Source organism: Benincasa hispida, chromosome 3 (assembly GCF_027475165.1).
Source record: "Benincasa hispida cultivar pf3 chromosome 3, pf3_genome.v1.1, whole genome shotgun sequence".
Lineage (NCBI taxonomy): Eukaryota > Viridiplantae > Streptophyta > Magnoliopsida > Cucurbitales > Cucurbitaceae > Benincasa > Benincasa hispida.
In genome coordinates this window covers 24,007,846-24,152,024 of record NC_143480.1, presented here as the reverse complement: position 1 = coordinate 24,152,024, position 144,179 = coordinate 24,007,846, and the positions used below count along the sequence as shown (strand labels likewise).

Sequence of the window (144,179 nt, the reverse complement as noted above, 5' to 3'; positions counted from 1 at the left end):
TCAATTGCTTCAGTGAACGGAATATTAATATGCAACTGTTTTAACATATTCATGAAGCGTTGGTACTATACCTCATCATTTTTCTTCTTTCTGAGTCTCTGTGGGAAAGGTGGCAGTTGTATTCTTATGGTTTCCTGTTCTTTTGGCTCTGAGGTGGACGCAATCTCTGGCTCTATCGCCTCTTTTTCTCTTTCTTCTTCTCGAATCACCGCAATCTCTGGTTCCAGCACAATTGAAGCAGTCCGGCTAGGCTCTTTCTTCTCCCCTGCCACAGTCTTTCCACTCCGCAATGTCACCACTTGACATTGCTCTTTACCTGTACCCCTTGGGTTGCATGGGAGTTCTGTTGAACTCGGCAGGGCCTCTTGCGGTTTATTCTTGAGTTCGCCTGCAATCTGGCCTATCTGTATTTCCAGGTTTTGGATAGACGTTGCTTGGTTTTGAAGCACAGTTTCGTTCTTTTCAATATATTACTTTAACGAACTTTCCAAAGAGGAAGATTGCGGCGTCTATGAACTGCTAGTTTGATTATTCATTTGACTGTTGTTTCGCGGGAAAAATCCAGGTGGCCCTTCTTTTTGCGCCACTGATTGAAAATTTTGCTGTGGATTTTTCCACGCGAAATTGGGGTGGTTTCTCCCCCCAAGGTTGTACGTGTTAGAGAATGGATTATTCTTTACAAAATAAATTGACTGTGGGTTTTGCAGGCATTCCTCCATTGTGTGTCCTTCATCACAAATAACACACCTTGCAGTCGTTTGGCTAATTGTGTTCACTTGCCCACTATGCGTTGTTGGGCTGTTGATTGTGATTCCCTGTATTAAGTTCACCATCGCAGTCATTTGACTCTGAAGGGATCCGATATCACCATTGTTCGCGTCACTGTCCTTGATTCTCATTCTTTGATCGCTTTCTCTCCAGTCTTCATGGTTTTTAGAAATGCAATCAAGGATGTTCTTCGGTGGAGATATTAGGGAACATGAAAGTATTGCAGATCTCTATAAAGCTCCGGAGGTGGCCGTGCAGGTCCTCGCCACGCCTCCCACCAAACTGTCCAGTCGTCTGTATGATCTGCAGCATCACCGGTTTCATTTCGAATCGCGATCCATCAAGAGCGAGCCTCATGATTCCTGGGGAGAAATCGTAGAGGTTGGGCGACGCATAGCCCTAAATGGGCCTATTGCAGTCGTTCACCAATAGGATAGGATTCGCCATGACGTTATTTTCATTTGGTGCTCCGTTTCCAGGTTGTTCTGCCATGTTATATTTCTCTTGTTGTTGTTGTTGGCGGCTGTCTCTCAGTCTTTGTCGGAACCTTCTTTCAATATCTGGTCATAATTCATCAGAGATTCAAAGCTGCAAAGAAATTAGAAAATTACTGTTAGCACACTATATTGTCGAAGTCCCCGACAACAGCGTCAAAAACTTGATGCGCTATTTTATGCCACGAAATGAAAGGATTACGTTGGTGGAAAATACGTTGTGCAAACAAGTTTTCTCAGTAGTACCTAAGTATAAATCCTATTGAGTTTCCTGGTAAGCCCAGGGTCGAACTCAAGGACTAAGGAAAACAATATGCGGTAGTAATTTTTAGATCACTTTGCGGTAACAAATCAATTAATGGTTTGGTTGGTTTGTTGTTTAAAGTATAAAAAGTATGCGACGGATTTGAGAAAAGATTGATTATGCGAAAGATACACTGAGTATGTGGAGAACAGGTTGAGAAGGTCTTTAGCTAGCATTTCCCGAGAATGCGTTCAAACTATGCGATCATGCTACAATCATGCGACAACAAATCATTTCCCAATGCAAATGCGGTAGCTCCTAATTCTAGGACACATGCGATGAATGCGATAGTGTCTATAGAGTTTATTCCTAAGTCTCTACTTCTTGCCTATGCGATGATGCAAGATGCACACAAGGACAAGGTGACCGTATATAATCATAACCTATCTCTAGGATGCATGCGATGCATTAATAGCAAACAACGCTTATTCCTAAGCTCATATCTCTTGATTATGCGTTTCTAATCTGGCTCTCCCAAGTCTAGATTCTAACCTGACTTTTCCAAGCCTAGATTCAATCCTTAGACTACCTTCCCAAGTATCTTTAATTGATGAATGACGCATACATAATACAAGATAATCTCATAGAATGAAAATCCTTAGTTATGCTAGCTAAGTGCTTCTCAACCCATTTGACAGATTTAGCTACTCATGCGTAATATACAGAGAGTGAAAAAATATAAAGATGTAAATTCCATTTCTATAAATCAATTCAGAGTACAAAATGATAATGGAAGATAAGGATAGAGAGTCTGGTAGCAATTCTTTGCTTCCCAAGGCTTTTACACTGTTAACTCTATTCTGCTCAAAAGATGTTCTTGCTTCTGTAAGAGTTGGCCCTCTCTTTGATTTCGACGCTTCCGACACTTTTTCAAGTTCATCGGAATGATCTCTCGGTAAAATCTCACTTCTCTCGCTTCCGCCTTCTAAATAAAAGAAAAACTATGAACAAGGCTACTTCTATCTATATGGAAAATTATCTAACTGTCGAACTCCTTCTCTGAAGTTGGCCTTTGGTATTTATAGAGCATCGGGGTGAAAGGCTTCTTCTCTCTTATGATTTCACTGATGGGATGACATTAATTCTCTATCTGATGGGCCGAATATTTGTCACCGAAAAGTTGAGATACTTGCTACAGTAGATCGTTAACGACTTGTCAACATAATTCAGAATTGACCATCATCAGCTTCCTGTCCCATCATGATTTATTACGCTTTTAACCCAGATGCAACCACCATGATGCGTCGGCTCTATGCGACAACCTTCTTGAGCAGATATTTTCGAGCGTAAATGATTGCATAACCTTGCGTCAACGCAATCTCTTAATGCGCTCGGACGTTAATTTCTGTGAATCGCATTTCCGCCTTGCATCAATGCATTTTCTGCACAAAAATACACAAGTTAGCTGTTTTAATGCGATCGACACATGTGACCGCAATATTGTGAACTTAATGCTTTTGGATGCAATATTGTATATTCTTATCATCGCAATCCTGCATTGTTTTATAACTTAGCACTGTAATAACATGCATTTCTGCCCGTTATCAATCATTTACACAATCGTTTAGAGAATCTTGCTTGCCACGCTATCACTTAGTAAATCGCTTTACACGATTTCTAGTAAACGATGCTAGTACACGATCGTTTAGAAAAACAATTAAAGGCTATCGTGTAGTCTCTCTTGAGCTAAACGATTAGTCATGCACCTAATGAAGCGATTTTTTTCAAAATGATTTTTTTTTTCATTTTATCCTTCAGTTATGAAAACTGAACATAACATCCCATTTTCACGCACGGTTAAAGGAGAAACCACCCACAATTATCATATAATTGTTTTAATTATAAATAAATATAATAACTAACTTTTGATATTATATTTATAACCTATAGTTTTAATATCACATCATATGTAACATTTAAACCATAGTTCTTTTTTCCTTTATTTAATATAAATCATATTTATATCAGAATCCTCCAAATAATGTATCTCATACATCATATCAATTATATCACATATAATTGAGCCAATTTAATTATATCATATATAATCAAACTCCCTCTTGTTAATTTGAACACTTTAAACTAACCCAAAAACTAATTCTCAAATTAAATCCATTAAGCTACCAATGGGACCTTATAGACCTATAGCTTAAAGCTCCAACGGTATGTGAATAGTTGACTAAACTCTTTAATCACGAGATCCACCATCCGTTAACTATCGGGCACTCCACTAAAGATCGACAACTACACTCTTCTCACTACATATATATTTCTATGTCCATCGATATAATCAGTCAATAGTACGATAACCCTTCACATATCACTCGTAAGTACAGTTGGGCCAATTTACCGTTTTTCCCTTGTAGTTACATCTAACTCCTTAAGTACCACTTATCCCTCTAATGAACAATATATCATAGTTCTACTATGAGTGGATACCTCTCGGTCCATGAGAAGGTGTGTGGCGCCACATCGTTCAAGCCCTGGAATCAGTCCTTAAGGGAGTAATCTATCTACTGACCCCTGCTTTGGGAAAGAGTGAATTCCATCTTGTGTAGCTGAGTTCCCAGCTCCCCAATCAGACAAATTCCCTAAGTGGTAGGTTTGAGTCGGCAATCTGGCCACTCGTACTCATGTAAATCAAAGGACTGCCATTATAAGCAAGAGTTCCCAACTCACTCAGGATTAAGGTCGTGTACCTATGGTCATCCTGGTGAAACGAAAGTCTCTATCATGAATGGCGTTATATAACAAGATTAAACACTTCGTGGTCCGGTCTTATACAAACTCCTTTGTATAGAACACCTCCACTCGCATGTTTCCACATGAATGATCAGGATCAGACCATTTGTAGCACTTTACAACACTTGTAACATCTACAAAGTGGGTCGTATCTATAGTGTCACCAGGATAAGGTTTCCCTTTTTTATCCATATACTACAGACCATTTAGGTTATCACTTAAGGCAAAATCCATTTGTGTGTCTCCACATACATGTTTAAGTTACAACGACAACCAGGGAACTTAGTTTATTGGTTTGTGGTAAATGCAAATAAAATATCTCATATTTCATAGACAACAGTGAAGAAAATATCTCATATTATTACATCACGAACATTTATTCATACAGATGTTTACAAACTACAGGACCCTTTGAGAATTTAGAGCATCAACCCCAACAATCTTCTACTTGTTCTAAAGCGAGTGGGTGTACAAGATAAAAACAAGTACAAAACAATAAAATAGGGCACTAAGGCCCAATACAAAAATCTCCCACTTGCCCTAGTCTAGTTGCGGGCAGTCCCGTAGACCCATGCTCTGAAGGTGACCCTAAAAAATTGTACCGTTAGAGCCTTCGTAAATGAGTCAGCAGCGTTGTGCTCCGAAGCGATCTTCGTGACTATCACGTCCCGTCGATGCATTATCTCGCAAATGAGATGATACTTACGCTCTATATGTTTGCTGCACTTGTGACTCCTAGGCTTCCTGGAGTTCACCATAGCACCACTATTATCACAATAAAGGATGATGGGCCTAGACATGTCTAGAACAACTTCCAGATCAGTCAAGAACTTTTTGAGCCAAACAGCTTCCTTAGCAGCTTCACAAGCCGCTACATACTCGGCCTCCATCCTGGAGTCAGCAATGCACCCCTGCTTAATGCTTCGCCACACTACAGCCCTTCTGTTAAGAGTGAACACTGAGCCTGAAGTGGATTTCCAAGAATCCTTATCAATCTGAAAGTCAGAGTCCGTGTATCCTGTAAGGATAAAATCCTTAGATCCATACATGAACATGTAGTCCTTCGTTCTCCAAAGATACTTGAGGATGTTCTTGATGGCGGTCCAGTGACCCTGCCGTGGATTAGACTGATATCTATTGACTATCCCCACAGCGTAACAGATGTCTGATCTAGTACACAACATCACATACATCAAACTACCAACAACAAATGCATAGGGGACCCATCTCATTTCCTCAACCTCTTGAGGTGTCTTAGGAAACTATTCCTTAGATAATGTAACTCCATGCCAAAAAGGCAGTAGGCCCCTTTCGGAGTTCTACATCGAGTACTTGATTAACATCTTATCAATGTATGATACCTGAGACAGCGCTAGCATTTTATTCTTTTGATCTCGAAAGATCTGAATACCAAGAACAAACTGAGCCTCTCCCAAATCTTTCATTTGAAATTGGGTCGCTAGCCAGTTCTTAATTGAAGTTAGGAAACCTACATCATTCCCAATGAGTAGGATATCGTCTACATACAACACTAGGAAAACTACTGAACTATTGATTATTTTCTTGTAGACACAAGGCTCATCATCGTTTTGGTGAAAGCCGTACGATTTGATCGCAGTATCAAACCGAATGTTCCAAGATCGAGATGCCTATTTCAGCTCATAAATAGACCGATTTAGTTTGCAAACTTTTTGCTCTTGACCTTGGGCTATGAATCCCTAGGGCTGCACCATATAAATGGTCTCCTCAAGATTACCATTCAGAAAGGCAGTCTTGACATCCATTTTCCATATCTTATAGTCATAATATGAGGTAATGGACAAGAGGATGTAGATAGATTTCAACATGGCAATAGGCAAGAAAGTATCCTCATAGTCAACTCCTTCCATCTGAGTATAACCATTTGCCACAAGTCTAGGCTTGAAGGTTTGCACCTTCCCATCAACACCCCGTTTTCTCTTGTAGATCCATTTACAACCTATAGGTTTTACCCTATCAGGTTGATCTACAAGATCCAATACTGAGTTGAAGTATATAGACTCCATCTCGAGATCCATGGCTTTGACCCATTCATCCTGGTCAACATCCTCCATTGCCTTCTGATAAGACAACGAATCCTCAACCTCGCCATCGCCTACCATAGCCAGGATTTTAGTGAAACCCATATAGCGAATAGGTAGATTCGCAACTATCCCACTACGTCGAGGTTCCCTCAACTCTTGAGGTGGATCAGACCTACCAGATAAACTTCCATTAACAACTCTTGTTGACAAAGCAGACCCTTCAACAACTCTTATTGAAGCTTCAGTAGTTTCGTTGGAAAGTTCACACAACACAATCTTACTACATGGATTGTGCTCCCTCATATGATCCTCCTCCAGGAAGGTAGTGTTCGTCGACACAAACACTTTATTTTCCTTAGGATCATAAAAATAACCCCCTCGTGTACCTTTGGGGTAGCCTACAAATAGGCACAACCTCGAACGTGGTTCCAATTTACGCCCATTCCACATCTCCAAAGGTGTTCTGACAACACTCTTGGAAGGAACACAGTTGATGATATAAGCTGCAGTCTCCACTGTAAAACCCTAAGCTACAGGTTCATAAGGTCCCCTTGGTAGCTCAATGGATTCATGTCGAGAATCAATTTTTAGGTTAGTTTGAAGTGTTAAAATTAACAAGAGGAAATTTGATTATATATGATATAATCAAATTGCATCAATTATATGAGATATAATTGAATTAATGTATTAGATACAATAATTGGAGGAATTATTATTAAATGCTATAAGGGAGAAAAAGAACTATGGTTTATATATTGCATTAGATGTGATATTAAAACGATAGGTTATGAATATATTATTTATTTGTAATAAATCAATTATGGGATAATTAGTTACGATTTTTTAAGGAACTCTTATCCAAGGGAACCCATGAGCAGAAGCAAGATCTTTCCAAGCACGTTGTGATAGAATTAAAGGCATTCACAAACATACAAAACGATTATGCATTTTCTAACAAATTACAACATGCTTTAGTAATTAAATACAAAAGGAATGTGAGACATACCTTTGAAGAACTCTTCTTCTGGATTTCTCTCGCTCTCGTGATCACTGGAACGACAACATCTCATTGTCGCTTAGAATGCCTACCCAATCTCTTGTTGTTGTTTCGATCACGAACAAACTTCTCCACGAACAAAGACCCTCTTAAACACCACCACTCGGCAACCTTGGTATTCTCGGAGTGAGATTCCAGGAGGTGTGGCTCATTCTCCCAATAACCAACTTAGTGGGAAGTTGTGATCAGTTATGGTAACTGATGGATAAAATGAAAATCGTTTCCATTTTTACAGAATGTGATCATTAAGCGAGTAATCAGACGCACAAAAGAAAAACTATACGATAACTTGAGAGCATAACGATCATGTAATGAGTTTTCTATGCGATAGTCATTTGTTTTCTAAACGATCAAGTACATAGTCTATACGATAGACTATAGTCATCTCCCATTTACTCGATCGTCTATACGATTTGTCAAATTCCTCCTACCCTCTACCAAATCCATACAGAGCCTACAAATCCTAGATTCTCATACCGAGAATGCCAAGAGAGTTGAGTGTTATTTGTTCTTGATCGAGAAGATTGCTGAGGTGTGACTTTCGTGTTGTTAGATCGATGGAACGAAAATAAAATTTCTTCAAGGGTGAGTTCTCTTGGTCCTTAGTATTATCCTTTTGAATCATGTTGTAATTTAGAATTTTTCCATAACTATTACTATTTGATTGTAAATGTGTATGTTCTGTCACATTGGGATTTGGAACGATCTCGCTTCTGCTCACTGGTCTCTTTGATAAGAGTTCCTTCATAGAAGATATCACTAATTTCAATTTATCAGTGATAGCTTCTGACATTGATAACATGTTATCAGTGATAGCTCCTGTCATTTATAACATGTTATCAGTGATAGAAGCAATCACTAATACGTTTTGTTTCACTTATAGCTTGAAAACATTTCATCAGGTAGGGATAGTATCACTTACGTTTTCATTTATATTTTAGTTTTCAGTGATATGCGATAACTTCACCTAGTTGATTACATTTTGTTGATTATTTTGTCTTTCAGGTTGATCCTATTAACAATAAAGAATATAAAGTAGTTGACGGAGACATTCATTTTGTGGTAAATTTGACCTCTAAATCGTGCAGTTGTTGTGTTTAGGGTTTAGTGAGATTCCATGTGTTCGTGTTTGTGCTGTTATTCGTGGGCTAAATTTAGATATATTTGCTTTTGTGTCGGACAATTATTTTTTCGGTACACTATTATCAACCTATAAAGGGTCAGTTTATCCTATTGGAAATCATTTTGACTAGAGATCTATCGATGTTGGTGTGAATGTATTACCTCCAACAGTTAAACGTCTAGCTGGACAACCATGAAAACAAAGAATATTGTCAATTGGTGAAAAGAAAAGCATCTCAAAGTGTAGTCGATGCCATTGTCGTGGTCATAATTGTAGGACATGCAAATTTTCACTAGTTGTTTAATGAAGAAGCTTGTTTTGTTACTGATGTTTGTCATCAATTTATCCATTAGATTGTAGCTGATTTTTTGTTACTGATGTTTGTCATCAATTTATCCATTAGATTGTAGCCAATGTTTTGTTATTGATGTTTTTCATCAATTTATCCATTAGATTGTAGCTGATGCTTGTCATCAATTTATTAATTAGAAAGTGAGACAACTTGTTACTGACGTTTGTCATGAATTTATCAGACAACTTGTTACTAATGTTTGTCAATTTATCAATAATAGCTAGTGAAACAAACTTTGTTGTTGATATATCTATTCTTTAGCCAATATGATGCTTTTGTTTATGATGCTTTCGTTTTACTTTAGCCATAGGAAAGAAAGAAATTTGCGATATGTCTCTATACTAATATCAAGCTATCAATGATAGCTTCTCTCATGATATCAAGCTATCAGCGATAGCTTCTATCAATGATATAATATTGTCAGTGATACCTTCTATCACTGGTCTCAAGTGTTTAATTTTTGAAGTGAAGAATCTATTTCATCCACTTTAACTATCTGAATATCTAAATGAAACAAATGTATTCTCTCGCCAAGAAATTAATTCAACTAAAGTAACTATACTAAAAGATAAGCATTTTGGCATTATGATAAAGAAAAGCTATAAATGATAGACTCTATCACTGATAGCATGTCTATTACTGATAACATACTATCAGTGATAAAAGCTGTGTAGCTATGTTTAAAGTTTGAACAACCGAACAACCTATCGAAGAACACTGAAGTAAATTGAAAGTTGTAACTATATCAATCTAATTTCTGAAATATTCATATGGATTTTGAAATAAAAATATCTTGTAAAATAACAATATAATTTCCAAGAAAATTATAAGCATAACAATCACTGTCAAACAAAAACCCATCTATTATAAACAAACAACCATCATTGTCAAACAAAAGTCTATCTATTGTTAAAAAAAAAAAAAAAAAAGTCTATCTAGTGTTAAAGAAACATAATAAGAGTTTTGATATTTTGAGATCAAAGCTTGGAATGTCATCCTTCCACCTCGAAGAATGCCTTGTAGCTTTCCTTGAAGAAATTTTCTTGGTTGGTTTTGCTTGTCTCTTTGGTCTCTTATCCACAACAAGCTCCTCCATATTTTCAACTACAACCTTTGGTCCATATTTTTTTGGACTTTTTTTAAGAGTCTTTTCAACAACTTGAAATCATGGAATCAAATATAACATGACATCTATTATGCTATCAGTAAAGTAAATAAAGCTTCCTATCATTTATACTATCATTGATAGATGCTATCATTGATAGTGTATTATCACTGGTAGTATGTTATCAATGATGTCATATATCCCTGATAGAAGGCTAACCCTATATTTAAAAAGATCAATCAATCAATATTCACCTTCTTTTTGGTCATATGTTCTTTATCTACATTTTATTCCTTTTCTTTATCTTTTTCCCCTTTTTCTTCATGATATTTCTCTTCATCTTCAAGATCTTTCTCTTCATCTTGTGATTGTTTCTGCTGGTCATTCTCTTTAGCCTCCTTATCCTTAATTTCTTGAGCACCTTTTTCTTCAACCTCTTTCTTCTTAGCAGTTTCAACTTCAGTCTGCATGCATATATCATTTATGTTATTGTACTTCTGTATACAAAAAAAAAAAAAAAAAAAAAAAAACACAAATTTTACCTCTTTGTCTCCAACATCTATAACTTTCAAATCTGCATATAAAAGCTTCAAACTAGATGATGATGCTTTGTTCTTCTCAAGAGATTCTTCAACATCATAACAGGTGAGAAAGTTTCCTCATAGTCAACTCCCTCAACCTGGGTATAACCCTTTGCCATGAGTCTAGTCTTAAAGGTTTGCACCTTTCTATGTACTCCTCTCTTTCGTTTATAGATCCACTTACACCCTATAGGTTTTACCTCATTAGGCAGATCCACAAGTTCCCAGATATTATGAAGTACACAGACTCCATCTCCTGGTTCATGTCTTTAATCTACTCATCCTTGTCAACATCCTCTATTGTTTTCTTAAAAGACAATGGATCCTCGAACCCATCATTAGAAATGATGTTTTGGGCTTTAGTCAAACCCATGTAGTGATCTGGTGGGTTCATAACCCTTCCACTATGTCAAGGCAGTCTAAACTCTTGAGTTGGTTGGCTAGATGTACCGACATCGACAACTCTTATTGATCTGTCAATCTGTTCAACAACTCTTGTTAAACCCTCAGTAGTCTCAGTCTCACTATAAATCTCGCATAAAACAACCTTACTTCGTGGCTTATGGTCCCTGATGTGGTCTTGTTCTATGAAGATAGCATTTGTGGAAACAAACACTTTGTTCTCACTAGGATCGTAGAAGTATCCACCCCTCGTTTCCCTAGGGTAGCCTACAAAGAGGCAAACTTTCGAATGCGATTCCAACTTCTTCGGGTTAGTCACAAGCATATGTGCCGAACATCTCCAAATCCAAAAGTAGCGTAAACTACCTTTACGACCTCTCTATAACTCAAAAGGTGGTTCACAAACACTTTTCGAGGGAACATTGTTCAAAATATAGCATGTAGTCTCCACTGAAAACCCCCAAAACAAGTCTCATCATAGACCGAACCATGTCCAACAAGGTTCTATTTCTTCTTTCTGATACACCATTCTATTGAGGTGTACTGGGAGCCGAGAGTTGGGACGCAATCCCATGTTCTATCATATAGTTATGGAATTAGAGGCCCAAATACTCTCCACCACGATCAGATTGTAATGTTTTTATCTTCTTACCTAACAAGTTTTCAACTTTAGCCTTATACTCATTGAAATTATCAAGGGCTTCAGACTTACGTTACATTAGGTAGAGATACCCGTACCTTGAATAATCATCTATGAAATAGATGAAATATTCATGTCCACCTCGAGCTCTAACACTCATCGGACCACAGAGGTCTGAATGTACGAGCTCCAAGACTTCCTTGGCTCTGTAACCTTTTCCAGTAAAAGGTCGTTTGGTCATCTTGCCTTCGAGGCATGATTCACATACCGATAAGGAGTTTTATTCTAAATTCCTTAGAAGTCCACTTGTCACCAACTGCTCAATCCTATTGAGGTTGATGTGACCTAACCTTAGATGCCAAAGATGGGCATTTTTCTTAGGAGAAACCTTTGGTCTTTTAGCTGTTGCCGTTGTACTGAACATTTCAGTATTAAACAAGGCTTTTATGACCAACGACCTTAATACATATAAGTTACTTTCCATTGAACCAAAACCAATCTCCATTCCATTCTTGAAAATAAACACTTTATTTTCAGAAAAGGAGACGATATAACCTTGTTCAATGAGACAAGAAACCGAAATTAAGTTCCTCTTGATATGAGGAACTATGAAAACATTATTCAGTAATAAATAACATTTCTTGTCCAAAAATAACTTCAGCTGTCTGCAGCAACAGCTGAAACAACCTCACCAGTACCGACTCAAAGAGTCATTTCTCCCTACGGCAACGTTTACTAGGAACTGAATTCTTGGTAAGAGGAACTGCCGTGATTAGTAGCACCCGAATCTAGGATCCAGGCAAAATCATCATTCTCTACCAAACAAGTCTTCAAGACCAATAAATCAAATGTACTGTCTTTAGCATCCTCCTCTTTTGGAGAGTAGTGGGATCTGTACATAATCTAAATAAGCTATAAGTTCCATTTCAGCACTTCTCTTCTATGAACTTTAATAGAGTCACAACACTTGCTTCCTCTTTCTGGAGTTTAACTTGGGAATTGACACTACTGGTTTTATCATCCAACCCTCTATGCTCAAAAAGTAAGAACTGATGTTCAAAATTTTTTTTGCAACAAGTCCATGATCTCACGTGCAATGACTATGCTCTCAACCCTTTTGGCCAAAACATCAGGTATACTAGCCAATATGTGAAGTCGGACAAATGAATTAGCCTTAATCCACACCTCATATGCATTACGAACACTTCGTGGTGCATCAAGGGTCAAGACTTGAGGACATTCCTCAACCACGACAAATTCAAGGTCGTTTACCATGAAATACATTTTACAAGACTTTTTCCACTGTATGTAATTAGTCAAATTTGAGGCATTAAACAGAAATACTAACAAGTTGCTAAAAACAAAACACATTGACCTATGTTAGGTTTTAAGAAAATACCCGTTGAAAAAGCATACAACATCTAATAAGGTTTAGCAAAACTAACATGAACCCTGTGTGACATCTAATTTCGCAATGACTCTTCAAAGGGTTAGGACAAAAGCCGCCGAAGGGAGGTCAATGATCCCTCCTCTGAATTGAGAAATTATCAACCAGTCATTAATACTAGAACAACTCTTGCTCCTATAACGACTAGCCATCATTGATTTGGTCAAGAGATCATTAACTTACTTAATAATCTCCCGTAAGTGTGACCCGCCATTTTAGGCTCTAGAGATCTGCCCCAAGCAACCAATCCAAAGGGGAAAAAAATTCGATTGGGGAAAAACCTAAAGCGACCCTATCCATTTTTTGAGTTCACCTTGATCTTGACCAACTGCATAAAACCCATTCGAAGGGGGACGCTCTCAAGGTGCCACGAGGGAGTATAGAATGACCTCACGATACAAACCAATGACAGAGACCGTAGGAGTGTTGACACACACCCTTTACCCACTTACTATAAACACTCTCTCCATTCACCTTGATATTGACTCATGCAAACACCATCCGAAGGGGAATGTTCCTAGGGCACCACGAGGCCAAGCATGAATCTCACGGTGTGAACATTCAGAGAGAAAAGTGACTGGAATCATTGACATCTCAAATACATCTCTCCCTCCCACTGAGTATTTTATAACCTAGGGTTTAATTTACTTAGAAAAAATACGGCTAAGGATTTTAACTAAGTGAATGTTTAGGTTTGCCCAAGAGTAACTTTTACCTTGGATAGTTAAACAATTGATCATCATCCATTAAACTCTTTAATGGAGTCTTTGACCAACTGTCGCATGCTTGTAGAAAATCTATCTAATTCAGCTTTCTAGGTAGGTTCCCAAGTAAGGGTGTTCCGTTTCCATTAGCTTAAGTACCCCAGCCTAGACAGAACCCGTCTTAGACAAAAGGTCCCTTATAGATAGATTTGATACAATTTTAATCTTTTATGCCAATCAATTTAATCCTACTAAATCGATTTAAAAAGATTAAACTAGGTTGCTAATCCCATTAGAACCTTTGAACTTAGGACTATTTCAATCCAATTTTAAAACCCTTTTAAAACATGAGTTCACCCTAAGTCCACATGCAATTCTTTCTTATCGATTTTAGTTCTAATTTCCTTTATAACACTTATAATGGAAACAACCAAAATCAAATACAACAAAAAGCTAACACATATGAGGCATTCATAACTTTTATAAACAGCCTAAGTGTCATGCTTCATGCATTGTTCATTCATTGCTACCTTTTTATATAACACTTATACAAAATAACAACGAACCAAGCAAAATATATTTCCATACACCCTTATACATAACGCTTATAAGGGTGTATGAATATGCTCATTGCATGTAAAAATATAACTCTTATATTTCATGATGCATGCGCATGTTCATCATGTCATATTATAACACTTATAATATGATGCATGAATAATTGCACAACCTAAGGGGGTTTCAAATCTATATGTCAAACACTTTGCCATATAAACCACATATATCTCATGTATATTAAACAAATGTTAATAAACCGAGAAAAATGGCCTCAAAATCCTCAAAACAAAAGCTAACTATTACAAAAACAATGATTCTCTGGTTCAAACAGGCGAACCGGGTCTTGAACCGTCTGGGAAAAGCAACGCGTCTCCACTGATCGTGCACCAAACACCTCGTGATCGTCTACATGAAAGAACAAACGCTTTGCTCAATTGGTTACCTATGCTTCCAGAGCTAAACGATCATTTAGCAACGATTGTGTACCTTTTACTATGCGATGAAGCACGAGGTACGCGGTCCTGCAGCGCGCTCCGCAATGCAAGCCTTATACGATCATCTAAATGACAATGATGCGGTGAAGCACTATCGTCTAAACGATCGCTGTGCGAGCGTCTTCGTATCGTATATTGCGTGATCGTGTAGTTAGTGACTATGCGGTGAGGCATGCTAACTACATGATCATTTAGCTCGTACCTTTTTCTAAACGATAAGCATCATATGCTCCCACTACGATCGTCTACCTCCAGCGTCTCTGCGATCAGGCAACCAATGCTTCGCGATAGAGTAAGGATTTACTCGATTGTTAATATAGTTTAGTAAGTACTACACAATCGTATAGAAAAATCTACACGATCGTTTAGTTAAATCCCAACAATCATTTACCTAAGACTACACGACACGACCAACTCTTGGTCTTCTTCTTCGCAGAGAGCCGCATCACAATGCTTCGAAACTTCATCATGAACGACTCGACTAACTCAAACACTTTGAATTACAGACTCGATAACATGTTAATTATGCCCAAAACCACAGAGGCCCTTACAAATTAACACTTTGTAATTTAAAGAAAGCTTTAAACAGAGGCAATTAAACCCGTAAACATTCATCAACGGCATCCACAAATGCATTTAACAATTAAACGCAATGCAGAAAACCACCACGACTGTAAAAGAAGTTCAAAAAAGAAGTGAAATTTGGAATATCAGAACAACCTGGCTCTAATACCAATTAAAGGAAATCGAAACATGAGGATTTCCATGAGCAGCAGAATGATCGTTCTAAATTTCATTCGTATTTAAATATATATAATCACAGTCCACAAACGAAACCTAACAGGCTATGCATAAAATGAAATTACAACATGCTTTACTTAAGATCAAGGGAAGAATTCACATACCTTTGAAGAATCATCTTCAATATCCTTGATCACGAATGCTCGTTCATAAAAAGACGAAAATCACGAACGCTCATACACCACCATCGCAACACTGCACGATCACAATGACCTCAAACACAGTGATCTCCAAGATCACGAACATCACGAACGGCCTCCAAAAATCTTGACTATGTTGAGATGAGTACGACACCATCACAATGGCTACCTTGGTATTCTTGGTGTGAGAATCCAGAAGTGTGGGCTTTGTATGGACTTGGTTAGAGGAAGAGACCGAAGGAAGAACAATCGTGTAAACGATTGGGCAAATGGGAGATGTCAAAGTCTATCGTATAGACGATGCCCAATCGTTTAGAAGAAGCTCCGCGATCGTTTTTAAGAAGCTTCGCGATCGTTTAACTAATCGGCCAGCTGAGTGACTATCGTACTTCACGATTGTCTAGTCTCTCTTCAGCTGTCATTCAGTAAATCTAATTCACTTGACAACCACTGTGAGTAATTCTGAGAATAGAAAATCTCACAACATCAACTTCTAAATTTAAGAAAAAAATTTTCCTTTTATCTCACATTTACCATGAATCCACCAATAACCTCCCACTAAATTTGTTATTAGAGAAAAAGAGATAATTATCCAATAATTAATATTATTATAAATATATATGATAACCAACTTACCATACTATATTTATAACCTAAAGTTTTAATATTTCATCTCATGAAACATATAAACCATAACTCTTTTTCGTTTTCATGGTACATAATGTAAATCTCATTTTACATTAATCCTCCACTTGATGTATCTCATACATTGCACCAATCATATCATATATAATCAAATTATTGATGCGTTATTTTATGAGGTGAAATTATGGAATGAGATGCGGTGATGGAAATGCATTGAGTAACAAATTTTCTCAGTGGAATCCAAGTATAAATCCTACTGAGTTTTCTGGTAAGTCTCGAGTCGAACTCAGGGACTAGGGAAAATGGTACGCAGTGATAATTTTCCAAAAGACTTTGCGATAACCGGTAAATCAAATAGTTGTTTGGTGTTGTTGTTTACGGTATAAAGTAAATGTAAGCGACAGATTTGAGAAAAGATTGATTATGCGAAGATACATGGAGTATGCAGAGGAACAGGTTGAGAAGGTCTTTAGCTAGCATTTCCCGGGAATGCGTCAAACTATGCGATCATGCTACACTCATGCAACAGCAAATCATTTTCCAATGCAAATGCGGTGCTCCTAGTTCTAAGATGCAGTGTTGAATGCAATAGTATCCATAGAGCTTATTCCTAAGTCTCTACTCTTTTCCTATGCAATGATGCAAGATGCATACAAAGACAAGGTGACCGCACACAATCATATCTTATCTCTAGGATGCATGCGATGCGTTAATAGCAAACAGTGCTTATTTCTAAGCTCCTATCTCTTGATTATGCATTCTAATCTGACTCTCCCAAGCCTAAATTCTAACCTGACTTTTCCAAGCCTAGATCCTGTCCTTAGACTACCCTCTCGAGTATCTCTAATGGACGAATGATGCATACATAATACAAGATAATCACATAGAGTGAAGATCCCAGTTGTGCTAGCTAAGTGCTTCTCAACCCATTCAATAAATTTAGCTACTCATGCGTAATAAACAGAGAGTGAACAGATATAAAGAAGTAAATTCCATTTCTCTAGATGAGTTTAAGTACAAAATAACAATGGAAGATATGGATAGAAAGCTTGGTAGCAATCCCTTGCTTCCCAAGGCTTTTACACTATCAACTCTATTCTGTTCAAAAGATAATCCTACTTCCGCAGGAGCTAGCTCTCTCTCTGATCTCGATTCTTCCGACACTCTCCCAAGTTCACTGGAAAGATCTCTCGGCATAATCTCGCTTCTCTCACTTCCACCTTAAAATAAAAATAAAAAAAAATCTAAGAACAAGGCTATTCTAACTATGGAGAAAATTATCTAAGTATCCGAACTATCCGAACTCCTTTTCTGAAGGTTTCCTTCGGTATTTATAGAGCTTCGGGGTGAAAGGCAGCTTCTCTCTTATGATTGGACAGATGGGATGGCTTTAATTCTCTAACTGATGCGCCGAATATTTGTCACCGAAAAGCTGAGTGTACTTTGTTATCGTTAGTGGCTTGTCAACTTAATTCGGACTCGACCGTCATCAACTTTCTGTCCCATCGTGATTAATTATGCTTTTCACCCAGATGCGCCCACCAAGTTGGGGTGGCTCTATGCGGAAATCCTTCTTGAGCAGATGTTTGCGAGCATAAATCACTGCAAAGCCTTGCGATAATGCTGCGCTCAACCGTTGATTTTTTGTGATCTTAACCAATAAATAGTGCGATAACCCTTCATAGATCGCTCGTAAGTACAGTTGGGCCAATAACCGTTATGTCCCTGTAGTTACATCTAACTCCTTAAGTATCATTGATCCCTCTAATGAACATAAGTCATAGTCCTACTATGACTGAGTCCTCTCTTCCAAAGAGAAGCTGTGGCCACTATGTTCAAACCTGGAATCAACCCTTAAGGGAGCAATCTATCTACTTACCCCTGCTTCGGGGAAGGAGTGAATTCCATCTTGTGTAACTGAGTTCCTAGCTCCCAAATTAGACAAGTCCCATAAAAGTTAGGCATGGTGAGTTGGCAATCTGGCCACTCTCACCCATACTAATCAAAGAACCTCCCTCAAAGGCAGGAGTTTCCAAAACACTCAGGATTGAGGTCATGTCACCTACGGTCGTTTAAGTGAGATGTAAGTCTCCAGTATCAACGACGTTATATGTAGAGACGAATCATCTTGTGGTCCGATCTTATACAAACTCTTTGTACATGACACCCCCGCTCGCATGTCTCCACATGAATGGTTAGGATCTACCATCTGTAGTAGTTCACAACACTTTCAAACCTCTACAAAGTGGGCCATATCCATAGTGTAACCTGGATGAGGTATCCCACTTTAATCCTTATACTACAGACCTATTTAGGTTATCACTTAAGGCATGATCCACTTGTATATCTCATATACATGCTTAAGTTTACATACAATAACCATGAAGTTTTGTTTATAGGATATGAGTAAATGCCAGAAAAAATAACTCTTATTTTATTCATAACAATGTGTATAAATTACAAATTACGAGACTCCGGGAGAATTAGGACACCAATCCCAATAATCTCATAGACCTAGAGTTTCTGGATGACCTTCAAATACTTTAATCTTGAGAGCCTTTGTAAATGGACTAACAACGTTGTGCTCCGAAGCAATCTTCAAGCCAATCACGTCACCTTGATGCACAATCTCTCGAATCACATGATATTTTCGCTCAATGTGTTTGCCTCTTTGATACTCCTAGATTCCTTAAAATTTACCATAACACCACTGTTATCACAATAAAATGTGATGGGCAAAGACATATTTGAAACAACATCCAAATCAGTAGGAACTTCTTAAGCCAAACAACCTCTTTAGTAGGTTCACAAGCAACTATGTATTCGGCTTCCATAGTGCAGTCTGCGATGCATCTTTTTGATGCTTTACCAAACTACAGCTTCTCCATTCAGAGTAAACACTGACCCTGATGTGGATTTCTATGAATCTCGATCAATCTGAAAGTCAAAGTTCGTGTATCATGTTAGGATCAAATTCTTATCTCCATACATAAGCATATAGTCCCTCGTTCTCTGAAGGTACTTGAGGATTATTTTGACCACTGTCCAATGATCTAATCCTGTTTGGATTGATATCTACTGACAATCCCTACTCCATAGTAAATGTCTGGTCTGGTACATAACATTACATACATAATGCTACCAATAGCCAATACATATGGAATTCATCTCATTGCCTCAACCTCTTGAGGTGTCTTAGGACACTGCTTCCTAGACAATATAATTCCATGTCTGAAAGGTAATAAACCTTTCTTGGAATTATGCATCGAATATCTGACAAACATCTTGTCAATATAAGATGCTTGAGATAAGGCCAACCTTTTATTTATGATCCCTAATGATCTGAATTCCTAGAATAAACTGCGCCTCTCCCAAATCTTTCATTTGAAATTGGGCGGCCAGCCATTTTTTTACATCGATTAGAAAACCTACGTCATTCCCAATGAGTAGGATATCATCCATATACAACACGACGAAAGCTACTGCGTTGTTGATGATTTTCTTGTAAACACAAGGCTCATCAACATTCTGATTAAAGCTATAAGTTTTGATCACAGTATCAAATCTTATACTCCAAGATCGAGATGCTTGTTTCAGTCCATAAATGGATTTATTAAGCTTGCAAAACTTTTGCTTTCGATCTTGTTCAATGAATCCTTTTGGTTGATTCATGTAGATGGTCTCTTCAAAATTGTCATTCAAAAAGGAAATCTTGACGTTCATTTGCATATTTCATAGTCATAATATGTGGCTATGGATAAGAGAATTCTAATAGACTTTCACATGACAACAGGTGAGAAAGTTTCTTTATAGTCCACTCCCTCAGCTTGGGTATAACCCTTTGCCACAAGTCTAGCTTTAAAGGTATGTACCTTTCCATCTACTCCTCTTTTTCTCTTGTAGATCCATTTATAACCTATAGGTTTTACCTTATCAGGTTTATCTGTAAGATCCCAAACAAAATTGAAGTACATAAACTCCATTTCTTTAATCCATTCATCCTTGTCAATATCTTCCATTGCTTGTTTATAAGACAATGGATCCTCAACACCATCATCAACTATGATGTCTTGGGCTTCTATTAAACCCATGTAGCATACAGGTGAGTTCATAACCCTCTCACTACGTCGAGGCAATCTTAACTCTTGAGATTGATGCGATGACTAGATGAACCAACATCAACAACTCTTATTGATGTATCAAATCCTTCAACAACTCTTGTTGAAGTTTCAGTAGATTCATTAGAAATTTTACTTAAAAAAATTTTGCTTCGTGGTTTATGTTCCCTCATGTGGTCTTCTTCTAAGAAGGTAGCGTTTGTCGATACAAACATTTTATTCTCACTTGGATTAAATAAGTACCCACCTCTCATTTCCTTGGAGTAGCCTATAAATAAGCATACTTTTGAACAAGGTTCCAACTTTTTGGGATTTGGCATTAGCACATAAGCTGGAAATCCCCAAATTCTAAAGTGGTGTAAGCTACCTTTATGACCTCTCTATAACTCAAAAGATATTTTAGAAACACTCTTTAAGGGAACGTTGTTCAAAATGTAAACAACAATCTCTATTGCATATCCCTAAAATGAGTCAGAAAGTTGAGCATAGCTCATCATAGACCGAACCATGTCCAATAGGATTCTATTTCTCCTTTCCGATACAACATTCTATTGAGGTATACCAGGGGTTGAGAGTTGAGACATAATTTCATGTTTTATCATATAGTTGTGGAATCTTAAATTTATATACTCTCCACCACGATCAGATCATAGTGATTTTATCTTTTTATCTAACAAGTTTTCAACCTCAATCTTGTGCTCCTTGAACTTTCAAGTGCTTCGGACTTGTGTTACATTAGGTATAAATACCCATATCTAGAATAATCATCTATGAAAGAGATGAAACATTCATAGACTCCTCGTGCTCTTACATTCATCGGACCATAGAGATCTGAATGTATAAGTTCCAAGGTCTCTTTGGCTCTATAACCTTTTCCAGTAAAAGGTCGTTTTGTCATTTTTTCTTCAAGGCATGACTCACATACAGGTAAAGATTTTTCTTCTAACCATTTAGAATCCCACTTTTCACCAATCTATCAATCCTATTGAGATTAATGTGACTTAACCTTAGATGTCAAAGATGGACATTTTCTTTAGGATAATCTCGGTCTTTTGATAGTTGTTGCCATTTTGAGTATTTAAGTATTTAGCACACCTTTTGTAACTAACGACCTTAGTTGATACAAGTTACTTTCCATTGAACCAAAGCCTAGCTCCATTCCATTAATATAAATACTTTATTTTTAGAGAAGGATATGGAATACTTTTGTTCAATCAGACAAGAAAGAAAATTAAATTCCTCTTAATATTAGGAACTACATATACATCATCCAATAACATATATCATTTCTTGTCCAAAAATAACTTAAGACTGTCTATAACAACAGCTAAAAAGGCCTCACCAGTACCGACTCTAAGAGTCATCTCTCCAGCTACCAATTGTCTTCAGGAATTAAATTTGTGATAGGAAGAACATACGTGATTAGTTTAAATGATTGCGAACAGTGCATTCATGCATGGGGATTAAAGATGTGATGTGTTTATGAGAAAGCTTAAATGAATGCAATAAAGGAATTCTAAACAACCAACACCGGGTAAGAGTTGCAACTTAGTAAAGTGTGGTTCTGTAGACTCAACAAGAAGAGTTTATGGATGTGAAAGCACTTGAGGAAAAGTGACTACTTAACTCAATAAATCTTATTTGAGATGTTATCATAGTTCATACCCCTGATTGGCATACATATCTCGGTGATTGCCTCTACTGGTCATATTTCTATGGCGCATAAGAATGAGTACAGAGAATACAAGGTTTTTCTATCTCTAGAAATACTTTTTGCTTTACTTAACAGGTTCAACTACCATTTCTCTCTCGAGATGATAGCTTTGTTACTTGGCTCTATTTTCATAGACAAATATAATCTCTAAATATGTTAAGCAAACATGATAGAACCTTCAAACTTGATTTAAATTGTAAGAGTGACTTTCCCCCTTGCGCTATGGGATTTAGTGATGCATGGGGAAGGTAATGACAACTAAACACTTATGAGATGAGATAGAGATGAACATGATGATGATATTAAGTTAATAAAAGAGTTCAAATACAAGATGCCTAATATCTTAGTCAAACGAGTACTATAACACGTTAAAAACAGAAGAAGGAAATGGATTCGGGATTGATATCAGTATCTCGATAATTAGTCTGCTATCTTTGACGTAGTGGATGAAGCGGGTGAGACCCTCTCGGAATATTTCTCCTTCGCTAATGAGATGGGATGGAAGTGATAGTGGAATCTTCTCTACAACTCTCAGTTTTTCAATTGATGTCTTTTCTTTTAGCACTGAGGCTCTATTTATAGAACATTGCTCTGCTTTGCGTTCAGATCCCCACACTGATTGGTTGTTATCATCTGTCAAGGTAGGTGAGAACATCAGCGTTGCATCATGGTCAATGATCAGAAAATTGTCAGAGTATCAGTTGATACGACTTCAGAAATTCCAAGGCATGCGTCATCTGCATACTTTTTAAAGGATGAGCGCATGCGATATTCCTGAGTTTTCTTGCAAAATTCAAGCTTTGGTGTACTTTGCCCACGAAATGCGGTCAGCGGGTGTGTTTTAAGTATCTTCATACAACTTTGATTTTTACATACAAATTCACTCATGAATTGTTCATTTTCTTCCTTCTCGTTATTGCATGTTCTAAGAAAGAGGCACAAATAACTTGTATTTCTACACGTTATCAACTGTCGATCACTCCACTAAAGACCGACAACTGCACTCTTCGCACTATAGATACATTTCTATGTCCATTGGATATAACCAGTCAACAGAGCGATGATCCTTCACAAATTGCTCGTAAGTACAACTGGATCAAAATTACCGTTTTGCCCCTATAGTTACATATAACTTTTTAAGTACCACTGATCCCTCTAATAAACAATAAATCATAGTCCAACTATTACCAAAACCCTCTCGGGCCAAGAGAGAGTTTAGCCACATTGTTCAAGCCCCGAAATCAGCCCTTAAGGGAGTCATTTATCTACTTACCCCAACATCAGGGAAGGAGTGAATTTTGTCTTGTGTAGTTGTGTTCCCAGTTCTCCAATCAGACGAATCCCCAAAATGGTAGGCATATTGGGTCGGCGTTCTGGCCACTCTTACCCATACAAATCAAAGGACCGCCTTCATAGGCAGGAGTTCACAACTCACTCAGGATTCAGGTCATGTCACGTATGGTCATCCTTGTGAAATGTAAGTCTCTATTATTAACAGCGTTATATAATGAGACTAGTCATTTCGTGGTTCGATCTTATACAAACTCTTTGTATAGGATACCATGCTCACATGTCTCCACATGAATGATCAGAATCAGATCTTCGTAGCACTTTACAACACTTGTAGCATCTACAAAGTGAGTCGTATCTGTTGTATCATTAGGATAATGTACCCAACCTTATCCATCTACTACAAACCGTTTAGGTTATCATTTAAACATGATCCATCTGTATATTTCCACATACATGTTTAAATTATAGAAAATAACCTAGGATCTTTGTTTATTGGATTGAGTGTATATATGCTCATAAAATAACAATATTTTATTAATAACAATTTTTTTATGCAGTTTACAAACTACGAGAATACAAGAGAGACTTAGGATACCAATCCCAACACTGTCAACAAAGTATCAACAAACTATGAACAAACAAATATAATTTGAAATTGAAATCAAACCTACTCACATTGATTTTAGCAATAGAATCGAACACAATATAATAAACAATGAATGAACTATCAACATATCAACAAATATCAGCAAATACTGTCACAGTGACTGTAATAAAATAGTGAATGAAATACCTAAAAAAATATAGAGAATGCATGTAGCCCTAAATTGGAGGAAGTCATTGAACTATCAACAACATATCAATAAATATTAGCAAATATCATTTTAGGAAGAATCAAAATTATTATTGTCAACGGAAGAAGAACGATGCCCTACGGTTTCAAAGTTTTGCTATCAGTGATGAAGAGACGAAGAAACAAGGAAGAAGAGATGAAGGAACAAATAAGAAGAGACGAAGAAACAAAGAAGAAGAGATGTACCTTTTGAGTTTTGGAGCAAAATCAAAGGGAGGAAGATGAATTGCACGATTGGAGTGAAATCAAGGGAGGAAGATGGATCGCTTGCAATTGATTTGTCTTCCCCGATTTCAAAGGATGGTAGGGCTTGAAAATGAGCCAGACCCATGGAAGAAGGATGGTTGACGAAATAAACTTCTCTTCAAAATGGGCCAAATTGTGGTGTCCATTTTTATATCGGACTTTTCTTATTGGTTTTTCTGAAGATTAGACCTTTGCTAAGAGTTCCTTTCAGGTACCAGAGGATACGTTCAACTGTTGTCATATGATCCTCACATGGAGCTTGCATAAACTGACTGACAACACCTACTGCATAAAAAATATCTAGTCTTGTGTGAGACAAGTATATCAACTTCCTGACTAACCGGTGATACCTTTCTTTACTAACAGAAACTTTATCATTCTTATCACTGAGCTTCACATTGTACTCTACTGGTGAGTCAACAGGTTTACACCCAGTCATGCCTGTTTCCTCTAGTAAGTCCATAGTATATTTTCGTTGAAAGCTGATATACCTTATTTTGAGCGAGCCACTTCCATTCCCAGAAAGTATCTTAGCTTCCCGAGGTCTTTAATTTCAAATTCTCGGGCCATCTCTGTTTTGAGCTTCATGATCTCTGCATCATCATCCCCAGATAAAACAATGTCATCAACGTAAACAATAAGAACAGCCATCTTCCCTGATGTCGATCTTTTTATAAAAAAAAATGATCAGAATGCCCCTGAACATATCCCTATGCTTTCACAAAAGTTGTGAACCTGTCAAACTAGGCCCTTGGAGACTGTTTCAATCCGTATAATGACTTCCTCTTCAAGTTCCCTATTCAAAAAAGCATTTTTATCACCAAGTTGGTGTAGGGACCAATCCTTATTTACAGCAACTGACAAGAGCACTCGAATAGTGTTAAGTTTGGCCATAGGAAAAAAAGTTTCAGAATAATCTACTCCATAGGTCTGAGTAAAGCCTCTTGCAACGAGTCTAGCCTTGTACCGGTCAATCATCCCATCTGACTTGTATTTTATAGTAAACACCCATTTATATCCGATTGTCTTGTGCCCTTCAGGCAAAGCCACATGTTCCCAAGTTCCATTCTTCTCGAGAGCCCTCATTTCTTCCATAACAGCAGACCGCCATTCTAATTTTTTCATTGCAACACTTATGTCATTTGGAACCACCTCAGTGTCCAAACTAGTAGTGAATGCTTTGAACTCGGTTGCCAGATTACTAGACGTCATGTAATTATGCATAGGGTATTTAGTACATGAACGAGTGTCTTTCCTCAGAGCTATAGGAAGATCAAGCGATGCATCACGTTCTTTCAACTCTCCAGTCTCCTCACCATGATCGACTATCTGTGTATTAGAGACTTCAGTAGTATCCTTCACATCATCATTAGTAAGAATCATTTCATTTTGTGTTGTCTCTCCTTCTGCCATTCTTTCAGTATTACTATTTCCTTTTCCTTTGTCTTGCCTGCATTCATCAATCTCCATACATACATCAACATCATTAATTTTAGGAATGTACGTACCTGGATATGATGGTGGGTCTGACTCATGCACTGGAGCTGGCAGTTCTGGCTGGACAGGTGACACTGCTTCCTTCCTCAGATTCTTCCTATAGTAAGTTTTCCAAGGAACTTGGTTGGTAGGAAGGACCAGACTATCATGTTGGTTGGTAGGAAGGACTAAACTATCATGCTCAGAACTAGGTTTGGTTTGAATGGAAGTTGATTCTAAGGGAATAACATAAGATGACCAGTTAGTCTCTTCATTCATGTTCTCCCCCTAAAGATGACTAACAGGGAAAAATGGCTAATCCTCGAGGAAGGTGACATCCATTGAGACATAGTACTTACGAGATGACGGGTGATAGCACTTATATCCATGTTGATCAAGTGGATATCTAACAAAGACGCACTTCTGAGCACGGGGAGTAAATTTTGTGCGGTTTGGACCATGGGAGTGAACAAAGGCAACACAACCAAAAACCCGAATAGGAACATCGGAGATTAATCGAGTAGCTGGAAAGGACTTTTTAAACAGTTCTAAAGGAGTATGAAGATTAAGAATATGAGAGGGCATCCGATTAATGAGATGGGCAGCAATGAGAACTGCATCCCCCCATAGGTATGATGGAAGAGTGGCAGATAACATAAGAGACCGAGCTACTTCAACCAGTTGACGATTATTTTGTTCAGCTACTCTATTTTGTTGCGGAGTGTAAGCACACGAGCTCTGGTGGACAATATCCTTAGAAACAAGAAAATCCCTTAATGAGGCATTGAAGAATTCTCACCCATTATCACTTCGTAAAAGGCCAATCTTTGTTTTAAATTGAGTTCTGATAGTTGTATAAAATTGTTGAAAAATAGATGACACCTCAGATTTTTCAGTGAAGAGGAAAACCCAAGTAAGGCGGGTGTGATCGTCTATAAATGTGACAAACCACCGTTTTCCAGTGGAAGTAGTAACTGGTGAGGGACCCTATACATCAATATGAAATAGGGAAAAAGGACTCGAGGGTTCGAAAGAAACACGGCTTTACTTGGCACGAATACACACATCACAATTTAAAGAAGAAGTATTAACATTGTGAAATAAATGCGGAAACAAATACTTCATATAATGAAAATTCGGATGTCCTAAAAGGAAATGCCACAACATAAAGTCATTTTCAGAAACAGAAAAATTTAACGACATAAACCCAGTTTGATGATCATCTCTAGAGGAAGGTTCTTCAGAAAGGAAGTAGAGTCCACTATCGTGCTAGGCAATGCCAATCATCATCCCCAATTTTAGATTCTGAAACAAAACGGAATCAGGTGAGAAAACTGGCTGACACTTCAAATCCCTTGTAATTTTACTGACAGACAACAGATTATAAGATATTTTAGGCACATGTAAAGTATCACGCAGAATTAAATCGTCAAACAGAGAGATATGGCCTTTCCCCGCAACAGGGGCAAAATACCCATTTGCAATGCGAATACGCTCATTTTCAGCACTTGGGTTATACAACATAAACAATTATGAAGAACTTGTAAGATGATTTGTGACCCTTGAGTCCACAATCTATGGTTTTTTACCATTTATACTAATAAGGCCAAATGACGGGAAATTATCTGACTGTGCAATAGCACACACCCCCACCGTACTCAAGTTGTTCTTTCTGTTAACGGAAGACTGCGTCTGAGTCTATTTATCTATTGAGTCACTTACCAGAGCACGACCAGTATTAGATTTGTCATGAGACTGTTGTCGCCTGTTGTTTGGAGGCTTCCCGTGCAATTTTCAACACTAGTCCTTTGTGTACCAGAGCTTCTTATAATGTTCACACACAGGTGGGGGGTTTTTTATCGCCATCAATACTTAACGACTTTGCAACGAAGGAACGTCAGTTGTAGGAATGGGATTATTCATGGTGCACGACCGATCCTCTTCAAGCCGTACTACGGACACCATTGAATTTAGGATTAAACACGATCTGCCTCTTCAATTTTCAAGTATTGAGCCCCATCTTGTCACAGGTCCATCTCTTGCCACAACATTGATAGTTTGTTAAAATAAGATGTAACATCCATGGATCCTTGTTTGCATTCATGAACTTGTTTGTGGAGCGTATATAGTCGAAAAGCATTCTATCTTTTTTAGTACAAATATCGCGCTGCCTCTCAGATATCCTTGCCGGTTACAGCATATAATAATGGCCTGCCTATTTGAGGCTCCATACTATTCACCAAAACAGAGTGTAACAGCGAGTCTTCTCCTTTCCAGATTCGTTCTTGTGGATTGCATGGTGCTGGTTTTACAATCTCCCCTGTCAGGCACCCAAATTTGTGACGCCCTTCCAAGGCCATTCGGATTGATTGGGGCTAGGAGAAACAATTCTGGCCATTTAAATTTTTCCCTACAAGAGATCCTGCAGAATTGTCCATTGAACTAGATAAATAAGAAACATTTGGCAAAACAGGGAATGAATTTACCGGGTTCTCTGAATAGACTGGTTGAACCGATTGGGGATTTGTGCCAAACATTGTATCCAAACCTGAAATATGTTGTTGTAGATAAGCCAACAGTTGTCTCACATCGTCTGGGTAATGGGTCGAACCACAAGCGGCTGGAAACGGGGCTGCTACTGTCGGCTGAAAAGACGTCACCGACTGGAAGGCAGTCGTCCACTAGAAGGAGGTCGCCGGCTGGAAGAAGGTCACCAAAAATTGTGAATAACCTAGCCGACCGGACGGTTCGAGATGATCGTCGGCTGGATGGCTCGTCTTCGGGTAATGATCATCAGCTGGATAGCTCTTCGTTGGTCGAACCCATTTGATGGGGGAGATCCAGTCGCGCTCGCGCTCGGCAGAGCCCCTTGGAGGTCGATCTGACCTGATTCGAACTGGAACACCGGCGTGACCCCGACTGGCACAGACGTCTGTGATGGCGCAGCAGACTCTAACGGTATGGAAGGCAACACCTTGCAACCTGAAATGGCCAGATCTATCTGTTTGTGATCTGCCTGTCCGTCGATCGAAGCTCCTGTCTGGTGCGGCGGCTCCTACGGATGGTGGCTCTCTGTTGACTGCTGTTGACTGCTTGAAAACACTCTTTTACGACTGCTCGAATAGCCATCTTCATGTCAAATCTCGAAGTTCCATCAGCAGAAGATAATTGTGCTTAATTCTCTTCCATTATGGCTAGGGTTTCGTCGCCTAGCTCTGATACTATGTTACAAATAAAAGAGTAGGGAAGAGAATAACACAGTTACGTTGAAACCCTAGTACAAGGAGAAAAACCACGATATAGAGACTTTTCTTATTATTTTAATCTGATACACTGAATACACAGGGATACATTGTATAAATAGACATTAGGAAACCCTAGGGATCTACACAATTACATAAATGTCCCTGGGTTAGGAACCCTATTTTCAAAAAATATATTATAAATAAATATGATAACCAACTTACCATATTATATTTATAACTTATAGTTTTAATATTTCATCTCATGAAATATACAAACCATAATTTTTTTCTATTTTATAGTACTTAATGTAAATCGTATTTACATCGTATTTACATTAATTCCTCCATTTTATGTATCTCATACATCACACCAATCATATCACATATAATTCAATTTCCTCTTGTTAATTTGAACACTTCAAACTAACCCCAAGAACTGATTCTAAACTTGAATCCATTGAGCGACCAAGGGGACTTTATGGAATTGTAGCTTGAAGCTCCAACGGTATGTGAATAACTGACTAAACTCTTTAGTCACAAGATCCAACATTTGTTAATTGTCGGGCACTCCACTAAAGACCGATAACTACACTCTTCTCATTACAGACATATTTCTGTGTCCATATCAACCAATCAACAGTGCGATAACCCTTCACAGATCACTAGTAAGTATAGCTAGGCCAATTTACTATTTTGCCCTTATAGTTACATTTAACTCCTTAAGTACCACCGATTCCTCTAATGAACAATAAGTCATAGACATACTATGTCTGGGTTCTCTCTTCCAAAGAGAGGATGTGGCCATTATGTTCAAGACCCGGAATCAGCCCTTAAGGGAGCAATCTATCTACATACCCCTGCTTTAGGGAATGAATGAATTCCATCTTGTATAATTGAGTTCCCAGCTCGTCAATCAGAAAAATCGCCAAAAAGGTAGGCTTATTGAGTTCGTAATCTGGCCACTCTCACCCATATTAATTAAAGGACCGCCTTCAAGGTAGGAGTTCCCAAAACACTCAAGATTAAGGTCATGTCACCCATTTTCGTTTAAGTGAGATGTAAATCTCAATTCTCAACGACGTTATATAAAGAGACTAATCATCTTGTGGTTCGTTCATATACAAACTCTTTGTATAGGTCACCCCTGCTCGCATGTCTCCATATAAATGGTCAGGATCAGACCATCTGTAGTAGTTCATAACACTTGTAAACCTCTACAAAACGGGTTGTATCTGTAGTGTCACCAAGATAAGGTATCCCTTCTTAATCCTTATACTGCAGACCTTTTAGGTTATTACTTAAAGCATGATCCACTTGTATATCTCATATATATGCTTAAGTTTACATACAATAACCACGGATCTTTGTTTATTGGATATGAGTAAATGCAAATAAAATAACTCTTATTTTATTAATAACAATGTATACAAAGTTTACAAACTACGAGACTCCGAAGAATTAGGACATCAATCCCAACATATTGACAGCTGCATTTTTTATTAACAGAACCCTTTCCCCTGTTTTAGACTGGAATACCCCCTATTTTCATCTTCACTAATCATAAGTTGATTATTCAATGCTTCGAGTGTTTGGTTGTCTTTGTTTTGTTGCTTCTCTGCTTTCCCACAAATCTAAATTTCATCTACGAGCTATTCCATCGGTTTTCATGGGGTATCCTCCTAGAATGAAAGGATACAACTTGTATGATATTGAAAACCAGAGGTTTTTTGTCTCAATAGATGTGATTTTCCATGAAACTATATACCCTTTTAACAAAATCACACATAAGGACCATGTTGTTGATTTATTTCCCGATCTTGTCATACCTACATCCTTTGACTATTCTGGCGGTTATACAACCCATACAACAACAGCTAATGAACATAACCACACAACTAATACATGCCCCAGCCACTTCCCTAATTCTGACATGGATCCTGTTCAGACTGACAACTCTCCCTCAAACCACAACCTTTCTCCTACATAGGCCCCAATTACTTTAGCCTCAATCTCACCTCCTGAACAAAACCAAATTTCACCAGATATGCCCTCACAAGGTCTTAACAACCAGCCAGTCATTCTTAGACGTTCTACTCGAGCCATTAACCTTCTTTCATACTTAAAAGACTACCACTGTAGTCTTCCATAGGCTCAACCACTTTCATCTTCAACAACAAAATTTCCTATACATAAATACCTTGGGTATGACAAGTTGTCTTCTGATTACAAGCACTTTGCTTTATCAGTCTCACGAACATTGACATAAGGCAATGATTGAAGAACTCACAGCCATGGAAACAAACGACATTTAGTTTGTGTTCCCTCTTCTAGTTAACAAACATTCCATTGGTTGTAAATGGGTTTATAAAGTCAAGTTTAAAGTAGATGGAACCATTGAAATATGTAAAGCTCGCCTGGTTACAAAAAGGTATACCCAATAAGAGGGACTTGATTATATTGAAACCTTTACCCCGGTAGCAAAACTTGTGACGGTCAAAGTTTTACTAACCGTAGCTGCGTCTCTCAACTAGCCATTAGTCCAACTCAATGTGAACAATGCATTCTTACATGGTGATCTCCTTGAAGAGGTGTATATGGACCTTCTTTGGGCTACAAGCATAATCTTGTTACATCTAAGGGGGAGAAACTTGTATGCAAGCTTCACAAATCAATCTACGAGTTGAAACAAGCCTCACGTTAATGGTTTGATAAGTTTTCTCATGCTATTTTACAACTTGGCTTCAAACAATCCAAGAGTGATTATTCTCTTTTTATTCGTGACAGTGGCACTTCTTTCATTGCACTTTTGGTTTATGTAGATGATATTATCATCACAGGTGCGTCTACTAATGAGATCACTTATTTAAAACAACTGTTGAATGCCAAGTTCAGGTTAAAGAACTTGGGTTCCCTGCGTTATTTCCTTGGATTAGAGTCGCTCGTTCAGCAAAAGACATATTCTTGTCCCAAAGGAACTATACACTACATATATTAGAAGATTCAGGTTTTTTTGGCAGCCAAGCCATCTTCTATCCCTATGGATCCTAATATAATATTGCGCATTGATGAAAGTACACTGCTGGAAGATCCAAGTTTGTATCGTAGACTGATTGGGAAGCTCCTCTACTTGACCATATCTCGATTTGACATCACGTTTGTTGTCCACAAACTTAGCCAATTTATTGCTAAGCCAAGACAGTCTCATCTACAAGCTATCCACACTCTTTTGAGATACTCAAGTCGTCTCCTGGTCAAGGCATATTTTTACAAGCTTCTTCTTCATTTCAGTTGAAGACTTTCTCTGATGCTGATTGGGCCTCATGCCCTGATTCACGAAAATCCACTACAGGCTTTTGCGTTTTTCTTGGAGATTATCTTGGCTCTTGGAAAGCCAAGAAACAAAGCACTGTTTCCCGATCTTCTGCTGAAGCGGAATACCATGCATTGGTTGCCACAAGTAGTGAGCTACTTTGGCTACATCAGCTGCTATCCGGCTTACAAATAACTTTAAATCCGCCAACTCTGATATTTTGTGACAATGATGCTGCTATTCATATAGCAACTAATCCAATGTTTCATGAATGTATGAAACATATTGAACTAGATTGTCATTTTGTTCGTGATCATGTTGTCAAAAGAACCGTAAAGCTCATGCCAACTCGGTTTTCTTCCCAGCTAGCAGATCTCTTTACAAAATCCCTTTCTCATTCTGTCTTTCTTCCTCTACTGTCCAAGATGGGTGTCATTAATTTCCTCACTTCATCTTGAGGGGGAGTGTTAGAGTTTGTTAATTTGTTGTACTCTAACTACTTTGATTAGAGTTAGTTTTAACTCTAACTACTCTAACTAGAGTTAGTTTTATTTCTTTTGTATCTTATATATATACCCACCTGTACACTTTAATAAAAGGACGAGGGAATTATTTTTTATCAAAAGACTCAAGGCTTCAATACATATTGATCTCTTCACGTAGTATCCATGTTTTTTTTAAAATAAAAAAAACATTAATTAGTATTATTAATTTATCTCAAAGTTTTTGTATCCAGATTTTAACAAAACAGTTAATGATTAAAATTCTTGAAATATTGTCATAGTTTTGTATTATTAAACATTTTTCATTATATAAATTATGTATGTTATGCAGTGAAAAGACGGTGTAAAAACAATAAAATGGAAAATGGAAAAAGCATATAGGACAAAGGATGAATCCGTGATGATTTCCATTACCATGCAAAATGACATAATTCTTGACATTCTCAAAGGACAATAATTGTGCGTAAGATTAATAAAAAAAAAAGAATTAAGTCCCTAAACCCTTTTGCACAGAACAAAAGTAAGTAATAATATTAAAAAGAACACGAGTGGGTGAAAGAAAAGGAAAAAGCATATGGAAAAAAGATGAGTGTAGATGTAGATATTTTGATGGAAAAACGGATAGGCATTAACATTATTGCAGGTTCCGGGAAAGGTTGGGAGAGAAGCAAAATAGGAATACAAAGGAAGGGCAAGTGAAGCGGAATATTTGGGATACCTCACCCACTTTAACCACCAAAAACCAAAAAGCCAAACTTTTGTTGCTTCACATTTGACAGACATAATTAATATTCAAGGTATATATGGTTTTTGAAGGTCCCTTGGCCCATCCTCCAATGCCGATTCCCCTTCGACATATTCCACAAATCTCCATATCCTTTCTCCCATTTCCTTTTATGTCCCTAAATCCACGCTTATTGTACTACAAAAACACTTCTCTTTTACTTCTTTCCCTGTGAAATGAACTTGGATGGAGTTTCTGAATTTAGAGAGGATAACATGGGCTGTTTCTCATTTTTCTTGTAACATATTTCCAACATATGATGCTGCTTATGTAATCTTACATCAATTACAAATAATATAGCTCAAAAGGGCAAAGTTGAATCTATAAGTAAAAAGGGTAATGATTAAAATTCAGTCTAGTCCATGCATCCCTTTTCTATGCACAAAATAATAATAATAATAATCAAAACAATTCTTTTTTAAAAAAAAAAAAAAAAAAGAAAAAAAGAAAAATGTTTTCCATATAGCAAAGTTTATTGGAAAATTATTTGGGTTGCATAAATATAGGTTCCAAGCAACTTCCAAAATTTTTTCAAGTAAACCTTGTTCAAACCTTAAAACTACCAAGTGTATTAATAAATCGTTCAGATAATGGTAAAGGGAAGCTTAAAAGATTAAACAAATATAATTAACTTTTTTATTTGAGGGAAATTAGGTTATTGAAAATGCAGAAAATATATAGTTGTACATCAATTGTGTGTAAGGAACATATTTTAAATGCCTGCACAATGTCAACATTTTTGTAAAGCAAAATACCATATTATACCATTATTATGGGTGAAATCCAATTTGTAATATACTAGAATTGGAAGACCAGTCCAAAGGAGCCCAGTGAAAAAGGTCCAGTATGTTGGCCGGGTCTTGACCGACGAGGGCCCATTATGAACTAGAGCCCAACCTGAGGTTGGTTTTATTGGCTCAGGCAACCCGTAGACCCGACCAACTAGCTTCGCTCTGGTTCAGCCTAATACGTGCCTTCCAAAAACCTAGACATACCATATAAAAAGGTTGGTAGGAATTGTATCCATCTCTATGCATCTCTTTCAATAATAAAAGGAGAAAATATATATAAAAGGAACATCTTATTAATAGGAAAAATAATTATTACTTGACAATTTGTGATTGAACACTTAGATGAATAACACAAAAATGAGTGTTTAAGATTTTTATTTCTAAAATTCATAGCTGATTTAAGCATTGGAGAGTGTGGTAAGCATCATATCAGTACCCAATATTTGTGTTAGATTCGTGCATGTACCATATAAAAATTTATGAAGGTTAATCAAAGTCATACCGGGTAGAATTACTAAAACAAAGTATATATACTATAAGTACATATTTTATGTTATTCTCTAGCACTAGCCAATCAATTTGTTATAATAACTTTTGTTACGATAATTTTAGAATACTGTTCAAATCTCTTTGGATATTAACAATTAAAAATCTTCTCGTACCTATGACACCAATGCAATTTAAATTAAATAGCAAATTGCACGCTCTCTTAGTTACAAAATACTATTTGTTTGGGGCTAATAACTCAACTAGATTCGTGTGCAATGGACTACCATGAATTCAAAACATAAACTAAGGGGAAAATACATGAAAATTGCAATAGAAAAATATGGATACGTAAATATCAAATAGCTAATTATATGATGAATAAATAATAATAATAATAACTCCCAGAAATCATGCAAAAAAGTCAAATAAAAAGACAGTGACATGATAGTCAAGAACATATCCTGCAAATAGATTGCAAAACTTTCAAAAAAGCAAGATCTCAAATATATATACGATCCTCATGCAGATAACCGTTTTGTCTACAAATTAAATTAAAACATGTTTTGATTTTTCTTCTTCATGCATGGTCACGGTCAGCTCCACTGCACAAAAATCTTTTCTTTTTTTTTTTTTTTTTACTTTTTTCTTTTTTTCCTAACTTCAATATCTAACTTTATAGATTTCCAGATCCGTTCAGGTAGATATTTAATTCATGCGTTTGAAAAACTTTGGATAATTTGACGTGTGTTTTTAAAAGATGCGGAGCAATGAGATTTTCTTAGAAGATAGAATCAAAAACTTCAAGATTGATAATACAAATTCATACCGTCAAATTATGTTCATATTGGTGTAAAACATTATTTTTAACTCAATTTATATGAATTAACTACCCTAATTTATGATATACAAATATAACTGTGACTTAATGATAATTATTTTTAATTATTTGATACCAAGTTGGTTTTTATACCGATCTTCAAGACTTGGGATAAAAACAATCATCATTATTATACAATCTAAAAAAAGAAGAAGAAGAAGAAGAAAGAACTAGGCTGTGCTTTTACATTAATGTTTAGATATTGCTGGAAATGAAAAGAATTTCGTAGAAGGTCCTCGATTAGGAAAGTTTCTCATGTCGTATTTTTTGAGAAAGAAATCGAGGAGAAAATATTTATGATAATTATATATTTTTTCTTCTTCTTGTTCTCAAATTAGAAAAAATAAATAATAAATAAACACTTATCTCTAAAATAATTTTGAAAAACTGTATGCTACATCAAAATACGTTGTTGTTATTGTTTTTTTTCCTTTTCTTTTTAATATCCTATACCATTGTCATGTAAAAATTTATAAAACGATAATAGTTATAGTATGTCGAGATTCTTTGATACACACATTTAATAACCTTTATATCACATGAATAAAAAAAAACAACGATACATATAGACAACCAAAATGAATATGGTAAAGATAAGAGAGCTATGTTTGGTGCAAATTTAATTGTCTCTATGGGATGAGACGATGAGTAGGGTTTTTGGTGCTAAAAAAACACATAAAAAATAAAAAGCAAGTTAAATTTTTTTGTTGTTGCTTCAAAGCCAAGGTATAGCTAGCCATAAATGAGAAGACAAAGGCTCTGAGCCTTCTGATCCCAATCATTCAAAACACAAGAATCAATAGCAAAATCTAAAGACAAAGTCCAATGAAAAGATTACAAGTGTAGGAGAAAAATGTTAATGGAAGGTGTGAAAAGCCGAGTCATGTTCCTTTGGCCCTCCTTGTCTCATGCTGCATAGGCATCACCAGAGGAAGAGCCACAACAAGTTGCTCCTTATAAACCCTTAAAAGAGAGAAAATATATAATAATAATATTAATAATAATAAACCCTAATATCCCTTCATGCCCTTTTCCCAACCCTACTACGTATATCCTTAATATAATAAGATAAATTATTTTTTTCATATATTTATTATTTATAACATATTATGCATGTATATATATTATATATGCATGCAGGTGTTTTATGTTCCCTTTTTAGCATGCATGTGCTACACATAACTTGTTCACGTGAAACCCACATGACTTCCATACCATCATGTACCTTCGTGAATGAGAGATCAAAGAGCTAGCCTACTTCAAGATTTGCTAATAATAATAATAATGATGATGCAACAAACCTTAGCTTCTAGTTTCAATTATTCTCAATTATTGCCTTATCTTGTTAATTAGTTATTAATCACACGTTATTAAAGAAAAAGGATATGTTTTTCTTCAACGATTTCTTTCTTTAAAAAATGTTAGGTGTATTTGATATATAACTATTTTCCTTTGTGGGTTGTTGTATAATTTAGCTAAAATTCAAAAGTGTGTGGCTTTGGAATGAATGAAAAATAAAACAATAGAGGTGATGAACAAACCTAGAAAAATAAAAACAAAGAGATGGTGAACAAATAAACCTAAGTTTTATTTTGTTACAAATAAACCTAAGCTGACTCGAATTATGCCCCCTTGCCAAATATTAGCTTCCCTCTGACATCATTCGTCTCATCTACACCAAAGGAATAGAGCCAGCATCATGTGGAGTAATATTATTGGGATAACATATGGAAGTTGTGGAACGAGAGAAACAATCGGATATTCCACGATTCCTAGAGGACAAACAATGGTATTTGGGAAGGCATCATCACCGTGTAAAAAATTCCTCCTCTTTAATAGTTATGATGCTTCTACTATTGCACTAAATTTGAAAGCCTTTCCTTAGCCTCCTCTATCTTTGTATTTTGTTTTTTGAGTATCTCTATTACTCCTCAGGTACATAACTCTTTTTTTATGGATTGCATCGCTTTTAGACTTGGGTGTAATGAGGATGCTAAGAATGTGCTAATCTAGTTGAGATATTCTGGTGCATCTACTGATCCCATATTCTCTAGTATCTTGTTAAAAAAAAAAAAGAAAACCTAACATCTAAATAATGAAAAATAAAAAATGGACATCGTTATCAAATGGGAGTTGAATTATTTAAAAATTTAAATTAGGATAAAATTAGATTTATGCCTTTCTTGTCAATGTCTCAGATGATTTTGTTAACTTGACATCATGGGTTGAATATATGGGTCTAATGGGTGATAGATATGTGTAGTAAGAGTTTGTCCCAAAACATCTCTTTCAATCAAGGGTTTTCATGTCCTTTTAATTATATTACTTTGATGTCTATGCTTGAAAAGCCTTGTTGATTAGCTAATTGCCGACTTTACCAACATCTTTAATTAATTACCTAGGCCATTCAACCTCTCTTTCCTTTTTCTAGATTAAACTTGTTTCTTAATTACTCTGTGCTTTTATTTTTTTTATTTTTTTTTCATCGTGTTTCCATCTACATATTCACTCTTGGACTCGTTAATTTAATTTTTAGTTCAACTAAATATTCAAATCAAATTCCATATTTTTGTATAAAATGAATTAATATCAAACCTAATGAGGCTAAAGTATTTATTGGACTAGTTGATAATGAGTTTGATTTTGATGGGTTGGGTTGGGTTTTAAGCTATAATTGTTTACCACCAATTTTCTTTGTAATTTTTTAAAATATACTTGATACTTCTAAGGAATCTGTAAAATACCCAAGCCAAGTATAAAAATTAAGAATAGTCATAATGATTAGAATTTAGAATGTATAAAGTAGAAGTCGTTTGGGTATATTTTGTGAATCTATATAGTAATAATAGAGTGGAGGTTCTAACTATTTTTTAATATATCTAACATTATAAACTTATTATAGCTTTGGTAGAACATATTTTAATTTTTTTTTAAAAAAAAAATAGAAAGGTTTCTTTAATTGAGATTCTTGAAATAGAAAATGAAATCAAAGATACAATCTTGGCTTTTGCACCGTCCAAAATTGAAAAAAAAATAAAGGTTGTTTACATGTTATATTGATATTGAAATATAACATAAAAATATAGGGATTGGAGTGAGGAGCCGTTACGCGGAAATCAGTGTGTTCTCGTTGAACTTAAGTATCAAATCATGTGTTATTGTGCCCTTAATTAATTAAATTAATTCATAAATAGAATTATTTAAAATAAAATTATTGCATTAGTGGGAGAAAATTAAAAAAAAAACAAAATCAGAGCACTTGCCCAACCGAAACCAGGCAAGTTTTGTGGCACAAACAGGTTTAGTCAAACCCCAACACCCAAAAAAGATCGACCAATATTCTCTTGTTTTTGGTTTTTCTTCATGTTATGTTTTATAACTTGATAGTCCCCACCACCTAATTTAATTGCAAAACTTCATTATAAATATTTCCATATCTTTTTAAAACTACTAATTATTTTATTCATATTCAAAACTATCATCTTTTCAACACAATATTTTATTTGCTCCCATATTTACTTATTTTAATTTCAAACCCAAATTTGGAATGGGTTGTTAAAAGTTGACTACCGTTAAAGTATTTTAAGGATATTAAATTCGGTTTTCTCATATATATCAAGCCATTTTCACATAACTACGTCAAATATTTCCTTTAATCAATAGTGCTGAAAACAGGAGCTTTAATTAATTCAATCCCAAGGATGAAAAAAAAAAAAAAAAAACTTTCGATTCATGGTGATTTCTTTTATTTTTTTAGAAAAGGATATACTTTATTACATAGGTGAGAAACCTATCGAAAGTAACTACATAAAAACATATACGAAGCTATAATTACTTATGAAAAAAAAACTATATAATTCAGCACAAGGATGATAAATAAAATTTTATTTTAACATACGATGATTTTATGTTTAGGATATGACTTGCTATCCTTTACTTTAAATATCTTTTATTTTTAGAATTTCTCAAACTACAATTTTGAAATGGATAATTGAACCTTTGATTACATGATAAATTATATAAACTTATGTTAGTTGAGCTATGTTCGTATCGACATGGTTCAAGCTACAATAATGGTAGAAGTTTCAACAATTCTTTTATTTTAGTTGATTAAAAGTATTCATTAAAAATTTTAACTTAACACTTCTACTTCTAAAGTAAAGCACATGCCAAACACACACTTAATTAAGAGAATCGATTAAAAATATAATTTTCACTTCTTAGAAGTCTGTTTAGTATTTATTATTTGAAAAATGATGAAGCAATTTTGGAAATTTGATTGATAATAAAGAATATCTACAATATGTGTGGAATAAAAACAGTGAGCATGAAGAGAAAAAAAATAATTTATGAGGTATGATGAAGATACTAAAAATGTGTCAATCTAATTGAAATATTTTTGTGCACGAAAGAACATCCTTATTTGATGTCTTTTTGTTAAGAAAAAATGGAAAGATATTAATTGAGAGGTAATAATTCTTTTGAATACTACATAGCATAATCGGCGTTGTATGGAGGTCAATCGAGGTCGGTGTCTGCTCTAGTTCACCTTATGGTCTCTATGGTTCGTGCTCGTGCTACTTCTTGGCGAGTTGACCTTCTTGGTCTTATCTAGTGTGTGTACGGATGTTTTTTTCTTTTTGAACTTTACGTTGTTCTCTGTTTTGTTGTAGTCCCTAATTTGTGGGGTTTTGGGTTCTTTTCTCTATTTTTCTCCTTGGTGGTTTGCGAGTTTGTGTTTATGTGTTGGTTTTGTTTTGGTCTTATCCTGTTAGCTTTGTTTTGGTTTTGTTGCCATGTTTTGCTTTGAGTTTTGTTGCTTTGATACCTTGATCTCGGGCTGTGGGATTCCTTTGTTGTTGTATAATAATATCACCTATTCTAAAATATATATATATATATATATATATATATATAGTTGAAGAAGTAAAAATATAAGGATGCATATACATAGAGTAATTGGCCAAAAAAAATATGAAATATTTACGTTGAAACCAGTTTTTTTAATATAAAAAAGATTAATTAAATCCAAAGAACTAAAACAGAAAACTATAAATAAAATAGTAAAATAATTCAAAATAATTTTTTAAAAAAATTATATAATATATATGTATATATTTATATATTGGAGTTCAAGGACAAAAAAAGTTATATATAAATAAGGTAAATCGAATATAAAAATGGAATTTTTATATAATATTCGCTTCAGAAAAGAAAGAAAAAAAGATATATATAATATATTGTCGCCCCTCCCCCTATTTTGGCGTTTGAAAGTTGATTAAAAATAATAATAATAATAATATGGTGGTCGGTAGGCGTGCTTATTTAGTACAAGCACATGACATATACGTCAGCCATTTAATTCCTTTTACACCCATCCTTATAATTTACTAATATTTGTAATTTTAATATTATATATCTCTTACAAGTTACGGCCATGACATTAGCAACGTAGTTCGTATTATTATTTGAAAAAGGAGGGGGAAAAATAATTCCTGCAATCATTCTGGTATAATTATTTAATGTATCTTAATCAATCTGATTATTGGTAATAGAGTTTAAAACGGTTACAATTAAATTTATAATTCAAAATCCAATAAAACTCACAGAGATATTCTAAGATCTTTAAAACTGACTTAATCATATCCAATAATTTTAAACTACCTCCATGATACATTTAATGATTTAACATATTCTTGATACTTCCGTTTAAAAATTGGGTATGATCATGTGGAAAAATACAATAATTATGGATAATGTGTCAAATAATTATACAACATGAATTATAATACATTAAGTTGATGTGAATGGAATCATTTAGGGGATCAAGATCAAATTTCTTGCTTGACTGGTTGGTTTATTTAAAAAAGAATTTAGAGATGATAATAATGGGGGTAAATAGGGAGGTGAATGGATAAATACATGTAAGGTTAAGGGTAAGGTTGTGTCTAAGTGCATGGTTTTGACTAGTTCAAATAATGTAGGAGTTGAATATTGGAAAAGAGGTGATAATTATAATGGAGATTTAGGAGTTGAAAGGAAGCAAAATATAAATGCATGGTATTGGTAGGGGAGATTAGATAGTTGGATTGGATGTGATAATTATTGTGTGTTTTTGGGTTTGGATTTTGGAGGAGTTAAGAGAGAGCGAATTAAACTGATTAGTCGGCAAGCTTTGGGGTTTGGAACCGCGTATTTCTTTGATGAGACAACCTACTTTTTCATAACTACTAAATCTTACAAACTTCAAATCATTTCTTCTTTTATTATTATAATATCATCAAATGGAGTTTCTTCTAAGGAAACTCCCTACCCTTTGCTTTTTCTACCTCTCTTTGGTATGGTCACTTTCCAAGTTTCTTTTTTTTAAAAAAAAAAACTTTTACAATGTTTATTTCTTACCCAAAAAAAAAATCTTTATATTATTTTACCATGTTAGACTTTTTTATTTTATTTTATTATACCCTTCATAAACTATCCAAAATTATCTTAGATGTTAGAGTTTTGTTTCACGAGATAGCTACGATGAATGTTAATAGTATCTTTGTGTGTCTGCATTTGCATCTTTCATATAATTTTTTGGGCTTTGTCTTCTCTCTCAAATCATTTAAAATAGTATAGACGAGATGAGTTGAGAGATGTCAAATATTAAAGCCAAAATTAAAAAATTAATGGATGAAATTGAAAGGAAAAACGATTAAACTATACAAAATAATACTTCAGGTTGGCTTCAATATTGACTTTAAGGGGTGTTTGACCTAGGAGTTGGAGTTAAGGAAATGGAGTCGTGGATTTTACTTCTTGTTTGGTCTAAGGTGTTTCTAGGTCCCACAACTAAAAACATCAATTTTATCGACTTTATTAACTTTTTACATCTTAATATATATATTTCATTTTTCAAAATCGAAATTTTTTTGTTTTTAGTAAAAGATGATTATTACATAGATTTCTAAATAAAATGTTTTTTAAAAGGAAAAAAAATGAAAGTTGTAGAATGTTAGATGCAAAGTTGAAACTTATCACATATTTTAGAGAAAGTAAAATGAAGACAAAGTTTAATCTGATTGTTTGATATATCTGACTTAATTATTATTTTTTTTTTTTATCTTTCCTGTATAATGTCATAATTTTTGTAAACCAATTTGAACAGGCATCATGTGAGATCAATAATATCCAATTTTATTAGAGTTAATTTAAAATGCTTTAAAGAAAATAAAAAGAGTGAGATTTTATTTAGGTCAATTAAAAGTGGGGAAAACAAGAATTGTTGAAATGGGGACAAAGTTTGATTCTTGGAGGGCCTAGGCATTGAAAACCTACATAATGCTTTGACTGTCTTTGCCTAATCTGACCAACAACCCACTTGGGATTGGCGTTGTTTTGCTGTACAACACAACACACAACACAAATTGCTTAAAATCACAGACTTTATTATAATTATTATGATTTTGTGTTTGGTTTTTGTGTAATAGAAAGAGGTCGGTTTCGGTTGGCAATCCCATGAACTCAACCAAATAAAACCGGTTCATGTCGGCACACCTTCTAAAAATTTAAAAAGAAAATAAAAATAAAAATAAACCCCACCGTCTTCAGCCGCTATTCTCGCCAACGGCGCCGTTTCCCTCGCCACCACTCACACCTTTACAAGCCATCTCTTTCTATATTATTATTATTCTTCCCTATAACATTAAATATTTATAATAATAACTAAATAAAATCTTCTCACATGGCCAACCATTATCGTTTCAACACATGATAACATCTCGCATAAAATCCTCCACGTTGGAAAATTCATTCGATTCTATATACTTCAATTAAATAAATATTCTAATGTTAATTAGTGAGAGAGAATCAGAGAAAGAGAGAGATATCAGAATTAATGAAAAGGATTAATAATTTAATTTAATTAATTAATTAAAGCCACTACTAATCCCACAAGGGACCGAGTGCATTTTTCTTTTCTTGTTTCTCTAATTACAATATTTAAAATTTAAAATTTGTAATATTTCAACAAGATAAAAACAAAAAGAAAAAAAGAAAAAAAAAATCCCCCAAATAGAATATGTTCAGTAAAAACCAGGCTATCGTTCATAATGGAGCTTGCGGTTGGCTTCTTGAACCGATTGCCGGAAAACCCATTTGGTGAAAATGTTTTTCTTGATGTTCTTGCAAAATTTGTTGTCATGATTAGCGGAAACGTCTGGAGTAGAGACGGATCTCAATTCTTGTACAAACGACTTCAATCTTCTAATAGCGAGTTTCAATGTTGATTGTGACATATTAGCAAAACAAACACGGAACCAGCCCGGTTCAGTGCAGTGGCAAGATGAACCTGGTGAAATATTCAAACCCACCTCGTAAACTATCTTCTTCCAGAGCTTTAATTCAGATTCAAACGTGTTGGATTCCAACAAATGCCTCATGTCAACCCAACAAAACAGCCCAGCATTGCTCTCCAAACACTTAATCCCAGCCTTTTCTAATCCAGACACCAACATTTGTTGTCTTTGTTTCAACCTCTTTTGATTCTCCGAAATATAGTTTCTTGTAAACTTCTTGTCGGAGAGCATTGCTGAGAGAAGATATTGTGTTTGAGATGACACCAATCCAAAGCTAGACATTTTAGTAGCGGCAGCCACCACCATTTGATCATTAGAGTAAATTGCACCAACGCGAAAACCTGGAAGACCTAAATCCTTTGACAAACTATAAACAGTATGAACTCTTTTCCAAACTTCCTCATCTTCACTACTCCTCTCCTTAAGCACTTCCATCGCGCTGACGAACCCCGGAGACCCGAAAACGGTCCCGGAGTAAATCTCGTCGCTGATCAAATGAATGCCTTTAGAGGTTATGAAATCAAAAACCAAGTCGAGTTCATGTCGGGTCATTGTGGTCCCCAATGGGTTGGATGGGTTTGTGACCAATACGCCTTTGACACGTAGGTTTCGAGTCTGGGCTTCTTTGTAGGCTTGTTCTAGAGCGGATTTGGTGACTTGAAAACCGTTGGAACTAGTGCAATGAATTGGCACAATCTCAACTCCGGTTCTCCATTTCAAATCTCTATCAAATCTGTTATGGTAAATTAAAAATGATTAGAATATAATTATTGGATATAGGTATAACTTGAAGTTATCGTAAAGGATTATTAAATTTAAGTGAATGTAAAGGAATTAATAATATACTAACCCTGGATAGTATGGAGTTGGAAGGAGAAAAGCGTCGCCAGCCTCCGCAAGGCAGAACATAAGTGTTTCATTGGCTGAAGTTGCGCCAGCTGTGAGGACTATGTTGTTAGCCTCAAATGTTACTTTGTTTCCTCTAATTTCCGCCATAAATTCAACCAATGCCTGAAATTAAAAATATTTACCAAACAACATTAATAATCATTCACTGATCAATTATTTTCATTAATGATTCAACATGTTTATTTATATATATGTATACCTTTTTGAATGCGGGTAAGCCGTGGTAATCTTGGAAGAGAGCCAGCTCTCTAAAAATTGATTTGCCATCACGTTTGAAGCTGGCTGCATCTGGGTTCTTTGTAAGCCATGATTCAAGAAGATCAAATGATAGCTGCAAAAAGTGAGAAGAAGATGGTAAATAATTGAGGTATAGAACAAAAGAGGCGAATTAATTGTTGAAGGGATATTATATGAATAATTACTTGATTCTCGGCAAGACCCATCTGAATGATGCCCTTGGGATTAGAAGTTTCATCAAAGGGATTTTTCTCATAAGCCTCCCATCCTAAGAAGTAGGAGGAATCTTGACCGTGGGAGTTGCACGTGGCTTTTGTGGAAAGCATCTTCATTTTTCAGTTGATGAAGAAGAATTTGATTATAAGCTTAACGTTGAGGTATATAGTTAGATAGGGAGGAAGAGATTATGAGATTGAAAAATGTATCAGAAATAGAGAGAGAGATAGAGAAAAAAAGTGGAAGGTATTGGTTGGAATGTGGTAGATGGTTCGAATGTTTGAGTTGGAGAGGTCTCTAGCAAACATAGGGTCGTATTTATAGGACAAAATCCATAGGCCACGTAGATGTGACAACAAAAACTTTTGACCACATGTGGGGTCTGGGATTTGGTTATTAATTTAATTAAAAATAAGAGACAAAATATATATATATATATATATATATATATATATTCAAATGTTAATTAATTTAGAGATAGATAATATCATTAATTAGAGTTATTTTAGTGTGAAGTGATGATTTGAGGGATTATTTTTGGAAAGTGTCTCCGACCAAGTTTGATATGGAAGATGAAATAGGGAAGGGTTAATTGATATTAGGAAACCAAAATGGATGAGATTATGAAAAATGTTTTAATTTGGGGGTTAATTGTTAGGGAAAAACATAGAAAGAAACAAACATTAAGAGGAGACCGACAACAGGGCTTAGAGAAGATGGGTGAAATAGACCCACCTGATCCTCAAAAATCAAAAAATCAACTACAGGATGGGGCCCATATGTCTCCTGATTGCACAAGCCCCATCCACCGTGTGTCTGCCATTTTCTTTTCCTCTGCTTTCACCTTAATTAACATCATCTGCTCTTTCTGCCCTTTATTCATTCATTCATTCCTTCCTTCTTTTTTTCTTTTTTTCTTTTCTTAAATACAATTTTATTCCTTATATTTTGGATTTAATTTTTCATTTTATCAATATGTTCAAAATGTTACTTATTTATACTTGAGGATCGATTTTTGTTTCAATTTGATCACTAAATTTTAAACTTTAACATTTTCAATCTCGACTTTTCATAAAATACATGTTTTCAGTCATTGACATCAATATCTATCAATTGATTTTAAAATTGACTAAACTCAAAAGTTAAAAGACTAAAAAATTGTCTTTTTCCTCAATAAATTAATTAACTTTTTTAAAAGCTTAAGTTGCATCTTAATTTCCCACCTATTACCCGTCAATTTCAATGCAACAAACACACTTTCTAAACGCTGAAAAGGTTGGACAAAACAGGCCTAATACCAAAAGTTTATGTCCGTCGGCCGGAAAAACACCCTACTTCATGTCTCTATACGCACACCTAATTTTTTCTTTTCTTTTTTTCAAGTACCTCTAAGGGGTTGGTAAGTATTTTGAAAATCAATTCCATATGATACATATTCTACATTATTTATTAAAAAAAAAACATTTTTCATCTAAAATTAAAGAGCCTAATTGGCTACCAAATACTTTAAATCACGAATTGATCCAAAAAACTAAACTTAAAACTAGTGGATGAAGGTAAATTTAATTATATATCATCTTACGATTATTTTTTTATATTATTATTGTTGTTATTTTTTATTATTATTATTTTGGTTTTACAAAGCTTTTTCCAGCCTCTGGTATTTTTCTTATGTAATGGAGCTTTAAATTTCATCTTATTATGATCATGGTGGCTTTGAATATAATTTTAAGTGACTGACGGTTAGTCGTGACTAAAAAAAGTCCTCTTTTTTATCTGACTTGCATCAATTGGTAAAAATAACTGAAAGCTAGGGTAGAAGAGTTGCGTAATTCACAAGTTTGGAATATGCTTTAAAAAAAAAATCCCCCACTTACCCGTTTGGTTTAAAAGTAATGTTTAAATATATGTGAGCTTTTTTTTGAGGAAATATGTGACCTATTAATCTAGCCATAATGTCTGTTTTGATATCTAAAAATTAAAATATATTTATTATCACCTGTATTTGCATATTTATCAAAATCATAATGTTGTTGTTGTTCTGAAAATACTTATATATCATTTTAGTTAATAAAATAGTGCGCCTTTTTATATAATCTAAGTTAATCTTTATATATTTTTTTAATTTGTTTAGTGTGCACTTTTTACTTTTTATAAGTTTATTCTATATTGTAATTAATTATTATTATAATCTCAATTTCTTTTTATAATGTACCAGCTGTTACCATATTAAAGATTGATGGTTTCATAAACACAATCCATAATTTTTATTGAACTAAAAAATTATACCAATTTATTTTTCAGAGAAAATTTTGTTTTAGAAATATCAAATAACCAAATCTAAAAAACTAATTGTATTCGAATCTTTGTCTTTCTTAGATGTACTAAAAAAAATATATTGAAACGCACTTTTATTAGATTGCAAGTTCAATCACCCTTTTACCGTTGCTGAACTTAAGAAATACTAATTATTAACAATTATATATGTCTTTCAAAAAAGTTAATTGTCATATATATATATGTGAGATTATTATATATAAATTGAAACTTCAATCCTTTTTTATCACTGTTGAAATGAGATTCCCTCAATTTATCATATTTTACAATTTTAATATAAAATTTATGTAATATTTAACCATAAATATATATAAAAAAAATAAAAATAAAAAAAAAAACCAATATTTTTTTAATATCTGAAAGTGGTGTAATAGTAATAAGTGCATATACAAATTATATCGGTCATGGGTTTAAGTCTATTCAGCGTTTTCTTTTTTAAATTTAAATTATTTTCGCTTATCTATTGTTGTACTCTACCTAAAAAAGAATTTAGGATATTATAAAAAAATTAAATTGTCTTTAAAAAAAATAAGACAATAATGAAAAAGAATTTAGGTTTTCTTAAAAAAACGACTCTAAACTTAAATTTTCTAGGAGTCATCTCAACAAATATTTAAAAAGAGAAAAATCAACGACAATTTCTTTTGATTATAGATATTTTTTTAACCTAAATTTTCACTTTCGAGTCTCACCAACATTTTATTTAAAATGTATCTTAACTTTTTTTTGTACCTAATTTTTAGATTCGTATTACTTAATATATATTTATTTTAATTAATTTTAGAATTAAAGCTACAAGATAACTTTCTCTTTCCATATAAGGATATGCGTGTCATACCATTTACAAGTAAGTTTCAAATTTTTATCGATCTTTTTAATTTTCATACTTTTAAATTTATGTAATACATCATAATACTTTTGTAAAGTTAATTCTATATCAATATGAATAGATATTTAAAAAGAAAAATAACAATAGAGACCATAAAGTCATTGTCTTCAAAAAGAAAACAAACCTCTGATTTTGATAGATCTTATATAGAAATCAATTTATGAGAACTACTAGCAGATCTTGGTCTAAGAGTTAAAATTTCTAAGTATAATGATAATATTTAAGATCAAGTTCGTAGACTAAGGTCTTTGTCAGCCTCAGAATCATATTTTTCTATTCAAGAAATTTGGATCAAATTTAAAACATAAAAACTCATAGAGGACAGTTGTAATATGTACTAAATTAGTTAATCCATCAAGCTATGTATATTTTTCTTTTACATTTTTTATAGTTTTTTAATTACATGGTGTCCCTATATAAAATTTATGACTCCGCAACTAACTATAATATATATTTTAAATTCATACTAAAATTTTATGATTTAAAAAGTATATATATATATATATATATATAAAAGATCTACCTTTGTTATATTGATTAAATCTTTTAAGAGAAAAATATTACCATTAGAAGGCATAGCATAGCATATCATATCAAAGACTCCTCTCCTTCCAAATAGGGCCTACATAAACAATCCCTCTTGGAGTTTCTTAAATTAACATTTCTTTTAACAAACTATTAAAAAAGAAAAAAAAGAAAAAAAAAATTGAATTCAAATTCGGTGGTCTCTCGAAAGTTGATGGCCCATTGGATGCATATTTTGATAGTCATATTTCCACTGATAATCTGGAGCATGTGAATGGTAAAAGATTGGTGGATTTTCCTTTACGAACCATAATTTTTTATAATACTTTTGAACATAATGCATAATAATTTAATATTATTAATATTTTAATAATAAAATTTTCCCCGATATAATCCATAGTTAGCCCATATCCACTCCGCTATTGGTTTTTGCTACATGGTATCTGGTTCTGTTTGGGTTATATTTAGTGAAGTTAAGTAGCATTCAGCTTGGTTTTCTTTCTAAAAATAAAAGAAAATAATTAGTCTAAGTTTTAGAAAAAGGAAACTGCCGGCCCTAAAAGTAATGAACACTCATTCACATGAATCTATTGGTTGAATTACAATTATCGACTATTTACTAAGTATTTTGAGATCTTCCATAATAATTCTTATCTCTTTGAGAAAGAAAAATAATTAGGAAGCCAATTTGATTCAGAGAAAGGGTTTGTCCTTATGGGTAGATGACATTATCTAATTGATCCTCCTAGAAGGTGACTTTGCCTTCTTCATGGGTCAACTCTTACGCGCAAATAGATATTATTGAACTTTCTTGTCGCAAACAAAAAAAAATAAAAAGACACAAGATACAACAATGAAAGAGATGTTTCTTTCTTTTTTTCTTTTTTTTTTTTTTGGTTTTTTTTTACTGATTTATATGATGAAATAATATTGATTGCCAAAAAAACAATAATGAATAATATTACATTTTGGAGTTTTCTTTTTTCCTCATAATAAGAAACTCGCATGCAATTACGGGACTTTCATGTGCTCTTTGTTAGTCGAATACACTCTAATATTTAAGTTAGAACAAAGAGTGAATCAACCAAGCATAAACAAAATGGTTAGAGTTCTCCTTTTAAGTTTATTCATTTCTTCCTCATAGAGTAGTCAAATGGGGCTATACGCATGTAACACCAAGCACCAGGATCAAACTCGACTCAATTACTTTTTTATTAGTATAATTCCTTAGGCTTGGTTGGTTGGTCTAGAATTCGAAGGTTTTGACTTTCTCATTTTGAGACGTGTGGTTCTATTATATCCTGCTTCTTGGTTTTGTATGTTGGGGTTGGACTCGCTAGTAAGGGTGTTTGTGGGTTGGATTGAAGCAATTTTAGACCCAACTCAATTGTTCAGTTTGTAAATTTCTTTAATCCAAATAACCTTTATTAAATAATAAAAACAACCCAATTCTATCCAACCATGAAACATTTTGGTTGGGTTGGTTCGAGTTAATTTGGTCCTTATTTGAATTTGTGTTCTAAAAATAAGTAAAATGTTAATATGTAAAAGTTTTATTTAATTATTTTCATATATTGAATTAAGATTAATATCTCAATTTTAATTTATATTATAAAAAAATTCTTTCCAAAGTGCTAAAAGATTTTTTTAGGAGTTGTTGGAGAATAAACTAACAAAATAAATCATGAATTAAAATAAAATAAACATACTTATATGTAAAAATAATTGTATAATAAGTAAAAGCAACATACTTTTTAATATCAACGATAAGTTTGGGCTGGTTCGGGTTATTTTATGTGAACTCATAAACCAACCCAACCCATAAAATTTTCATTTATTTGAACCCAACCAAACCCAAATGAGTTCATAACCAACCCAAACCATACGGATTGGGTGATCGATTTTTTCACTCTGATTTTTTTAACACCTCTACCCCCTAGTGGACCTTGGGCCTTGCTCCGAGCAACACTCAACTAGAACAAATTTTCATCATATAAAATTAAGATAACGTGAGATGTGATAGAATGTATTAGATAAAAAAAGTGCAAGATCCTTTGATTTAAAATCAAAGTAGATGTACTTATCTTTATCATAGGCAAGCTTTCAATTAATCTTATGATGCATATATTTTTGTCATACAAATATACGATAAAGTGAAAATTTAAAGCTTTCATTAGGGAAGCTTATATTTTAATTGGAAGAAGTAAAGAGAATATTACGTTCTTGTTTAATATAATGTATAGTAAAAGAAAAGATGTAGGGTTTCATTCTTTATGGTATACAGGTCGAGGTTGGTAAGTGTGGCAGTGACGGCCACTTTCGTTCCCCAATTTGGAGGCCATATCTTTTCTCGTTTTTAAACTTTTTTTTTAGGGAAAAAAACATTCATTTTTATTCAGCTTCGTCTTCAAAAAGAAAACAAAGAAAAAAAAAGAAAATCTTCCATTAAAAAAAAAAAAAACAAACAAATGGAGAGAGACAGGTCATGGTTCCTTTGCCTTTTGTTGATTCTTAATATGTCTGAGTGTTTCCCAATGTCTCAAGAGAAAGGAAACAAATAAATTCTGAAATGGAAAACATTTGCATCACAAATTTGTACAAGACAATAGAAAAAAAAAGTGGACCATATATATTATCATTAAAAAGAACAAACCCCTATGTTTTTCTCTCTATCTCTTTCTTGTATGTCTAAATTGGGGTATGATTAATTAAGACATTTATATATATTTAGAGAAATTAGAGAGCATTGATTTAACATAATATTATATTTTGGAAAGGAAAACAACAGAAGAAAGTACTAGAGGAATTCCGAGGGTGGTAAGGTAACTTCATATTAATAATTTATAAACAAAAGATGTCCACAGGGAGAAACTGGAGAGAGTGTGTAATAAATTAGAGGTCTCTTATTTTGGGAGAATGATCTGATTGATGCAAAATGAAAATGTGTGACAAATAAGCCTTTGGGCGCTGTGGGCAGACAAGGGAAGGACATGGTAGAAAGATGCCAAATTTTCTTGATTAGAAAACCAGATCATATAAATACTCTTGTATTATATTATAATTTAAATATATTCTAGTTTTTTTATTAATTAATTCGGTCCCTTTAGCAGCTTATCGATATGATTTTGGGTTTATCTTTGTTGGACTTTGATCCTTCATTCATTAATTATTCCTCCCTAATACATCTGTTACTGTTCTAATACTTTGACTGTTAATCACGCCCTGCTCTTTGTACTTCTTCTTCGTCGTCTTTTTTTCCTTAAAACTCTCCTTTTTTCTTTTTTTTCCTTTTTTCTTTTTTTTCTTTTTTTTTTTTTTGTATTTTAAGGATTCTGAAGGATTGAGGTTTCTGACTGTGGGGGATATTTCTAGAATAATTTAGGAAATTTTGAATTTGAATTGGTTAGCTTTATAATTTATTAAAACATTTACAAATATATGTTTTTTTTCTTTTTTAGGAGTAGGGGTGGGATTCAAATATTTGATATGCCAAGAAACTAAGAACATAGTTAAGTTTGACAGTAAAGAGAGAGTAGCTAGGCAAAGTGAAACATTTTTACAATATTTGATAATCCCTATTATTGTACCTTTTGTTTTCACGTTCTTAGGTGTGCATTTACAATGAGCCAATAAGATAATTAGTCAAAAAGAACCCAATATAGAAAGGCAAGCATAACATGAACCAAATATATGCATGAGCTAAAAATGTGTTCTTTTAACTGATGCAGTTGAAGACAAGAAATAATGCAGAAAGTGGAAGAACTAAAAACAAAAAAAGAATCTAATTAACCATCACTTTTAAGTCTTTAAACAAACATACAAGTGAAGGATTAAGACAAATGTCAATGCATTTAAGTTGTGGACAGGTATGTAGGTTGGTGCAAATTAAGAGTGAACCGTAGTGTGCGGTGATAAGTAGCAGTGTTTTTGTTTCCAAGTACGAAACCCTCATTCAATTAATTAGAACAAAACCCCAATTAGGATCAATGTGTGAGAGAGAATAATAATTACTTAAATTACTTTGAATCTATTTAATCCCTAAATTTCTAAAACAACGAGAGGAGTTATTTAATCTAAAAAGTTTATTTGTGAGACCTACGGAATAGGTCTGAATTGTTAACAAAATATCTAATAAATCTTTATCCTTTCGGTTCTTTGTCCACTAGGTTTTTGAATTTTCAATTTTATATAAGTCATTGACCCTATTCGATATTTTTTAAACTCCATAAATCTACTAAACACAAAATTGAGAGTTTAGAGTTTCAAAAACAAAATTCGAATTTTGAATATTATAGATTGATTAATTTTTAAGATCTTTAAAAATGCCAGAGACCTATTATAAATAAAATTGAAAGTTTAAAGATGGAGGTATCAAATCGTTTTAGAAGGTTAGAGACCAAATGATATCTTTTAAGGTTCAAAAACTAAATTTATAAATTAAGGTAATAATTAATTAGGAAAGACCACGTGATTTGTAGGAAGAAGGGTTATTAGGGCATGTGAAAACCTCGGTTAATTGCCCCCACCACCACCATTTAAACCTTACACACATAAGATTCAGTGACCATTTCATGAGACAATCTCTTACGGTGACAACTAACATGATCCTCACGTTAGTCCATTCCTCACCCTCTTCCGAGGAGACACTCCCATGGACCCTCTTTGTTTCCTCTCCTTCAATTTTGTAGGACCCTTTTAACCTCTCTTCTCTCTAGTTTATACTTCAATTCTTTCACTAATCTCCAACTAATCATCTCCTTAATTAACACAAATCTCTACTTTAATCAAGTCTCTCTCTCTCTCAGAAGATCAATACCAGTGGTTGTGTTGAGTTTATCCTACAAATTGGAATGGCAACCATGGCTTCTCTGCTCTTAACTCTCAATGTAATAGTTATGTTTTGTTATAGAGGAAATTGCTTGTCAAAATATGGAAAGGAGAAAGAGAAAGAAAACATCCAGACATTCAATGATCGCAAATTGACTAGAATTTGGTAGATCTACAGATTTTGGAGCAGACAACAGAGAAAAGAAATGTCCCTAAGTCCAAAAAGAAAACCAAACCGTCCAAAGTATTTATTAACTTGAAAGGAGCATTGAAATGGTGTAGACCAGGATTTTGTCGCTAAACCAATTATATGCAAGTGGGTCATTAGCCGCTAAGCTTTGATGACACTCAGCATGGAGCCATTAAGCTCTTGTCCTTTCACTCACACCCCCAAAATATAAAAAAAAAAAAAAAAAAAAAAAAAAAAAAAAAAAAAAAAAAAAGCTGATATATTCACCCACTTCTACAAAATTAACAGTGCTGCTCCTTCAGGACAATAGGGACCATTTTTCTTTACACTCCATTCCAAAATCCAGCTGTGTTCTCTCTTCTGCTACCTAACACTTTCACCTTGATTTAACTGGTTTTTGTTTCTACTGGTTTTTTGACCCTTCATTTTCCTAAATAATTTGAACAGTTGGGTTCTTCTGGAGAAAAGTATTACATGGAATGAACCTTAAACTAGTCAAGGTTTAATGCCACATTGCATGCCATTGGTTTATCAAACAGTGGGTGGTGGTGTGAGTTGGAGTTTGGGGCCTCAACAGTGTGTGACTAGTCACAAGCCTGCAAATTGGAGTTGGCTATGGCCATTTACAGACATGCTATAGCTATTTGCTCAGCTAGCTAGTTAGGCAAGGTCCACCACATAATTAGAGACTAAGCTGTCATGTCTCGAAACTCATGAAAATGACTACTACATTACACATACAAACCATTCTCTCTACACAAAGTTCCAATTTCAAAGCTTACAAATGAATGAATTTTGAGTATGTATGCCTTGCGATTGCTCAAATTGCCAGCAAAGTTAGAAGGGATGTTGCAAGTGTATGCATGTGGATTCAGAGTTGGAAAAAACCAGAGATGAAAACCCAAAATCTCTCAAGAAATAATGATTTGGAGAACATGGTGTGATTCAAATGAAGCTAGCCCATTTTTGGTTTGGCTGTGTGTGTTTTATGTGTGGGTGTGTACTTGGAAAGGCCCATGAAGGAAGATGGATTGACCCACAGCCAGCTGGGTTTACTGAGATGAATAGCTACATAGTTTGTAATCTGGAAAATTAATAACGATTGGATGATGGGTTCCTAAATGGGAAACACCAAGAGCTGAGATGGGCCAGATAGACATATGAACCAGCATTTCACAAAACATTCAAGGACCCTGACCCAGTGAGATCAGGACCCATCATTCTGGTAAAAAAAACAACAATTTTCATGTTTTTATAATGGCACTGTATCAAAGTTGGCAGAAATTGGTTGCAAAGAACCCGACTGCTGCATACAATTATATCTATTTACAACCTGAACAGTACCATTCAAGCACTTGCCTTTTCACTATGGACAGAGTTTCCTTGGAATTATATCATGTTGGAACTTGGGAGTGTTAAACATTTAAAACAAGAAGATGATGTGTCAGAATTGAAATGATACGGAATTGGAAGATTCTAAGCGAATTGATGAAGCAATCAATAAGGCCCAAATCATTTCTTGGTTTTGAAACCTGGCATAAAAAAATAGTCCTACTGAGAAAGCTAATCATAATTAACCAATTACTAACCTCTTAACAAAATCTCTCAAAGGTTGGCTTTGATCGTCAAAGTTAGCACGGATACAACCATGTAGCTTCAATCGCATCCTGGGCCTCTGTTTTTCAAAGCCCTCTGATTTTCTCTCACAGGGCTGTTTAGGTGGCAGGCTATATATTGCATGATATTCAAATCTGTTAAGCATAAGCATGACAGGATACTTCACAGGAAAATGGAAAAGAAACACAGCAATAACTAAAATCATCAATGGTTTCAATTCGAAATCAAATTTATTATATTTTTTCTACAATCTGGCACTTAGCAATTCAAAATTGTCTTGTAGACTTCAAGATATGGAAGCAATTCATATCCACTTCAAGCTCAAGTCATTTCTAAACTACAAGGTTGAAAGAATGGATGGAATATCTCGATAATTTGATAGCATTCCTTGACTCTCTTGATGAACAATTGAAACCCATTTTCCAGGAAACGAGATTTTGCTATAATAGACATTACCATTTAATACCAACACAATTCTATGTACTACGAAAACTTCAAGGATGCATGGATTCAGAAGACAGCCATTGAGTTAAAGTTACTTGTAACTGTATTCATGAGAATAACATGGACAATCTCTGCGCACATTTGTTTTGTACTAAAAAAAAACTCCAGTAGAAACAACAATCTAAAGTTTAGAAGATAAATTACTGTACACTATCAACATCTCGGCAGGATGCATCAGATATATGCTTGCTGAAGTTCAGAGTCCAATCGATTGAGTGAGAAGGACGAGTAATAGGTAGAAAACATACTAAGAAAGCAAAGAGCCAAAACGATATGAATATCAGTTGTATTTATCTCATTAAATAAAAATAATTAATATATCGTAACGTAAGAACTTGAGAACACTAAAATCTCCTGTGGTTGACAATTTTGTGCCAATAATATTCCCCCAGCCCACCATCAAAAGAAGAAAAAGACAAAAAGCGTACATCAATTGCGGATTCTCCACCTCCCTAGCTTCTCTTATGTTTGTTTACAACATAAGAATGACAAGATAAGGAGACAAAAAAGAGGGTAAGAAAATAATTTCATATCTTGTGACTTGATATCAATGGTATGAATTGAGATGGAAAACTTGGCAGCCGGGCTTGTAAGACTGCTTGGTTGCTGCTTGCTTAAATTTCTTGGCAGCGGCTTCGTCCTCTTCTAAGCTTGTTTGGACAAAAAATCGAATCCACCAAGACGAGCTCCGCATTTTGGCCTTCAAATATGAAGTAATGTATCCATTACTCTCTCAAAAAATCGATATATCCATTACATTAATGAAATCACACAACCATATTATTTCTTATCAAAAGAAAAAACAACCATATTATGAACGTCTAGTATACCATGTAAAACATATGCTCTAACTATTTTCGGTCTTAATTCATCCAATTTGAGATTGAATCAAGATATTTACTCGCTGTTGTATGGTGGGGCTTTTGGTCTCCCAATGTTCACTTCATGAAGGTATCTTAAGCTTAAAGCATTAGACATAAACCTCTTTAATGTATTTTTTTTTTTTTAACAAGAAACAACCCACTTCATTAAGATAATGAAAGATGTTACAAGAGAATGAAAGGAAACAAACACTAGAAAACAAAACAGAGGATCAATAAATGCACCAGGACATCTCAACTAGGTTGACACCTCCGTAACACTCTCATCATATCCTAAAAAGTAGAGCGGAAATTCTAAAACTGAGTACTAATCTGACTAGTCCATGTCTGATATAAAGGCTTACACCAAAATGAAAATCTGAAAATTAAGCTGTGGCCAAAATCTAATTTTTTTAACCTCTTTAATGTATATGATTCCTTAAATTTTTACTTTTACCCCTTTAAATTTCTTCTTCAATCATTCATTTTAGATAAAGCAGCCACTTCCATTGAGGAAAAATATTATATATATATATATATAAGGGCATGCAGAAAAAAATGCCCCCAAAATGGAACCCCGCTAAAGAAAAGGGTCAGCAAAATAGTGCCTATAGAATAGTTAAAAAAAAAATTGAAGTTGAAACCAAAGGGAAACACAAAACCTAATAAGAGCCCAAACATCATTAGAATCCTTATCCAACCCTCTAAACATTCGGTTGTTCCTTCACATACCCACCTAGAGCTTCCAGCTCTATACAAATGTCTAAAGTCTGAAACTCAGATACTTCTACTCATATTTTTCCTCCAAAAACTATAGTCTATTCGTAACAACTATTATTTATAAAAGAATTAACCCAAACAATTTTGTTGGAAACGTCTACCTTTAGTTTGTGATAATAAGCTGAGTTAGCAATGTTTTAAAAATATGATAAGTATAAAGCATATTATTTCTTTTCATGAAACCTAACTTTCATTAACAACAATGAAAAGGCAAAAGCATGGGCTATACCAAACCAGAAATCCAAAATAAAAGGGAGCCTACAAAAGTGAAACGGAAAAGGAAATGAGCCTCAAGCTAAATGATAAGGACAACGGAATCTCCACCTATTTCTACAATAGAATGATTATACACTTTGGGCATAAACTCTCATGACTTTGCTTTTGGAACCACCCCAAAAGGCATCATACCAGTTGAGATAATTATCCTCACTTACGTACCATAGATCTTTCTTCCCTAACCAATGTATGATTTTGTTTGCACTCCTAACACTAAACAAGCTTAATTTGAAGAGAGATTTCAGAAATGCTTGTCTTTGGATTCCCAAATGGGGGCACAGAAATGAATCAAGGGCAAGCAAAAGGTATTGTCACAAGCTTATCTAAAAGAAGATTATCGAACAATCCTTAAAAAATGATTTTCTATAGGTCATATCTCTAGCTCTCCAGCTTACCAACAATATACAAGAAATTAAATCTTCAAATTTATATTTATTTATTTATTACTATTTTTTTTATAAGAAACAATTTCATTGATGGTATGAACAATCTTCAATCTTCAAATTGTTCACTACCCTTTCTTCATAACTCTCTTTATTATGTTAGTCAGCTGAATTCTCATTGTAATTAAAGTTATTCTTGAAAATTTAAATAAACAACAGATATCCCAAATTATGAAATATCAAAAAACACTGTAAACTGTAAAATAGACTCGATGATAAATTACAAAAAGGTTTGTGATTGCATTGTATATATAGTTTTCAAAAACATAGAGATACAAAGTCTACCTACAATCAACAGAGAAGCAAATTTTCAAAATTTAAACATTGCAATTTATTTAATCTTAGATAGGCTATGATTTGAGGAAGGGTCAATGTACAACTTTCCTAATGCTGGATTCGTGCAAAAATTGTGCAGAGAGAAAAAAATCAATACCTAAATGTTTTATAAAAACGACTTTCATTGAGACAAAATGAAAGAACAACTTTGTACAGCTTCTTAATTGTAATATGACTTAAACCACAACTATGGAAGCCATATGATTACGTTTTAAAAGCTTGCTTATTCATTATAGTTCCACTAGCAATCACATCTGTGAATTCACATATCATCCATATTGTTTATAATTTTTTGTGAGAAACACAAAATCATTATGCATGAGCATATCCAATAAAGATGGCTCACACAAGATTCAAATAACATGCAATAAGTAGTAGCTTACCGGCCGTCCAAACTTTGATAACTCATTTACTTTTGCTTTCTGCTGGCCAGGGGAACCTAGACAAAAGAGAGACAGTAAAAGGTCAAGTTCCCTATCAAATGGAGTAATATTAATATTGGATAAGAAATAATGAAGACCAGCATCAAAATGTTGTTAGCAAGAGAAATAGAATAAACAAGATATGCAATAGAGAAGACTCTGAATTTTATTAGTTGTTTCTCAGTATCCATAACGTAGTGACAAGATTTATAGTCCAAATGATTGTGTATGATTGTTATAGTGACAATCAGCTGAGAGGAACTTTCCAATTGGTTCCTTGTGGGTCAAGAAAAGAAGTGAAACATTTGAACATTAGTCGCAGCTTTTATCTCAAAACAAAGTAATCTTAATCCTCAATGATCGCTCAACTGGAAAATGCTAGTTAACTTAAGTTTTCCATCCTAGATTCAAATCCTCTGTACCTAACTTGTACAGTTAGTAGGAACAGAGCATCCAACATTCAATGAGGATATTCACCACATGATTGTGGAGTTTCCAGAGTGACAGCAGATACACTTCAAAAAAAAGTTGAAAATGAAGAGTGTAAAACAGAAAGTGCTTGGTAGTGAAATTATGATGCAATAGAAAGATATCTTTATGATGTTGCATAGAGCTTTCAAACAGTTACCAGTAAATATAACAAGACCATCAGAAGAAACCCTTGCGAATTCTGGAAGAGTTTTGTTCAGGTATTTGGGGGATAGATAATCCAATGCATCTGACACGATAACGTGAGAAAATGACTTTGCCCTATAGGGTAGAGGGAATTTGATATCTGCCACACGTACAATGCCTTTGTTCACAAGTGATTTGCAGTTTCCATCAGCATCTTCTATGTCATATGGTTCTATGCCCCATGCTTCTGTTTCACCTTCTTTCAACAGCTTAGATACCACAGAGCAGGTATCGGGACCAACATGCAAAACTTTACGCATGCTATCACCATATGCTTTCTTTAAGATGGGTATTGCTCTTTGCAACTCCAATGTGCATGAAAAATCACCTACAGGTTCAATTTCGATCTATCTGTTTAAATACCTCCTCAGCCAACAAAACTATAATTTTGAAAAGTAAATGCTCGTAGAAGCAATCAAGTTATAGAAACATCACTAGGATTAACCATTAAAATACTTACATAGTAACTTGATCAAGATTATCAAACCACCATATGAAATTTTTATATATCACAGCCTTTGCAAGTTAGTTAAAAATAACCCATCAAACAAGACACGAGAAATATGAATGTGATATCATCATTCCGAATGAATCAAGACATGGAGGAAAACGAACAGTATAAAATTGCAAACTTATCTAGGAAACTTCCATATGGAATTGAAAATAGACCAAACTATACAATACAATAATAAAACCGGTGCAAGAACATAAGAAATATCTATCAAAGATGCTTCCCACTCTAATCAACTTCCTCCACCTTTTATCATTTTGCCGCAGTTTGAATTTTTAATTGTATACTTATAACATAGCTGAATTTTTAATTGTATACTTATAACATAGCTATCCTTAATGCTTAGTCTGCACTATTTCAGCCAATGCATTACTTCATTAAAATAAATTAAACTAGTGCCACAATAACCAGAAAATAATAAAAACATGCAATTAAATTTAGTACGTGGAATCCATAACCCCTGGGAGTTGTTGGGAGAGAAGATAGTAGACGTTGGGAATTTCTTGATCCCAGGGGACCTATCGACCGCTTTATGGAAGATGAATGTCTAGAAAGAGTAAATGTCTTAACATGGATTCTTCTTTTGGGAGGCTCAGATATGGCAGATAAAGTACAAGAAAGTGATACAGTTACTGTTAAGTTCAAATTGTTGCGTGCTCTGTTTTGCAAGTAATGGAGGATGAAGCTGTCTTTTCTTTCATTGTTCATATAGTTTGAAGTGTTGGGGGCAATATTTCACCTCTTTGGATGTTCTGGGATCTTGGATCTTACCCAAAGGCCAAAGGAAAATATCTATCAATTGCTAGGTAAGCATAGATTCAAAAACAACATTAAAATTTTGTATGTCAATGGAATCAAAGCTGTCATTAGAGGATAGTGATCTGAAAGAAGTCAAAGAATTTTCAAAGGCATAAGCATAAAAAAAGGTGATAAAGAGGGAGATAAGCAAGCTCCCTAAACGTCAAGGAGACTACAAAAGGAAATCTTACTTTACCTTCAATTTTGCTGACTATCTTGCTGCCTCCAAATAAACCTGCATTAATAAATAATAGTTCAATGAATGAGACAACAAACCCCCACTTTTTATTTCTTTGACCATAATCAAAGTATACCAGCCCAAACTATAATGTAATGAAAACTCTATAAAATGTAAAATCGAATGGGAACCTGGTCCACTAAAAGCATAGACAAGTAGAAGAACTGCCCCCTGTGAAAACCCAGAAAACAAAAAGGTCAAAATTCAATTACCAACTATATGGATTATATTTTACTGAGTGGTAAAAGTACTGTGCAATCACAGATTATCATCCACCCACCGCACTAGTCTAAAGAAAACGATAAGAAATAAAAAAACAAATATGGAAAGAAAATTGATTCTCAATCATGGCAATTACCACAAGGACCAGGCATATGGATAACAAGGGAGATGATTTTGATTTTGCATTCAGGGCCCCAGCAAATGGAAAGCTTCCATTGCGACGCGTGGAAGTAGGTTGCCTCCGTTGCATGATTAATAGTTCAAAAGAATATGAATCTGCATTTGATAAAAACATAAACAAGTGATAGTTAGATTGCATATCCATTAAATAGACAATATGATCCCATGGAACCAAAACTTTGTTAAAAAAATATGCACATCAGTCCCTAAAATCATTGGCCTGAATGTAGCAACTTGTTATAGAAAGTCACCGACACTTGGATGAAACCCTTGAGGGAAATTTCAGATCCTATACACCTGTGGTCACTCATTTCCATGCCTCCCCCACTTCCAACATCCCAACCCAACAAAATCGAGTAAATCAGCAAACAACACGAGCTGCAAAGCTCAATCTATTTTCTAAATCATCATTTATGGTCTCCATAAGCAGAACACTTATTTATAGCCTATAATTTCAGAGATTTAGAACCCAGAAAACAAAATCCGAGAAAGTTAACGAAAAGAAGCAAATTTAGCCCACGATTGAAGAGGGGAGAAAAAAAAAAACACCAACCGGACAAAACAATATAATGTCATACTGGTAACTGAAGAAAGCACATAGATCGCCGTAATGTAGCATTGTGGGTCGATATCTTTCACATTAGAATAAAGAAACAAACAAACAAACAAAAAAAGCAGTATAAACCTTCCTTCCGAGTTGTGAATAAACTACAGAAATTGAGCTAAAAGAATAGATAAAGGAAACAAACACAAAGGTAAGAGAAACATATTGGGATCTAGGAAAATCACCTCAGATCAGATCAGATCAGAGAAGAAGGAAAGCAGCAGCAGCATTTAGTGTGTGAAAGTCCAGATCTTGGATCTGAAGATTAAATTTTCCTTTTTGGGGTTTTATTAGTCGTTGTGCGTAGTTACATCCAACAAGAGGGGAGAGAGAAGGAGAAAGAGGAAATGCAAGTGGGAAATAGAGAGGAAGGGGTCGTAATTTTAGCGGTTGATGTAATGAGATTATTGAGTAGTGAGAGAAGAGGGCAATGGCGGGACCCTTCAACCCGCGCACTGTCACGCGCCTTTGCAATAATTGAATGGACGGCATTTCTGTCGGCCGTACTCGGCCCATCATCCAAACCCACAGGGCCAAGCCTTCAGCTCATATTTCCGGCCCGTAGGCCTTGCCAACAACCTAAACTTAGGCCCACAAATTCTAATTCTCAACATACATTGGCCTAAGAAGTAATAGTCGAGCTACTAGTAGTAATAGTCCCTTTTTTTTTTTTTTAATAGTCGGCACAAACAAGAGAATATGCACATTGGTACAATATTTGTTCCAACACACCTTTTTTAAGTTATTAAATTTGAGTTTGGACTTAGTTGAATAAGTTAAGATTATGCAATTCATGTGCAAGGTGACTCTTCCAACTTAAAATGAGTGTTTCGATAATTTTTTTTATTATACTGACACATTTACACATGTCAACTATTATATGAATTTTTTGTATGTTAACGTAATGATCCTCCAAATTTAACTCGTTGTCAAGTATTATTATATCAATTTAGAATCATACTAGAATAAACCCTCCTAACCACACTACTCTCCCTTCACAACACCTCAATATGCATCCACAAGGATGTTCCATCCCATAGGTTATGATCTTTATTAGCCATGGTTGAGTTAATTGTTCATATCAATCATTATGCTACTATTTGTTTTTCTAAATTTGTAAACTTTTTTTCTTTATGCTAATTAAAACTATTGTATTGAATTTCAATATAATATGAAATTCCTTTTTTAGACCATTATTTTTTTAGTTCAAATTACGTAAATGGGCTGTTTAGGGGCCAACATGATATAGTATATCCCCATATCCTATATCATCTTAATGTTTGGAGGTCCTCGCCGATTTTAATTGTTTGTAAGCCCATTTTCGAAACGTGTTTCGTATCCCACTGTCATTTTTCTTCCGTGTATCGTTTATCATCTTAATGCTTGAACATACTCATCAGAACTCTCTAGACATTAGAACTCTCCAGACATCAGAACTCCCCACATCTTATATCATGTCCCCCAAACAACTCCAAAAGGTGACGATTATCTTATCTACCAAGATAGTCATAATTTTTTTTTTCCAAAAAAAAAACAAAAACAAATTAGCAGTTTCTTTCCTTGATAGCATTTTCATAGATTTCTTCCCATATTTCTTTATGATATAAATTAATCATTTTTGTTGGATGTTCTATAACCTAACCTCAACTATTGAATTACAAAACCAATCTAATACAACTTAGCATTAAGGTCTAGTTACACACTTCCGCTTATATTTAAAAATTATATATTTAGATTTTCACTAAAATATTTGTGAGGTAAACAAAACTATAGAGAATAATCAGAATTGAACGGAGCTTCATTAGTTAAAAATAAATTTTGATAAAACTGCGATAAGTGTTTACATAGGTGTGAAATATATGTCCATCTAAGTAAAATTGAGTAGAAAAAACATTTATTACCTTTTCTAAGATTAAATTTCAAGTAACGGAAAAATAAAATAAATGTTTTAGACCACTTTTGGTTCTTGAATTTTTATTAAAGTTACAATTTACTAACTTCTAATTTGTAGTAATTTAAGATTATTTTCAAATTTGTAATAATTTTAGATTATCACTCATCCATTTTTACTTTAGGTTAAAAATCTTAGAGTTCAGAGAATTTAAGATTTTAACCTAAAATAAAAATAAAAATAAAGAGCAGAAATTGTGTAGTGTGTAAAGCATATTTGCAAAAGAAGAAACTACATCTGTCACTAAGAAACAATGTTTAATATTCCATCAATTCTCACTTTTTTCGACGGACTGCAACAATTGGGAATCAGATTCACATTCATATTTTTCACCATTGCAAGTAAAGATTTCAAATATTCTTAATTGGGAATTTATATCTTTTAATATCGTTATGAAATTAATATTTTAGATCAAAGTTCATGTTTTATTGAGATTTAGTTTCAAAATCTCTGTTAAAATTAATAAATAAAATTATTGTAAAATGAGTCCTTAATGACTAAATTTGATTTAAATTTGGACTTGGTTATGAGCTGGATGTATTTTCTCATCTTCAAGAACAAGTATAGAATATGTTCAAAGCTTTCTGTTCTTGTCACAACGGTCAATTAATCTGTCCATTCTGTCCAAGTATCATCTTATCATATTTTCTATATTGTTCTAATACTTTATTTTATCTTTCGGTTGCAAATGGTAGTCCTTAACACCATGAGATTTTCTATTTTGATATATTAAACTTTTGTATAACAAAATATAATTTCCATTAGTATCATTAAATTTTCAATTTTAGTTTCAAATCGTTAATGCTTAGTTCAAGAGTGTAATATTTAAAAAAAACAAACAAAAAACAAAACAAAACAAAAAACAAAAAAAAACAAACAAAGAGTTTGCACTTGGAGAGTGGTTATGATTCACTAAGGTGGGAATTTCTACAACTTTCTAGGAAATGGAACATAATGAACACGTTCCATAATAAAAGAGATCTTAAGTCGAAAGAAGAGATCCATAGTATAAAAATGAAGAAAATTATTTCTATTAATATAAATCTATTTTGAGTAGGTGAAACCAAAAATAAATCAATAAGAAGTTACCCCAAGACAATATCATAACAATATAGGGAGCTTGTTGCTATTAACAAATAGCACAATTAAAAGAAGCTTAACAAAAGATTAATACATACTGCCTACTAGAATAGAATAAAATGCACTTTATTATCTATAGCTCAATTCTCCTTTGGTTTGATTGTATAGTAAAACACTACCAATGGTGTTTTGGATAAACCTATCCTCAAAAGTCATTAAAAAAAAAAACTCAGCTTAAAATTGTAGAAATGCAAAAGTTTCAAGTATAAAAACACGATTCAAATCACCTTGTATGAAGTGAAATCCTTCTGATACAAAAGAAGCTAAACATACCAACCAAATTAACCACACACCAATTAACTAACCATACAGAATCTGAGATGGAACAACCATAGGATGTCTTCTTTTTCCTGTCTCCAAGAATTTCAGAGCTTTTTTAGCTAGTTTTTGAAGCTTCTCTTTCTGAACCAACACCAACAAGTCAAGGAGAAGAAGCAGCTAGTACTGAAAATGGGAGTGGAATATAGTTGCTGCACTACAGGATTTTTCGGTCGCATTGGAATAGTCATCTTCTTGGTGTTGTTTGCTGGGTTGATGTCTGGCCTCACTCTTGGGCTCATGTCTATGAGCCTTGTTGAGATTGAAGTTCTTGCCAAGTCTGGAAAACCAAGTCACCGTAAACATGCTGGTCATCTATTCTTCTTCATTCTCATCCTTTTTATTTCACTTTCCTGGGGAAAAATTTATGTGTTTTCTTTCTCAATGGGGTTTTTCTTTTAATCTTTGCTACTAACAAGAATTTGGCAATCTCTCATCAACATGACAGCAAGGATATTGCCAGTTGTTAGAAGACAACACTTGCTGCTTTGCACTTTATTGATCTGTAATGCTGCAGCCATGGAGGTAATTGTAAACTGTTGGAAAGTTAAGCTTTTTGTTGTATTGTATCAGCTGAAGAAAACACATCATAGTTTTGCATTTGCTTTAACAGGCACTTCCAATATTTTTGGACAGCTTGGTGACAGCTTGGGGAGCTATATTGATCTCTGTCACTTTGATCTTATTATTTGGTGAGGTGATATATCAAACTTTCACTTAATTACCTTTGTTAGTATTCTTAGTGAGAACAAGTTATGTAGCTTTTAGGCCAAGTTAATGAACAAGGTTAAGGGCATGTTCTTATGTGTTGCTTCCTTTCTGCAGATTATTCCTCAAGCTGTTTGTTCTAGATATGGTTTAGCAATTGGTGCAACAGTGACCCCTTTTGTAAGGGTTCTTGTTTGTATTTGCTTTCCTGTTGCATATCCTATAAGCAAGGTAATTGTTTTCTTCAGCCAAATTTGATTGCTAAAGCACATTTAATAACAAAAAGTTGTTCATTCACTATATTTGTTTTGTGATCTAGTTTTAAAACATTTGTAGGGTAGAAGTACATGGCATAACAAAAGAAAAGGTTAACAAACATAACGATAAAGAAAAAACAGAAAAAACAGTACATATGCATATCTATATACACGAGTCTCAATTCATGCCGTCTAATTTCAATTTTTCAAGAATGAACTGAATCGCAGTTTTAGTCCCCAAGTGGGTGGAAACAGAACAGTATCAAAAACCCAAAAAATTGATTGTTTGATTTCATTTTGACTAGCTATTGGACTTTTCATTGGGTAAAGACCATAAAGCTTTGTTTCGTAGAGCAGAACTGAAAACACTTGTAGATTTTCATGGAAATGAGGTAATTTGTCTCAAACACAAGTAAACTGTCTTTCTCACTCATGTTCTCTTTTGTGAGGCTAAGTTTGGTTCCTTAAAACTGCAGGCTGGAAAAGGAGGAGAGTTGACACGAGATGAAACAACCATAATAGGAGGAGCACTAGAACTCACTGAGAAGGTCGCGAGAGATGTCATGACTCCCATTTCTAAAACTTTTGGGATCGATATTAACGCTAACCTTGACAGGTTTACTACCTAAGCTGATCATCACCTTCCCCACAGAGAAATGCACCAACTTCATTCTTCTTCTTTCCTCCATCCTAATAAATATATTGATGAAAACAATGCAGCAACTTGATCAAGTTAATTCTGGAGAAAGGACATAGCAGAGTGCCTGTGTTCTATGAACGCCCTACAAATATCATTGGCCTCATATTGGTAATGTTCATCCATGCCAATTAGTAATAATAATAACAGTAACATTCTTTTACCTGAAATCTTCATATTTAAATTGTAGGTGAAAAATTTAATAACTAGGCTTTCACCAGATGGGGTACCAATTAAGAACTTCCCAATTCGGAAAATTCCAAGGTACTTTTATGCCCCTAATTTTTCTGTATACTCCATATTAGGAAGTATTTTCAGATAACACAGCTGATCTAAGAGAAGCTGGACTACCACATCATTCCCCATCACTATCAGCCATATGATTTTTTATTCTTTAATCATCAGTAATGGATACTAATGCAGCAGTAAGCAAAATGAGGATTCTTTCTGGACTCCTTGTTTACTTCCCACTAGGCTTATGTTAACATACAAATGAATGCCTGCTCATTTAGGCTAATGTGATTATAGAAACCCCTTCACTTGGGTTAAATCGAAGAACATAGTTACAAAACCTAAATATAAAACGCATTTCCTAGTTGAAAGAAAAAAAGAACTTTCATTTTCACTAAAAATCCAAACTTGTCCATCAGGGTCTCAAAAACAATCCCATTATACGACATTCTAAATGATTTCCAGAAAGGTCATAGTCATATGGCTGTTGTCGTTAGAGAAAAAGAAAATCCAGAGAAGTCTGTCAACGGAAATCAACTTGAGGGTAAGCATTTACCTTTTTCATTTCTACTTAACTTGGCTTCTTCACTTTGACAATGATACCTATAACACAAATGAACATGCAGCAAACGATGTGAAAGTGGATATCGATGGTGAAAATCATCAACAGGAAAAGAGTTTAAAGAGCAAGAGATCGCTAAAAAGGTTAAACACATTTGTCGATCGTAGTAATTCCTACCGAAAGTTCTCTGGAAGTAAAAAATGGTCCAAAGACCTCAACTCAGAGGTCTTGCATATTGCCGATGACCTGTTGCCCAAGCTCTCTGAAGAGGGGGAAGCAATCGGCATCATAACACTTGAAGATGTCATTGAGGAGCTTTTACAGGTATAGCACATCCTCTATCTACAATTCTATCTTCCTATCAATGTTACAAAGTTTGATTATTCTAGTCTTAATTGATGTTCACTGCAGGAGGAAATCTATGATGAGACAGATAATCGCACTTAGAGGTCATTTGCTAAAAGTCAACATAAAGGAAGAACTCAAAAAAAAAAAAATGAAGTGATACAAGACATTGATTTAATTAGATTATATTAGCAACTGCTAAAGGGAATGCTTGATTTTTTCTACTTGAAAAGGAACCTATTATTACTTTGACATGATCATTTGAAAGTTTATACCTCACTTTTCCATGGACAGAAGTATAACATCAGTTTCTTGTTTCCCACGTTCCCTTTGACACTGCCTGATGAAATAGGCATGTAGAAGATTTAAGCTCAATGCAGAAATTTTCTTCAAGGTATAGAAACATAACCCTGCAAGAATTGCCAAACTAAAGGAAAGGTAGAAGTAGTTTAAGTTGAAAGAAAAGTAACAGTTCTCGGGTAATTGATCTATTGAGAAATTTACATACATAAAGTTGCAGATGTCAGGAACTTTATATTCCTTGAGAAGTGAATTTCTCACATAGTGATAGAACCACATAGTAGTACTAGACTTTGGCATAGAACTTCCACGCTAATTGTTGGATCAGATGGATATACCTATTTCAAATTGATCCAAGTGCTTTCTGCACCAAGCAGATATTTCAAATCAGCAAAAATTAAAACTATCATCTTCTTTATTTATAAATAAGACGAAACGATGAGAATGCATACATTTGAAACCAAAAAAAAAAAAAAAAAGGTTAAGGTAGAGATAAATCATATTAATGATAAAACACAAAGCAAAATCTCCGTGGACTCAGATTGAATCACGATCTAACGTTTCAGCTGTAATGGTTAGGATCCTGTACAGATTAATTCATAGCGATGCTTATATCTGCCTGTCAGAGCAAACTGTCTTGTGAGATTTAGAATTTGTGTTGTATAGATGAGAGCAATACTTCTTTACACAAAAATATATATATTTCTTTAATCATTTTAAAAAAAAATGGCATGTGTCAACTCAAGTATTTTGGGAAATTTGTACGGATGACCCAAAAATTGGGCCCAAAATGTGAAATGACCCATTCTTAAAAAATAATGTCAATTGACCCGCAGCTGACATCATCGTCAAACCAAATTACGTAAATTGTCTTTACACCGGCCTCACGTGGTAAATCTCGCTCTTGTCTGATTAAATGCTCTTGCTCTCACTCTTGCTCTCGCTTGAAATTCCCTGGTTTGATGTGATTGTTTGTCAGTGTACTGTTGATTTGACAAAATGTCACGACGGAACCCTCAAATCAAATCAATAATACCTAAACACAATACAATGGTGATTTATTTAAACTCTAAACTTCATTTCAAAGGTGATTACTTCTCTGATTTTCGCCGGTGTTTTGTTGAACGAAGATTTTTCGAACGGGGATTTCCAAGACGAGGCTTTCTCAGAAAGGAACAACTTTTTCAGAAAGGTAAATTATTTTGAGTCTGTTTAATTATTTTTTATGTGTTATTTCTGGAAGGGTAGAATTACAAAATTTTGTATTGGGAGAGAGTAAGAAAGAGGAAAAGTAAGAGAGAGAGCGAGATTTTGAGCAAGAGCGAGAGCGAGAGCGAGATTTTGAGAGAGAGCGAGAATACACTTCAATTGCTTGTACAACTTAATGACAAATGTTCTCTTGCTTTGTAGGATGACAGAAAAGTGTCTATTTATTTGATTTGGAGGTGAATGGGATGAGAATGAAAGTTCATATATTGGGGGACAGTTGAAAGGAATTGTTGTGCCCCCTACAGTGAATCATGAAGAACTTAAATCTCGCATTTACAGGGCTACAAAAGTCAGTTCTTCAGAGTTTGATTCTATCCTGAAGGTTAAATATAATCTTGAATTTGAAGCCCCTCCACAATACATAATGGATGATGATGATCTTCACTTCTTTCTTTTGCGAGAAGAGCTTAGTAGACTTCAGATAGCTGTAATGTTGAAGTCTAAACAGACGAAAGGGTTGGAATGGGGTTTGGAAATATGAGTTATGATGATACGGCTGTGGACAGACAATACGAGGAATCATATCAGTTTCGTCGGGAAGAGGATGATATTCCATTGTCTACCAACACTGTACCATCAACATTCGATTATATGGATTGTGGTCTTTCAGTGGATGTGGATGTGAATGAGCAACCAACAGAATTGAATGAAATGGATCGTGATCATGGAGATGTGCGTCGTTCTACAACAGCTTCATTGGTTCTACCATCTGTGTCTTCAAGTCATAGGACAGAGTTGATTATGCCTAGCACCTCTTCATCTGGGACAAAGGACGTTGAAGTTGGTCAACTATTTTTTAGCAAAAAGGACTTGAAAATGAGATTGTCTATTCTGTCCAACAACAAAAATTTTGAATTTAAGGTCAGGAAATCAACCAAATCTCTGTTCACTATCAAATGCATTGGGGAGACATGTAAGTGGAGCCTTCGTGCAGTCAAAATGGAAGGGTCTGATATATTCAAGATCACAAAGTACTGTAGTTCGTACACATGTTCCATAGAAATTTTGAATCACGACCATAGACAAGCAACTACTACAATAGTTGGTCAACTCATCAAAGATAAGTTCACGGGCATAGGACGTATTTATAAACCTTGTCATATCGTTGAGGATATGAGGAGAGATTATGGCGTGAACATAAGTTATGATAAAGCGTGACGTGCAAGGGAAGCCACATATGATCTCGCTAGAGGTACTCCAGAATACTCATACTTCATACTACATGCCTATGGAGAAGCGCTAAAAATAGAGAATCCAAGTATAGTCTTTGAGATCAAACTTGAAGATGAGGTGCATTTCAAGTATATGTTTATGGCATTAGGGCCTTGTATTAGAGGTTTTGCAAGTTGTTGGCTTTGTATTATTGTTAATGGGTCGCACTTGAAAGAAAAATACAAAGGCACCATATTGGTTTCGGTTTCTATGGACGGGAACAATCAATTATACCCACTAGCATATGTAATAGTGGACAATGAAACCGATCGATCATGGAAATGGTTTATGTCAAACTTGAAATGCAGTATCGGAGAACCCAATAATCTGGTGTTTGTGTCTAATAGGATGGATCTATCGGCAATGCTATTCGTGCATTTTTTTCCCACAACATTTCATGGATTGAGCACATGGCATATAGAACAAAATCTTGTTACAAACTTTAAGAGTAGCACGGTTGTTGGGATATTTAGAGATGCAGCAAGGGCATTTCGCATGATAGAGTTCCAGACAAAATGGGACGAACTCCGCAGTTTTAGAGATAGTGTTGTCACGAAATATTTAGAAGACATCAGTCTTCAAAGGTGGGCACGGATTTACCAAATAGAACGAAGATATGATAACATGACATCCAACAGTGCAGAGTGTTTCAATTCCTTAACTAAAGAGTATCGACTGATGCCCATAGTATGCTTGATTGAACATGTTAGAGAAATGCTCTAATCATGGTTCTACGAACGAAGGAATTACTGGGCATCTCGAACGACTTTGCACTCTGACTACTGTGAAACCCGATTGGCAAGTGAAGCTGATAAAGGCAGACGATATCGAGTGGAGCCTATTGATTGTTATCGGGTACATGTGCAAGATAATCGATTGAACGGTATTGTCAATCTTTATACGAAGGAATGCACGTGTAAGGAATTCGACTCACTTGGTATCCCGTGTTCCCATGCAATTGTTGCTGCCAAGGAAAGAAATATACTCACCCACAGCCTTTGCAGTCAATTTTATATAGTTGACTCTCTAATAACTGCGTATGCGGAGCCTATAAATCCACTTGGCTACATATCTGAATGGAAAAGACCTTCTGGATACGTAGAAAAGATTATCCTTCCTCCGAAGTTTATGCCACAAGCTGGGAATGGAGAGTGAGAAGAATACCATCCAGAGGAGAATTTCGCAGACAAATGAAGTGTGGTCGGTGTGGGAATTATGGACATAACCGCCAAAATTGTACTGAACTACTTACAACCGTGCGACGTGCCGAAAATACCAGAGACCAAGACACAAACATCCCTCATCCAGTTTAGTTATAAATACCATTGATCATTTTTTCATACGTCATACTTGTAACATACTTCATACTTGTAACACTTCATACTTCATACTTTCATCTTGTAAACCAAAAACAATAACAAGCTGGAGTATTTATATAATAGCAATATTCATACTCTCTCAATCTTCATACTCTCTCCATCGTCATACTCTCTCAGTCTTCATACTTGTAACAAAAATGGATAACTTCATACTCTCTCAATCTTCATACTGAAAACAAAAAACAATAACTTCATACTCTCTCAATCTTCATACTTGTAACAAAAATGGATAACTTCATACTCTCTCAATCTTCATACTTGTAACAAAAGTGGATAACAAATACTCTCTCAATCTTTATAAGTATAACAAAAAAACAATGACTTCATACTCTCTCAATTGTCATACTTATAACAAAATGGATAACAAATACTCTCTCAATCTCGCTCTCTCTCACGATCTCGCTTTCCATGAATCTCGCTCTCTCTCAATCTCGCTCTCTCTGGACATCTTGTTCTCTCAATCTCGCTTTTTCTGAACATGTTGCTCTCTCAATCCCGCTCTCTTTTACAATCCCGCTCTCTCAATTTCTCTCTCTCTCACAATCTCACCCTCTCTCAACATCTCGCTTTCTCAATCTTTGAACTTTGAACCTTGAACCATATAATGTTCTAAACTCAATTATGCATGTTCTGATAAAATTCTGATATTGAACTTTGAACTTACATAAAAAAATAGATGTTCAATAATACAATGAAAAAAGCAGTAGCTCTATTATAAATAAAAAATGCATGTTCTGATAAAATTCTGATATTAAACTTTGAACTTTCATAAAAAATATATGTTCAATTATACAATGAATGTTTTTACATACATAAAAAATAAATGAATATTTTTACATATATAAAAAAATAAATGAATATTTTTACATACAATAAAAAATACAATGTTCTATACATATAAAAAATATGGAGTGTTTGCCCATAGCTGACACGCTAATTGCATCCTATATTCACTCATCTTCTCCTGAGTGATTACAAATGGATCAGCACCAGTCACCAAGTGTTCCAGTAGTTTTATTGCGAAGATGCCACAATCAAGCGACCCGTGTTATATGTCGACGTTTATAGGTCGCGAGATTCAACGGGCTGTGGATAGGTCTGGCTTCGATCGATCCATGTCACAATAGTGAAGTAAGGATGGTACTATGACCGTCAATGGCTCTAGCCAATTCACCAGCTTTGTCATTGGTGTGTATGACGGAAGTGAATCGAACAAAAATATGTGGCCTCTGTTAATGTCCATTGCAAGGATCATCCAGAACTGTTATTCATCTTCGTATAAACGAAATCCACATCTGCCCATTTGACATCGAATTTACCGGTGACGTAGTCCTTATACGTGTCTTCATCTTCCTAAGCTAGGGCAGCCTCCAGAAGTGACTTATTCTTTATTCATTTAAATACCCCGCCACGAGCATTAAGGTGACTCTGTCAAATAAAATGAGAAGTTAAGTAAAAAAGTAAAGACCAGGAAACTTAACAAAATGAGAAGTTAAGAAACGAAATATCAAAATTTACCGTTAAACCAATTGGCAAGATGGTGAACTTGTGCATGCACATGTCGGGACGGGTATAAAATTTATCTTTCATAAAATAAAATAAAGTATTTATGGTTTGCACAAAAAAATAATATGTCAGTAAAAGTACAAGATAGCCAACATGTAAAGACGTAAAGACTAAGACACTTACATCGCACTCGACCAACGAATTCGGGGTAATCAATTCCTTGGAGAATTGCTTGGCGAGTGGTTTGATGGAGTTCTCTCGAACCTCATTGTCTGTATTGTCGTCTGAGATCCAGCCCATCATTTCTGTCAGGATATTGTGTGGAACATCATGTGCTACGTTATATGTGACGATCGATCTGGATATTGACGTAGCTACATCTGGGAAAGGATGTTTAGCCACACTTTTCTTCTTTACTTGGGCTGGGGGTATATATTTATCAACCGGTTTTCTCTTACGATTAATTCTTCGAGATTCCTACATAAACAGATAAAAAAACGTTACTCATCAAAAAATATAAAAATATAAACAAAGATTACTGATCAATAAATTACTCATCAGTGGAACTCCTTCTATGGTCGTAACAATCCCATAAGTGTCTGCCTCTGGGATGCCAGACATGTTAGCCTCTGTATGTGGCATGGTAAGTAAGACAGACATGTCAGACTCTGTTTGTGGGACGTCAGCCAGTATAGGTTCGACGTCAATCGGTGATGTCGTGGCAGTGGTGGTAACGGGCTGTACAGGGGGGTGGGAGTAGGTAAAGTGGTGGTATCGGGCTATAGAAGGGGGATGGGGATAGGAGTGTCAGAGGCAGTCGCAGTCATATCGGGATCCCGATATGGGATGGGTGATCTGGTCGTCTCCTCATTCACCGTAGAACCCTTCAATTAGTAAAGTAAAATGGTGAGTTCACGAACACGTAAAAGCTAAACACATAAAGACATAAAATGATGCAAACCTTATACATAGACTGCAACAATGACAGGATGGCCGACAATTGCCCTTTCATGTCAGTCATGTTTTCCTCCATACTAGATACACGACTATCTAAACCCGATATACGACCATCCAACCTCGATAGTGAGCTGTCATTGGACCGCAGGTATGAATAAATAGACTCATCGACATTGGCTCCCTCTCTGTGGCGGGCAGCACGCTCAGGACACTCCTCATCCACAGGTCGCTCTATACCAGAGTCTGCAAGAAAGACATCAACTTGGTTCAACTCGTCCTCCTTGCGTACATCCCCCGTCATATCATGGAACATATCATCACTACATGTGTATATCCCTCCTTCCACCCTTCCATATTTAGCATCCTCGTGCTCAGAATGCTCGGGTTCATCCCCTCCCTCCATCCTGACAACCTCATCATTGTCATCTCCACGATGGTCATCACTGCCACTTTCACTCTCGGGACTACCCCCTCACTCGTCGAACTATTTCCACTTTCAGAACTATCATCATCCGTACCTAGCTTAAATATAGGTCGTCGTTCCACTGGGGTATCCCGAAACTCTCTTTCAACATCTGACATCACAATGCCCTCTTTAACCTTTATCTGCATTAACAACCCAGTAAACTGGTTAGTGTCAATTTAGCAATCAGATAAACATATTATGCATAGAGTAAACGTACATTGTTAGACTCAAATATCTCTCTCTCAAGTACTTTGAAGGACACTGAGTGGGAGCATGACCATCGTAATATGCAGGGCAAAGCCACCTTGCTCCTTCGCTCCGCAATGTTCTCAGCTATCGATAAAGCTAGGATCTCGTACGTCCATACCTAAATAAAATTTAAAATATATTAAGAACAATAGTAATTCTAGATCAAACAATACGATTATTATGTTAATCAAATTTACCTGGAACGCTTGTGGAAATCCACGTAAGGAGTACTTCACAACGTAGTTTTTATTTGCTTTGACCCTCGTCTTGTATAGACTGCTCTTATCATTCAAGGAAGTCTTTAGGGCATCCAATGTCCTCTCCCAAATAATGGTACCCCAATCAAGACTAGTACTCCAAGTTTTGAACGTCCTTGAAACGTTTGAGGTTGACGGCATTTTTCTGTTTATTTTCCCCATCATTGTGACCTCAGTATAGTAAACTAGGCTAATCTTCACAGCATCATCATCATTTTCAAACTCTAAGTCCCTGTATTTTTCTTCAAGTTCACGAAGGTGTAAAGTGTCCTTCGTCACTCGATTACCAAAATACTTGATAGCAAGTTCATATGAGGACTGCTGGTTCCAATCAACTCGTGATGGGGATTGCTACAAATCAGTCATCACCAAAAAGTCATCCTTCGAAAAGGTGTCAACCTTCCCACAGACAGAGAATGACATTGAGTCTGATTTTGTCCCCTTCACTTCTCTAAGTAACATATGATGGACAATTGAGCTGTTAAACACCATATCAACATCAACAAATCACCCAAAAACTGTTCTCTTGAACATGGCCAACTGCGTTGGCGTGAGTTTCTCTTTGACAATCTTGTTTGCATTAGCAATATGGCCAAGCTGGTTACTTGACCGAAAAATCAGTCAGCTTTGGCTATTCTGAAACGTGTAGCCATCTTAAATCACTCCTGCATTTATTAAAAAATTCAATCAGTAAACTCTTTCAGAAAAAAAAATGTAAAACAACATTCTGTTTAAATCTCGCTGGCATCGCTCTCGCTAGAATCGCTCTCTCTAGTGTTGCTCTCACTATCTCCCTCACATTCTCTCTTTTTACTCATCTTCAACCACATAACACATCAAAAACCAAAAAAACAAACAAAAAAAACCATAGGTTCACTTATCTCGCTCACATTCGCTCTTTCCGGTGTCGCTCTACCGATTTCACTCTCACTTATCTCGCTCACAAACTCTTTCTACTCGTCTTCAACCACAGAACACATCGAAAACAAAAAAAAAAACCATATTGAAAGATTTACCGATAAGATTCGATTTGTCGACGGCAGTAGAATCGTTTGCAAGCTGGAAATAGTTTTTTCGTTTATGAGCACTACGAAGCTGTTAGCCTTGAAAAATTTGAATGAAGAATAATTTAGTTTTTGTGGGTTCTCAGTAAAAAGGTAAGAAGACGAAGAAGTAAGGGCAATTTATGTAATTTGGTATGAGGATGATGTCAGCAGAGGGTCAATTGACATTATTTTTTAAAAATGGGTCATTTGACATTTTGGGCCCAATTTTTGGATCATCCGTACAAATTTTACAAGTATTTTCCGTACAGAAAAACATTTGAAATCATTTTGATCAGGCTAATTTCGAGTCATTTGATTGGAAGATCAAGAAAGTTCTGAACAAATGCGAGATTATTGAATTTCTTTAATTGAGTTAAGTTGTACTTGTACACATATTTTTGGCCTAAGAATGTAAAAACACATACTTTTGGCCTAAGAATGTAAAATCTTCCATTACTTTTGTTCTAGATGGATAAAAGTAATGTTGAGTTGTAATTTGTCTTTGTGAAGAAGATTATTTATCCTCTTAAACCCCTGTGATTATCTTTGGCTTATGAAGAAGATTATGAACGAGTCTGAAACCACCTATGACCTATTTTCTTAATCCATCAGGTAATAATCACTTTTCCATCAGTGCAATAAACACAGTTACACAACAGATGGTTAAATGGGTATCCATCTTCATTTTTTAAACAATATCTTTATCCTGAAAAATAAAAAACCATCATCTATGCACATGAAGCAGGAATCTGCTTCATCGAGTGATCAACAAGAATCACAATAAGAAATCTAGCAAGGTTAAAAATCACAATAAGCAAAAAATAAAATGAAAAACACAGTTCATAACCCTCCACCCAGCAGTAAATGGTGGTCTTTGTAATACCTCCAAATTTGAACGGATGAAAAAACTCCAAAGAAGAGTTTGATATAGATAACAACTTCCGGTCCCTGTCCCACGGAGATTGGTCAATGAAGCAATATCATTCTTTTTCTGGTGCAAATCGAAAGAAATGACTAAGATGCTGAGCATGGAAGCAATTAGCAACCAAAATGCCATCATAGGGAGTTGACAAAATAAGCAGTTGTCTTGATCTTCATACTTAGCAACACCAAGATTAAGGTGTTTTGCCTACTCTTCTCCTTGTGGTAAGTTTTAGACCACAAGATCCCACGTGCAGTCTCTTCACTAACAGAATACACCTATCATTGATATCGGCTGCAATAAACCGAAACAAAAAGCCAAAGAACACTTCTCATCAATTCCGTAAAATGATGGAGGACGGGAGCTTGTTCGAGTAGCAGTTATGATGCACCAATCATTGAAGACAAATCTTTTACAGAAACTGCAAAATGAATCTTTCATCGGGACAAGGCTCTTAAATTACAGGGTTTTAGTTTTCTTGTGAGCTCCGCTCCATCGGCGTCTACGTCCTCTTCTTTTCCTTCCATCTATTTTGGTCTTGATTTTCTCTTTTAAATCTCTCTCCCCTGTGAACTCTAGAATTAATGACTATGCTTGACAATTTCCAAAATTACTTATTGTTTTAAAAGCATGTTGAATAAGGTAGGTTTATTTGTTAAGATGTTTCAATAAAAAGGAATATGTGAATATGCAAATAAAAGGAAATTTTCTAGGTGATAAAAGAAAAGAGATGAAATTTGGTTAAGTAATTGGAAGAGTGGAGTGATTAAGTAAGAATTAAATGTGGAATTGGGAGAAAATTATTTAATATTTGTTTATATATAAATTAAAAGGGATTAATTTATAAGTATTAACAAAATGGGAATAATTTGCCTAATTGAACGGGGTAATCAATTTAAAGTAGCTGTTGAAATTTTTAACGAGAAGAAAAGGTGTTGAAAGTGCATATAAAGTAGCAGATTGTGAAGGTCCATGTTCAGAAATTCATCGTGCAATTTTTGAATTTTTGCATAAACCCATAGGAAATTGAGTGGAGAAGACAACCTAGGGCTTCCGGAGTGAATCTCAATCGAAAAGATGGTAAAAAAGGAAAAAGACTTGAGGTTGGTCTGAATTCGGACAATTTCGAGCAAGTTGTGGTATTTTGACGACTTCGAGCTGTAGAAAAGGAATTAGAAGCTGAAATTTTGGGGTTATCATGAAAAGAGGTCTATTAACAGTTTTCATGAAGGATGTCTGTGTATGGATGAAAACTAGCGAATTTGTAGGTAAACCAAGGCTATACGAGAATTTAGTTGAAGCAGAGTAGGAGTAGTTTTGGGAGCTGATTTTGAAGTATTTGAGGAACTTTAAAGCTGCAAATCCTCATGTTAGTAAATTAAGAAGTTGTTTATGAGTTTAATGTAAGAAATTGAGGGAATTTGGTTTAGAAATTGATGAATTAAGGGTTGAGTTGTATACCTGTAAAGAATTTGAAGAATTTCTCTCAAACCAGTTGATCAATTGGGATATTTGCTTCATGAATGTTGAAAAGAATCGAGTAAGGAAGAACTTCAAGGACTGCTTAAGGAGAACGAATTTGGGAAGGCCATCAATTTTGAGGAAAACAATGGGTTGTGCAAAATTTCGCAGAAATAGGGTAGTCGAGATTCAATTGAAATTTTAAGCTATCCAAGGTAATTTGTGAACTCTAACTTATTGGGGTAATTTAATTTAGAGGTAGTTAATGAGTTTTGTAGAAGAAATTTGAGTGGCTTTGGGCTAGATTGGGTGAAATCGAAGCTTAAAAGCTTGAAAGTAGCTGTCAAAAAACAGAGCAACTTTCAGAAAATTTGTGGTTTGAAAGAGGAAGATGATGTTTGTCATCTTTTGTCCATCATCAAAATCCTATTTTTGAGATTTAAGGTCATTTAAATAATTTGGAGCTATTTGTTCAACACTATCTTTGAACTTAAGGATGCTTTAAATCGAAAAAGGTATTTTATAATAAATTTGAAAGATTTAAGGTCGTTTTATTATTATTATTATTTGAATTTGTTTGAATAATTTAAAGGCTAAGGATGCTTAAACCCTAAATTTTGGCCATAATAGGGATTATTTAGGGGTTAAAGGAATTATGGTAAAATGAGTTGTTTATGTAGTATTTGGACTGGATAGCCATAAGTTAATAATATGATTTTCGGGCCAAGTTCAATTAGGATAGGCTTATAAATCCGAAGGATCGAGCCGAAAATTGTGAGTGATAAAACTAAGTGTTTTTCAAATGTTTTAGCAAGCACATGTCTACTTAAAAGTTTAAAATCATGTTTGCCTCATTTTATGATATGCTTAAGTAGTTTCCAATCAAACTAGTTTTTCAAAGAGCTTATTAATACATACTCAGTTTAAAGAAGTTTATGAAAGCATGATTCTCAATATTTACACATTTTAAGTTTTAAAAGCATGTGTTAGAAATTCATGATCACATGATAGAAAAGTTAAACACATGTTTTATGCTATTTATGCTTTCAAGTATACATGTTTTGCTGTATGAGTATTTATGATGATTATGTTAAACCTGATACTGAGAGACTTGAGAAGGTATCTGAGCAATAGTACCTAAGGTATGACGGTACTTAATTATTACCATGTGCACGTAGGTAAAGTTGACATTGGTAATATTGAGACTACTCCACACCAACTAAGGATTGACGTTGAGTGATTGAGCAGAAGGATTCTCTCTCAACTAAGGATTATGTTAGTTATATTTTTCGGAGATACTATGTTTTAAAATGTTTTATGTATGAGTTTGCTTTGCAGTTTTTAGTTTCAAGCATGATGAATATGTTTTATTAGTCACTCACTGGGCAAGTAGATCATTCTTTCAAATGTTTTTCTTTTTCCAGATAGTGGTCATCTCCCCAGAGGTTAGCTGTCATGCTGTTCTACTACTCAAGGACTCTAGTTAAAAGTTCAAAGTCTTAAGAGAAGTTGTAGGTGTTTATTCTGTAAATGTCTGTACATATGTGTTGCTCATATTAGGGATAGTGAAGTATGTTGGGACCCACTGAACTCTATACCTATTAATATGATGTAGTTATGTGGTTGTTGATCCCTAGTGTTCTGAGGTTATTTTTAAAGTTTTATTAGTTTGGTGAATGTTATATATATATATATTCCATGGATTTCTAAACAGGTTAAGGATGTAAGTTAGACAGTAAGTGCCATAAAAGGGTTGGTAACTGTTGTCCTCACATTCTCTTTTGAATTAAGAGTGTAATCTGGGAGGGGGTATGACACCCCCCGTCTCTTATACATTTTGAAAGTGATTTGCCTATCTGCAGCCATCTTCCTCATCTTCTCTATGATCTCTACAGCTTTCTATTGTAAAGTTTCTTTAGGTCGTGCATTAGCTTAGTAGAAATATCTGGCTGTGGCATTAGGTCTGCATCCATCATGTCTAAGCAGTACGAACAAGCCTCCTTCAATCGCCCATTTGAAAAAAGTGCTTAAATCCAAATTGTCTAAGAATTGTCTAAGCACTGACATTAAGTTCACATCCTTTGGTAGTTATACAACTCCACATGTTTTTTGCCATTTCAAGATTTTGGGCTCTCAAAAGAGCCTTCGTTAACTCCTTCAAAGTATCATACCGTGGAGTAGATAATAGGCCTCTTTTAAACATTTCTTTGAAGTAATCACAAGCTTCAATTAGACGACCTTGACTAAGAAACCCATGAACCATCATAACATATGTGTCAAGACCTGGATTAAGCCCACTTGCTTCCATTTCACCCCAAAGTCAAACAGCTTCCTTAAGCTCCCACAACTTGCATACTAACCTTAACACTGTATTATAGATGTTAAGGTCTGGTAAGCAACCAATCTTCCTAATTTATTATATGAGTTCCGTACACTCTTCCAACTCTTCTTTCTTTTCATGTGACATCATTATGCACAAATAACTCAACTGACTAGGATCATGGCCTTTCTAAATCATATTATCCAATATCTCATAAGCTCTGTCTGTGTTCCCTCACTTGCAAAACCCACTTATTAGAGTTGTATAAGTCACAACTTCTTCCTCGCATCCATTCCCCTGCATCTTAATGAAAATATGCATTACCTCATCCATCTTTTCCATTTTACAGAATGCCTGAATCAAAATTGTAAACGAAGCTGCGTTTGGCCCACGATTCACTTTTCTCATCCCCTCTAAAATATCAAAAGCATCCCCCATTTTTTCTCCTTGAGCATACCCACCAAGTAAATTGTTATAAACCACAATGTCAGGCTCAAATCCAGCTTCCTTTATTTGGACCAATACATATTTCGCCTCCATAATCTTCCTTTATCGACACCAACCATATAACAATGAATTAACTCTTAACGAAGAGCATCTATGAGTGCGTTCGGATCTTTCCGATTTCATTGTGATCGAAATACAATACATACATTCTAACAGATAGTTATGCAAATTAACACTAATTAATGGCATGCTTTAATAAATAAAATACAAGGGAATGAGTTCTCATACCAGTTGAAGACTCTCTTTAAAATCAAACTTAAAGCAGCGGAAGAACCTCTACGAACTCTATCACCCAGCAAAACAGTCAGCTGCGGCAGCATGATCGTCTACACGAACGGCAGCAACACAAACAAGCACGAACAAGTAAGCAGCGGGGATGACACCACCAGTTGGAGCCCTTGGTGTTCTCGGAGTGAGAATCCAAAAAGTGGTCTTTGGTGAATTTGGTAGAGATAGAAGGAAAGGCTAATCGTGTAGACGATAAGCAAGTGGGAGAGAAACCTATCGTATAGTAGAGTGCTTATCGTTTAGACAAAGCTACACAATCGTGTAGGTTTTACTAAGCGATCGTCTAGTAAAAGGTATACGATTGTTTAGAAAATGCGGCACGCTAGGCGATCGTTTAGACGCTGGTGTGAGATCGTTTAGACGATGAGACTCTATCGTATAGGTTCTCGTTTAGGCGACCGATACTTTTCCACACCGATTGCGAATTTTTCAAACTTTTTGCCAAATGAAACAAATTTTTATTTTATTCTTCGGTTACCATAACCGAACACGGCTGCTCCCACTAACGCATGATTGAGAAGAGTAATTCGATTCGATCAATTATCTCATAATTAACCAATTTAATAATAAATGAATAAAATCATATTATATTCTTACCCTATAGTTTGATATCATATATCTACTATAGTAATTTCTCCTCCACTTGATATAAATCATATTTATATCTTATTTCTTCCATAATAATGTATCTCATACATTTAGTCAATTATATCATATATAATTAACCATTTCAATTATATCATATATAATCGAACTCCCTCTTGTCAATTTGAACATTTCAAACTGACCCAACCACCGATTCTCGACTTTATCCAAGCTACCTAATGGATCTATGGCTCGAAGCTCCAACAGTACGTGAATAGCTGACTAAACTCTTTAGCCACAAGATTCACCATCCGTTAACTGTCAAGCATTCTACTAAAGACCAATAGCTGAACTCTTTTTACCACAGATATATTTCTGTGTCTATCGGATATAACCAATCATAAGTATGATGACCCTTCACAGATGCTCATAAGTACAGTTGGGCCAATTTACCGTTTTACCCCTATGGTTACATCTCACTTCTTAAGTACGCGCGCTTTAAATGATACACGAGCATCTCATCGTTTACACGATGCATGCAACCAGGTAAACGATTTACCTTGCGATGCTAAGTGATCGTTTAGTCAGTTACTAAATGATGAAGCTTGCTAACCTAAACGATCGTTTAGCGCACCCGCGTGTTAAGCGATCCGCGAGAATCTCATCGTCTACACGAGGCGATACTCAACGATCGTGTACCCGATCGTTAAAACGATACGATCAACTCTTGATCGCATACCCCATCATTTAACCGATGAGTTCATCAGCGATCACGTACTCCTTCATCTTTACGATGCGATCAACACGTAGAACATCTTCTACACGATGCGATCAACCCTAGATCGCCTTCTTCTTCGAAGAACCACAACACTTGCCCAGAACTTTGACGAACGACTCAAAACTTCAAACAAACTTTAAATACAGACTCGATAACGATTATTAATGTGCAAAAACGCAGGGACCTTTACAAACAATCGCAAATGTAAAAGGATTTAAATCAAACTGAGGCTAATCATCCCAAAAACATCCATTAATCTGCACATCCACAGCAAATTTAACAATTAAATAGCGTAGAAATGTACCATCATGATGTAAATCTCATTTCGTTGCAATAGATGAAATCGGAGTATCAGAACTTGACTCTGATACCAATTAAAGAATCTCATATCTAAGAATTCCATGAGCGCATTCGGATCGCTCCGATCTCATCGTGACCGAAATACATATTACATACAATTATGCAAAAAAATATTAATTAACGGCATGCTAAGAACAAGAAAACAACAAGGGAAAGAGTGCCATACCAGTTGAAGACATTCTTCACATTTCGACACTCCACAGCGGAACCCTCCAAGCGATCTACCAACGCCCAACAGTAGCGTCAACAACAGTAGCACGAACAATGCACGAACACGAACGCCGCGGGGACGACACCACCACTAAAGAGCCCTAGGTATTCTTGAAGTGAAAAGCCAAAGGGTGGGCTTTAGTGAATTTTGTAGAGGAAGGAGGAAACACAAATCGTGTAGGCGATAAGCAAATGAGAGGGAAAAAGCCGCTATCGCATAGCAGAAATGTTTATCGTTTAGGAGGAGCTACACGATCGTGTAGGATTTGCTGAACGATCGTGTAGGAAACAGTACACGATCGTTTAGTAAAACCGGCACATTATACGATCGTTTAGAGAAGCTATCGATCGTGTAGGAAATAGCGTGTGATCGTTTAGGTGCGAGATAGACGATCGTTTATGCGGAGAGTGCTATCGTATTGGCTATCGAAAACACTTAAGTGTTCGTTTTCCTTTTTACCAACGCGCTCTCTCTTTCTATTGAACGACGATTGAACGTTTTTTTCAAAAATGAAACGATTTCATCTTTTATTTCGTCGGTTACAATAACCGACTCATTCCCACTAACCCACGTCCAAACCTGAAAATTTGCTTAATTAACATATAATTAACAAATTAATTAATTGATTAATATAATCAAATTATATTTTTATCCTATAGTTTAATATCACATATCTACTATAGTATTTTCTCCTCTACTTGATATAAATCATATTTATATCTAATTTCCTCCAAAATAATGTATCTCATACATTTAGCCAATTATATCATATATAATTAACCAATCCAATTATATCATATATAATCGAACTTCCTCTTGTCAATTTGAACATTTCAAATTAACGCAGATACTGGTTCTCGACTTTATCCAAGCTACCCAAGGGACCTAATGGACCTGTGGCTCGAATCTCCAACGGTTCGTGAATAGCTGACTAAACTCTTTAGCCACGAGATCCACCATCCGTTAACTATCAGGTATTCCACTAAAGACCAACAGTTGAACCCTTCTTACCATAGATATATTTCTGTATCCATCAGATATAACCAATCATGAGTACGATGACCATTCACAGATGCTCGTAAGTACAATTGGGCCAATTTACCGTTTTCCCCTATAGTTACATCTCGCTTCTTAAGTACCACGGATTCCTCTAATGAATAATACAACATAATCCAACTATGTGTGAACACCTCTCGGGCCAAGAAAAAGTGTATGGCACCACATCGTTTAAGCCCTGAAATCAGCCCTTAAGAGAGCTATCTATCTACTTACCCCTGCCTCGGGGAAGGAGTGAATTCCATTTTGTGTTGCAGAGTTCCCAGCTCCTAAATCAGACGAATCCCAAAAATGGTAGGTTTGAATCGACGAACTGGCCACTCGCACCCATACAAATCAAAGGATAGCCCTCAATGGCAGGAGTTCCCAACTCACTTAGGATTGAGGTCATGTTACCCATGGTCATCCTAATAAAGTAAAGTCTCTGTCATGAACGGTCTTATATAACGAGATGTTAACACTTCGTGGTCAGGTATTATATAAACTCTTTGTATAGAACACCCCTACTTGCATGTCCCCAACACGAATGATGAGGATCAGACCATCCGTGGCAAGTCACAACACTTGTGACCATTTCACAAAGCGGGCTGCATTCGTAGCGTTACCAGGATAAGATTTCCCTCCTATATCCATATACTACAGACTAATTTGGTTATCACTCAAGACATGATCCACTTGTTTGTCACCACATACATGCTTGAGTCATATACAGATAACCAGGGATTTTATGTTTATTGGTTTGTGGTAAAGAAAATAAAACAAGTAACTGAGCAAAAAAACAAGATGTGAAGTAAATATCATATATTAACAACACAAGCGTTCGTAAAAACTATTTACAAACTACAGGACACAAGACTTTAGGGAATCAACCTCAACATCTTCATCACAAACGCTCGATCACAGAAACACCGTAACCCACGAACGCTCGTCTAACACGACCGCTACACTGTACGAATGCGCACTAGAACTCAGTAATCGCCAGGGTCTTGAATACCACGAACAGCCTCCACAAAACCTCGACAATGTCGAGTTGAGAATGACACCACCAAGAGGGCTACCTTGGTATTCTCGGTATGAGAATCTAAAGGGTGGGCTCTGTGTGGACTTGGTTTGAGGTAGAAAAAAAAAACCACAATCGTGTAAACGATTGAGCAAGTGGGAGATGGAATAACTGATAACTTGTAGAAATACAAGTTATTTTTGCTCTTAAGTTGGAACAACTAAGGTTTTTAATGATAAATTCTCCTCGTGTTTAGAAGAAACGTATGGATTTATTCAAACATTAGCAAACTTATGCAAAAGAAGTTTTATTACTAAATATTGCAGTACTAACGCATTGTATATCAGGATTTCAATGCGAGGATAAACGCTAACGCATTAGACAAGTGCCGCAGGAAAAGTTGTAACGCATGAGCCATGCGTCGGAGGGAGTTCAACGCAGAGAAGATTCATTAATTCAGGCTAATTGTGTCACATCACAACTTGCAAGTATGGGCACTTGCAGCAGGCGGCGCCTGAAAAGCTTCCGAGAGTCAGACGGCTAACCAGGGCATGGAGTTTAATGCTAACCAGGGCATGGAGTTTAATGCTACCCATTCACCAAGTGGACATGACCAACACTTATAAATAGATGAAGTCCCTCTAGAATCAAAAGTTCGAAAATTATCAAGATCCTTACTCTCTATATAGTGTAGTCTTAGTCTTAGTCTTTTAGAAGTTGTGCTGTGGTGCCAAGGTGATCAAAAGGGTTGAGAACCACTACCACTGCCGGTCAGGGAGCGGAGGAAGCCAATCATGAGAAAGACACTTCGTCCAATTCCTATACAAGTGATTGTACACAACGAGATTGAGCCAAAGAAATACAAGAGATTGTATTCTTTGGCTTAACTCAGTTTCCTTCATCTCATTTATCACTTTCATTTCATTTGGTTAAATATTGCGTTTGTAAAGACTCTGTTTCTTTATAAAATTCATATATTTGATCCATCACACTTTGCCCCTGTCTGTCTCTTGTTTATGTTGAATGCATTAACACTTTATGCAAACTTCTTTTCAACGCTTAAGCCAACTTGAAAAATTGGTAAAAAGCATCTTTAACTTAGAATGTTCGAAAGAATAACTAAGCTGCATCAAATAGGACGCCTAGTACAGCTAGAGATAAACTTACTGGTGTTTGTTGCATTCTGTGTTAGACGCATGCATCCTAGAGATAGGTTTTGTATGTTATTCGCATTGAGAAATGTTGAATGAAGTCTAACGCATAAACAAAAGATAAGAAAATTACTTCATCTCATCCACATCACATCCTGGGTTATGTACATTCATCTTAGACCGACGCATCCACTTACATTAAACTCCATTCTCACATGATCCATCACTAACTACTCGACTCTTTTGCATCTCTTGCACAAGCACAACAATTTAGTGTAAATAAACCATTTCTCACATTTCTTTAGGAAAACCCCTACAGAGATACAACGCAAGGTCTGCGTTTGATTAACTGAATCCCTAAGTTCGACCCTGGATTTACCAGGAACCTAATTAGATTTATACTTGGGTCTGGTTAGGAAAACTTGAACGTCATTAGAAGAAGTTGTATATGTTCTACTGCATATATCTAATGCCCCAACGCGTTACAATTACTTAAACGCATCAAAGCATAAACGCATCACTTATACTTAGAACTTATTCTTCCAATTTATTTTATACAAAACACTCCTAGAGCGAATCAATAACCTATCATATAGGTCGATGACCAATCGTTTAGGAAAAATTAAGGGATCGTCTAGCAAAAGCTATGTGATCGTTTAGCTCATTGCTTAGCTGAGTGTTTATCGCCTAAGAACACTCCATGATCGTCTAGCTAACTCCAAGTTATTGCTTAGTATATCTAATTTACTTGACAACTCTCCATGAGTAATTTCCGAGATTAGAAATCTCAAATTCACTTCTTTTGCAAAAATTCCTAAAATTAGAAAAATATTTTTCCTTTTATTTCACGGTTACCATGAAACTACCAATAACCTCCCAATCAATTGGTTATTAGAGAAAAATAGATAATTATCCAATAATTAATATTATTATAAATATAAATGATAACCAACTTATCATACTATATTTATAACTATAATTTCAATATTTCATCTCATGAAACATATAAACCATAGCTCTGTTTCTATTTCATGGCACTTAATGTAAATTTCATTTACATTAATCCTCCACTCAATGTATCTTATACACCATACCGATCATATCATATATAACTGAATTACCTCTTGTCAATTTGAACATTTCAAATCAACACCAAGAACTGATCCTCAACTTGAATCCATTGAACTTCCAAAGGGACCTTATGGACCTGTAGCTTGAAGCTCCAACGGTACGTGAATAACTGACTAAACTCTTTAGTCACGGGATCCACCATCCGTTAACTGCCAGACACTCCACTAAAGACCGATAGTTGAACTCTCCTTACCACGGATATATTATGTGTCCATCTTAACCAATCAACAGTACAACAACCCTTCACAGATCGCTCGTGAGTATAGCTCGGCCAATAACCGTTATGCCTCTGTAGTTATAACTTCTTAAGTACCACTGAATCCTCTAATGAACATAAGTCATAGTCCTACTATGACTGAGTCCTCTCTTCCAAAGAGAAGTTGTGGCCACCATGTTTCCAAGTTGTCGCTTAGTAAATCTAATTTACTTGACAACTCTTCGTGAGTAATTTCCGAGATTGGAAATCTCAAATTCACTTCTTTTGCAAAAATTCCTAAAATTAGAAAAATATTTTTCCTTTTATCTCACGGTTACCATAAAACCACCAATAACCTCCTACTCAATTGGTTATTAGAGAAAAAGAGATAATTATCCAATAATTAATATTATTATAAATATAAATGATAACCAACTTATCATACTATATTTATAACCTATAGTTTCAATATTTCATCTCATGAAACATATAAATCATAGCTCTTTTTCTATTTCATGGCATTTAATGTAAATCTCATTTACATTAATCTTCCACTCGATGTATCTCATTCACCATACTAATCATATCATAATGATGAATTACCTCTTGTCAATTTGAGCATTTCGAATCAACACCAAGAACTGATCTTCAACTTGAATCCATTGAGCTACGACTTAATGGACCTGTAGCTCGAAACTCAAACGGTACATGAATAACTAACTAAACTCTTTAGTCACAGGATCCACCATCCTTTAACTGCCAGATACTCCACTAAAGACCGACAGCTGAACTCTCTTTACCACAAATATATTATGTGTCCATCTTAACCAATCAACAGTGTGACAACCCTTCACAGATCGCTTATAAGTACAACTTGGTCAATAACTGTTATGCCCCTGTAGTTAAATCTAACTTCTTAAATACCACTGAATTCTCTAAGCCATAGTCCTACTATGATTGAGTTCTCTCTTCCAAAGAAAAGTTGTGACCACTATGTTCAAGCCCTGAAATCAGCCCTTAAGGGAGCAATCTATCTACTTACCCCTGCTTCAGGGAATGAGTGAATTCCTTCTTGTGTATTGAGTTCCCAACTCCCAGATCAGACAAGTCCCAAAAAAGATAGGCATGTTGAGTTGGCAATATGGTCACTCTTACCCATACTAATCAAAGGACTGCGCTCAAAGGCAGGAGTTCCCAAAACACTCGGGATTGAAGTCGTGACACCTATGGTCGTTTAAGTGAGATGTAAGTCTCCAGCATCAACGGCGTTATATACAGAGATGAATCATCTTGTGATCCGGTCTTATACAAACTCTTTGTATAGGACACCCCCGCTCGCATGTCTCTACATGAATGGTCAGGATCTACTATCTGTAGTAGTTTACAACACTTGCAAACTTCTACAAAGCGGGCCGTATCCGTAATGTCACCAGGATCAGGTATCCCACCTTAATCCTTATACTACAGACCTATTTAGGTTATCACTTAAGGCATGATCCACTTGTATATCGCATATACATGCTTAAGTTTATATAAGATAACCATGGAGCTTTGTTTATTGGATATGAGTAAATGACGGAATGAAATAATAGTTATTTTATTCATAAAACAATGTGTATCATTACAAACAATGAGACTCCGGGAGAATTAGGACACCAATCCCAACACAGCTATTGGTCTTCAGTAGAGTACCTGGCAATTAATGGATGGTAGATCCCGTGACTAAGGAGTTTGGTCAGTTATTCACGTACCGTTGGAGTTTCGAGCTATAGGTCAATAAGGTCCCATTGGTAGCTTAATGGATTCAAGTTGATGATCAGTTCTTGGTGTTGATTTGAAATGTTCAAATTGACAAGAGGTAATTCGATTATATATGATATGATCAGTGTGGTGTATGAGATATATCGAGTGGAGGATTAATGTAAATGAGATTTACATCAAGTACTTGTTTCATGAGATGAAATATTAAAACTATAGGTTATAAATATAATATAGTAAGTTGGTTATCATATATATATTTATAATAATATTAATTATTGGATAATTATCTCTTTTTCTCTAATAACCAATTGAGTAGGAGGTTATTGGTGATTTCATGGTAACCGTCAAAAAAGGAAAAATATTTTCCTAAATTTAGTAGTTGTTAAATTGAGATTTCTATTCTAAAAAAGTTCTCACTGGTGGCTGTCAAGTAAATTAGATTTGCTAAACGATAGCTTGGAGAGACTAGATGATCGTGGAGTGTTTCTATACGATAGACACTCAGCTAGCCGATGAGCTAAACGATCATGCAACTTTTGCTAAACGATCGCATAGTTTTTGTTAAACGATTGGGCATGTTACCGAGACCGTTTGTGTTGTTCATGTGGAGTCTGCTATGTTCATGATCTTGGAGATCGCAATGTTCGAGTTTTTTTTTTTTTTTTTTTTTTTGAAATAAATAGCAAATTTTAAGACATTTTTTATAATTCAGCCTTAATGTTATTTATAATTTTTTAAAAATTCAAAACAGGTCAAATTACAAGTTTCATGCACCAACTTTTCCAAACTTAGGTAACCATATGTGCCACAAGTGCCAGTTAGTGAACTGAAGCGAACAGGCGAAATAAAACAGCAAGGATACAAATTGAAAACCGAACTAAAGTTCTTTTATGAAGTTATGATGATCATTTATTTTACTTCTTTTTCCACTCTAAATAACATTGATAATGGTCAACGTCATGTTCTGGATTTCTTTTCTTTTTTCTTTTTTCTTTTTTTTAAGAATTGAGATTGGCTCAACAATCATTCAATGTATCAGATGTAATTGAAAATTCCGATTAACGTCGCCGAAGCAGTAGGAGAAAAACCTATTTTAAATCAAAATCTGCTCATCCCAAATCCCAATCATACAGGCCTCTATCTAAAGATCGTTTTTAATCTCCATTCATGTTTGATTTCTGACGGTGAAGCAACAATTACAAGGCTCTTAAACGTTAATTTCATTTTGAAAAAATCGCCACTATTACATTGAAACACGCTTGTTAAACTATAATTTATCACCTGTTTTCAATACAAAATTGTGTGATCCACTGGCTATCAACCCATTCAGGATCGACAAGCCAAAAAACATCAAAATCAGACAGAATTCTTCTTGCGTCTGTTGTTTTGATCATCATTTTTGCCTGCTCTTTTCCCCACCACCACGACGTGATCTCTTTGGAGCCTATTTTTAAACAAGTCAAAAATGCAATTAACAACGAGTAGGTTAGTGAAGGATCAAATTGTTTAAACAAGGCAAGAATGCCATTAGCAATCACTATTCTGAGATTACCATTAGATTGAAACAAGCAAAGACGTACCTCAGCTGAAAATGTTTTAAGAGGATCTTTATCGTTTCTAGATTTTCTTTTGAACCCACGCCGACGGCCAGACTGCACATTTCCCATTGCTGCTCTAGCAAGTTTGATAATTTTGCTGGCTTCTTGAGTTACTGGATCAACAAGATAGTCGGGCACGTCCCGCAGGTGAGGAGCAGGGGGATTCTTGCTTAGAATCTTGTCATGTTTCAACAAATCTGTACGAGAAAGTCCAATCAACTTATGCAGCATAGATGGGTAAATGTTGGTAGAAACAATTAAAAATTCAGCAAAAGATGTTACCTAAGTCCCTCGGATTAGATTCAAAGTGAGCTTTCAATCTAGACAGGAAGCAGAACGAGAATATGTTATAAATTCATCAAATGGATGTAATAACACTCCTACATTACAAGTTAAATTGGATTATGCGCACGATAAGAGAGACAAGGACATGCTGGTTAAATGAGTATGATTACAACTTGAGTGGCACGGCAGCTGGAAAATAATTGTTTTTCGAACATAAAGCAAAGAGAATAGCACTATTTTTCATAAATTTGGAGAAGTAGGGGAAACAGCTCACTTTTCAGAGTTAAGAATCTCATTCCTCAAATCCAGAGCTCGGGATTCTCTAATAGCAAGTTTTGTCACGCTCTTAGAAACATCCTGCAAAAGCACGCAGATTACATCAACAATGAAAGTTTAAAATCTAAATGGCCAACCTTGAGAAATATGCTATATGTATCACACAAACCTCAGCTCTATAACGTAAAGACTCTACTGCATTTTTAGTAAGTAATGGAAAAGGAACAATAATGTCTGTATCCCCATCAGCTCTCAGAAGAGATTGTATTTCTCCAAAAATATCCATCTCATCTGGAGAAACCTATCACGACAGAGAGGAAGACAGAAAAACAGAGAGTATTAATGAGATATCAACACCAACATTCGTTGCAGTTATATTTACCAAGCACACATGCTTCCTGTTACAAGGAGACAACATAAGATACTATCTAATCAAATACACAAGCTCACTAGCTGTGTAAAAGGATGTAGAAGCACTGGAGGAGATCAACATAGAGGGCAGTTATAATTAACAAAGTAAAATATTAAATAGGTCAACAGAACAAGAGATATAAGAAAACATCAAACCCCTAAAAGAAAATGTCAAGTAAATAATCACTACAATGACATGAAGTACAAACAGTATCTTAAAATACCAACCAATGAGATAGATGCACCAGTATTATAAGCTCTTCCAGTACGTCCAATACGGTGTATGTACCCTGCTACACTTGGAGGCAACTCAAAATTTATAACCTGAACATATGGCAGTTAAGGTGCTGTTAAAAGCTTGCGTGAAAAAAAGAATATCAGTTATCAGACAATAAGTAAATTATGTAGCATGATCATTGATAATTCACATAATACAAGGTAATATATACATGGGTAGTAGTAATTAAAATTACTTATACGATGAATGACAAACACATTAAGAGACCTAAAAGCAATAAATTAATGGAAAAAATCATGACCTCTCTTTTCCCACCATGGAACAAAAGATGAACAGAAAAACAAGGGATTCGGTTCATAAAAAATCTACCACGTACAAAATACCAAGTAACTAAAGAATAATTGACATATTTTAATCAAAACATATTATTTAATACTTTTCAACTGTCAGAAGAAACAAGGGAGAGAGATTGATTTTCATACTGTGTAAACATTTTTGAAGTCAATTCCTCGTACTACTCCAAATTCAGAATCTATCTTTTGCTTGTCACGTTTTCTGGGCTTTCTCTTATCAACATTACTGTCCTCGTTTGTGTCTTTTTCTTTTGTTTGACTGTCATCGGTTGCAATTAGGTAGTCAAACAGCCCAGCATTAAACTCCTGTCGAGCCAAAGAAATGGCAACGAAACATATATACTAGGTAAATAACACACCAAAATTGCTTAGCATTAAACCACCTCATGTAATCTGTACCAACACTAAGCTTTTATAAATAGGCATACCTCGAGAATATGGAGGCGAGAATTTTGCGGCAACTCAGCATTTAGAACAGCAGATTTAATTCCAAACTGCATGAGGTAAGGAGCAAATCAGCTAATAATAAATTTTCGGGTAGGTCACCTAGGATGGGTGGTAAGGGGAGCATCTCAGGTTATCATGGACATGAAGTAGAAATATAAAGAAGTTAAATAAAAATACTCTATCCCCAAAGAAGCTGCTGAAAAAGAAAACAATAGTATACAAGAATGATCCAAAATCATCTGCACTAGATGATAACTTTGTACATGATATACGTAAAAGAAAGGAATGTACAAATAAAATAAAGATGAAAATATGTTTGTTAAGAATAATATTTCAGGAATACTGAACAGAAGAAAAAAGTGAACCAGAGTCATTTACCTTCTCCAGAAACAATTTCAACCTGAAGCCCATGTCTATGGTATTTGTGAATATGAGAATTTTTTTCTGAACCAAGTCCAACTTTAAGAGTGAAAGAATATGAAGTAACTTGTCTCGAGCATCGCATGAGATCTTGTAACAATAAAAGGAGACACAAACATCAATACTTTTCAAATATAAGTTTATAGAGGAGGTAAAGAAAAAAATTATATATGAATAATAAACACAAAAGAATGTTTAGCACTTGGTCAAAGTCCAGGAAATGAAATTATTAAAATGAGAACAAAGAATAATAAACTCACACACAAATTTTCAAGAAAAAGTTAAATAAGTAAACTCGTAGTAAACTCATAAACACTAAGTTCTGAAAATTGTTAAAAGGAATAGCCTTGATTTTTCTAAAAACTGATTATTACAAACTTCCAGGAGTACCAATCTAAATGATTTTGTATTTAGAGGATACCAATGTAGATATGTTCACATAAAGGGCAAGAGTGAATACTATATTTTTCAATGACGAGCACAGAAGAACCTACCCAAAATTGTTGAACATTTTTTGGAATTAGATCATCTTTGACGTCTCCCACTTCAGGCAAAGTCAAAATGAAGGGATTATGCAAGATCAACTTCTTCAATTTTTCAACATCCGCACTGTCAGATATTCAAAGACCAAAATGAAATATCCCCATTAATTGATCAAACGATGCATAAAATTCCATAAACTAATGAGATAAAATTCAACCAAGCTAATTTTAGATAGCTAAAAGCTAAGAAAATGAAGAGTGGATACATGTCGTCCTCTATAGATAACAATAACATATGCAAAAATAATAAATAAATGGACAAACTGCCACCAAGTTAAAACATAGTCGAGCAACATAAAGCCTCCAAGAACATATCACTCCGCAGGCACTGAAAAATACAACTTGTGAAGGCAGCGTAGATAACAACCTTGATGTAGCAGACATAAGAAGGCATTGACAGGAACGTGGGACATGTGCTGCAAAAGCTTTTATATCATCTTCATAGCCATATGACAATAGTAAATCAGCCTGAAAACAAATATGAAGCGATTTATCTACCAACACTTAGTCCTATAAGAATTTTTTTAATCAGTGTGATATTAAGAAACTCAGGATTCTATATTTTTAAAATCCTAGAATCAGAGTTTTTCAAACATGTGGAACAGAAACATGTGGAAGGGTGTAAAACAAAGCACTCTTTTAAGCTTTTTACTCTGTCCTATTTAGTTTCCAATTGAAAATGTCATTTGTTATCACCAATAACAATCACAGTTTTTCAAACATGTAGAACAGAAACATGTGGAAGGGTGTAAAACAAAGCACTCTTTTAAGCTCTTTACTCTGTCCTATTCAGTTTCTAATTGAAAATGTCATTTGTAATCACCACAAAATAAAACACACACACACACACACACAAAAGGAGACAAACTAAAGAAAGGGCCTCCAATCAAGTAAAACGAGATCCAATAGTTGATTATTAAAAAATAAAAAATAAATAAATAGAGTGTTTCTGATAAGAAGAAATAAAATATATCACTCCTTGGAATAAACTACACCAAGTATCAGTCCATATTTTTCCTCTCTCAATGATTCTAAAATCAAATTACTAACATAAAACAACATGTAGCATTCCTAGGGAAAAAATCCAGAAGAAAATGCCCTGATGAACTTTTATTACCACTTAAAATAGATGTTTTTCATTTAGCTCAGCCACTATTATTCAATCTAAGAAACACGAGCACTTGAGCCGTGCATTCTTTGCAAAACAGACTCAGAGAAACATGCACTCTGCTGAGTAAAATAATAATAATAATAATAATAAACATGCTCAGTTTATGGGCTGAACTGATGCTTTCCCAAATTTTCTTCATGTTCTATCACTTGGTTGCTTATAGGCACGATGTGTTCAGTGTTTGGTGTATATGGTTGGAAAAGAACAAAGAATTTTTGGGAGGTCGGAGTCCAATTCAACTGGTTTATGGGATCTCATTTGCCTCCCGTCTTCGTCATGGTGTTCTCGCACAAAATTGTTTTGACAATACGATTTATTGCATATTTTTGTCAATTGAGAGGCCTTTTCATAACCCTCAGACTTTGGTTGTAATACCCCATTCTCTTTCTTTTGTATATGCCTCTATCAGTATATTATCACTTCCTTCCCCAATCTCCCACCCAACACCCCTCCCCTTCCCCCCCCGCCTGGCAGTGCTAAGGAGATTTTAAAGTTGAACCATGAACATCCACATCTACCACCACCCATTGAAAAAATGAGAAGTAAGAATGCTGATCAAATAAGTACCATAATATTACCTCATCCAGAACAAGAATTTCAAGTGACTCATTAATGGAGCTTGGTTGGAGAACACCGGCAGACAAGCACTTGGGAATGCAAGCAGGTGTAGCAACAATGATATCAGCTGGTCCTGCCAATGCTGTTCGCTGCAATAGACATTTATCAAATAGATTCAATATCCAGTACAACAGCCTGAGTCACCTTGCTATTTGCTACATCTAATTGTTTATTTCAGAATCTATTCCTTCCAATATACTTGTGTAAACAAAAATGAACCTGAACCAACCAAATCAGAATGTGACATGCTGCTTGTCAATTGGGCAACTTTCACTTGAACTCGACAGGTTTCAATAAGAGATGAAATTTCCTTATAAACCTGTATGCATAAAGCACATAAGCAATTCATTGACTGATCAATTAAAGATATTAAACTAGAAATATAACTACAACCTCCCTCAAATCCTTCCCAGATGCATTTGCAGAAAAGCAATACCTGCTGACTTAGCTCCCTGGTCGGAACCAGAACAACTGCACTTGGACCTGACTTCTTCTTCGTACTAGAACCAGTAAACAACTTCTGAAGCAATGGAAGGAGGTATGCGAAAGTCTTCCCAGAACCAGTCTTCGCCCGAGCCACCACATCCTTACCTTCCTGAGACAAATAGAAGGTCAAAAAATACTTCCTCAAATCGAGCGAAAAGTAAAATATATATATATAAATCAAAACTTGGAAATTTTCTTTTCCAAGCATGAAAACAGTAACTAAAATGCAACAAAGCAGCATCAAGCTCGTTGCATCAAGAATTGAACAGTCCCTCCCTCAAATCAGAGAGCGCAGTTCTTGGGGTGAATGAAACAAATACCAGAGGCGTCACTGATGATTAATTGCGTACCAAAATTAACGGAATTGCGACGTGTTGTACGGGTGTTGGCTTTTGAATTTCCTTCTTGATTAACGCGCGAACTAGACGAGGGTCCAATCCAAGTTCTTCGAAACTCAGGTCATCTTCTTCGCCTTCCTTTTCCTCCTCGTGTTCAACTACTTTAGAAAGCTTCTCCATGCTTCAAGTAGAATCAGTACCAATCAACCGAAAATAGAAGCCGAAAGAATGAAAACCCAGGGGTTTCGTAGGGTTTTGGGTGGGAGAGAATCGGAGATTGTGAGGAGCCGAATTTGGGCTTGGGTCGGGTCAAAAACCCATTTGAAGACGAGTGGCCCAAAATGATTGAGCCCGGGCCCATTTTTAATCATGGAAGAAGCCGCTCGGCTCGCGATCGTGGCGCGGCTATGAATACCGGAGTCGTTTTGTTTGGAGAGAAGAGGAGGACGTTATTCATTTTCTTCATAAATAATCAGAAAATAATTAGAAATAATAGTCCAATAGATTTGAATGACGCCTCCCCACCCATCATAATTTCCGTCGATAATGTCATAATTAATATATTTAAATATTTAAAATATAGATTCATAGATGCTCCACACCTACTTTAGGGCCTTAGGCCATTGAATGCTAAAATACATCCCTCGTGAATTTTATCCATCCAATGAACTCTTCAACTGAAAAATAAAATAATATGAATTTTAATTTATTCTATTTCTTATTTTCAACCCATTAACAACCGAACAACGAAGGAATATATTGCAAAACGTTGAGATATACTTAGATTGCCTTTTAATAATTACAATCGTATCATTGAACTTTTGTTGAACACGACAACACCCTTTAGCATAAATGCAAAGCATTTATTAGGCACAATAATTATAACTAATTTCCCAAAGTTTTTACGAATAAAGAAAAGAAAGATGTAAACAAATTGGGAGGAAGAAAGCCCAAAAGAGACAATTGCCCCACAATGGATGGCCCAGGCCCAAAGAAAAATCCCAAAGAATGGGTGGCAAATGGGGCCCAACTCATGATGAAATGCATGCCATTCTCGGAAGAGCCATTAATTTCGGGGAATGAAAGCATGTTTGACTTTGACCCATCGTCCTCTTTCTCACACTCATTTCATCTCCTTCCCCTTTACTTTCGGTGCGAGCCTGAGGTCTAAACTCGAAGAAGATTTCTCTAATACGGATACTACTCCCATTAATTAATAATTATCGGCATAGTATACTTACATATAAACTCAAACGATAGTACACTCATAACTTGTCGGTTTAAACCCTCTTTATTAAATCACTCAACAGATGAGTGCTATTCCTGATCATGACATGCACACAATCCCTGCCCCACCAACAAACCTTTCTTCCAAAAACAAATGTCTATTTTTATAAAGAAAAATTACCCACTTTTAACTTTTACTTCTCCTTTTGATCTTTTTCCAAAATCCTTTTCCCCCACTTTTTCCTTTCTGTAATCTACAGACGCTGTTGCCAACATCATACAAACTTTTCTGCGTATTTGTCTAATTCTTGTTGTTTCCTGTTTGGATTAAGAAGTTGTGAAGAATATTTGCAAATTTGGAATCAGTTTCATTCCATTCCTAAGGAATAAGCATTTTAAAATCTTTTTCCTTCCGATTCTTTTAACTCATTCTCCATTTCCACCGTCAGTAAATTCCAAAGTTGTTACTATTCAACGACCGTTTTGTATCAGATAACTTCAATGAATTGCATTTGAGTTTTGGACTGATCCACAACAGTATTACTGACTCCTCTGAGTTTCAATTTTCATACTCCATCTCTCCAACCAACCAACCCACAAAATCATATTCCATAAATATGCAAAATATAATAATAGTATTCCATCATATTATTTTATGACACTTCAACTAAAAGAAATAAAAGTTTCATCAGTTTTTGTATTTTTTTTTTTTTTTTTCAAATAAAGTTGTCCAACTCGGCAGATGGAGGCGGTAATAATGCTGCCACCTCAACTACAGTTTAGGGTAAAAGGCGTTTGTGCTTCACAAGAAACTAAACTAAACAGTGTTTGATTTGTAAAGGGAAAGGGGGGGAAAATGGGAATTCTCTGACGCAATTGCACAGTAGAGTCTAATAACGGTATGGCTTAAATTCAAGTAAAGCCCAGACATTCAGAAATTTTAGAAAAACAAAGAAAATGATGGATGTGCGAGGAGTGATTGAAGCTACAATAGAACAAAAAAGGGGCAGGTATAAAGAGAACAAATTTGACCAAAATAAATTGGCAAACAGACAAGGGCGGAACATGTAAAGCACATAGGCAATCTGTGTGTATGTTTGGTTGGTTCCAACTCCAAGCCGAGTTTCAAAATGTGAAATCAATAATAATTGCTTCTTGTCCTGTCCTTACACTCACTATACAAATCTTACCATGTAAAGAAGTTTTTTGTGCTTCTGTCTTCGAACAGCTAAAGAAAATGAGGCAACTGTTTGAAGGCAGCACTAAATTTTATATTACAGAGAAAACACAGTATATACCATAAGATGGAAGAAAATGGGAGCGCATCTTGATTTTAACCAATGGGTTTTTTTTTTTTACATTGTTGATTGTTTTGGGAAGAAAATGGCTAAAAAGGTGAGAGGCAAAAAAAAAAAAAAAAAAAAAAAAATGAAAAAGAAAAAGGAAAAAAGATCCCTCTCCGATGTTGAATCGAGAGAGCATCTCCCAATTACAAAAGGCAAAAGAAAAGGACTAAACCATAACTGGTTTAGGAAGGGGGAGAAAGAGAGAGGAAAAAAAAGAGGGGAAATGGTATATACCTGAACAGAAATTTTATCAAGAATTACAAACTCGTTAATCTCTGCTTGAAAATGGGTGATTAAGATCAATAATCGGGCATGAGCTGACTAATTTTTCCTTCTTCAACCACCATCTTCCGCTCGGTAATTTTCAGCCATATACAAACGGCGGTGAAGCTGAGTACCAAGCTAACGAGTCCACTCCCTAAACCGATTCCAACAATGGCGATGATGGAGAGGCCCCTGTTCTTCAATGGCGCCAAAGGGTAGCCGTAAAGATCCTTGTTGCCTTCAAAGGAAGAGGCATTAAATTTGGGTAAATTCCCACTTCGATTTCCGAGCGTGGAGGGGATTGGTCCGGAGAGACGATTATTAGAGACATCGAAAGTGGAGAGCCTAACGAGAAGACCCAATCGCTGGGGAATCTGACCGGTAAGCAAATTGTCGTGGAGATCGATAACGTTCAAATAAGCACAAAATGCGAGCTCCTGAGGGATCTGGTCGGTGAGACGATTACCGGAGAGGTTGAGGACAGCGAGATTAACGAGATATTGGAGGTCGGAAGGGATGGGACCAGTGAGGAAATTGGAGGAGAGGTCGAGGGCTTGTAAATTTGTGCAGTTGGCAAGAAAAGGAGAAATAGTACCGCGGAGGGAGAGATTATTGAGGGAAAGTTTGTAAATACGGCCGCCGTTGCAAGTGGCACCATGAATGTAAGAGTTGAAGCCATTGCAAGGGTTAGCAAGGTTGGATTGGGTCCAGTTATGGAGTGAATTAGTTGGGTCTTCTAAAGATTGGCTTAGATTGATGAGACAGGCCTCGTCGTTCGGATCTGAAGAAGACAACGGGAAAGCGGCGAAAGCCAACAAGCCAAAGATCAGCAGGGTGCAATCAACCATACTGATTGCTGAGGCTGAGGAGAGGGAGGAGCCCACAGACTTGTAATCAAATTAGAGCTCTCAGAACTCTAATTTGCCTATGAATATTGGGAGAAAAAGTAATACAGAGAAAGAGAAGGAGGAAGAGATAAAAACCCAGATAAAAAAAATGGCTAGTGTAGGGAGGTGCAGAGGGTAGTGGTTCTGAGTCTGGTTGGGTGTAGAGATGGTAGGTTGAGGTTCGAGCTTATAGGAGGGGATTTATTGTGATGTGAGAAAAGGGTTTTGATGGTGGAGGAAGAAGGAGGAGGTGGTGGCAGTGAGAGCGAGAGAGAAAGGAGGAGGAGGAAGAAGAAGAAGAAGGGAGAAAATGGAAAAACTGGAGCTGGGAATGGTGGGGGTGCGAAAATGAAATTGGGAGAGTATTTTAGACAGGGAAAAGGAGAGGGGTGGGGTCTGCGCCTTGGGGGATTCGGCTACGCTTGTGGGGGCGGCGACTGCGCATGTGAAGCCGAGGATAGCGACCACTCCAAGGGTATTTTCGTCACTTACTCCCCCCACAACACACTCTTAAAGTTTAGAGACTCAGCTCAATTCAACAACCACCCGTTATTTCTAATTAATTGTTTAATATAATAATATTTCTTTATCAGGACAATACAATTTTCAAATTCACACGTTATAAAATAGTATTTATACTATGATGAAATTCATATTCTTTTATAAAATAAATCACATACCTTCAATCATAGTAATTAAATATGAAATACGTTAAAAGTATATCATATCATTGTTAACCTATCTAATGCTTTAATTTGTGTCTGGATAGAGATCTAAACTCTTTAGGAAAAAAACTCTATGTATATTCTTTTCCATTCAGAAGAACAAAATGGAATGTATCGATTTAAATAAAAAAATCTAACCATAGAGAGATTTTTGGATAGTGGGCCACTAACAAAGAGTAGAAAGTAAAATCAAAATTTTCAAATTATTTTAAATATTTAAATAACATATACGTATATAATAAATTAAACAACTTACATCTTTCACCTCAAAAATTATAAAGGAAGACAAAAATGATGGTTTAAATTATACATTATCATATCCGTGTCTTATAAAATCATTATGCTTTATATGGTATCTCAAACGAATTAAAAATTTTAATTTTATGTCTCTTAAATCTTCATTCTTAAAATGCCCAACATTTTAAATCCGTCTAATAACCTTTTGTTTTTTATTTTTATTTTTTAAAATTAAGTATATGTACACTACTTCCATCTTCAAATTTATTCCTTTGTTATCTACTTTTTACTAGTGGTTTAAAAAATCAAGCCAAATTTTGAGAACAAATAAAAGTAACTTTCAAAATGGATTTTTTATTTTTGAAATTTGGCTAAGAATTTAACCATTGTACTCAAGAAAGAAGCAAATTATTTTAAGAAATGTTGATAAAATAAGCTTAATTTTTAAAAATAAAAATAAAAAATCAAATGGTTACCAAATAGTAACTTGACTTTCACTTTTATGTTTTTAGGTCGTTTGATAAAAGTAATCTAATGGGCAAATAACCTATTCAACATAACACCGACTTTTTTTTAATTAAATACAAAATATATTACATTCCATTATATGTAAAAATAAAATTTAAAGAAGCTATTAGATCACATACAGCTGAAAGTCAATATTGTAATTTGCAAATAGATAAATTAGAGACGTGATGTGAAATTGCCAACAAAAGCCCTCAGTATAAATAAATAAATAACAAACCTCCCAAAGAAATATGCAAGAGGGGAAAAAATAATAAAAATAAGTTTGTGAAGATTTGTCTAAATTGACTTTCTAAATTAAATACAACAATAGTGCTTTTAAACACTCAAACAAGTCCCATTTAAACAAACCCAAATGTTAGTTGTTATCATTCTTGTTGGAAATAAAAGTTGTGTTTGTCCATACCATCGGAGTACATAGTTTGATGGCTAAGGGAGATACAAAATAAATAAATAAATAAAGTCTTAAGACCATTTTAGTCCATATTTTAAATATCACAATTTAATTTCTACACCTTTTATAAATCATAAAATAATTTTTTATGACTAGATTGAATTTAATTTTTTATCAAACTCAAGAAAATCGATGATAATGACAAATTGGTGAGAAAAAACTGATTTTTCTTTTAAACTTTTATAGAAAAAACAATTTAGTTCCTTGACTTTTGTTTGTAATGAAAAGCGTGTTCTTTTAAATTTGTAACGCCTCCATGATATTGCTTTGGCAATTGTAAAAAGTGATTATGTGAAAACAAACAACTTATATTGTATGTTAAAACAAATTACTTATTAATCAAATCAGAATCACGCTCAAATATATTATAACCTCTAAAAATTATTAGGTAAAGCTTTTAGATTTTAGCTTTCATTAAAATTTGGTATCTTCTCTTACCAATCTCAAATTTATCAACCAAACCGAGCATAGCTCAATTGGCATCTGAATTTGTCTATCCACGATGTTTGTGGTTTGAATTCCCCACCCCCGAATATACTAAAAAAAATCCCTAATTTATCATTTCATATTAATTTATTTTCTCGTATTTATTCCAAATTTTAATCGGTTCAATTTCTTATAACAATTATTTTTTAAAAAAATATCAAACAATTTAGATTTAAAAAAATACTTCCAATTCAAATCATATATATTTTCAAATAATTGTATTATAATAAATCATAAATTGAATATGAATATAAAAAAACAATTGAAATGGTGCATATAACTAAAATTACACAGTTTTAGTAATAATTTACTCGTAACCAGTTTTTTCTAATTTTAAATTAAAATTTGCCAAACACTATTTTATTTCTTCTCGCATGTGATTTTTCTAAAAGAACGGCTAGTAACAATTATTTTAAAAGCTACAACAATTCCAAAATAAGTCTCAATATATAAATTTTAGTAAGTAACAATTTAGTACTTGTATTTTGAAATTTGTAACAATCTAGTTCATTTCATGAAAAATCTCATCAAAATTAAGTATAATTTTTTTTACATAATAATCTGTTCTTTATCATTCATAAATTAATTTGATTTTCAACGCGTTATTGATCCATGTGCATTTAGTTTTTTGTAAAAATTTTAATAACACATGTTCACCGTATTGACTATATCATTACAAATTGTAAGGTACGTATATTAATTTGCTACCTATAAAAGTTTATAGGTTAAATTATTATAAAACTTAAAATATAGATCAACTAAAATTTAGATGCTAACACTATCGTAAAAATATAAATAAATAAAAATAAAATAAAGCATATCCAAACATTAGAAGTAGCCATCGAGAGTTAAATGGTCAGGCAGTAAGACTTTTACATTGTACTACAGGCGTCGGGAGTGATCACTAACTCTTGACGCTATATATTACGTGTTAAGAGTTTAGTATCTATCTCCAGACATCTTACTATAACCATTGGGAGTTAGTACTATCCCTACGTATAATACGGAGAGTCGAGATAGCTTAACCCTTAAATCTGAATGGATTTCAGATCTAAAATCGATCAAACCTAAAAACACACACAGCGTTGTCTCGTTCTCCCATCTTTACATAGTCTCTTCCAATCCATCTCCTACTAATCTGTCGCATCGTCACGTTCACCGTTGCGCCTTCTCTTCCATTAACAAGCGACTGAGGTGCTTCAAACCGCACACTTCACACATTTTTCTTCTCAAGTACTCTCTCTCTCTCTTTATGACTCATGTTCTAAAGCTTCAAATTTTCCCCCAATCCCACTCTATTTCGGCTTAATGAACAGTGTAGCTCAATTCCCTTTTGCTTTTCATGTTGCATTCAAAACCTAGGCACGTAATTTCGGGCCTTTATAAAGTGATTTAGCTGCTTTTTTATTCAATTTCTATAGTCTGCAATTCTTTGTTTGCTTGGATTACCTTCTCTAATGTTTTAGGTCTAACTCTGCTTTCAAAGAAGATTTGTGATAAAACCATACAGAATAAAACTAGGTGAGTATTCTTATTCATTATCAAAGATTTATGAGTAGTCATGAGTATTCGTATGTGGATGAGAATATGTTTATGGTTGCTAGTTTCTATGGTGGTGTTCTATTGTTGAGTTTCAATCGAAGCCTTTTCTCGTGTAGTTTAATTCTCGAAAAGGGCCGCGAAACAAAAAAAAATTTCTAATACACCAAACTACTCTATTACTTAAAAAACGTAGCAAAAGTGGTAAGTGCGGGGTCGAACCACAAAGGGGTCAATAATTAAATCTCTTTTAAGCTAAATTTGATTATAAAAGCAGTAAAAACTGGGTTTTGATTTTTGGACAAATTGAAAACATGGAAGAAATTAAAATGTAAAGGGTAAACGTAATTTACATTTAGGAATGAAGTACATCTAATTTCTAGAGTAAGAGGGAGAACGCTATGTAATTTCTATCATGGAACTCGATAAATAAACAAACGTTCAATTCGTGCGTGCACAACTACAAAATTGATATGATTTAACTGGTCTCTACACAGACTGACAATTAATTAAAACAAAGTCAAAAAAGTGTCCTAATTATCAATTAAGGTCGGAAAGCCAATACCTTAATTGAACTATATGCTCTTAATTCTACTGGGTTCTCAGTGATCATATAGAATTAAAAATCATATGCATTAAGAATGAGGATTCAATTGTGTGATTAACTGACTGAATAGACTTATTCAATTAATCAACATATTCTTCAAATCTATAATAAACACAGATTACGAAGACTCAAGACCAGCCTATAAATCTAAGCATTCACATTCAATCTTTTGCCACTTGGGTGATTTCAGACGCAAACGAATACAAATGAAACGCGCAAGCTCGAAATCAACTAGCTAAAACATGCGATTATGATAGGTTCGTCAATCCAACACATAAATGCAAATCTAAATTATAGAAAGATTCAAAGAAAGCATAGAATTGAAGAATGTAAAATCCAATCAAAGAAAATTCAAGAAAATTACATCGAACCTCGTCCTCAAAGAAATTAGACGGATTTACCTCTTAGTTCATAGACAAATAAAAAAAAAAAACATCCAATCCAACAATTACAGCCCGAAATAAAACATAAAACTAACCTATTGATACTGAAAATACAAAAGGTAAGGAAGAAAACATTGTCTCTCCTCGACTTCCATGAATCTCAACATTGTTTTTAACCTAAAAATCGAAGAGAGCACATATAGAATTAGTTGTAGCGTTGCAACGTTAGGGAGAGCATTGCAACGCTCTCATCGATTTAGCCCTCAAGCATTGGGCATGCGTTGCAACGGTTTTGCGACTCTCCCTTGCGGCAGGCGTGCGCGCGTGGACGCTTGGCATTCCATTAATCATCGCAGTGTTGCAACGCTGCCCTACATCCTTAGCTTCTACCATTTGGCGTTGCGCGAGCATTGAAGCTATGCATGTTCCAGTGTTGCGACGCTCTCCACAGGGGCAGTTTGGTCATTTCCACTCCTTTGAAGCCCGGATGCTCAAATCAGCTCCAAATTGCTTCAAATTAACCTCGTTTCTCACCAAATAGTTAATCCTACCTCTAAGTTGCTCGGTGTCACGGTCGTACTTCTCCAATTGTGCGGCACCATGATTCAACCGTGATCATGGTCAGCCTTAAGGGATGCTCAAGTCGCTTATACGTGTATTTTCCCTCCTGTGCGACTCTAGTTAACTTGCCTCTACTATCTAGTCTGAGTCCTAAGGCTCAACCTTACCTATATATGAGGCCAAGGTCGTCACACTAAAATGTCGCATCTCTATTCATCTTCTTGGTTCCCAACAACACGTCTCTCATACTTTTGCATTGCTTCAGAACTTCACCAGGATGAGTTCTGACCCTTCGTTGGGTTAAAACGAGCTTATAACACTTTACTGGGGCATGTCGGGTGATTTAGACACTTATCAGGGCTTTTCGTGACATTATAGTGCTTACCAGGCTCTATCGGCCTACTTCGACGCCTACCGAGGTTCTACTGGCCTAATCGTCACCTATGGGGCTTTACCAGGCCATTACAACGCTTATCAGGACAACTCGGGCAAGTATCGTTCAATCGAAAACTATCGAGTCCCATTGATGCTTCTGTTGGGGTTGATGCCCTAAATCTCGTAGGGTCTTGTAGTTTGTAAATGCCTATATGAACAAACGCTCGTGATGTAATAATACGAGATATTTTCTTCACTGCTGTCTATGAAATATTAGATACTTTAGTTGCATTTATCACAAACCAATAAACTAAGATCTCTTGTTGTCGTTGTGACTTAAGCATGTATATGGAGATATACATGTGGATCATGCCTTAAGTGATAACCTAAATGGTATGTAGTATATGGACAGAGGAGGGAAACCTTATCCTAGTGACACTATGGATACGACCTGCTTTGTAAATGTTACAAGTGTTGTAAAGTGCTACAATTGGTCTGATCCTAATCATTCATGTGGAGACATGTGAGTGGGGGTGTCCTATACAAAGGAGTTGGTATAAAACCAGACCACGAAGTGTTTAGTCTCATTATATAACATCATTCATGACAGACTTTCATTTCACTAGGATGACCGTAAGCAACATGACATTAATCTTGAGTGAGTTGGGAACTCCTACCTATGAGGGCAGTTCTTTGATTTGCATGGGTGAGAGTGGCTAGATTGCTAACTCAAACCTACAACTTTGAGGATTCGTCTGATTGGGGAGTTGGGAACTCAGCTACACAAGATGGAATTCACTCCTTCCTCAAAATAGAGGTAAGTAGATAGATTGCTCCTTTAAGGGCTGATTTTGAGGCTTGAACGATGTGGCGCCACACACTTTCTCATGGCCCGAGAGGTGTTCACTCACAGTAGGACTATGATGTATTATTCATCAGAAGAATCAGTGGCACTTAAGGAGTTAGATGTAACTACAGGGAAAAAACGGTAAATTGGTCTAGTTATACTTACGAGCGATCTATGAAGGATCATCGTACTATTGACTGGTTATATCCAATGGACACATAAATATATATGTAGTGACAAGAGTGCAACTATCGGTCTTTAAAGAAGTGTCCAATAGTTAACAGATGGTGGATCTCGTGACTAAAGAGTTTAGTCAGTTATTCACGTATCATTGGAGCTTCAAGCTACAGGTTCATAAGGTCCCTTTGGTAGCTCAATGGATTCAAGTTGAGAATCAGTTTTTGGGCCAGTTTGAACTGTTCAAATTAACAATAGGGGTTTGATTATATATGATATGATTAAGCTGGTTCAATTATATGTGATATAAATAATATGATGTATGAGATACATTAATTGGAGGATTTTGAAATAAATATGATTTATATTAAGTAAAGGAGAAAAGAACTATGGTTTAAATATTACATATGATATGATATTAAAACTATAGATTATAAATATAATATGATAAATTAGTCATTATATTTATTTATAACTAAACAATTATGAGATAATTGTGGTTAGATATTTTTCTCCATTAACCGTGAAAGTGGGAACTTATGTTCAATTTTCATAACTGAAGGATAAAATGAAAAGAGTTTTCATTTTGTCAAGATTGCTTCATTAAGTACTCTTACCAATCATTTAGCTGACTAGAGACTACGCGATAGCCTTCTAAGTGAGAGCCTAAATGATCATGCAAAGCACATTTTACTAAATGATCATGTAAACGATCCAATGTGTTTTACTAAGCAATCGTGTGCCAAGCGAGATTCACTAAACGATCGTGTAAACGATCAAGCCTCTTTTACTAAAAGATTGTGTACCTTCGAGTTTTACTAAACAATCAAGCATCTCAATCTATGCGATAGACATTACATTCTCCCACTTGCTGGATCGTATAGTTCGATCGTTGTTTCTTCCATCCCTCTGCCAAATCCAACAGAGCTCACACCTCCTGGATTCTCACTCCGAGAATACCAAGGTTGACGAGTGTTAGTGTCGAAGGGGTTGCTTGTTCGTTGAGAAGATTGTCCTTGATCTAAGTGACAGTGAGAGATTGGCTAGGCGATTGTAGCAACAACGAGAGGTTGTCGTTCTAGTTCTTCATGAGAGCGAGAGATCTTCAGAAGAAACGTTCTTCAAAGGTAAGTCTCTCACTCCTTTTGTATTTAATTATGAAGGCATGACATAATTTGTTAGAATATGCATAACTATTTCGTATGTTTGTTAATGCCTTTAATTCTGTCACAATGGGCTTGGAAAGATCTTGCTTCCGCTCATGGGTTCTCTTAAATAAGAGTTCCTTCAACTTCAGGAAGCCATCTCAAGTGTCGGGATGTCATCATCTTTCTCTCTTCTGCTTGGACACACTTATCGAGAATGATCGTCAACCAACCCACGGGCAACAATCCAATTTGGGAATTTCCAGACATCCTTCCATCTAGAAATAATCGAGACTTAGACCCTTTCGAGCCCTTGTCTAATCTGTTGGGGTTTGTGCTCTAAAGTCTCATATCTAGTAGTTTGTAAACAACTTTGTACGAACACTTGTGATGTATAATATAAATGATATTTACTTCACTACTTGACCTTGCATATTTAGATTTTACCACAAACCAATAAACTTAATATCCCTGGTTATCTGTATGTAACTTAAGCATGTATGTGGTGACATACAAGTAGATCATGTCTTGAGTGATAACCAAAATGGTATGTAGTATATGGATATAGGAGGGAAATCTTATCCTGATAATGCTACGGATGCGGCCCACTTTATGGAATGGTCACAAGTGTTGTGACTTGTCACAAATGGTATAATCCTGATCATTCGTGTAGGGGACATGTGAGTGAAGGCGTCCTATACAAAGAGTTTGATAATACCTGGCCACGAAGTGTTAACATCTCGTTATATAACACCGTTCATAACTGAGACTTCACTTCAGTAGGATGATCATAAGTAACATGGCCTCAATCTTGAGTGAGTTGGGAACTCCTACCATTGAGGGCGGTCCTTTGATTTGCATAGGTGCGTGTGGCCAGAACATCGACTCAAACCTACCATTTTGAGGATTCATCTAATTTAAAAGTTGGGAACTCAACTTCACAAGATGGAATTCACTTCTTCCCCAAGGCAGGGGTAAGTAGATAGATAACTCAAGGGCTGATTCTAGGGCTTGAACGATGTGGTGCCACGCACCTTCTCATGGCTTGAGAGGTGTTCACACTTAGTAGGACTATGTTGTATTGTTCATTAGAGGGATCAGTGATACTTAAGGAGGAAGATGTAATTATAGCGGCAAAACGGTAAATTGGCCTGCTGTAATTACGAGCATCTGTGAAAGGTCATCGTACTGATGATTGGTTGTATCTAATGAACATAGAAATATATCTATGGCAAGAAGAGTTCAACTGTTGGTATTTAGTGGAATGTCTAGCAATTAATGGATGGTGGATATCGTGACTAAAGAGTTTAGTCAGTTATTCACGTACCGTTGGAGCTTCGAGACATAGGTTCATAAGGTCCACTTGGTAGCTTGGATACAAGTTGAGAGTTAGTTTTTGGGTCAATTGAAATGTTCAAATTGATAAGAGGGAGTTCGATTATATATGATATAATTGAACGAGTTAAATAAATATGATATAGTTAACTTTATGTATGAGATACATTAATTTGGAGAAAATTGGATATAAATATGATTTATATCTAGTAGAGGAAAAATATTATAATTAATATATGATACTAATTTATAAGTTATGAATGTGATAAGATCACATTCATTGGACGGTTATAAAGGAAATGGGAAGGCACCTCTTCGTTCTAAATAACGGATGAGTGCATTATAAATAGCAGACAGTGTGTTGATCTCGGTGTGTGCGGATATTGTGAAAAAAATAGTGTCATCGATTAGAAAATTAGTGCTTATACGGTAGTGACTGCACGATCGCTTACATATATGATATTGCTAAGCGATCGCATACCGATTACACCGTAGCGAGCTATTATCTAAACGATCGTTTACCTTTTTGCTAAGCGATCATTTAGCTCCTGATATTTACTAAACGATCGTATAAACAATCACTTAGTTTTTCCTATGCGATCGTTTGGACGATCACTCACCCTTTTCCTACACGATCGTTTAGACGATCGCTTACTTTTACTACACGATCGTATACTTCACCTAAACGATCAAACATATTGTCTATGCGATAGACGACCACATCTTCCACTTGCTTGATCGTTGTGTATGGTCTCTCTTCCTCCTTCCCTCTACCAAATCCGAACAAAACCCATACTTTGGATTCTCATTCCAAAAATACTAAGGGCTCTGAGTGGTGTTGTCTTCTCCGTTTCCTTCTGTCCGAGTGGTGATTGTTCGAGGTAGACGGTAGGGCTGGCAAAATTCCTCGCGGGGCCCTACCCTGATTGAGGCGAGGAATCCTCGGTTTGACCGGGGATGGGGTCAAACCGGAAAATTTTTTCGAGTCCCCGTCTGGAGATGGGGCAAGGATAGGGATGGTATCCCAACCTCGACCCCGACCCTGACCCCGATTTTATATAGTTATATTTTTAATATTTTATAAATATATATTTATAATATATAAAATAACTTATTTATATGTATGTTTATAATGTATACTATAGACTTATAGTGTTGTAAGCCCAATATTGAATATATAAATTCTAAATTTAAGCCTAAAAGTCAAGCTCAAATTTAAAAAATTAAAAGAAAAAAATGAAAAATCCCCGCGGGGATCTAATAGGGGATTCCCCGTGGGGAATTAGTAGGGGAATCCCCGCCCCCGTCCCCGCTTTCAAATGGCGGGGATGGGGGGGAATTCCCCCACGGGGCCGAGGACGGGGGACACCCCCTCGCCCCGGCCCCGTTGCCAACCCTGGTAGACGGTTAGGCTTCAGACTTGCTGTGAAAAGGAAATCTTCATCTTGTATGATTTCTTGATCCCTTTGACATTATGAAAGTATATTTGAATGTATATGCGGTAATTCTGTCAGAATGAATTGGAAAGATCCGTTTTTACTCGTAGGTACTTTTGAATAAGAGTTCATTCATAATCAAAACAACATGTCAAGTGCTACATCGAATCTTTGGCCCATTAGACGAGGCGCAATGCCGGCACACCCATGTCGTCAGATACTGCTTTGAGACCCCATTCTCGATGGAAGGCGTCCACGACTCTTTTCTTGTAATGCTTGCCCATGCCATGATACACGCACATGCCATGGGGTAGCTCACTTAGGCCACAGGGCTCAGGGATGGCGGAGAGCTGACACCATGCCTCCCTCTATAATGCATTTTGAACATTTCCTCTTTGCCACCCATGCATGTGAAATGTGGCGAGCGGTCACTCACCAACGTAGAGCGCCCGTCTGAACTCCGATTGACATGAAATTCAATGTGCTTGCATATCTTATCATTATCCTTCTAACTCTATAGCCGTTCGTCCAAACTCGCGATGAAATCTCACCTTCCGAGGTCATGGTTGCTTGTCTTTCTACTTAATGTTCAACATGGCATGTTTGTCCACTTATGTTCGTGTGTTGTATGGCACTTCTCTTGGCCCTCTGTCTTTGCCAAATGTGTCGACACTCACGTGTCACAACTTCACTGTCTGCACAAGCTGATTCAAAATCTACTATCTCAAAATTAGATTATGCACTTTCCCTCACTTAAACTGTCATCATCCTCAATGAAAAACTTGAGGATGCACTCCACTTTCATTATTGTTGGATTGCAACACTCGACACCTACAAAATAAGACAATTAACACATAAAACACATTAATGAATCTAAATTAAGCTAGTAAGTATAGCTCTTTTTTAGAGCTACAAAGTTCGATGAATTATTTTCTTTTGTTTTAATTGATTGGTTCAAACAATTTTGATGGATAATTTGTTTGGTTTTCTGTTGTTATATATATACTTAATATGACTATGTTATTTTGTTTTTGGGGCCATAATATATATGAAAGGATAATTCACCTACTTAATTTAGGGTATGGATTCTTAATAGATTTGTGCAATAAGGGCTTACAATAATCTATATCTTTCCTAAATGTTTAATAGTAAAACTTAAAAAAAAAAAAAAAAAAAAAAAAAAAAACTTTCTTGTTGTTTATATTGGAATTGTAGCCATCGTGTGTTTTGAGTTTAAGGTCAAAACTTGGAAGTGACTCCCTACTCTTTCTCCATTTTCTCCTCCTTCTTCTCCATGGTTTCTTGTAGAAATTTTCTCAAACCTATCCTTGTCTATTGTTTCTTCTAAAGCTCCAAAATTCTCTCTTTTCATTTTCTTCCATGCATGGAGCTTTTTCATGGTTATTGTTTTCAATATCATTATTATTCTATGTTTTAGTAATGCAACTGGTGTTGCCGTCACAGATCCATTTCTAGTAGGTGCCTTACTTTTGCAAATGTTGGGTTGAGAGTTTTTCATTTTAACGACCCGACTTTTGAAGACATCTCATAAGACTGTTACTACATGCATGCATAAACATTTACATCGAAAATAAGAAAAATTGGATTGTTTTATTAAATAAAGAATTTAAATAAAATTTCACCTCAAAATTCTATATCGTTTAATTTGGGGTACCCCTAAAACATAAATTTTAAAATAAGGTAAATTAACCAAAAATGAAAAACTCCTTACACCTAAATTCCTTAAAAAAAAAAAAAAAAAAAGTTTATGAAAAGAAAACTGTAAAACATGAGAAGAGAAAAGATATATGAACCCAACTGCGGAAGCATTTTCTAGTCTCATTGGCGCTATCACGGATTCCTCTTGTCAGTCACCCAAGTATCTTTGCTCGTACCTGAAAAACATATAAACATAAAGGATGAGTATAAAATACTCAGTAAGTGATCCCATTACCGGAAGGGGGCTATGTATTCACATGCAGTGAATGTTTTGGCTATTGGGTCAAGAAAACTGAAACTGTTTCTGAACGGCAAACTAAGGGGATAACCTATCTCGTCTTTGAAGGATCTCATCCCGAGAGTTCCATGAACGGGCTTAGATCGCTCTGATTTCACAGTGACCGAAGCATAAACGATATGTATTCCATACAAACAGTTATGCATATTAAACTCATAATCGACATGCTCAGAATACAATAAAACACAAGGAAAGGGTTCATACCAGATGAAGACACTCTTCGAACGACTGAATCCAAAGCAGCAGAAAACCTCCCACCGATCTACCAGCACCCGACGAGTCTGTAGACTGCAACAGCACGATTCGAACATACACGAACAATGTCACGGGGACGACACCACTACAAGAGAAACCCGGGTATCCTCGATGCCAAAAACCCAAAAAGTGGGCTCTTGTGAGTTTGGTAGAGGATGGAGGAGAAGACGTCGTGTAGACGATAAGCAAGTAGGAGATGAACTCTATTATCATATAGCGGAAATGCTTATCGTATAGTAGAACTACACGATCGTTTAGAAAAGATGTATACGATCGTTTAGAGAACGTATGAACTAGACGATCGTTTAGAGAACGAGCTTCTATCGTATAGGCTCTCGTGATCGCTCTTTCACGGATTCTTTTTAAGTGCGGAGGATACGAATGCACTATTGAATAATAAAATGAAAACAATTTTCATAGCTTTAACCCGCCGGTTACCATTACCTTCGCAGCTCCACTTCCCACATCCGAACGTGGATTAATCGGTTAATTATTAAATAATTAATCAATCAATTAATTTAATTAATAAATATAATCATATTATATTTATATCCTATAGTTTGATATCATATATCTACTATAGTATTTTCTCTTCTACTTGATATAAATCATATATCTAATTTCCTCCAAAATAATGTATCTCATACATTTAGCCAATTATATCATATATAATTAACCAGTCCAATTATATCATATATAAATGAACTTCCTCTAGTCAATTTGAACATTTCAAATTAACCCAAACACTGATTCTCGACTTTATCTTAGCTACCCAGGTGACCTAATGGACCTGTGGTTCAAAACTCCAACGGTACGTGAATAGTTGACTAAACTCTTTAGCCACGAGATTCACCATCCGTTAACTATCAGTGATTCCACTAAAGACCAACAGCTGAACTGTTCTTACCACAAATATATTTATGTGTCCATCGGATATAACCAATCATGAGTACGATGACCCTTCACAAATGCTCGTAAGTACACCTGGGCCAATTTACCGTTTTGCCCCTGTAGTTACATCTCACTCTTTAAGTACTACTGATCCTTCATTATAAGGATACAACATAGTTCTACTATGTGTGGACACCTCTTGGGCCATGAGAAGGTGTGTGGCACCACATCGTTTAAACCCCGGGATCAACTCTTAAGGGAGCAATCTATCTACTTACCTCTTCTTCGGGGAATGAGTAAATTCCATCTTGTATAGATGAGTTCCCAACTCCCAAATCAGACGAATCTCTAAAGTGGTAGGTTTGAGTCGACGACCTGGCCACTCGTATCCATGCAAATCAAAGAACCGCCCTCAAAGGCAGAAGTTCCCAACTCACTCGGGATTGAGGTCATGTTACCTATGGTTATCCTAGTAAAGTGAACTCTCTATCATGAACGGTGTTATATAACGAGACATTAACACTTCGTGGTTAGGTCTTATACAAACTCTTTGTATAGGACGCCCCGCTCGCATCTCCCCAACACGAATGATCAGAATCAGACCATCTATGACAAGTCACAACACTGGTGACTATTCCATAAAGCGAGCCGTGTCCGTAGCATTACCAGGATAAGGTTTCCCTCCTATATCCATATACTACAGACCATTTTTGTTATCACTCAAGACATGATCCACTTGTATGTCACCACATACATGCTTGAGTCACATACAGATAACAAGAGATTTTATGTTTATTAGTTTGTAGTAAAGAAAATAAAAAAAATAATCGAGCAAAACAATAAGATATGAAGTAAATATCATATATTAACAATCACTGATGTTCGTATATACTGTTTACAAACTACAGGACACGAAACTTTAAGGCATCAACCCCAACAGCCTTGACCCGCATGCCTAGTTGCCTGATGGCACACCGACAAAACATGGAAAAACATGAAAGTGAATCTATCGATTCACAGAATCGTAACATACGAATGAACCCGTCAGCGCACATTTCTAGTGGCCTAATGACGCACCGTCAAAACATGGAATTGGACCCATAACCCCCTTAAATAAAACATGCGTCGAGGCGAGATAGTAGATCGTCCCTACTGGTCTAATCATGCATCATATACATAAATTTCATTAATGATCTCACAACACAAATCATAACATATCATGTAAATTCAATCATGTTGATAATACCCATAACTATGCAACAAAAAGTGTATCACATATTCCAAATCATGCTTCTAGAGTCCATTAAATAACTTGATAAATCTAAACTAGAGCGCTTGATACGAAGGCATCGCATCGGTAATTGTACCACTTACCTCAAGGCTTAAGCTCAAATAACATACAAAATAATCCCCTTCTTGGCTTAGGAATCTTGGACCAAGGTCCCTAATATAAAAACACAACATTCAATTTCAACTTTGGGGCCAATTCTAAAAAAAAAAAAAAAAAAAAAAAAAAAAAAAAAAAAAAAAAAAAAACTCATTCTAGTGGTCCTCAAATAACTTACCTAAATCTTACCAAAAAACACATTTACAAGTGTTGGATAGCCTACCTAAATGCCTCAAACCTCAACTCGTCTCCTAAATTCAAAATAAAACACCCACCAAGAAAAAATTTACAATAGGAAATCAAGATCTTCAAGAAAACCAAAAAAAACCCACCCAAAACAGTCAATCATACCTAAACCAAAATTCCAGAGAAAACCCCAAAAGAACGGCATTGTACAATCACGATTGGCGCTAGACAGAACCCACAATCGGTGCTTGGACGAAACCCCCATCGATGCTTGGACGAAACCCACATCAGCGTGGCTGGAACAACGATCGATGGCGAGGCTGACGGAGACTTCACTCGAGGCTTGCTTCAACACACTGAATGGTAAAGAAAAAGGAAAAGGGAGAAATGGGGTTGTCCACGCGTTTTTGGAGAAGGAGAGAGATTTTGTTTTATTTTTCTTTATTTTTCTTCTTTCACGCCTGACGAGTATATATATATATATATATATATATCCACTTAAACCTAATTCCCCACATGTGAATATATATATAAAAAATATAACCATTTTTCCTTTTCTTGGATACATTCTAATTTCAAATCCAATATTCCTTTCATTTTCCTTCTTAGACAAGAAATTTTAATCAAAAAGACATCCCAAATTTTCTTTCTTTAAAAAAAAAAAAAGACATCTCATTTTTTTAAAAAAAAAAATCAATTAAATCCAAATAATTTAATCATCCCTAAAATCAATGGGAGATAATTAATCAAATTCTTTAATCAATTAAATTCAAGATAACCAATGAGGTTTTACAATGAACTCAATTTGATTCCAAATTTTTAAAGTTAAAAGGAAATTGAAATTCAATAATTCGAGATAATTATAAAGTTTCTGGAAACTCGGGATGTCACATTCATACATTTAATCTTGATATAATAGTGTGCTCTAATGTCTCAACTTAATGTAATTGTAGGTAGGCTATTGTTTTGGAGGTGTCTTTTGGGCAAGCTAACAACACATGTCATCAAACTTTCTTCTATATATTCCCCCAAGCATATTTTTTGTGGACAACCATATTATATATGTAAATATGATTCTCTAACACACCTCTCTTTCTTTTATGTAATAAAGAATACTATCGACGACTTTATTTGTTTTGGAATTTATATGAAATCGTTTGGTTTGTTTAATTATTATGTTCTAAATTTTAGGTTATTCAAATTAAAATTTAAAAAAAAAAAAAAAAGGAATCACCCCCAAAAAAAGGGCCTTATCTCCGAATGAGTCTTCGAGAGTTTAGCTATCTCCCAACGGGCATGTATGTTATCTAGAGTTTGATTCAAATATTGAGTTTTTGAATCAAACTTCCAATGGTATCGTACATGTTCGGAGAACGATACAATGTCCGACGATATCTCAACACCATTAAGAGTCCTTATCTCCCGTCAGTGTATATTATGCATTGAGAATTCATACATACTCCCGATGATATGGCTTTATGCGTTGGAAGAGTGTTTCCCAACGAGTATTCCCTGATTATTCTCCTGACGAGCTTGATTGCGTCAGGAGTTGATCTCCCGATATATGTTTACCTAATTCCCGTCGAATTTAGACGTCAGGAAAGTTTTCTTGCATTGTAAATTGTTGCAGTAATATTGTTTTTTATCCTAATTATTTCTATACACTAAAGTATATAGTCGCGTTCTCAAAATGTATAGTGAGAAAAGTTTGTGGTGAAAAGCTATTAAGATTGAATCTATTTTTGAGAAGTTAATGATAATAATTAATTTTAATTATTTTCAACAAAAATACATTCGTAGGATTAGGCTATGAATGGACATTTGAAATTAAAAGTACCTTTTAAAATATATCTAAATACATTAAATTTCAAACATTAATTTAACTTTTTATGTTTATTTAAAAAAATAATTTTTACTATTTTATAGAAAAAAACATTAAAACAATATTTTAATTTTAAAAAATTCTCCAACACACTTGGCTCGATTCTTGTTTCCCTATATTAGATGATATAATTAAATGTGTTTTTATCCATTAGCTTGAGCTTTTGTCTCATTCTTTCTTTTTGCTTCTTTCAATATTATTGGAGATCAATATGATTTCTTTTTCTCTAATTAGTTATTTAGAAAAGTAATAATAATAGCAGTAGTAGTCAAATACTTTTTTCTTTAAGAAAAAAAACTATCCCATTACTTCTTTGAGTCATTTTTTTAAAGAATGTTCTCTAGATTTTTATGGATAGGACAATTTAGTTTTTGAAGCTAACTTGAAATTTAAATTTATAATAATTTAGTTTTCGATATTTAAGAAGTAATAATTTAATTCACATGTTTTAAAAAAATAACATTTAATTTTAGTAAGAATTTTCATGATAAAAATTAAACTGTTACCAACTTAAAGGTATAGGTACTAAATCGGTACCAACTACAATTTCTCAATTAAATGGTGACTTTCAAGTTTAGATACAAAAAGTATTTTTTTAATTTCTAACTTTTTTTTAAGTACATTATAATGAAACGGTTAGTTATTCGTTGATGAGATACTCATTTGCTTACCAATTAGAATAGGTCTAAATAAATTATTTTAGATTTGTACAATCTGAAAATAACTAACTAATGATGTGAGTTAAATTACAAACTAATTATTACTTGGAGGGGGAGGGGGGGCTTTGAAAGTTATGCCTTATTTAAACTATTTTTGAGTTTGCATATCTATTAAAAGGGATAAAGTTCAAGAATATTGTGATTTTTGAAATTAATGACAAAAATGAGGTAGATGGAAAAGAATTTTGAAAAATAGAGTGAGAATGTAAAATATTGACAAGAATAGGGTAATTTTTGGGAAGGATAATCATGTAACCGGTACACGAATAGATTTTAATCCAGTCAGCGTCGGTGGACTTGGTCAAAGCCAAACTTGTGGATGGGATCCACGATTTGACAATTTCTTTCTTTTTCTTTTCGACTTTGATTTTTTTTTTTTATTTCTAACTAACAAATCTCTTCTTCTAAACTTAGTTATATATTTTGTTGTGTAGTTTGTGGCCATATTAAGAATAGAATTTTGACTTGACTAAGTAGTACGTCCCTCTAAAAAAAAATAGAACTCATGTATATGGTAGAGTAAACTTTAGAAAAAAAGAAATTAGTTCTTTAATTTCAAAATAGAAGTTTACATATAGTATATGTAGAGGGGTTGTTTTTGTGTGCCTGTAAATTAGCTTCGCCTTGTTAACATTGTCGTCTATGACGAATACATTTTCAATCAGTGTCAGCAACATTGAGTTATCTATTTGTTGAATAATACTTTCTACACTAACCAAGGTATGGTCACACATTAAACCCAACTCTGGTAAATTATATTGTACTGAATATTGTTGTACATCTTGGACAAAATTATTTTGTACAATGAAAATAACTAATATTAAATAATATTCATATCATACATTTGAGAAATATAAGATAATAAATCTCTTACCATGCAATAATAGTAAGCGCCATCATGTGTGATAAATCACCTCGTGATTGAATCATATCAAGAAAAATAGTCATGTGATACAGCTAGTCCATTTGTTATTTCTACTTACGCACAACGATCATGACGTACACGCCATTATGATATATATTTTGCCTAAATTCGGCACCAGTCTTGGTCGTTTTTACCTTTCAAATCAATATGGTGCAGTGTTAGGAGTGTATAGCATAATGAAAGTACTCTTTGTCACAGACCCAATTGTCTAAATACATGATCTCATGATGCCACTCTACTATATGGAAACATATAAAAGAGCTAACAGTTAACCAGATGCCGTGACTATCACAATAGTAATCAAGTAGTGATGACCAAATATCTTGCGTGTATGGCGTCCAATTAATCTGACAAAAAAAAAAAAAAACAATTAGACACCCAAAAAGTTTTTAATATTAATTTATATATAGATTTGTTACCTGATTATGCATGAGTCTGTCAAATATTTGTTGGTATACTAGCTGAAAAAACTCTAAATCTAGAGAACCAGCGAGCGGAAGTAGATCGTTCCAAACCCCATTATGAAAGAACGTAAACATTTACAATCGAACAAAAATAGTTATGCATTAAAGGTAAATTACAACAAGCTTCTAAGTTAAAAACAAAAGGATCGAGTAAGACAATACCTTTGAAGAACTATTTTTTAATATATTTCCTTGATTGATCAACAATGCGTCCAACAGCACGAACACAACAAACAATTCAGTAAATAACACGAACTGGAAGATCCTTGATCACAACCGATCCTCGGCCCTCGAAGAGAACTCGACACCACCACGAGACTACCTTGGTATTCTCAGTGTGAGAATCCAGGAGGTGTGGGCTCTGTATGGATTTGGATAGAGGGATGAAGGAACTAGACGATCGAGTAGGTGATAGAAGGAATAAGCCTATCGTATAGACATGAGTACTCGATGACAATCATTTACTCCCTCGAATATAAAAACGATCACATGATCTGTGTGTTGTCTTGAATGAATAATGAAAAACTCTTTTTCTTCTTTATCCATCAGTTAGCCATAAACCATGCATATCCAAGCACTAAGTGGGTTATTGGAGAAAAACTAAAATCAATTATCTCATAATTAATTTATTATAAATAAATATAATAACTAATTTATCATATTATATATATAGCCTATGGTTTTAATATTACATCATATGCAACATATAAACAATAGTTCTTTTTCTCCTTTATGGCATTTAATATAATTTATATTTATATTTATTCCCCCAATCAAATAATGTATCAAATACATCAAATCAATTATATCATATATAATTGAACTAATTTAATTATATCATATATAATCAAATTCCCTCTTGTTAATTTGAACATTTTAAACTAGCCCAAAAACTGATTCTCAACATGAATCCATTGAGCTACCAAGGGACCTTATGGACCTGTAGCTTGAAACTCCGATAGTATGTGAATAACTAACTAAACTCTTTAATCACGATATCCACCATCCGTTAACTGTCAGGCACTCCATTAAAGACCGATAGTTGCACTCTTTGCACTACAAATATATTTTTGTGTCCATCAGATATAACCAATCAACCGTACGACGATCTTTCACAAATCACTCATAAGTACAGCTGGGCCAATTTTCTATTTTGCCCTTGTAGTTACATCTAACTTCTTAAGTACCACTGATCCCTCTAATGAACAATACATCATAGTCCCACTATGACTAAACTCTTCTCAGACCAAATGAAGGTATGACGCCACATTGTTCAAGCCCCGGAATCAGCCCTTAAGGGAGCAATTTATCTACTTACTACTGCTTCGGGGAATGAGTGAATTCCATCTTTTGTAGTTGAGTTCCCAACTCCCAATCAAACGAATCCTCAAAGTGGTAGGTTTGAGTTGGCAATCTGGCCATTTGCACCCATGCAAATCAAAGGACCGCCCTAATAGGCAGGAGTTCACAACTCACTCAGGATTAAGGTCATGTTACCTATGGTCATCCTAGTAAAATGAAAGTCTCTATCATGAATGACGTTATATAATTTGATTAAACATTTCGTGGTTCGTTCTTATACAATCTCCTTTGTATAGAGTATCTTCGCTCACATGTCTAATACACGAATAATTAGGATTGTAGCACTTTACAACATTTGTAACACCTACAAAGCGGGCCATATTCATAGTGTCACCAGGAAAAGGTTTCCCTCCTTTATCCATATACTATAGACCATTTAGGTTATCACTCAAAGCACGATCCACTTGTATGTCTCCACATACATGCTTAAGTTACAACAATAACTAGGGATCTTAGTTTCTTGGTTTGTGGTTAATGCAACTAAAATATCTCATATTTTATAAACTGAAGTGAATAAAATATCTCATATTATATATCACAAAACTGTTTGTTCATATAAATGTTTATAAACTATAGGACCATGCGAGATTTAGTGCATCAACCCCAACACTAGTAACATATTTGTTGATTGTTTAGGGGTAGCTAATACGCCACTCCATCTAAAGTTATAAAAAAAAATACAATTAATTTATATTCTTACATAAAATGATAACGGAATAAATATATAAATGAAATAATACTTGGCACTGAGTGGACGATGACCTGGGGCCTCTAACTGGACTTTTGGTGTTATAATTTTAAATCTATCATAAGCTCATACCTGCAGTAGTATCAGTAACTCCGCTATTTCCAACGCCTGTGCATTAGTAGCCCGACAAAGTTATCTAAAAAGCCATTCAAGACATGCACCACCCCACGAGTACATACCAACATGCTCGAAATCAGACAATAGAGGGAGAAACATAAGATGAACCAGATGAAGGAACTCTAATTATAGAGGACCTAGAGCGGAAGCGGATTGCCCAAACTCTATTATGAAAGAACTCATATATTTACAGTAATATTAAAAAAATTATGCACTAAATCATAAATTACAACATGCTTCTTGAAATAAATACAAATGTTAGAGAGACAATACCTTTGAAGAATACGTTCTTCAAGTATATCCCTCGATCAAACTTGAATGCAACTCGAACTCGAACTCCCTCGAACAACAACGAGTAACAACTCGATCCTCAAACAGATTTTCTTGGTATTCTCGGTGTGAGATTCCAGGAGTTGTAGGCTCTGACTTATTTTGGTTTGAAGGAATGATTGGAGTGAAGGAGGAGACAATCGAGTAAACGAATGAACGTATCGTGTAAAAGATGGAAGTCTATCGCATAAACTGGATACTCGATCGTTTAGATAAGAGCACTATCATATAGTAAACTCGATGCTATCGTGTAGTCACTCGATAGTTATTAATCTAAGTCGTGTTTCGTAGAATAATTAGAAAACAACTTCTTCATCTTTATTCCACTTTTGCCTTAAAAACCGTATAACTACCCACTAAGGCTGGTTATTGAGAAAAATAAATTTAATTATCAAATAATTAATAAATTATAAATAAATACAATCACTAACTTATCATATTATATTTATAATCTATATTTTAATACTGCATCATAGACAATATATAAACCATAGTACTTTTTCTATATTTTATGACAATTTAATAACTATGAATCTTATTCATAGAATTTATATTTGAATCATATTTAAATACTAATTCCTCCAATCAAACAATAATGTATCAAATAAATTATATCCATTATATCATATATAACTGCATTAATTTAAATATATCATATATAATTAAATTCCCTCTTGTTAATTTGAACATTTCAAACTAACCAAAAAACTGATTCTCAACTTGAATCCATTGAGCTACCAAGGGGACCTTATGAACCTGTAGCTTGAAGCTCCAACGGTACATGAATAACTGACTAAACTCTTTAGTCACATTATCCACCATCCGTAAAAGTCGGACACTCTACTAAAGACCAACAACTACACTCTTCATACTACAGATATATTTTTGTGTCCATTGGATATAAGCAATCAACAGTACGATGACCCATCACAAATCGCTCGTAAGTACAACTGGATCAAATTATCGTTTTGCCCCTATAGTTACATCTAACTCCTTAAGTACCACTGATTCCTCTAATGAACAATATATCATAGTCCCACTATGACTAAATCACTCTCAGGCTAAGAGAGGGTGTGGCCCCACATTGTTCAAACCTTGGAATCAGCACTCTACCCCTGCATCGGGGAATGAGTGAATTTCATCTTGTGCAGCTGAGTTTCCAGCTCCCCAATCAGATGAATCCCTAAAATGGTAGGTTGTTTGAGACAGCAATCTGATCATTCTCACCTATGCAAATCAAAGAACCGCCTTTATAGGCAGGAGTTCACAACTCACTCAAGATTAAAGTCATATTACCTATGGGCTATGGTCATCCTAGTAAAATGAAAATCTAAATTATGAACAACGTTATATAACGAAACTAAACATTTCGTGGTTTAGTCTTATACAAACTCCTTTGTATAGAATATCCCCGCTCGCATGTCAAATACACGAATGATCAGGATCAGACCATTTGTAGCACTTTACAACATTTGTACCACCTACAAAATGGGTCATACTCGTAGTGTCACTGGGATAAGGTATCCCACCTTATCCATATACTACAGACCATTTAGGTTATCACTTAAAACACGATCCATTTGTATGTCTCCACATACATGTTTAAGTTACAACGATAATCATGGATCTTAGTTTATTGGTTTGTGGTTAATGCAACAAAATATCACATATTTCATAGATTGAAGTGAATAAAATATCATATATTATAAATAAAATAAAAAAGTGTTTGTTCATACCGATGATTATAAACTACAAAACCCTACGAGATTTAGGGTATCAACCACAACATCAGAGTGTTCGATTTGTTGGCAAACAAAAATCCTCCAATAAACTGCATAATGCATGCTCATGCATACCTACGTATGTTGATGTCATCAGCATTGGGAGGAAATTCTGGAAATTGGGACACTAACCACGGGATACTCAATCTTGAGCCTTTCAAATCATATGGTAAAATGACCATTAGCTCGTCACAAACAATTTTCCAATCCTATTGTAATGAATCTGTCAAGGGTTTTCCATCCTCTCATAACCCAAACTGAATAGCAACATCCTGCAACGTAAATGTACATTCCCTACAAGGCAGGTGAAATGTATGGGTTTCTAGTCTCTATCACTTTACTAACGCAGTAATGAGATGCCAATCAAGTTGGATAAGCCCAATTTGTGCAACCCTAAAAAAATCAGCCTGTTGTACGTAAGTAATAATACATGGATCAAATGAGATAATATGTTGTGTAGATGCCTCCCTTCTCCGACAACCCAAAACTATAGTAGAAGAACTATCCCATATCAATTGTGAACGATGAATATTTTGTTGATATAGTTGCACAAGATTAGAAGGACCGCACTCCATTACCTAGAAATTCAAATTATATTACATATAGTCAATTCCATAATAAAATCCATTATATAAAAAATTCCATTACATAAAAAATTTCATTGCATAAAAAATAAAATTAAAGAAAAAATTAAAAAAAATTAAAAAAATGGATTACATAACAAAGTCATCAACAACCCGAAGAGGAAGCACCTAATGTATGTTGTAGACAAGTACGCTTGTTATGTCATTCTTCCTTGCAAATTGTACATTGAATTTTTTGGCTAGCCTCTCTCTAATCCATTTCATTACGAATGCGCGTACTTTTTGGGCGATCTTATTCTTTTAGTAAATTTGCATTCGAACGAACTTCTGTAATTGATAATTCTGGCCAATAATCTGGGTGTTGTATTGGATGAAAGCGACCTTCATAACAACGCTTGAAATGGGATAATTTGTAGCATTTATTAATAAGAGGTATGTATGTTAGATGTATGTAATTACAAATTGCAATTACATAAGAGCATGGATTCTTTAATGACTTCCACTTATTACAAAAACAAGCCCATTTTTTCAAGCTCACAACTTGTGTGTGTTGGCCTTTATAGGGAGAAATCGTACTTATGTCAGTTTGTAATTCAAAAGTTTGAGTTTCTATGTCAACGGATGTCATTGTATGTGCAAATGCTCGTTTTTCCCACCTTTAAGTTTTCTCATGGCACATTTTGTATACATGTCCCCACGGTCGAGTGTTTTGCTTATCTCTTATCTTTGATGTTCAAAATACAATATTGTGTGGTAGAATGTTAGCCTAACCAAAGAAGTAATTGGTAACATTCTAGCACCTTTGAAAACACTGGTCATACATTCAACTGCATTGCTTGTCATCCACCCATAGTGATACCCATCATCATGTGACCGTGTCCATTTTTTTAAGTTAATATCAGAAAAATATTCAAAGTACTCAGAGTTCAATTGTTTCAACTCTTTCATGCACCGAATGAATTTGTGCTTTTGGTGTTGATTTCCTACCTTAAACATCAAGTCCTTTAGTTGTTTTGATTTATATTTCGTATTGAAATTACTAGCAACATGATGAAGACAATATCGATGGTATGCTCTAGGTTCACTCCAACTAATCTTCTCATTGTTAATTGCAGTCAAAATGCTCTTATATCTATCGAAAACCAAACAAATACCATCTCATTGGGTAACATATTCACGCAATATCCATAAAAACTATGACCAATTGGATGAGTTTTCACATTCAACAATAGCAAAAGCAAGGGAAAATATATGCCCGTTCGCATCAATAGATTATGCGGTCAGCAATTTTTCCTTATACTTTCTGTAGAGATGAGTTCCATCAATCTGAATTTGATCTACAATATTTGAACCCTTCTCTTGCAAGACCGAAGGACCAGAAAACTCTACAAAAATTAGTCGTACCTAGCGCATCAAATGAAAGAAAACATCAATTTGATTGTGTTTCTGGATTGTAATGAACAACAACACTCAATCAATACAGAAGCTTTGAATATGATTTATCCCAATTACCAAACACAACAATCAATGCTTTTCTCTTGGCTTGCCACGCCCGTCTATAATTGACATTATACCCATATTATTTTTTTTTAATAACATTCCTTTTTGTATTAATCTAGAATCATCTACGCATCTATTCCTTTCCTCCAATGTTGACCCTCATTCATAGATTGAATTAGTAATTTCTAATCTATTTTTGTGAGCATCTTTTACGGTACCAACTCAAGATCATGTTCCTCACTTCTATCATTTCCAAATAATTCATCGAGTTTTACATCAATATCACTGTCTCCATCATTTCCAGGTTCAAGAATGACTAAATTTTTAGGACGCATCAACATATTTACTCAAATTTTTACAACTTTTATAGTTGATAAATAATATGTTAATACGACAAGAAGTTTGTTTCTTCTTTTAAGCAGTCCAAATAAATTAATACTCCAAATATTTTTTTATGACCAGTCCAAACAGTCAAAATATTTTCCTAAATCAGCTCAAAAAATCTAAAAAAACCAGCCCAAATATTTTCCTAAGTCAGTCCAAATATTTTCCAAGTGTCGCTTTCAAAAAATTCAAGTTATGATACAATCCAAAAAATCTAAAAAACCCGACAATCCAAGTTATGATATTCAACTAAAAAAAAAATAATCAGCCAAAATATGAGATCTATGGAGTGTACATTTAAATCAGTCCAAATGCAAACAAAATAATTGATCCATATGAATCATACACTTAAATCAACCCAAATGAAAATAAAATGGTAGATCTATGGAGGAAAATCTATTCTTTTACGTATAATCTCATATATTGAATAAAAAATTTTAAAAAAATTACTTACAGTGGAGGGTAGATGGGCGGCAAGAAGGATGGTGAACGGTAGATCGGTGAATGATGACAACGATCGACGGAAAATGAAAACAAATAGATCGGCAGACGGTGGTGGCAGTCGTACCGGCGGGGAGAGAAAGGAAAAAAGTTGGAAAGTTTTGGATGGGAAGAAAAGGGAGGAGAAGGTCGTGGGGCGTATTTGGGACCATTAAGTCGTGTGCCCGGTACATGACTTAAGGTAATCGTAGACCCCGTCCACGATGGCCTAGTCAACGCTAGATAAGGCATATTCATGTGCTCTGCAGGAAGTCGTGTACCGGGTCCATGATTACACCTCTTTTTTTACAATAGTTTCAGTCCAACCCTATTTTTGTTAATATTTATTAAAATAACATTAATTTTTTTAGAAAAAAAATCCCTATGAAAAGTTATGTAGGAAGTATAATTTTATTTATTTATTATTTATTTTATAATTGGAAAGTTTAAATTTGATAGATACTTTTAAAATTACTAGTTGGAACTAAAATAAATTTGAGTACTGATGAGTGAAAGAAAAAAAAAATATATGTAATTTAGTTTTGATCTTAAATTAATTCTAAAAATATCTTTTGTATTTATGATCATTCATTTTTAACTTTAAATTTAAGATCAAATCTCGGAGAAAATTCTTTTGTATTTATGAGCATATCTCCAATACAAAGATCATGGTGTGCATAAAATAGATTGATAAAAATACAAATTTTTTGTTCGTAAGATAGAATAACAAAAAAAATTATTTACATTAAATGAAAAAAAAATAGAATTATATTTATATGCAGAGGAATAATAAATATGTTTACATTATGGAGAGAAGCTTCCCGTTCACATCTTCTCTTCTTCACCTAATTATGCTAGCAATAATGAATTTAGCAAAAAAAAAAAAAAAAAAGCTCATAAATGCATATAAAATTATGAGAAAAAAGTTTTTTAAAAAACAAACAAAAAAAATGGAACAAACAAAAACAAAAAATACCTATAACAAAATATTTAAAAAAAAAAAAAGAAGGGAAAGAAAGATAGCTTAAAATTTCGATTCGATTTTAATCAAATCTCGAGGGAAAAAACCAAAACTAAAACCAAAATTTCTATGTGACTTATAATTTTTTTTTATATATATAATAACTTTTTTAAGCTAAAAGGGAAAAAAATCTATTATCACTTTAAATCGTTAAATTAAAAAAAAATCTCTAATTTTAGGCATTCACGTTAAAAAATAAAATAAATATATATATACAAACAATATTTTTTCTCTAATAATCCCTATCTAGGTTAAAAGAAAAAAAATAAAATAAAATTGGCTATAAAATTAATCTTATAGAAAATCAAAAGCATTGAAGAGAGTTTATGGAAAACTACGTAATAAAATTAATAAACCATCTAAAAAAGTGAATGCAAAAAAAAAAAAAAAAAAAAAGGCTGAAAAGACAATTATCTTTTATATTTATAAACAAAAAACTTTGAAGAGAGCTTATGAAAAACTACTTTGATGAAATTGATTATAGAAAAACTCTAATAGATAATTGGGGATTTAATTCAGTTTATGGGATAATTTAGATTTCAAATTTTTGAAACGTAATTGGTAGAGACGACACATCCAAAGTAAAACCTAAAAGCTTAAGGGCCATTTGTTTTACGGACATCTTAGATTCTCATGGAGTGGGCATCTAGATTGCCGATATTGTATACCCTGGCATCTGAAGATTCTCATACATCTTAAAATGCCTAGATGGAAGGTATATGAAGAATTTCAGATGTCATTCTGAAACGTGGTTTTTCCAGATTTCCGAGTTGAGGATATCCCCATTTTATATTTTTGTCCTTCGTTTTTATTTTATTTTACATATATATACTAATCTTCATTTATAATGACAATAAATATTGTCAACCCTATATATCATATAATTTTAGCTATATCGTAATTCTTATTACTTTTTAGCAATATATTCAAATTTAAATTCATATTTATTCTATAAAAAATCTTAAATTATGATATATTACTATGTTGAGAAAAATAACATACAAAAATAATATAAATTATATTATTTTTAAAAGAAATTCAAATTGATAAAAACAAACATGTTATATATGTTCAAATTATATCAAATTAATTATAAATTAATAAATAGTTGTAAGGGTATTCTTTGAACATTATGTAAATTTAAGATATTCCCAAGTAAAATCCTTTGAAACAAATACAATTATCAAAATATTCCCAGATATCTGTAAAAATATTCTTACAAAACAAACATGGTAATCTAAAGATTCCCACCATCTATAATTCCTAATATCTATTGTTCGCACGAGGTTTTCGGAAAAACTTAATTCTTAGAATTTGAAATTTTGTATTTGTATTAATTTTAATGTAGCAAATACAATCTCTAATATAATAATTCTTTGAATCTTTCAAAATAAACTTTAATTTTTAAGCTGGTTGATCTTCTTGGACTATCGACCTTTGGGTTGTTGATTTTCTTGGAAGATTGGCCTTTAGGGTTGATGATCTTCTTGGATGATCAGCCATTGGGCTTGTTGCTTTTCTTGGATGATCGGCCTTTGAGCTTGTTGATCTTCTTGGATGATTGTCCTTTGGTCTTGACAATGTTCTTAGATGATCGGCCTTTGGGCTTGTTGATTTTCTTGGATGATTAGTGCTCGCACAAGGATTCCGGAGAAACTTGTTTCGTGGAGTTGAACTTAAGTTGCTGTTAATGTTGATGTTGATTTGATGCGATGTGGTTCGATCTCTAGTACTTGATCCTCTGACTCTCTCTCCGTTGAATACGTATAATTGATGTATAGAAGCAGGGCATGTGGATGTTCTTGAGCTTGGAGTCTTGGAATAATGCTTGTATCTTCAAAGGACTTCAGTTTTCAAGCGTGGTCAGAATGCTTGTATCTCCAAAGGACTTCAGTCTTCAAAATGCTTGTATCTTCAAAGGACTTTGGTCTTCAGAATGCTTGTATCTCCAAAGGACTTCAGTCTTCAAGCGTGGTCAGGGTGCTTGTATCTTTAAAGGACTTCGGTCTTCAGAATGTTTGTATCTCCAAAGGACTTTAGTATACAAGAGTGGTCAGAATGATTGTATCTTCAAAGGATTTCGGTATTTAGAATGCTTGTCTCTCCAAAGGACTTTAGTCTTCAAGCGTGGTTAGCTTTAGAAGTCAAGGAGTCAGACTCTTATGATTGTAGAGAAGAAAACCTCTCCATTTATAGAGTTCTCAGTGGGCTTCATGGGCTTAGGCTTGGGTCGTCGATAGACTTAGCCCCCAAACTCAACTAATTAGGCTTGTGCCTTATTGCTATTTGGGTCAAATTAAGCCTATTTCTGGGCTCAATTGGACTTTTAACCCAAATAATAATATAAAGTTGGATCAAATTAATCTTATCTGATTCAACGGTCATGATAAAACCACGTGGCATCATCGAAATTTGTCTTCAACTTCAATTTGGGACACATGTCACCTCCTAGCGCTACAAGAAATCGCACTTCTCCCGACATCACAATTCGACGGGAAAGGATGGAAAACACGTCAGGAGAAGCTCTCCCGATGAATAATAGATCGTCCGGCGTTTGGTCGAAAAAAATCCGTTGGGAGAGGAACTCCCGACGCATGAAACAAAAGTGTCGAGAGTTGGTCGAAGAACTCCCAACGCATGTATATGGCGTCAGGAGTTCCTCAAACTGCCGATGCATCATATACGACGTCGGCAGTTTGAGGAACTCCCAACGCTCTATACATGTGTCGTGAGTTATTTGGCTAACTTTCGACGCCTTGTTTATGCGTCGGGAGTTCTCGAACTCCGACGATTTGTTTCATGTGTCGGGAGTTCAAGAACTCCCAACGGTTTGTTTTATTTCGGGAGTTACAGGAACTTCTGACACAGTAAAATATACGTGGGAAGTTCCTTCATTAGTTGAATATTATCTTGTAAATATTTTTAATTTTTAATTTGTAAATTTTTTAAATTTGATCTGAATAACTTGTAAAACATAATTAACCAACTTAAAAAGATTCAAATAATAAATAAAACGAAGAAAACGAAGTCCATACTATAGTAAATAAATGAAAAGTTACAATATCCTATAATAAAACAAAGTCGATACTAAATAAAAGAAATTAGTTTTCACAAATACATAAAAGAAAAAAATGAAAACAACGTCAATAAATACAAAAAAGAAAATAACGTCTGGAACAATGCATCTTGAACAATCGTTGAAGCTCATCTCCGAACAGCATCCTACAATAAAACAAAAACATTCAAATATTACCATTTTAAAGCATCCACAACACGTTCAAACTTCATAAACAAAACATCCACAAATGTCATAATTGTCCAACCAAACTTCATAAATAAACAACAACACATTAGAACTTCGTAATCATCCAATCAAACTTCATAAACTTCATAAACAAGAGCGAACACACATAAAACTTAAACTTTCTCCCCAAAACTATCTCAACCAAACTCAACCCACCTCTCACAACACATTAGAACTTCATAAACATTCATAAACATACAAAAACTCCAAGTTCAACGACAAAATGAGTATAATCAAACTCTACCCACCCCCACGACAAACATGAAACCTCCCGAACAACAAAAAATACACAAAAACCTACAAATTCAACTCCAAAACGATTACAACCAATTATTATTTTTTTTCATTTCTTCCATTTGTCTTGCATGATCCTCTTTCATTTGTTTCTGAACGTTTTCAAGTTCTTTAATCCTCGACTGAGACTGTTCGAAATTGGCTCTCAATTCCTTCATCCCCTTCTCCGTTTTTTGAATAGATAATGAACTCGATGAGCTGCTACCCCTTACTGACTTAGGTTTAGGGCCCCAACCTAGGCCTTTTGAATATCTGAGTCGTCTACCCAAAATCATCTCACAGATTTCATCCCCTGTTAGTTCTTGAGAACCTTCTAGAGTGTGGTTGGATTGTAATTCTAACATTTGATTCTAGACATATTAATTAAATGTGTAAGTACGAGCGACTGAAGTTAAAAATGAAAAACAACACGAAAGTAAAGCAAAAAATGTTACATGTGCATTTCCAGCTGCCTCGTTCACGAACTTGCCACCTTTAGAGTGTGTTTCCCTAAATAGGTCAACATGACCTTCCTTTGCCTACAACTCTGCCTGAATTTGTAGGAATGACTTTGATCCGCCTACGTGGTCGAACGGTAATTTCTCTCTATTTTTCCTATTTCTCTCCGACATTTCTTACATTTCAACAAAAAAATAAATAACAAATATTCTATAATAGTAAATACAGTAAATGATACACACCCTAAATTATTTTAACCTAAAACGTTTCACTCTCGAAGTGGTCACACAAAAAATACCAATCTTCTGGCCTATTTTTAAGCCAGCTAGGCAAGTTGGCACGTGCTTGCTGAGGACCTCCACATTTCCTGTAATGTCTATACAAATCTGCTCTAAATTCTTTGAAGAAGTTTTGAATTTTATGTTCTATAAAATGGTTAAGTCGTTGAAAGGACAGATTAAGTACGAAATGAGGCTACAAAAGAATGAAGGAATAATTAACATATATGATGTTTATGACTCTTAGTCTACAATTGACTTCAAAAGAATAAACTTATAATTACTTAAAAACAATTGACTCTTAGCCAATTCTATAAACTCGTTTGGAACCTCAGCAAAAGTACGAACTCGTACAGGAAATGCAGATCTCACAGCGACACCAATCGCATTACTAAAACGTACTGAATGTTGAGAAATCGACTTCGTCTCCCCACTATTTATCACGATTGTAATTCTACCATGTTTTTTGATGTATTTTTCCAACTCGATGTTCCGCGAATGCTCGCGTTTTCTCTGAGTGGATGTTGAGCTACTATTTGAGGAATAAAAAATTTAAAATAGTTTATGATGTATTTCAGTTAACAGAATATATTTCAAAGTATACTAACCTGAAGTCTCACCCACAAAAGATCCCGTGTTGCCTAGATATATCTCCTGGAATTCTTCATCAGGCTCCTGTTGCCATTAGGGGTTGATATTGTATCTATACGAACACAAAAAAGACAAAATAATATTAAATTAATATGAAATACGTGTAGACGGAGAAATAGAGAATTGAGTAGATACATGATTACTCATCATTGTAATCTAAATCAAATTATTCATCAGCACTTGAACTGTTATTGGGAGATAATTGTTCTTCATTATCATTGTTTATGAAGTCATCATCGCCATGTCCAATAATTGCTCTTTCCACAACTATAGGATCAACGTCAACTTTTCATAAAGTAACCTTCTCAATGGTTTCATCCACTCAGACTCCATCGATAATTTCTAGTAAATCTAGTTGTGCATTTTCAACATCATCCACTTCTGATACATCCAATATTCGCTTATTTTGGACTACTTGAAAACCTTTCCAATTGCTACCATATTTGATGTCATCAATGTAAAAGGCTTATTGTGCTTGGATAGCAAAGATGAAAGGCTCATAAACATACCAAAAGTGTGATGTATTGATCGATTTGTATCCTAAATCCACATGTGTCCTATTACTTTTGTTGTTATCCGTGTCAACCATCTACACTTCAACAAAACAAAAAAACACGTCTTCTGTTTGCATATTGGAAATCTAATACTTTGTCTACACCGTAGAAATTGTTATCCATACTTCCATTCCTACTAGTCTCCCCAACCACTAGGACTCCACTATTTTGTGTAGCTTGATGATTATCACGCTCTATAGTGTGAAACCGTACCCCATGAACAATGCATCCATTGTAAGAGCGCACCTCAGAAGAAGGTCCCATTGAAAGTGAAAAGAAACCATCGGAGATATCTTCTCTCTCGCGCCATTGTAGAACCTGATAATTAATTATACATTAAAAGTGACTACAAAAAATGAATCATCTCTCAACTTTCAATACTATATATAACTGAGATCTGAACCAATCAGAAAATTTGTGTTGATGTCTTATATATGAGTCAGAGGCGCTTTGAGCTTCACGACGAAGTAACCTCAAGTGTTGCCTACAAAATTGATCATTTGAAAGTTATATAAAAGGATTTACCCAATAATTTAGAAATTTATAAAGTTTGAAATGTAATTGCGATAGTCTGTTATTTCTTTTTATTGAGAATGTACCAATGCGAGATACGCTTTTCCTTCGTTGGTAGCGTTCGTAAAGTTGATGCCCCTAATGATCGTACCCTCTACTTAAATGATTCAAATTCACCAAATATCTCATGATCGGGGATGTTAATATTATTTCGTTCATCTTTGTTGAATCTCGTTTCAATCCCACTTAGACATCGTGAGCAGAAGTTCCATGATTCATTCATTGCATATGCTTCTACTATAGACCCCTTAGGACATGCTTTGTTCTGTACAAATTGTTTTAATGTTCGTAAACTTCTTTCAATAGGATACTGATAACGGGCAAAAATGCACGTTATCATGGTGCTAAGTTCTTAAACAATGTTGGCTTGCGTTGATAAAATGTGTTGGATTGCGTCCAAAAAGCATTAAGTTTATTACATTGCAGTCGCATGCGTTCATCGCATAGGAACAGTTGATTTTTGTATTTTTATGCAGAATATAAGTTAACGCAAGGCGAAAATTGCGATCATAGGAAATCATTGGTCGAGTGTAGCATTACCACAAGGCTTTGTGGTGATTTTGTTCGCAAACATTTGCTCAAGAAGGATTGCCGTAACTTGGTGGGTGCATCTGGGTGAAAGGCATAATTAATCGCAATGGGACAAAAAGCTAATGACGGTCGAATCCGAATTAAGCTGACAGCCGCTAACGATAACAAGTACATTCAGCTTTTCAGTGACAAATATTCGGCGCATCAGTCAGGGAATTAAAGTCATCCCATCTGTGTAATCATAAGAGAGAAGCCGCCTTCACCCTAAAGCTCTATAAATATCAAAGGCATCCTTCAGAAAAGGGGTTTGAAAATTCAGAAGTTCAAATCAGTTAGCTCAGCAGTCTTTGTCCATAGTTTTTCTTTTTATTTTAAGGCGGAGCAAGAGAAGAGTAGAGATGCCAGAGATCGCTCAGGGCAACTCGAGAGAGAACCTTGATGCGTAGAAGTAGAAAGCAGGCCGACTCTCGCGAGAGTAAGATTATCTTTTGAACACGAGTTGAAAGATAGCATAAAAGCCTGGGAAGCAAGAGATTGCTACCAGACTCTTTATTCTATTTTTGCATTGTTGTTTTGTACGTCATCTTTATATTTATATAATGGAAGTTCTTATTCTACACTTGTTCACTATCTTATATGCATGAGTAGCTAAACTAGTCGAATGGGTTGAGAAGAATTAAGCTAACAGGACCTAGAAAGTTCATTGCTTGCGATTATCTTGTGTTAAGCTATGCCAAATATCTCTTTAGAGCTACTCGAGAGAGAGTCTGAAGAAAGAACCTAAGACTCGAGAGAGCTAGGTTAGAATCTAGACTCGAGAGAGCAAGATTAGAACTGCATAAACAAGAGATAAGAACTTAGAGATAAGCTCTGTTTGCTAACCTGCATCACATGCATCCTAGAGATAGGAATGATATTATGTGGTCGCCTTATTTGTGTGTGTGTGTCATTTGTCTTCGCATAAATAAGAATAGAGGCTTATTTGTAGGTCCTATAGACTTATCACATATATCGCATGCGTTATAGCCTTAGAAGCCGTGGCATTCGCTTCGAGAGGTGGTTTACTGTTGTATGCATGTTGCATGATTGCATAGCATGAACACATCCTAGGAAGTGTTAGCCGAAACTTTTCTCAATCCGTTCACCTCATACTCATCACATCTTCCGTTTTATCAACTCTTTTTAAACTCCGCCACATTTGTTTATTTTTCATTACTGCAAACAACAACCTCAACAACTATTGATTTATTTTGTTACTGCAAGGTTTTCCTAAAAATTACCATCGTAACCAAATTTTTCCAGTCCTTGAGTTCGACCCTGGACTTATCAGGAACTCAAGAAATCGCATTTTATCATCGCAATTCATCCATAATTTTACATTATAAAACAATGTATCAGATACATACAACTGTAACTAATTGGACCCACCACTTTGGTTTCATATGTTAGATGAACGACAAGGTGTACCATTACATCGAATAAGGCAGGCGAGCATATTTTCTCCAACTTACAAAGTATGACTATGATGTCTACTTGTAGTCTGTTCAATTCACTTACACATATTGTCTTTGCACATAAATTGCGAACGAATGTACACAATTCAACAATATAGTGGATACGTTCTTCGGTAGGTATTCTTGAATACCAATAGAGAGTAGTCTGTGAAGCAATACATGACAGTCGTGTGTTTTCAGCCCCGATATTTTTCCATCTTTGTCATTCACACATAGTGATATGTTAGACACGAATCCATCCGGAAATGTCACTGATTTCAAATGCTTACAAACAAAATCTGTTCACCATTAGTTAATGTGTACGTTACATGTGGTTTTACAAATCTGTTATCGACCTGTATCAAGTGTAGGTTCTTTTTTATCTTCAAATCTTGTAAGTCTAATCGAGCGTTCTTTGTATCCTTTGTCTTTCCTTCAATATTTAACAATGTGCCCACCAAATTGTCGCATATGTTTTTTTCAATATGCATTACATATAATTTATGTCGTAACAATAGTCTGGACCAATATGGAAGTTGGAAAAAAAATACTTTTCTTAGTCTAGTTTAGAATTCGTTTTCTTTTTTTATCTTACTTCGATGAATGTTTGCTAAGCACAGAAAATTTTAACGTATTTATTTGTTGTAAGATCTCTTCTTCATTCATTACGACTGAAGGAGATCTACGTTCAACTTTTCCATCATGTTGCTTACTTCGACGCCAACTATGATTCTCTGGAAGATAATGTTGATGTCCGATAAATGATATTTTTCCTCTTACCCCAAAGGACGAACTATCTTCTTTGCATAATGGACATGTTTTATAACCTTTTGTACTCCACCCAGATAGCTCCTCGTACGCAGGGAAGTCATTAATCGTCCATAATAAGGTAGCATATAGTTAAACAAAACTCACCAATAACAGAATCATAAGTTCGTACACCAATTGTCCATAACTGTTTCAACTCTTCAATCAACGGCTGCAAGTAAACATCAATTTCCTTTCCAGGAGATTTTGTATCAAGTATGAACAAATACATGAAGAAGTTTGTCTCCTTTACGCATTTTCAAGGGGGCAAATTATAAGGAATTATCACTACATGCCACATATTATAAGAAGTGCACATATTTCCAAACAGACTAAACCCATCTGAAGCTAATCCCAAACGAACATTTCGGGGATCTGATAACTTGTAGAAATACAAATTATTTTGCTCTGAAGTTGGAACAACTAAGGTTTTTAATGATAAATTCTCCTCATTTTTAGAAGAAACGCATGGATTTATTCAAACATTAGCAAACTCATGCAAAAGAAGTTTTATTACTAAATATCGCGGCACTAACGCATTGTATTGCGGGATGTTTACAAAAAGCTAATGCATAATCAAGAAGGTGCCGCAGGGAAAACTATAACGCATGGGCCATGCGTCGGAGGGAGTTCAATGCAGAGAAGATTCATTGATCCAGGCTGATTGTGTGTCACATCACCACTTGCAAGTATGGGCACCTGCAGCAGGCGGCGTCTGAAAATCTCCCGAGAGTCAGGTGGCTGACTAGGGCATGGACTTTAATGCTGACCAGGGTATGGGCTTTAATGTTGCCCATTCACCAAATGGACATGACCAACGCCTATAAATAGATGAAGTCCCTCTAGAGTTCGGAGTGAGAAAATTATTCAGTTCAGAAATTTTCATGATCCTTACTCTCTGTAATTAGTGTAGTCATAGTTTAAGCTATGCTGTGGTGCCAAGACGATCAGAATGGTTGAGAACCACCACCACCACCAGTCAGGGAGCGAAGGAAGCCAAGCTTGAGAAAGACAGTTCGTCCTCTTCCTATACAAGTGATTGTACACAACAGAATTTAGCCAAAGAGATACAAGAGATTGTACTCTGCGGCTTGACTCAATTCCTTTCATCTCATTTATCACTTTCGTTTCATTTGATTGAATATTGCTTTTGTAAAGACAATTTGCTTCTTTATAAAATTTATATATTTGATCCATCACATTTTTGTCATTGTTTATTTCTCATTTATGTTGAATGCATTCATACTTTATGCAAAACTTTATTTCAAATGCTTAAGCCGACTTGATCACTTGATAAAAGCATCTTTAACTTAGATTATTCGAGAGAATAACTAATCTGCATCAAGTAGGATGCCTAGTACAGTTAGAGATAGAACTACTGGTGTTTATTGCATTATGTGTTAGACGCATGCATCCTAGAGATAGGTTTTGTATGTTATTTGCATTGAGAAATGTTGAATAAAGTCTAACGCATAAACAAATGATAAGAAAATCATCCCATCTCATCCATATCACATTCTGGTTTGTGTACACTCATTTTAGACCGACACATACCACTTACATTAAACTCCATTCTCGCATGATCCATCACTTGCTACTCAACTCTTTCGTATCTTCTTGTACAGGCACAACACTTTAGTGTAAATAACACATTTCTCTTCATATATTTAGGAAAATCCCTACAATAGATACAACGCAAGGTCTGCGTTTGTTTAACTGAATCCCTGAGTTCGACCCTGGACTTACCAGGAACCTAAATTGGATTTATACTTAGGTCTGGTTTAGGAAAACTTGAACGTCAATAATAGGAGTGTCGTGCGTTCTGATTACATCTCTCTAACGCACCAATGCGTTACAATTACTAAACGCATCAAAGCATCAATGCATTTATACTTAGATTTTTTTTCCAATCTGTTTTACATGATACACTCCTAAAGCGAATCACGATAGCAACAAAAAAGTTTTTGGCGCCGTTGCCGGGGATTCAGAAACAAAACTAACCATAAATTTCGTTTGTATTTGTTGCAGGAACACATCGGTCGAGGGAGTATTGCAAGCTAAGCCTAAGCTTGTGAACATTTATGAGCAGGGAGAGCACTCCTAAACTCATATATGACCCCGAGATTGAAAGGACCTTCCGGCATAGGAACCGATCTAACTGTCGTCGAAGGTTGAAACGACAATTTCTCAGACAATAGAACAGGCAACGAGTAATGGTAGAAGAACAGGAAAATTAGCAACTAGCTCATGTTGCACATAATCCAATCCTAATGGCGAATAGCAGCATGCGTCCTATGAGAGAGTACGCGTCCCCTGTACTGTATGATTTCTCTCAAGGAATCGTCTACCCAACGCCAGGCGGGATTAGGTTCGAGATGAAATCTGTAATGCTCCAAATGCTCCAGACTACTAGAAAATTTGGGGGTGGTCGTGGTGAAGATCCTCACGCCCACATGAAGCATTTCCTGGAAACGTGTAATTCATTTATGATTCCTGGAATCACCCCAGAGGCGATTAGGCTGTCTTTGTTCCCTCATTCTTTGCGTGATGACGTAAAACAATGGGTGAGCTCACTGGAGCCTGGTGAAATCACCACCTGGGAGAAGTTGGTGGAAAAGTTTATGCAAAAATACTTCCTACCTACCATCAATGCAAGAATGCGTCGAGAGATTATGAATTTTGAACAAGAATAAGCTGAAACCATAAGCGCCGCATGGGATCGTTTTAAGGGATTGGTCAAGAATTGCCCAAACTATGGACTACCTCTAACTATCCAAATGGAGACGTTTTATGGAGGATTGAATAGAGCATCGCAGATGGCAGCAGACGCAGCAGCGGCTGGTGGACTTATGGAAAAATCTTACACTGAGGCTAAAGAGATATTAGACCGCATTACTAAACACAATATGGAATGAGTGGATGATATGTATGATGAAAGAACTGACAGGAAGAAAAGATCTTAGAACGTTAATTCTATCGATGCCAATGCAATAGCCACATGTTCTGCTCAAATGGCTACGATGACTAGTCTTTTGCAGAACATAACGCAAGGAAACACATCAAATCAGTAGAAGGTGAATCAGGTAGAAGCGTTCGGGCAGCCCATGGTTAGCTGTGTATGGGTTGCGGAGATCCCCACTTCTATGCTGAATGTCCACAAAATCCGTAGTCAATATGCTTCATAAAAAAACCCATTTTCCAATACATATAATCCTAGATCGAGAAACCATCCAAATTTTTCTTGGACGGGAGGAAATCATCAGGAGCACCACCCAGGAGCGAACCAAGAACAAAGGAATGGACCGCTGCCTGCATTTCAACAAACGCATCAGCCACATCAACAGCCCTTTAATAGAGAAGGATAGGCGTCGAGCTTAGGATCTATGCTTGAGAACCTATTGAAGGAATACATAGCCCAAAATGACGTGCTGCTGAAAAGCCGGGCGTCGTCTATCAGACACCTGGAAATCCAGGTAGGGAAGATAGTGAGCGAGTTGAAAAGCAGGCAGCCTGGAGTTCTACCTAGCAATACTGAAACAACTGGGAACAACAATGGGAAGGAACAATGTCACACAGTGACATTGCGAAGTGGAAAAGCTCTTGAAGAAAGAAGAATGAATCTAAGAAACAGCAGTCCTTTGAAAGAATGCATCACACGTTCAATGGATCAAGAAGAAAGAACGCCCGAGACTACTATCCATTCAGAACCCAGTACGTCTAATGCGGGAAAGCCTGAGGTGCCGCTGAACGCACCATTTCCTTAGCGTTTGATGAAGAAGAATGATGAACAACAATTCAAGCACTTTCTTGAGCTTCTAAGGCAGTTGCATATCAACATTCCACTTATAGAGGCCTTGGAGCAAATGCCAACATATGTCAAATTTTTTAAGGACATTTTGACGAAGAAGAGAAGGGTCGGTGAGAAGGAAGTAATCGTGCTAACGTAGGAGTGCAACACGTTAGTAAGCAAAAGTCTACCAAAGAAGCAGAAGGACCCTGGGAGCTTCACCGTTCCTTGCTCAATAAGAGGATTGGATGTGGGTCATGCGTTGTGCAATTTAGGAGCTAGCATTAATCTCTTGCCACTCTCAATTTTTAAGAAACTGGGAATTGGCGGAGCATAACCCACTTCTGTTACACTTCAGCATGCTGACAGAACAATTAAGTACCCAGGAAGAAAGATTGAAGACGTTCTGGTAAAGGTTGACAACTTCATATTCCCAACAGACTTTATTATCTTGGACTATGAAGCAGATAGGGAGGTACCAATTATCCTTGGACGCCCCTTTTTAGCTACTGGAAACGTTTTAATAGACGTGCATAAAGGAGAATTAACTATGCAATAGATAATTAAGAGGCGAAGTTCAATGTGCTCAATGTATTGAAATTCCCAGATAGTGAAGATTGTCAACTAAACAGTATTGAGTTGCCTGAAGAAGAGACCCATGTATGTGCGGTCCTCACGTTAGAGGAGAACCTGAAAGAATCAGAGCCGCCAAGTCTGAGTGAGTGGCGGACAATACCAACGTGTCCATCATTTGAGGAATCATCAGGACTCGAGTTAAAACAGTTACCTAGTCATCTGAAATACGCATTCCTTGGAACCAACAACACTTTACCTGTGATCATTTCCGCAAATCTTACAGAGCCTAACGAGAGATCTCTCTTACAGATGCTGAAAAAACACAAGCGTGCAATAGGCTGGATGCTTCCGGATATCCGTGGCATTAGTCCATCTTATTACATGCATAAGATTAGGTTGGAAGAAGGGAAGTTGGGGTCAATTGAGCCTCAAAGAAGACTGAACCCCATAATGAAAGAAGTGGTCAAGAAAGAAATTTTAAAATGGTTGG

General features: G+C 35.1%; 6 protein-coding genes, 2 long non-coding RNA genes and 1 pseudogene across 10 annotated transcripts; 1 reads left to right on the top strand and 8 right to left on the bottom strand.

Annotated features, from left to right (window-relative positions):
* Positions 1-43,995: 43,995 nt before the first annotated feature.
* Positions 43,996-46,108, bottom strand: ACS5 (ACC synthase 5). The gene is made up of 4 exons (XM_039027556.2): positions 45,790-46,108; positions 45,567-45,698; positions 45,309-45,469; positions 43,996-45,191 (listed from the first exon to the last, which is right to left on the bottom strand). The coding sequence occupies exons 1-4, from the start codon at positions 45,934-45,936 to the stop codon at positions 44,201-44,203; spliced, it is 1,431 nt and encodes a 476-aa protein (XP_038883484.1). The 5' UTR covers positions 45,937-46,108; the 3' UTR covers positions 43,996-44,200.
* A 10,875-nt stretch (positions 46,109-56,983) lies between these two features.
* LOC120073186 (putative pectin methylesterase CGR2) lies at positions 56,984-63,500 on the bottom strand. The gene is made up of 7 exons (XM_039025859.2): positions 63,240-63,500; positions 62,407-62,546; positions 62,180-62,219; positions 62,007-62,045; positions 60,455-60,829; positions 59,788-59,843; positions 56,984-57,409 (listed from the first exon to the last, which is right to left on the bottom strand). The coding sequence occupies exons 2-7, from the start codon at positions 62,518-62,520 to the stop codon at positions 57,257-57,259; spliced, it is 777 nt and encodes a 258-aa protein (XP_038881787.1). The 5' UTR covers positions 62,521-62,546; positions 63,240-63,500; the 3' UTR covers positions 56,984-57,256.
* Positions 63,501-66,342: 2,842 nt separating this feature from the next.
* LOC120073864 (uncharacterized) lies at positions 66,343-69,232 on the bottom strand. The gene is made up of 3 exons (XR_005480829.2): positions 69,096-69,232; positions 68,913-68,959; positions 66,343-67,391 (listed from the first exon to the last, which is right to left on the bottom strand). It is a non-coding gene; the product is annotated as an uncharacterized LOC120073864 (long non-coding RNA).
* LOC120073862 (DUF21 domain-containing protein At4g33700-like) lies at positions 66,596-71,842 on the top strand. 2 transcript variants are annotated; one of them, XM_039026750.2, is made up of 12 exons: positions 66,596-66,773; positions 66,912-66,988; positions 67,077-67,160; positions 67,289-67,402; positions 67,734-67,820; positions 67,905-68,044; positions 68,149-68,236; positions 68,316-68,389; positions 68,776-68,900; positions 68,983-69,242; positions 70,694-70,755; positions 70,974-71,842. In XM_039026750.2, exons 1-12 carry the CDS (start codon positions 66,596-66,598, stop codon positions 70,999-71,001), a joined length of 1,317 nt encoding a protein of 438 aa, XP_038882678.2. In that variant the 3' UTR covers positions 71,002-71,842. The 2 variants fall into 2 exon arrangements, with proteins under 2 accessions (XP_038882678.2, XP_038882679.2); XM_039026751.2 differs by lacking the exons at positions 70,694-70,755; positions 70,974-71,842 and adding an exon at positions 69,330-69,583.
* Positions 71,843-74,187: 2,345 nt separating this feature from the next.
* On the bottom strand, positions 74,188-77,523 carry LOC120073865 (uncharacterized). 2 transcript variants are annotated; one of them, XR_016528803.1, is made up of 6 exons: positions 76,799-77,523; positions 76,570-76,719; positions 75,891-76,492; positions 75,113-75,813; positions 74,942-75,006; positions 74,188-74,851 (listed from the first exon to the last, which is right to left on the bottom strand). XR_016528803.1 is itself a non-coding variant. In XM_090312459.1 (2 exons), the coding sequence occupies exons 1-2, from the start codon at positions 76,287-76,289 to the stop codon at positions 75,709-75,711; spliced, it is 504 nt and encodes a 167-aa protein (XP_090168585.1). In that variant the 5' UTR covers positions 76,290-76,427; the 3' UTR covers positions 75,590-75,708. The 2 variants fall into 2 exon arrangements, 1 of the variants encoding a protein (XP_090168585.1); XM_090312459.1 differs by lacking the exons at positions 74,188-74,851; positions 74,942-75,006; positions 76,570-76,719; positions 76,799-77,523 and having other exon boundaries at positions 75,590-75,813; positions 75,891-76,427.
* Positions 77,524-78,564: 1,041 nt separating this feature from the next.
* LOC120073482 (uncharacterized) lies at positions 78,565-83,434 on the bottom strand (annotated as a pseudogene).
* Positions 83,435-92,769: 9,335 nt separating this feature from the next.
* LOC120072630 (P-loop containing nucleoside triphosphate hydrolases superfamily protein) lies at positions 92,770-99,104 on the bottom strand. Its single transcript, XM_039025049.2, is given in 16 exon segments — positions 92,770-93,047; positions 93,049-93,075; positions 93,212-93,426; positions 93,512-93,549; positions 93,789-93,871; positions 93,960-94,091; positions 94,430-94,525; positions 94,922-95,098; positions 95,221-95,286; positions 95,618-95,749; positions 96,154-96,268; positions 96,569-96,669; positions 97,951-98,079; positions 98,220-98,309; positions 98,427-98,585; positions 98,827-99,104. Coding segments are annotated over 16 exon segments (1,788 nt in total). The 5' UTR covers positions 98,995-99,104; the 3' UTR covers positions 92,770-92,987.
* A 2,242-nt stretch (positions 99,105-101,346) lies between these two features.
* On the bottom strand, positions 101,347-102,874 carry LOC120072877 (receptor-like protein 44). The gene has a single exon (XM_039025401.2). The coding sequence runs from the start codon at positions 102,497-102,499 to the stop codon at positions 101,687-101,689; it is 813 nt and encodes a 270-aa protein (XP_038881329.1). The 5' UTR covers positions 102,500-102,874; the 3' UTR covers positions 101,347-101,686.
* Positions 102,875-113,450: 10,576 nt separating this feature from the next.
* On the bottom strand, positions 113,451-118,565 carry LOC120072932 (uncharacterized). The gene is made up of 5 exons (XR_005480631.2): positions 118,272-118,565; positions 118,099-118,171; positions 115,592-117,977; positions 115,190-115,265; positions 113,451-114,201 (listed from the first exon to the last, which is right to left on the bottom strand). It is a non-coding gene; the product is annotated as an uncharacterized LOC120072932 (long non-coding RNA).
* Between the last annotated feature and the right edge of the window lie 25,614 nt (positions 118,566-144,179).

Bases quoted from the DNA above. Each gene is read 5' to 3' on its own strand.
- LOC120072877 (XM_039025401.2), bottom strand. From the start codon at position 102,499: ATGGTTGATTGCACCCTGCTGATCTTTGGCTTGTTGGCTTTCGCCGCT.
- ACS5 (XM_039027556.2), bottom strand. From the start codon at position 45,936: ATGAAGATGCTTTCCACAAAAGCCACGTGCAACTCCCACGGTCAAGAT. The intron at 45,699-45,789 runs GTAATTATTCAT...CACTTTTTGCAG, and splicing joins TGGGTCTTGCCGAGAATCAA to CTATCATTTGATCTTCTTGA. The intron at 45,470-45,566 runs GTATACATATAT...TTTTAATTTCAG, and splicing joins GCTTACCCGCATTCAAAAAG to GCATTGGTTGAATTTATGGC.
- LOC120073186 (XM_039025859.2), bottom strand. From the start codon at position 62,520: ATGCAACGGAGGCAACCTACTTCCACGCGTCGCAATGGAAGCTTTCCA. The intron at 60,830-62,006 runs GTAAAGTAAGAT...TTGAACCTGTAG, and splicing joins GATAGTCAGCAAAATTGAAG to GTGATTTTTCATGCACATTG. The intron at 57,410-59,787 runs GTAAGCTACTAC...TCATATTTGAAG, and splicing joins TATCAAAGTTTGGACGGCCG to GCCAAAATGCGGAGCTCGTC.
- LOC120073862 (XM_039026750.2), top strand. From the start codon at position 66,596: ATGGGAGTGGAATATAGTTGCTGCACTACAGGATTTTTCGGTCGCATT. The intron at 68,045-68,148 runs GTTTACTACCTA...AAAACAATGCAG, and splicing joins ATTAACGCTAACCTTGACAG to CAACTTGATCAAGTTAATTC. The intron at 68,237-68,315 runs GTAATGTTCATC...TTTAAATTGTAG, and splicing joins ATATCATTGGCCTCATATTG to GTGAAAAATTTAATAACTAG.
- LOC120073865 (XM_090312459.1), bottom strand. From the start codon at position 76,289: ATGGAGGGAGGGGATGAACCCGAGCATTCTGAGCACGAGGATGCTAAA. The intron at 75,814-75,890 runs GTTTGCATCATT...TACTAATTGAAG, and splicing joins TGTTGCAGTCTATGTATAAG to GGTTCTACGGTGAATGAGGA.